We start from the raw sequence: 144179 nt of genomic DNA, 5'->3' as shown, positions 1-144179 counted from the left end.
GGTGACCGAAGTCTCCCATGAGAACCAGGGCCTGCGATCTAGTAACTTCCGTGAGTTGCTGGAAGAAAGCCTCGTCCACCTCATCCCCCTGGTCCGGTGGTCTATAGCAGACTCCCACCACGACATCACCCTTGTTGCTCAGACTTCTAAACTTAATCCAGAGACTCTCAGGTTTTTCTGCAGTTTCATACTTGAGCTCTGAGCAGTCATACTGTTCCCTTACATACAATGCAACTCCCCCACCTTTTCTGCCCTGCCTGTCCTTCCTGAACAGTTTACATCCATCCATGACAGTACTCCAGTCATGTGAGTTATCCCACCAAGTCTCTGTTATTCCAATCACATCATAATTCCTTGACTGTGCCAGGACTTCCAGTTCTCCCTGCTTGTTTTCCAGGCTCCTTGCATTTCTGTATAGGCACTTGAGATAACTTGCTGATCGTCCCTCTTTCTCAATGTGAGGCAGGAGCCCTCCTCTCTCACGAGCTCCTGCTCATGCTTCCTCCCGGTATCCCACTTCCCCATTTACCTCAGGGCTTTGGTCTCCTTCCCCCGGTGAACCTAGTTTAAAGCCCTCCTCACTAGGTTAGCCAGCCTGCTTGCGAAGATGCTCTTCCCTCTCTTCGTTAGGTGGGGCCCGTCTCTGCCTAGCATTCCTCCTTCTTGGAACACCATCCCATGGTCAAAGAATCCAAAGCCTTCTCTCCGACATCACCTGCGTAGCCATTCATTGACTTCCATGATTCGACGGTCTCTACCCAGGCCTTTTCCTTCCACGGGGAGGATGTTCTTTATGCAAATGACTAAAGGGGCTGTGGACTTCTGAAAGGATAATTCATAGTTCAGGAGTGGTCCAGGATTCCTCCCTCACATTGAACACCTAGAAATAACTATTTCAACCATCTCCAGCTGCTAAAGAAACTCCATCACATCCTGAGAGTCAATGACCGGGCCTCAGAGTGCTGAGAGTCTCAGCTAGTCATCATGCTTTGGTTAGCAAGATCTAAATGGCTTTAAAATTGATTCTTCTTGCTGCTGTGACTTGGGGGGAGGAAGGTAGGAGGTAGCAGCTGGAGGACCAAAGAGCAGAAAGTCACTAACAATACAATTTGCATCCCACCAAATGCAGAAACCTTGTATCCTATGCTGCATAACAAGTAATTGCCACTCTTTTATAGTCTTTCACACGTGATGTTCAGAACTAGATTAACAAAAGAGGAATATTTGTAACAAACACCGTCCTTTAATTACACTTGATTTATTAAATATATTATTATTAGCCACAATATAAAAAAAAAACAGATGAGAAATCTAGAGAGAGAATCAAATATCCAGATGATGCCCTGGCATTCAGGATTTAGCTGAAAGATATGTAACCATTCAGGTGGGTAGGCAGATAGTTGGCCTAACTATACAGCTAAATACATACACAAACTTTAAAAAAAAAATACATGATAGAAAGACTGTTTTATACAAGGTATATTAACACATACATTATGAATGTGATACATACAAAGATCATGCTTCTTGTCTATTTGGAAAATGCCTAGCACACCACTGACTCCTACTGAAAAAACAACAACTCACCTGAGCAAAGAGTAAGACATTCCACACTTATTCAAATCACATTTCATTTTGATGAATCTTCAAACACAGATGCAGGAAACACACTTTCTTTTCCTCATACGCCATTTTCAAAATGTCAAGGTCCCAAAGAATTAGTTACATGTGTAGACAGCAACGTGCCCCTCGGACACTCATATTATGCCTCGTGTATCTGAGCTCAGAACTGGGCCCAACTAGCACATTAACCCAAACAGTGCAGCCTGATAGCACCTCATACATAATTAGTACTATGTCAAGCATCTATGTATTACATTCACCATGGAGGACCACTGATAAACAGAGGATATGCACTTCATATGCTAATTTCTATAAAAGGCTCAACAATGGATTGCACTTTAAAAAGTCCTTATGCTTTCATGTAATGGAATGCCCTTTGTGTGCTAGAATCCTTGATGAGGTGTTTATAGCCTAGTTGTATCACCCACAGTCAACAATATCTTTCCTTTCACCATACTGATTAAATGAGCGACATTTGCTGTTGGAGAATCCCCCATGGAACAATAGGAGCTCATATGCACCTAGCCACAATACCAGCAATGACATGATTCTGAGGGAATCTGAAATCCTACCTCAACAAATTTATTTCTGTTTTTCAGCCTATGTTCAAAGCAATACTTTGGCATTGTGATGCGATTCTTGACAGGGGTAGGGTAAATTCATCATGCTAAACAGAAATGTTTCTGGCAGATGTCTACTCTGCAACAATCAAATTGTGTACACTATATGTGACAACCACAGTGCTACTTCTAACTGTAAAAATTACACATATAATTTATTAATGCTAAGTCTCAATGTAATTATGATATGCATTTTTTAATTAGGCAACTTTTTTTTTTTTTTTTTTTTTTTTGCAAAAAAAGTATTTTGGTACTTTATTTATATATATGCAAGAGAGATTTGGTTTTAAAAGTAAATATTGAGGAAAAATTTACTACTACAAAAGACACTTATGAAGAATTTTTTATACTTACCGAAATTATTCTTCTCACTCAATTTACACCCCTGAGAAATTTGAAATAGATTTTTTTTTCCCCCAATCCCTGTCAAACGTTCTATTTCGCTACCTCTCACTGCTCATTTGTGACTGGACGGTTACTCTTGAATGACAGAATCCAGAAGTTGCTTTGGAAACGGACTGAGACTCTGAGAGGTTCTGAGTATTGGTCTCCCGATGCTCCAGGGAGGAAGTACACCATGCTGAATCAGCAGCAGGAGCACCAATCACAATCTGTTTCTCAGGCTGCTCCTGAGACAGCAAAACTCTGTGCTGCCCCTTGAGAGGGTCAAATCATAAAGTGACAATCTAGCCCTAAATGAATATCTACATTGAGACATCTTAGCTCTGAAATATTTAGAGAAGTCTGCAAATTTTGTAAATAAGAAAATTGACAAAAAACGTTAATGTTTTAATTTTTCCAAATAGCTTCTTGACTCCATCATTCAAGGGTAACTGTCCAGCCCCAAAGACTGTCCCACCCCCCTTTCACCACCATATTCCCTGCTTCTTCCCATCCTGTGCTGCATCATGAGGTATGAGTAGCTCACAAAAGAGATCAAGGGAGTGTCTTATATCCCTTTGCTCTTTTGCATAGGCACACAGGACTAGTGACCAGCTAGTACCTAGTTTTGTTCTTTTACAATTTTTGAGTATATTTATAAAGGTTGTGAGTGAAGCCATGCTGACAGCTCCTGAGACTGAAATCCCAGTAACTCTCTTTAATACATCAGGCTGCATTTTGTCTTGTGAACTTTCAATAAACCCCTATAGCATGGATGAACTTTCATGTTTTATATCACTGAGAGAGGACTATTTAGCTTAACGAGCAGTGCACTGCCATTCCTCTTCTCCCCCCTCACTCCCATTTTATTAACTTTTGTATATTAAGTAAATTCACTTTTTATCTATGATGTTTGTTTAACAGGTAGTTCATCTAATTTAGAGTATTTTCCCCGGGATTTCAATTTAGCATTGCCCTTGAAATGATCATTTTATGTGTTTTACATTTTTGCAATAGAAATTAATTTTTATTTGCATTATTAGTCCAGAACCATATCCTATACCCATCCTATTTGAATATTAGTATTGAAAACATCTGCCTCTGTCCTATTATCCTAGGGAGCCTCCTTAAAGACACATGTCTGTGATTTGGTGGACTTATACCTACCTTAGATGATATACCATTCCAGGTGTAATTTAAATGGATTAAAAATTTGCAAAAAAAAAAAAAAGTTACCTAGCTTCTGTAGGTTCTTCAAGATGTGTTGCTCATCTTCATTCCATTCTGGGCGTGCACACGCCCATGTGCGCAGCCGTCAGGAGATTTCTGCCTTAGCAGTATCCCTAGGGTTGGCTCTGGCGCCCTCGAGTGCCCCGCTCATTCTTTGGTATATTAGGTGCCACCGACCTTTCAGTTCCTTTTTGCCGGCAACTTTGACAGAAGGACAGGAGGGTAGATAATGGAATGGACATGAGCAACACATCTTGAAGAACAACCATTACGGAAGGTAGATAAAGTTTTTTCTTCTTCGAGTGCTTGCTCATATTGATTCCATTCTCTAGGTGACTCGTAAGCAGTATACCTGGAGACGGGCTTGGAGTTCATGGTTGTGTGGCTTACAACATGGCTCTACCAAAGCCAGCATCTTCTCCGGCCTGCTGGGTAAGTGTATAATGCAAGGTAAACGTGTGGATAGATGATCAGGTAGTGGCCCTACAGATATCCTGAATCAATACTTGGGTCAGAAAGGCTGCCGACGAAGCCTGTGCCCTAGTTGAGTGGGTAGTCACGGTCGCCAGTGGAGGCACTTTTGCCAGGTCATAGCAATAATGGATGCAGTCTGTGATCAAGGATGAAATCTTCTGCACAGATACTGGGTGACCTTTCATCCTGTCCTCTACTGCAACAAAACAGCTGTGTTGACCTGTGAAATGGCTTAGTCCTGTTGATGTAGAAGGCAAGTGCTCTCCTGATGTCCAGGGCATGCAATTTGCACTTCTCTTCCGATTTATGAGGCTTCAGAAAGAAGACCGGTAAATATGTGTCTTGACCAGCATGAAATTGTGAAACTACCTTGGGCAAGAACACAGGGTGCGGTCGCAGCTGGACTGTGTCCTTGTAGAACATCATATAGGGCGGCTCTGAAGTAAGCACCATGATCTCAGACGGGCAGGTGTTATTGTGACTAAGAAAGAAACTTTCCATGAGGAGGAGGAGGAGAACAGAACAGGAAGCTAAAGACTCAAAGGGAGGACCTATGATCTGTGACACAACAAGGTTCAGGTCCCAGGGAGAGATGGGATTCCTGACGTGTGGGTAGAAGTGCTCCAGACCTTTCAAAAATTGGACCATCACATCATGAGCGAAGACCGACCTGCCCTGGAGCAGAGGGTGGAAATCAGAAATAGTGGCCAAGTGGACTTTGATCAATGACAAGAACTACCCTCGGAGCTTGAGGTGCTGCCCGGATACTGCAGTCCGAGGACCAGCACATGAACCTCTTCTCACTTGGCCAGGTAGGTTGCTCTGGTGGAGGACTTTCTGCCACCCAGCAAGACCTGTTGGACGTAAACCAAGCATTTCCAGTCTTCCTCATTCAACCATGCACTCAAGTGCAACACCGCCAAGTTTGGGGGCAGAAGACTGCTGGGGTTCTGGGACAGCAGGTCTGGCCAGAAAGGTAGTTCCAGCGGGGTAGCTACTGAAAGGTCCAGCAGCGTACCAAACAAGTACTGTCAAGGCCATGCAGGGGCTATCAGGATAACCTTTGCCCCATCCTATTTGATCTTCACAAGGTCTCTGTGGATCAACAGCACTGGTGGGAAGGCGTACATCAAGGACCCTGACCATTGGAGCAGAAAAGCATCTGATAGGGAGCCCTTGTCCATTCCCTGGATCGAACAAAACATGTGGCATTTCCTTTTCTGATGGGACACGAACAACTCTACCTGGGGAGTTCCCCACCTCTGGGGGATCATATGGACCACCTCCAGATGGAGCAGCCACTTATGGCAAGATGAGACAGTCCTGCTGAAGTCATCTGCTAACATGTTCCTGGTCCTGGGCAGAATCATGGCTACCGGAAGAATGGCATGCCATACTCAGATGTCCCAAAGGCAGAGAGCTTCTTGGCAAAGGCCCAATGACCTGGCTCCACCTTGCCTGTTGATGTAATATATCACAGCAGTATTGTCCATCAGGGCCTGCACTACCTTGCCCCTCAGGTGGGGCAAAAAAGCCTGGCAGGCCAGGTGAACTGCTTTGAGCTCCCTGATATTGATATGGAGGACCAGATCATCCCGCAGCCACCGGCCTTGCATGCTGAGCTAGCCCAGGTCTGAAGCATTGGAGACCAGGATCAGCAACAGGGATGGGGCCGTGAAGGGAACTCCATCCAACACCGATTCAGGGTCCAACCATAAATCCAGGGATGACCGGTTGTGATCTGGCACCCCGACTACACCAGATTGTGCCTGTTGGGGATATAGACAGACGCTAGCCACGCTTGCAGAGAGGCTTCCGGGAGTGGGTGGCGGATCCCTGGGGGGATAGAGGCCCCAATTGGGGAGGCAGGTCCATGCGTCTCCGGTGTGGGCAGGTGGCCTGAACCAAGTCCTTTGCCTGAAATCCCATGACCTTTCTTCCCTGGTGCAGGGGAGCCGTGCTTCTTGGCCTTCTTTTTGGGCACCAGTGATAGAGAGGGGTGCTGGGCAGAGCCCAGTGCCAGGGGCGCGCTACGCACCGAGGCTGAGGTACTGGGGTAGAGTACAGCCAGGAAGGCTCAGAAGCCGGGAAGAGAGCATCCTCCATGAGGATGGCCCTCAGATGGATGTCACACACTTTCTATGTCCTGGATTAAACATTTTTGCAAATGCAGCACTTCTCCTTCATGTGTGACTCCCCCAAGCACTTCAGGCAGCTGCTATGTGGGTAACGAACAAGGTCAGCTCCGAGACTACTGCACTGGGCAGCACAGCATGGGGAGGAGGTGATCAGCCCTCTGTGGAGAAAGAAATGGTTTGGGACTATTTAGAAAATCTGGACGAGCACAAGCCAAAGGGGCCAGATGCGCTGCATCCAAGAGTGCTAAAGGAGTTGGCGGATGTGATTGCAGAGGCATTGGCCATTATCTTTGAAAACTCATGGCGATCGGGGGAGGTCCCGGACGACTGGAAAAAGGCTAATGTAGTGCCCATCTTTAAAAAAGGGAAGAAGGAGGATCCTGGGAATTACAGGCCAGTCAGCCTCACCTCAGTCCCTGGAAATATCATGGAGCAGGTCCTCAAGGAATCAATTCTGAAGCACTTAAAGGAGAGGAAAGTAATCTGGAACAGTCAGCATGGATTCACCAAGGGCAAGTCATGCCTGACTAATCTAATTGCCTTCTATGACGAGATAACTGGCTCTGTGGATGAGGGGAAAGCTGTGGACATTTTATTCCTTGACTTTAGCAAAGCTTTTGACAGTCTCCCATAGTATTCTTGCCAGCAAGTTAAATAAGTATGGGCTGGATGAATGGACTATAAAATGGTTAGAAAGTTGGCTAGATTGTCGGGCTTAAAGGGTAGTGATCAATGGCTCCATGTCTAGTTGGCATGTCTAGTGCCCCAAGGGTCGGTCCTCGGGCCGGTTTTGTTCAATATCTTCATTAATGATGGAGGATGGCGTGGATTGCACCCTCAGCAAGTTTGCAGATGACACTAAACTGGGAGGAGAGGTAGAAACACTGGAGGGTAGAGATAGGATACAGAGGGACCTAGACAAATTAGAGGATTGGGCCAAAAGAAATCTGATGAGGTTCAACAAGGACAAGTGCAGAGTCCTGCACTTAAGACAGAAGAATCCCTTGCATCGTTACAGACTAGGGACCGAATGGCTAGGCAGCAGTTCTGCAGAAAAGGACCTAGGGGTTACAGTGGACGAGAAACTGGATATGAGTCAACAGTGTGCCCTTGTTGCCAAGAAGGCCAATGGCATTTGGGGATGTGTAAGTAGGGGCATTGCCAGCAGATCAAAGGACGTGATCGTTCCCCTCTATTCGACATTGGTAAGGCCTCATCTGGAGTACTGTGTCCAGTTTTGGGCCCCACACTACAAGAAGGATATGGAAAAATTGGAAAACGTCCAGTGGAGGACAACAAAAATGATTAGGAGACTGGAACAATGACTTATGAAGAGAGGTTGAGGGAACTGGGATTGTTTAGTCTGCAGAAGAGAAGAATGAGGGGGGATTTGATAGCTGCTTTCAACTACCTGAAAGGGGGTTCCAAAGAGGGTGGATCTAGATTCTTCTCAGTGGTAGCAGATGACAGAACAAGGAGTAATGGTCTCAAGTTGCAGTGCGGTAAGCTTAGGTTGGATATTAGGAAAACTTTTTCACTAGAAGGGTGGTTAAACACTGGAATGTGTTACCTAGGGAGATGGTGGAATCTTCTTCCTTAGAAGTTTTTAAGGTCAGGCTTGACAAAGCCCTGGCTGGGATGATTTAGTTGGGGATTGATCCTGCTTTGAGCAGGGGGTTGGACTAGATGACCTCCTGAGGTCCCTTCCAACCCTGATATTCTATGATTCACTAACAGGCATAGCCCTGTTATAGTCAGAGCAGGCTTAAACCCTGGGGAATGGGGCATGTCCCGCCCGGGGCAAAGTCCCCATTGGGACTCTAACTTCTAACTATACTTAACAACACCAATGACTAACTACTGTAAACAAACTGTACACGGCCCCAAGGCTTGAAGTCAGAAGAGACAAAAACCGCTAGCTGTTGATAGGCAAGGAAAAGGCACTCTGACTAAGCACCACAGGCAGCAAGAAGGAAATGAGAAGACATAGGGCCGTCGGTGCCTAATATACCGATGCATGATCATGGCACTCAAGGGGGCACCACAGCCAACTCTACAGATATCAGTAAAGAAAAAATCTCCAACAGCCACACACTTGGGCATGTGCACACCTAGAATGGAATGTACATGAGCAAGCACTTGAATTCGTATTCCCTGGCCTCATATCATTTACTGTTAGAAGGGAAACGGGAAAGTACAAAGACATTGTAGAAACCATTAGAGTAAATCAGATAAGAAACAATTCACATTTCAGACACAGTCTATCTCTAGTTTCAGAGTAGCAGCCGTGTTAGTCTGTATTCGCAAAAAGAAAAGGAGTACTTGTGGCACCTTAGAGACTAACAAATTTATTAGAGCATAAGCTTTCGTGAGCTACAGCTCACTTCATCGGATGCATTTGGTGGAAAAAACAGAGGAGAGATTGATATACACACACACACACAGAGAACATGAAACAATGGGTTTATCATACACACTGTAAGGAGAGTGATCACTTAAGATAAGCCATCACCAACAGCAGGGGGGGGAAAGGAGGAAAACCTTTCATGGTGACAAGCAGGTAGGCTAATTCCAGCAGTTAACAAGAATATCAGAGGAACAGTGGGGGGTGGGGTGGGAGGGAGAAATACCATGGGGAAATAGTTTTACTTTGTGTAATGACTCATCCATTCCCAGTCTCTATTCAAGTCTAAGTTAATTGTATCCAGTTTGCAAATTAATTCCAATTCAGCAGTCTCTCGTTGGAGTCTGTTTCTGAAGCTTTTTTGTTGAAGTATAGCCACTCTTAGGTCTGTGATCGAGTGACCAGAGAGATTGAAGTGTTCTCCAACTGGTTTTTGAATGATATATTTCTTGACGTCTGATTTGTGTCCATTCATTCTTTTACGTAGAGACTGTCCAGTTTGGCCAATGTACATGGCAGGGGGGCATTGCTGGCACATATTGTAGCACCCTTGTATTCAGCCCAATAACTTGTGTTTCATTAAAAAGCATAATGTGTATGGCAAAAACATACCAGAAACATACTTCCTTTGAATGAGCCCATCTTAACTGACCTCTCTCATCATAAATTATCAGTGCTCCAACCTTTTTGTCATCCACAGATTTTTAATCACATATTTATTAATGATCTGGATGATGGGATGGATAGAACCCTCTGCAAGTTCACGGATGACACTAAGCTGTGGGGAGAGGTAGATATGCTGGAGGGTAGGGATAGGGTCCAGAGCAACCTAGACAAATTGGAGGATTGGGCCAAAAGAAATCTGATGAGGTTCAACAAGGACAAGTGCTGAGTCCTGCACTTAGGACGGAAGAATCCCATGCAATGCTACAGGCTGGGGACCAACTGGCTAAGCAACAGTTCTGCAGAAAAGAACCTGGGAATTTCAGTGGATGAGAAGCTGGATATGAGTCAGCAGTGTGCCCTTGTTGCCAAGAAGGCTAACGGAATATTGGGCTGCATCAGTAGGAACATTGCCAGCAGATTGAGGGAAGTGATTATTCCTCTCTATTCAGCACTGGTGAGGCCACATCTGGATTATTGCATCCAATTTTGAGTGCTCCACTACACAAAGCATGTGGACAAATTGGGAGAGAGTCCAGAGGAGGGCAATGAAAATGATCAGGGGGCTGGCACACATGACTTACAAGGAGAGGCTGAGGGAGCTGGGCTTGTTTAGTCTGCAGAAGAGAAGAGTGAAGGAGGATTTGATAACAGCCTTCAACTACCTGAAGGAGGTTTCCAAAGAGGATGGAGCTCGGCTGTTATCAGTGGTGGCAGATGACAGAACAAGGAGCAATGGTCTCAAGTTGCAGTGGGGGAAGTCTAGGTTGGATATTAGGAAACATTATTTCACTAGGAGGGTGGTGAAGCACTGGAACGGGTTACCTAGGGAAGTAGTGAAATCTCCTTCCTTGGAGGTTTTTAAGGCCCGGCTTGACAAAGTCCTGGTTGGGATGATTTAGTTGGTGTTAGTCCTTTTTTGAGTAGGGGGTTGGACTAGATGACCTCCCGATGTCTCTTCCAACTCTAGTCTTCTATGGTTCTATGATCAGCAGTGATTTTATATTTGCTTCCACCTCTGTCATGAATATATATGTTGAATAGCATACAGCTTAAAATGATGCCTGCAAAACCCCACTAGAAACACACCATTGCATGATGATTCTCCATTGACAGCTACTTTTTGAGATCAGTCAATTATCCAGTATCTTAATCCATTTAACGTGTGCTTAATTGATATTTTATAGTGCTAACATTATTAATGAGAAAGTCATGCAGTACTAAGTCAAATGCCTTACGAAAGTCTAAGTATACATCATCTACAGTTACCTTTATCAACCAAATTTGTAGTTTCACCAAAGAATGGAATCCAGTTTGTTTGACAAGACCTATTTTTTTTTAATAAAACCATATTGATTTTTTACATTAATTACATTCCTATCCTTTAATTCTTCATCAATCAGTTTTTCCATTATTTTGCCCAAAATGGATATCAGGCTCCCCTCAGGCATTCCCCTGGCCCTTTTTGAATATTGGCACAATACTGGCACTCTAATCTTTTTGGAACATTAAGTTCTACAATAGAAAAATACCTCACAATCATAAATTTAATTATCAAATTGACCAAACTGTTGCAACCACATCATATTTACACTGACACACTTACTTAGCAATTACATTTATGCACAAATGGGTATAAGGCAGTAGAAAGCAATGCAATAAAAATGGGTAAAGACATTTGGAGAATAGATGGTTGGTTTGTAAGCAAGAAAATACAGAAGAGGTAAAAACAGTGAGAAGCTTTAGGGCTGGGCAGGAATAGAATAGCGACAAATAGGAATGGGCTAAAAAAAAATTGTGTACATACACTTTCTCTTCCCCAACCATTAGATAATATAGATTCATAGATACTAAGGTCAGAAGGGACCATTCTGATCATCTAGTCCGACCTCCTGCACAGCGCAGGCCACAGAACGTCACCCACCCACTCCTATGAAAAACCTCACCCATGTCTGAGCTATTGAAGTCCTTAAATCATGGTTCAAAACTTCACGGAGCAGAGAAGCCCCCCTCCAGTCAACCATGCCCCATGCTACAGAGGAAGGCAAAAAAAACCTCCAGGGCCTCTCCAATCTGCCCTGGAGGAAAATTCCTTCCCGACCCCAAATATGGCAATCAGCTAAACCCTGAGCATATGGGCAAGATTCACCAGCCAGATACCCAGGAAAGAATTTTCTATAGTAAATCAGATCCCATCCATCTAATATCCCATCTCAGGGGATTAGGCCTATTTACCCTGAATATTTAAAGATCAATTACTTACCAAAATCCCATTATCCCATCATACCATCTCCTCCATAAACTTATCGAGTAGAATCTTAAAACCAGATAGATCTTTTCCCCCACTGCTTCCCTTGGAAGGTTATTCCAAAACTTCAATCCTCTGATGGTTAAAAACCTTCGTCTGATTTCAAGTCTAAACTTCCTGGTGGCCAGTTTATACCCATTTGTTCTTGTGTCCACATTGGTGCTGAGCTGAAATAATTCCTCTCCCTCTCCTATATTTATCCCTCTGATATATTTATAGAGAGCAATCATATCTCCCCATAACCTTCTTTTAGTTAGGCTAAACAAGCCAAGCTCCTTAAGTCTCCTTTCATAAGACAAGTTTTCCATTCCTCGGATCATCCTAGTAGCCCTTCTCTGTACCTGCTCCAGTTTGAATTCATCCTTTTTAAACATGGGAGACCAGAACTGCACACAGTATTCTAGGTGAGGTCTCACCAGTGCCTTGTATAACGGTACTAAAACCTCCTTATCCCTACTGGAAATGCCTCTCCTGATGCATCCCAAAACCGCATTAGCTTTTTTCACAGCCATATCACATTGGCAGCTCATAGTCATCCTATGATCAACCAATACTCCAAGGTCCTTCTCCTCTTCCGTTACTTCTAATTGATGCGTCCCCAATTTATAACTAAAATTCTTGTTATTAATCCCTAAATGCATAACCTTACACTTCTCACTATTAAATTTCATCTTATTACTATTACTCCAGTTTACAAGGTCATCCAGATCCTCCTGTATAATATCCCGATCCTTCTCCGAATTGGCAATACCGCCCAGCTTTGTATCATCTGCAAACTTTATTAGCACACTCCCACTTTTTGTGCCAAGGTCAGTAATAAAAAGATTAAATAAGATTGGTCCCAAAACCGATCCCTGAGGAACTCCACTGGTAACCTCCCTCCAACCTGACAGTTCGCCTTTCAGTAGGACCTGTTGCAGTCTCCCCTTTAACCAATTCCTTATCCACCTTTTGATGTTCATATTGATCCCCATCTTCTCCAATTTAACTAATAATTCCCCATGCGGCACGGTATCAAACGCCTTACTGAAATCTAGGTAAATTAGATCCACTGCATTTCCTTTATCTAAAAAATCTGTTACTTTTTCAAAAAGGGGGTTTGGTTGGTTTGGCACGATCTACCTTTTGTAAAACCATGCTGTATTTTGTCCCATTTACCATTGACTTCAATGTCCTTAACTACTTTCTCCTTCAAAATTTTTTCCAGGACCTTGCATACTACAGATGTCAAACTAACTGGCCTGTAGTTACCCGGATCACTTTTTTTTCCTTTCTTAAAAATAGGAACTATATTAGCAATTCTCCAATCATTCGGTACTATTCCTGAGTTTACAGATTCATTAAAAATTCTTGCTAATGGGCTTGCAATTTCAGGTGCCAATTCCTTTAATATTCTTGGATGAAGATTATCTGGGCCCCCCGATTTAGTCCCATTAAGCTGTTTCAGTTTCGCTTCTACCTCTGATATGGTAATATCTACCTCCATATCCTCCTTCCCATTTGTCATGCTACCATTATCCCCAAGATCCTCTTTAGCCTTATTAAAGACTGAGGCAAAGTATTTGTTCAGATATTGGGCCATGCCTAGATTATCTTTAACCTCCGCTCCATCCTCAGTGTTAAACGGCCCCACTTCTTCCTTCTTAGTTTTCTTCTTATTTATATGGCTATAGAACCTTTTACTATTGGTTTTAATTCCCTTTGCAAGGTCCAACTCTACTCGACTTTTAGCCTCTCTCACTTTATCCCTACATCTTCTGACCTCAATTAGGTAGCTTTCCTTGCTGATCCCTCCCATCTTCCACTCCCTGTATGCTTTCTGCTTCTTCATAATCACCTCTCTAAGATGCTTGCTCATCCAGCTTGGTCTACAACTCCTTCCTATGAATTTTTTCCCCTTTCTTGGAATACATGCTTCCGATAGCTTCTGCAGTTTTGATTTAAAGTAATCCCAGGCCTCCTCTACCTTTAGATCCATAAGTTCTTCAGTCCAATCCACTTCCCTAACTAATTTCCTTAATTTTTGAAAGTCAGCCCTTTTGAAATCAAAAACCCTAGTTGCAGATTTATTTTTGTTAATCCTTCCATTTAGTTTGAACTGAATTAGCTCATAATCACTTGAGCCAAGATTTTCCCCTACAACCATTTCTTCTATGAGGTCCTCGCTACTCACCAAAATTAAATCTAAAATGGCATCCCCTCTAGTCGGTTCAGCAACTACTTGATGAAGGAATCTATCAGCTATCGCATCTAGGAAAATCTGAGCCCTATTATTATTACTAGCACTGGTCCTCCAGTCTATATCTGGGAAGTTAAAGTCTCCCATGATCACGCAGTTTCCATTAGTATTTACTTGATTAAAGACATTAAAAAGGGCTCTATCCATATCCAAATTAGATCCCGGAGGTCTATAGCACTATCCCCAAGCACTATCGTAGGAGAGGCTTTACTAGTTTTCTTCCCCAATGTAATTTTTGCCCAGACGGACTCTGTCTTATCCATTGCATCGCTTCTTATTTCTTTACATTCTACCTCATCATTGATATACAATGCTACTCCACCCCCTTTACCTTTGTTTCTGTCTTTCCTAAACAGCACATACCCTTCAATACCTGTAGTCCAGTCATGACTACTATTCCACCATGTTTCTGTTATCCCTATAATATCTGGTTTCACTTCCTGCACCAGTAGCTCTAGTTCCTCCATTTTGTTACCTAGACTCCTCGCATTGGTGTACAAACATCTTAATTTTTGCTGTTTGGACTCGCTCACATTTTGTACCCTATTAGGCACAGTCATTCTACAGCCAGTATAACCTATTAGACTAGTATCCACACCGCCCTCGCTCCTTATATACATTCTCCTACCCATGGCTGTATCCTTTCTTACTTCATCTTCTTCCCTCTCAATGCTAAAATCTGACGTGGAGATTTTCTGGACATCTCCCATCCATCTCCCCCCAATTCCTAGTTTAAAGCTCTCTATCAGTTGTGCCAGCCTCGATCCTAGAAGTCTATTTCCTTCCCTACTCAGATGAAGTCCATCCCGAGAGAACTGACCTCTGTCCGTGAATGCCTCTCAGTGACCATACATCCCAAAGCCCTCCTTAGAGCACCACTGCCTAAGCCATCTGTTGACAGTCATAATCTTGTCAGACCTTTGTTGCCCTTCTCTAGGAACAGGAAGGATCCCGCTAAAGATCACCTGAGCCTCAATTTCCTTAAGCGTCTTCCCCAGCCTAGCACAGTCTCCCTTGATACTTTCCAGCGAGAATCTAGCCGTATCATTTGTTCCCACATGAAGGATAATTAGGGGATTCTTTCCCGCTCCCTTTAGGATCCTTTTCAACCTCAGGTCTACATCCCGTATCTTAGCACCCGGAAGACAGCACACCCTTCTATTCTCAGGATCAGCTCTAGTTACAGGCCTGTCTAGTCTTCTCAATAAAGAGTCCCCGATCACATAGACCTGCCTTTTCCTGGTGACTGTGCTATTCTCCAGTCTCTCCCCTGTTCCCTCTGGCTGCAAGTTCTTTCCATTCCTATTTTCCCTTACAATCTTCTTCAACCCATCCTGTATCCTCCTGGGGCTCATATTTGGTGTCGTCTCCCTTGACTCTTCCCCTTTTTCTATAGGACTAGCCTCTCTTCTCTTCTTCCTTACCCTTCCACCTTCAACAAGTACCTGCTGAGCCCCTTCTTCGTTTTCCAACTCTGCAAACCTGTTCCTAAGCTCTATTTCTCCTTCACTAGCCCGTCTTTTTCTCTGCCTGGTTCTTTGAGTCACATGTTTCCACTGACCACTTTCCTCATCCAGTCTCTCCTCAAAATTCCCCAGCCCTGCTTCCATCTGCGAGTCTGAGCTTTTCCCTTCAGATACCTCATATCTTTGCTCCATCATCTGCTCAAACCCCTTCCTAAACTCAACCAGACTTTCCACCTGCATCTCCAAACGTCGGATCTTTTCCTCCATCAGCTCTATCAGACGACATTTCATGCAGAAAAAACTCTTACCGGTTCCCCCCTCCAGGATCATGTACATACCACAGCTTCCACATCCAGTCATCCTCAATGTGTCTTTCACTACAGGAGTCACTCCCACAGCTGCCTCTGTATCTGTCATCTCCTTCCCACCTAAATCCTGTTAATCTGGGAAACACAAGCCACACCAAAAAGACCACACCCCCCCCAGCAAAAGCAAACCCCAAACAAGCACCACAAGTCCAACTCCCACTCAAACTCCCCTGTTTAGAGCTCTGTTTGCTAGCTCCTGTGCCGCTGCAGCTGTCTGTGCCGCTGCACGACTGGCTGGCTACTTTTATAGGGCCCCTAGTCAGAAGCCCCACCCCCTAAGCAGGGCTCAGCTGCTCTCTCAGCACAAAGCCCCACCCCCTAAGCAGGCTCAGCTGCTCTCCCAGCACAAAACCCCTACACACACACACAAATACTAAAAATACAAAACCAAGTACAACTACCTTCTCCTCCAACAGAACTCCCACTCAAACTCCCCTGTTTAGAGCTCTGTTTGCTAGCTCCTGTGCCGCTGCAGCTGTCTGCAAATATAGGTTTCTGCCCCCAGAAAGCCTGCAATGTAATTTGTGTTTGAGAGCTGTATACATAAATCAGTTATAATATGGGGTCTTAGGACTACTTCCAGCCCTTCCAAAAGTAAGAGTGCAACAGAATTACTGTTTTAGTTTCATTGTAACAAAGGCCTATTCAGCTTTCCAAGTGAGTGTTCCTGTGCCTGTATACTCTGTCCAGGCCTCTCTTCCATTCAAAATGAAACAGTTCCAAATCCCAACACCAAGCATGTCCTCTACCCGAGGCGTATTTATGTCAGCTTGGTTCCAATAGACCAAGTTTTGACACTTAGGAATGTGGAACGTTTACGACTCATGGTACATTACATCTATGGGATGTGTTTATTTTCATAATATTGTATATTATTTTTACAGTATTTTGGGATTTAATCTTTTCTATTCTAATCTCATTTAAGCTTACTCTTCTGCTCCATATAGTAATAAATAATGCTACTTAGAAATGTAACATATTTAAGCACATACCAAACAAACAATCTGTGTAATGTTTTGATACATACCCGATAGTACAATTTGTCCTTATTTTTATATTTTAGAAACCGAGTAGTTCTGGTTTTACATATTAAAAACAATTGATACAACTTCTTAAAGGATAGTAAAATAAAAACATGATTTCAGCAAACAACAAAAAAATAGATATTTACCAAAGGCCTCTTCTAACAAGTCTTGCAATTTAAAAATCATTTGATGAATTATGAATCACCTGTAAAATAAAATAAATAAATAAATAAAGTGAAGACATTCTGGATTTTGGTAAATATTTATAGAGCCAAACAATATGAAGTATATGTAACAATCAAATTTCTAGTGAAAATGTGTGCAAGTGGGTTTATTTTGAAAGGAAAATTCCTATTCCCAGTGTCATACCCAATTAAATTCTCCAGGTAATGACCCCATTTGCATAGAGAGCTGAACCCACAAGTGGGAATTTTAATGGGCACACCACCTGAGTACATTAATTGAGAGTGACATTACTTGAACTAGTTTTGTGCTTACCCCACTGAAAATTCTACTCATATTATTTTTAATGTCAAGCTACAAGTCAAATTTCAAGATGATGGATTTGTTCTTTTTTAAGCATTGAATTTGAATAAAAGAATGCTTTAATTCTGTTATGCATTGCATAGCTTTGCTTTAACTAATCTGTAGTTCTGATTCTCACAATTGCTTCATTTTTTCAGTGATTGGAATTTAATTTTCTTCATTAATTTGTGAATAATTAGATACAAAATAATGCCTTCAGCAGCTAAATTGCTTTTGGATTGCTGTTTAATGTACTTTTACCAGAATATGTGTTACAGTTAAACTGGCATAATAGTTTACTAAAATGTAATTGTGTAAATATGTCTAAATTATTCTCTCTTTCTGATGTAACAAGATGGAATATAAACTTCAGTCATAGATGATGTCCCTTTTCTCAAACTTAACTTCACAAAAGCATACTTGCCAAAAAGTGACCACTGATACGAAGATATTAGTTGTCATTTATGGTGGTTTCCTTGCATTTATGGTGGTTCTCTTTATCCTTCAGACAGTGTTCATGATGACCTTGAAGTTATTGTGGATTCTAAGCCATCACTTGAAGCCTTCATTAATTATGCAATCAAGGTGTTTTACCACCACATCAAGAAACAGACAAATGGAGAGCTATGTTTTCTAGGCAGACTAGCAAAACCTTGTCTTTTAATCATATCTCACCTCTTACATTTCTGCTTGCAGGTCTTCCACTTACCAGTTTTCAACAGCTGTAAGCGTTATAGAATTCAACAGCTAGACTACATCATTTCACTGTATTATCTACCAAGTTTAGAAAAATGTGCAAGCCATACAGTAGAAACAACTGTTTCAAGATTGTCAATTTTATATTATAAATTATATAAAAATTATATAGAGCATGGCTCAAATTATGAGATCTGTTGGTTCTTCAATTGGACACATTAATCAAGCAGAGATTAACCAAGATTTTTATAAAGTACTATTTATTATTTGGCACTTATTTGAAGTAATTTCGTATGAAAAATATCAATGATACTGATGGATAAGCATATTTTGAATTCAAATACACTATTACAGTGGAAACCTCTTAAAATGAAGTAATTTTTTCCCTCCATGTGACAACTTCACTATGGCCCAGATTCAGGAAGCAGTAGTCCATTATTCCATGGTTAATCCCACTGATTTCAAAGAAACCACTCATGCAGTGGGATACTACTCAGCAGGAGTAAGGGAGGCCAAATGCAGTCATAGAAAGAAGAAATCCATTATTGATCCAATGGTGCAATTCTACTCAAGTGAGTGTAGTTATTCAAGTGCACATAATTTCAGGGTCCTATGCATCAGCAGCATTATCTATTACTATACGTGGGTGATACATTTTCTCCGTTACATGTTCTACATGTAAAACATAGCTGAGTTACAGTTGCTGCAGAAAACCCATACTAGATTACTTAATAATAGCTGGAGATCTCCAAATATTACCTTCAGAAGTCTATTTTCTTGGAGTTGGATGTAGTACCAAACATGGAAAATATAAGAATTTAATCTACCATAGGACAAATACCTTGACATTACAAAAGGGTCCAAGACATCTTCAAAGGAAGAATGTGTTCTTACCTGTTCTCTTCTTTGGAATACAAATATTTAAAATAGATGGAGATCAGGTTAAACAAACAAAAGCATGCACTGGGGAATGTTTGACGTGTAAAATCATGCTATTTTTGTTTTGTTTTGTGTATGGTTGATTCCAGCATTTTTAAATACAGTTTTAATATGCAGTGAAACATTTTATAATTATATAGTGTCAAAAGTTTGCTAATCACTTGGAAAAGACCCAAAGACAGAACTGCGTGCTGAATTTATCATCATTTAAATAGAATACATACAGCTGAAGAATGGGAAATATCAAAATCCAGGAAGATGAGTTAGAATGTTTAACACACATTTTGTTCCATGTATTTAAGCTTGCTTTTGTTCTGTTATATTTAAAGTTGCATTGATGTGCTTTAACTAAAGTTGTATATACATCTTGTATATACAAGTTGTATTTTCATCCACTGTTTTTAAATTATTTAACTCTGGAAATTTGATCATTTGGACTACAATTTTACAGGTTTGGTCTCTGCCCAAAGGTAAGTTTCTTTGGAAAGTTTAATCTTTCTTTGGAAAGTTCAGACATTTTGGAGTACAAGTTCCTTTTTTTTTTTTTTTAATCCAATTCTAACACCAAAACACACAAGGGTACAAAGTTGAAATGTGGTCTTCATTGAGGAGTTTTCTGGTGGAAATTCCTTAATGAATTTGTCCAAGTTAGTAGCTGTTGAAAATTACACTCTCTGCAACCTCAGTACATATTGCCCAGTCTGTCATTTGGTGCCCAATCTAAAATTCAATGAAATCAAGAGAAAACTTTGGATCAAGCCATAAATTTTCTAACGGTGCAACTAAAAAGACCATAGTGTATATGAATGCATGGCTGACAGAGCATGGCTAACTTAGCTACACAATGAAAACTTTAATGGGAGGTGCATAACGAGGGAGGCAAAGACTTCATAGAAATGCCATACACTCCCAAGGAGTGCAGGAGAGGGGGTCTAAAAAGATTTGCTACAGTTAATAGGATGCTCCTGAAGACCTAATAAGATGCCTGGGTGGGGCATTTCAGTAGTATTCAGCCACAGAATTTTTCTGCGGAAAAGGACCTAGGGGTGACAGTGGACGAGAAGCTGGATATGAGTCAGCAGTGTGCCCTTGTTGCCAAGAAGGCCAATGGCATTTTGGGATGTATAAGTAGGGGCATAGCGAGCAGATCGAGGGACGTGATCGTTCCCCTCTATTCGACACTGGTGAGGCCTCATCTGGAGTACTGTGTCCAGTTTTGGGCCCCACACTACAAGAAGGATGTGGATAAATTGGAAAGAGTACAGCGAAGGGCAACAAAAATGATTAGGGGTCTAGAGCACATGACTTACGAGGAGAGGCTGAGGGAGCTGGGATTGTTTAGTCTGCAGAAGAGAAGAATGAGGGGGGATTTGATAGCTGCTTTCAACTACCTGAAAGGGGGTTTCAAAGAGGATGGCTCTAGACTGTTCTCAATGGTAGCAGATGACAGAACGAGGAGTAATGGTCTCAAGTTGCAATGGGGGAGGTTTAGATTGGATATTAGGAAAAACTTTTTCACTAAGAGGGTGGTGAAACACTGGAATGCGTTACCTAGGGAGGTGGTAGAATCTCCTTCCTTAGAGGTTTTTAAGGTCAGGCTTGACAAAGCCCTGGCTAGGATGATTTAACTGGGACTTGGTCCTGCTTTGAGCAGGGGGTTGGACTAGATGACCTTCTGGGGTCCCTTCCAACCCTGATATTCTATGATTCTATGATTCTATGAATTGGACAATATAGAATTTCTATATTTTTTCTTTTGAAAAAAGAAGGAATGAGAATGGTAAAGTTGCATGGTTAAGTACACAAAGGTCAGAAAATGCCAAAGTTTGGTTACACAATAAAAGCTTTACTCTGCTTTTTTCTACATATAAATATAATTTCATTACATGATCACATGCTATTTCTCAAATAATATACTTTTTCACCCCCAATAATTTAAGTTCCATTCTGAACAATTTTTATTCTGCCTGTGCGGGGCAAACAGTCCATTAAATTGATTTTTCACTCAGCATACTAAAGACTAAAATAATCACATACAGAAAAAAAGCAGTTACCTATCTTACATAATTGTTGTTGTTCGAGATGTATTGCTCAGGTCCATTGCACCCTAGGTGTGTGTACGCCCACATGCGCAGTTAGAGATTTTCACCTTAGCGGTATCCATAGGGTCAGCTGTGGTGCCCCCGAGTGCCATGCCCATGCGTTGGTACATTAGGCACAGCTGACACTACACCCGCTCAGTTCCTTTTTGCCAGCAACTCTGACAGAGGGGCAGGAGGGCAGGTAACAGAATGGACATGAGAAACACATCTCAAAGAACAACAGTTACGAAAAGTAGGTACCAGTTTTTTCTTGAGTGCTTGCTCATGTCGATTCCATTCTAGGTGACTTGCAAGCAGGATCCTCAGAGGTGGGCTCAGAGTTCACAATCTAGCAGCTTGCAGTACTGGTCTACTAAAGCAATCATTGTCCCGGGCCCTCTGGGCAAATACGTAATGGGAGGTGAACATGGCCACCCTACAGATGTCCTGGATAGGCACTTAGGTTGGGAAAGCTGCCAAAAAGGCTTGCACCCAGGTTGAGTGGGCGGTGATAAATCGCTGCAGGTGGCATCTTCGCTTGATCATAATAGCGAATGCAGGCAGTGATCCAAGAAGAAATTCTTTGAGCAGACACTGGACGACCTTTCATCCAGTCGGCCACTGCAACGAACAATTGTGTCAACTTGCGGAATGGCTTGGTTCTTTCAATGTAGACGGCTAGCGCCCCCCAACGTCTAGGAAATGCAACCTACGCTCCTCCTCCAACGTATGTGGATTTGGAAAAAAGACAGGTAAGTACATGTCCTTGCCCATATGAAACTGAGAGACTACCTTAGGTAGGAAAGCTGGGCAAGGCCGCAGCTGGACCTTGTCTTTGTAAAAGACCATATAGGGCAGTTCCGCTGTAAGCACCCTAATCTCAGAGATCCGGTGAGAAGATATTATTGCAACCCAGAATATGACCTTACAGGAAAGGAGAAGGAGAGAGCAGGAAGCCAGAGGCCCCGTGAGGAAGGGCCTTGACAGCACGAGACTCCCATGGAGGGATGAGTTCCCTGATGTGCGGGTAGGGTGCTCGAGGCCCTTGAGGAACCTGGCAGTCATGTCCTGGGCGAAAACCAACCTACCCTCAAGTAGCAGATGGAAGGCCGAGATCGCAGCCAAGTAGACTTTGAAAGATCAAAGGGACAGGCCTTTGAGCTTGAGATGAAGAAGGTAGTCCAGGATTAACTGCAGCGAGGCCCACTCGGGCCGAATGCCTTTATCCGAGGTCCAACAAGCAACCCATTTTAATTTGGCCAGGTAGGTCGCTCTGGTAGAGGGCTTTCTGCTGCCCAACAGGACATGTTGGACACCAGCTGAGCACTCCTGCTCCTCCGGCATTTAACCATGCAGCATCCAAGCCATCAGGTGCAGCGCTGCCAGGTTCTGCTACAGAAGACTGCCGAGATTTTGGGGCAGCAGGTCTAGCTTCAGGGGTAGCTGTAACGGAGCAGCCACCAAGAGGTTCAGAAGCATGCTGAACCAGTGCCGGTACGGCCAATCCGGCGCTCTGAGAATCACCTTCGCCCTGTCCTGCTGGATCTTCATGACGACCCTGTGAATTAACGGAACGGTGGGGAAGGCGTACAACAGAGCGCCCAACCACGGGAGTAGAAAAGCATCCAACAGGGAGCCTCTGTTGATCCCTCGAATTGAGCAGAAAATGGGGCATTTCCTGTTCTTTCTGGGTGTGAACTGGTCCACCTGGGGAGTCCCCCACCTCTGGAAGATGATGCTGACCACTTCCAGATGGAAGGACCACTCGTGGCCAGATGAGAAGGTCCTGTTGAGGTGATCTGCCAAAGCGTTTGTGGCCCCGGTGTCCGGCTATGAGACGAATGTCATGTTGCACACCGAAGTCCCAGAGCCTGAGGGCTTCTTGGCAAAGGGCATACTATCTGGTTCTGCCTTGCTTGTTGATATAGAATATAGCTGCTGTATTGTCCCTCAGGACCTGGATCACCCTGCTTTCTGTGTGAGGTAGGAAGGCTTGGCGGACCAGGTGAATTGTTCTGAGCTCCTTGATATTGATGTGTAGGGAGCAATCGTGATATGACCAACGGCCTTGCATGCTGAGATCACCAAGGTGGGCTCCCCACTCCAGGTCCGAGGCACTGGCAACAAGGGTCACCTACGGGGATGGAGCCACGAAGGGAACTCCCGCCAACACCAAATGCAGGATTCTGCTACCATGTGAGTGACATCAGTACAGGTCTGGGACCCAGACCACATGGTCCGTAGACCAACGCCAGTCACAACTGCAGGGGCCTGAGGCAGAGCTGTGTGTGTCGGACCACGTAAGTGCAGGTTGCCATGTGGCCCAACAATCACAGGCATGTATGAATGGTAGTGAGAGGGTGGGCTTGCATGCATGAGATGAGGTCCATCATGGCTTGGAACTGAGCCCCCGGGAGGAAGGCTTTGCTCCAAGTAGAGTTGAGGACTGCTCCAATGAACTCTGTGTGTTGCACTGGACTTAAGGTTGACTTTTTCTCATTTATTAATCTCCCCAAGTCGAGACAGGGAGCAAACTCTTGGGGCTGACAAGAGACCAAATGACAGAGCCATGAACTGGAAGTAGCGCTGGCCCAGCACAAAATGGATGAAGCCCCTAGGCCTTGAGAAAATGGAAATATGGAAGTATGAAAGTATTCAAATTGAGGGCAATGTACTAGTCTCCCGGATCCAGGGAGAAGATCATGGAGGCCAGGGAGACCACGTGAAACTTCAACTTCTTGAGAGACTTCTTGAGGTGACAGGTCCAAAATGGGTCCGAGGCCCGCTTTTGCTTTCAGGATTAGGAAGTAGCGGGAGTAGAACCCTTTTCCTTTCATGTCTCAAGGGACCTCCTCCACTGTCCCCAGGTGCAGGAGGTTCTCGACTTCTTGGACGAGAAGTTGCTCATGAGAAGGGTCCCTGAAAAGGGACTGGGAAGGAGGATCAGCCATGAACAGCAGGGTGTAACCTGAAGATATTACTTCGAGCACCCAAAGGTCTGAGGTCAGCCGAGACCAGGCCAACCGAAGGGGCACAGTCGGTCGAGGAAAGAGTGGGAGGGTGGATGTTGGGAAGCGACTGGGGTGCCATCATCGAGCACACCTTCAAAATGCATGCTTCTGGCTTCCTTTTCTCCTGGAAAAGCCAGGCTGAGCAGACGAACCGGAGGGCGACGGTGAGGACCCTTGTCTCTATCCTTTCTCCTGTAGGTGCTCAGCCGAGGACTCCCCCAGGACTTAGACTGGGGGATGGAAGAGGTGGAGGATGGAACCGCTTCCTGTCCTGCTGAGGGGTATGAAGGCCCAAGGAGTGGAGGGTGGCATACGAGTCTTGAGTCCATGAGCATGGAGAAGAGCCTCATCCCCCGAGATGGGAGTGTCTCAAAGGTGGTCTTCATCTCCTGGGATAACCCAGAGGACTGCAGCCAGGAGCTGTGCCTCATGGCCACCACCAAAGCGACCACCTTAGCTGCTGAGTCTGTAGCATCTCAGGCCATCTGGAGGGCCCCTCTCGTCATCACTGTGCCTTCGTCCACCAAAGCGGCAAATTTCTGGGCTTGGTCCTGTGGGAGGGCCCCTTTGAATTTGTTAAGGAAGTCCCACAGATTAAAATTGTACCTGCCTAACATGGCCTGGTGGTTAGACACCCAAAATTGCAGACTGCCCATTGAATAAACTTTTCTGCAAAACAAATCCAGTCTCTTGGTATTTTTGTTTTTCAGCATGCCACTGACTTGGCCCTACCTGTCCCTTTCATTAACAGCAGACACACTGGAGGGTGCGTGTACAAATATTTGAACCCTTTTGCAGGGACGTAATACTTCTTTTCCACCTTCTTAGAAATAGGCAGAACGGAAGAGGGCGTCTGCCACAGCGATTTGGTAATCTTAAGGACCTCTGCGTGGACGGGCCCTGGAGAAGGATATAACATTACAGAAGTCGTTGAATTCCTCCACAAACTCCTCAAATTTTAAGTTCAAATTGGAAGCCACCCTTTTAAGGAGGGCCTGGTGCTCCTGGAAGTCGTCAGGGGGACTGTCCATTTGGGAGGGACCTGCCGACGATTGCACCACTGGGTGTGGGGCGGGTTCCCCTTCCCTCTCTGGGGATGGCTCCTTGGGAGTTGGAGCCTGCTGCACTGTCCCCACATTGGATTCAGTGATGCGTTCTGACTCTGGTGCAGCAGTGCTGGAGGTGGTTTTTCCAAGGCAGCCAGGGAGGAATGGTGGGAATATGGGACTGGCATTATGGGCAGGCCCCACGGGTTCCAGCATGGCCATTGAGCAGGGGACAGTCCCTGCTGCCATGCTTCAGATGCTGCACTGGTCTCACGGGTTGGCAGCGAATCACCCCTCCTTGCCGAGAGGCTGAACTCCCAGTCTGACTCCAACCTCTGCCCTTCCAGTGACCAACACAGGGCTATCGAGGCCTCAGTTTGCCGATTGACCCTAGTCAGCGATCAGTGAGATGAGGGCGAGGATTGGTGCCTGCCCGATGAGCGGTACCAGGGAGGTGTAGACTAGTGCCATGATGGGGAGTGATCCTGCCCCGGTGGGGGACTGACATCTGGGAAACCGTTCAGGTGAACATGACCTGCGCTACAGCAATCTTTGGTGGGACTTGCCAGTACCATGGGTACTGCATGGGTGGCGGGTATAATAGGCCAGGGGAGCTATCAGATTCCCAATTGCGGGGTTTTGGGGGAAGTTTTTGATTTATTACGCCCCATGCCTGTTCTGGGGTGGCTGAGGAGGCGGTATGTGCTATTGCCTTCCCAGCCACTCCGGAACCTGCATGGGGCACAGAAAAAGTTTTTTCTGGAGAAGAGAAACACATGCTTTTCTCCGGGCGGCTTGGGATCTGGGGAGGGGAGGAGAGGCTGCAGCTGGCCCTGGAGGACTCCTCCAGGCGGGCAGGGGTGTCGTGGTGCCAATCACATTGCTTGTTCCTTAGCCGCTGGGTCCACTTCAGGCAACGAGTCACTGCCAGGAGTTGGAGTCAGATCCCTGGCCAGGCTGGGGGGTCCGACTGCAGTGGTACTCCCGCGAAGCCCTGGGGCAGGCACGTAGCCTAACATAGGTCCTTTGCCTGAAGTCCCTTTCCCCTCTGGAGCGGAGGGGCTCTTCTTCTTTTGCTGCTTCTTAGGCACCGGTGAGGAGAAACGGTGCCGTGCGGAGCCCAGTGCCAGCAGAGCATGCTGCAGAGCATGTCACACTGATGCTGAGGTGCTCGGCATGGGGTCCGAGTGATAGGGCTCCAACACAGGATGAAGTGCAGCCTCCATGAGGAAGGCCCTCAAGTGGATATCCTGCTCCTTTTGGGTTCTAGGGCAAAAGTTTTTACAGATTCTGCACTTTTCCTTTCTATGGGACTCCCCCAAGCACTTCAAACAGCTGTGGTGGGGGTCACAAAAAAGCATCGGTCTGTCGCATGACAAGCATGGTTTGAAGCGGGGGAACAGGGAATGCCCCGCTCCAGGGCGAAGTCCCAGCCGGGAGTCTAACTACCAAACTAACCTAACAGTTAACTTAATGGCTAACTAAGTACCTATAAACTATGTACAAAGAAGATAGCAGTTCTTTACAGCCCATTGTCTAATGTGTTTGCAATGCAAGACTAGGTGCTCTGATCAACCATCATGGGCGGTAAGAAGGAAGTGAGGGGTGCTAGCGGCACATAATATACCAGCACGTGGGCGTGACACTCAAGGGGGCGCCACAGCTGACTCTATGGATATTGCTAAGGCAAAAATCTCCAACTGTGAACGTGGGCGCGCACACACCTAGAATGGAATTGACATGAGCAAGCACTCAAAGAACAGTGATATTTGCTAGCATATATAGGCCATCTTAGGTCTAGACTCTTCAAACATTTAAGCATGTGTGCAACACCATAGATATCAAGGGGCAGAGCCTCAACTGTATAAACTGTCATAGTTCCAGTGCTATAATAATTTACACCAGCTGTCCCCAGAAGTGTATGCAGGATGATGACCTAAGTTTACTTAGTTGTAACTATCCTATCTTCTGCAGTGTACCTACATTAGATATATAACTTAAGTATGCTGTCTGTTTAGTGCACATAAAGGTGCAACTCAGGAATGAAATACTTGAGGAAGGCTGCATCGCTGTTTGGAAAAAAAAATTGTGATAGTGTTTGGCTGCTGACTACACACTTTAGAGGGTCATATAAAAAAAGATGCCCAATTATCCTGGACTATTATGGTAGTGAAATCAGTGAATGCATTCCAGAATAAAAATAAATAAGATGCTACATGTGTATTAAAGGTTATAGAAAAATAGTATACTATTTTGTATTTCAGTAAAACACTAATTTTAGACTGTACTGTAATGCCTAGGCACAAGAGGGCAAAATTAGACTGCTTGTGGATAATTTAAAAACAAAGGTAATCCTCATACTAAAACGTCAACTCATATACAGGCTCTGATCCTGTAATCAAATCCTACATCTGCCCCTATCTTGCAGAGTGGAGATGGTACTCCTCTCAAACTGTGGTGGAAATAGTTCACCATGGCAAAGGCTGATAAGGGAGGAAAGACCATTCTCTCAGCTAGTCAGTGCCAAAATCACTGTCAAAGATTTGGTGAATGCTCATGACAAAGCTCCTTGATGAACAGGTAGATCTCTGTACAGGTAGTCAACTTCATCTTCTAAAAAAGCCGAGTGCTCTGAACAAGTCCAAGTAGGCGCAGGATAACTTTTATGACTACTTTAAGGAAACTTTTCAATTTCCTAATGTCCAGATTGAGTCAAAATCATCCTGTTACCTTTGGAATTGGAAAGTATTAGCAGCATACAGGTACCAGAAGGCTTGGTTAGGAGAGGAGAAAGATTAGTCTCCACTTAGTGAATCCATTTTTTTTGTAGGACCCCTCAGGTCACTATTTACTTGAGCCAAGCTGAACTCTGGTGCGCTGAATAGTATTCCAAATACCTGCACCACTGTTGGTTCAGAGACAGAATTCTCTGATTTGCCTTCTCTCACTCCTAACGAGAGCACATGGTAACAATTTTGACAGGGGTTTCCAAATGTCTAAAGAAGTTCTAAGCCCAGGCAGAGAGCTCTTTGCCATCTCTGAGACTGAGAGGAGTGAGAAATTTCAGATTAACAGAAGTTTTGCTTTTAATGGATTTGCCTCAGTGTAACCACAGTGTTGGTCTCCACACACACACACACACACACACACACACACACAGTCTCTCTCTCTCTCTCTCTCTCTTTCTCTGTTGTTGTGAATATTATTTGGGTATCACATGATAAAATAGTTAGACCTACAATGAAAAAGCTTTTCCCTTTAGAAATGAATTTTCTTAAAAGATGGTGATTCCCTTTGAGTTTAACTAACGGTTTTTTACTATAAACTACTAGTGTTAACATACAATTACTATGCACACTAAAGTTCCTAAATATGGATCAGGTCTCCTCTTGACTGAAGACATCGTTCTCCAAAAATGTTATTGTATATAGCCATCTACTATTATATATGAATAACTGGAGTAATCCTCAAACCACGGATATTTGTAGAGGTTTTTATTTGTATTTTTATATGAACTATTATTTTCTAGTAGAAATTTAGCTATTATCCCAAAAGCAACATTTCATTGTGTAGCCTTTTAAGCACAGAATTTCCATTCAGTTCAACTAAAGTATTAGTAACATTTGGTGGAGATTCTTTAGAATTATTTTTGATTTTTTAAGGTCTCATGTATACAGGAGGGTTGTATCACTTTAAAAAAAGATTTAGTAAACCATTGTAAAAGGTCATGTGGAAACTTCTTTCAGTTTGAGAGGCTTATTTAGGTTTAGCTTAACCTTGTTCCCTCTCAAATTGAGCCAAACTGAAATAACCTTAGTTTAAACCACAGTAAGTGCCTTTTGCACTGGTTTAGTTAAATTGGTTTAAAAAAAAAATCACACTTTAAATTAAAGCAATGCTATTTTCTTGTGTGGATGAACCCTAAGTTTTTGCAGTCTCGTGAGTCCATTAATCTTACTGCCAATTAAATAATACTGTGAACCGACTACTCCATGTTTAGTGTAGCTTTTTAGTAATTTGAAAGGGACATGTCAGTGAATATATTAAAAATACAATAATTCACCCTGAGTGTGATTCCACTGTAGTCAATGGAGTTACACCAGGGATAAATTTGTCCCATTAGTGTTTAACTTACATAAAATGTATTTTAAATGTATTCCATATTACGAAGTCCCAAGTTATTTCTTCGGATATTATTTCTTTGCTATGCTTTGCGAAATTATACATAGTGATATTGGTTCACTCACACTGTGAATCACCCAAAGATTACAAGCTGTAGCAGGAAGTCTTGCGTAAAGCAATGTCTGTATGCAGAGACTTCTACATGATGTTAAAATGCAAAACAACAACAGGACAGTAACAAAGTATTCCCAAGTTTTAAAATAAAGTTTTTATTTCAAAATAGTGTTTTACAATTACACAGATCCAGTTAATATAAAATACAAATAGTAACTTACCAATTTATAAAAAACAGGGCCAGTTTGCAAAACTGTAAAACTGAAACACTGTGAAATGTCCACCAGAAATTTTTCAAAACTTGATGAGTACTGATTTTTTATTTAAACTATATTTTCACATTGTCTACTTTTACTTCTGCTTGTTTTTATTACACAAGGTGCTCATAAGATTGCCTACAGAGCGGACATAACAAGAGAGAATTTTAAGAATATAAATATTAAAAAAGTTCTTTAAACTACTCACTAATATTCTCTGCTACAGAGATAAATATTACAAAAGTATTAATATTGCTATGACAAAAAGTAGCAGAATAGATTTAAATGTTAAACAAAATCACACAGTTAATATTTTCAGAATTAAATCTGCAATAATCTGATGATAGTTCCAAGTCATTGGAAGGCTTTAAATGTCCTATAACTGCCAGTATTTTCACTTCCTAATATTTCACAAATCAAGTGGGCACAAGAGAAATATTAAAAAGTTAGGTATATATAAATATCCAGATTCTGATTATATATAAATTATAAACAGAGCTCTTCTTGGTTTTGGTTTAACAATATTGAAACTATACTCTTTAGGGAAAAAAATGAAATACGCATTTCCCACCTTTTTCTACTTTGAACCCAAAACATTTCCATTTGTAAAGTATCCTACAAGAAGAAACATTTGTGTGTATAACCATCTAAGTGAACAAACAAATATTAAAACCATGAAAATGTAGTTTACATAGACCATAATTGTTTGCCCATCTATAGCAGCCTGTGGTATAGTAATTTACTTTCAAGAACAATTCTTAAAATTCAATATTTACTAAAAGCTTAATAATGCAGTAATAATGCAGATGTTCAGTTTTCCAGAAATCTATAAACCAAAATGTGACTGCTCTGGCACAAAGAGAAGACATAGGAAGCCCTTCTCCCCGACTCAACTGCATTCAAAACAAGGGATAGCCATAGCTTATTTGGCTGTGCTAAGCAACACAGAGGATGGGACAGTTAGCACAGTTTTTAGTGCTACCTGGTTCCAGAGAACATTTCCCCAACACCACCGTGGTGATATCCATCAGCATTGTACTGGGGGGGGGGGGGGGGGAAGCACTGTCTACACTTTCCCAAGGTGCAGCAAGTCCTACTGCTCACTGTGATGCCCCCAGTTTCTCCAGAGGCATTATAACTTACAAAGGCAAAATGCCTCCAGGCACTGCCACTCAGTCAGCATGCCTCTTCCCAATGTCCCAATGAGGTTCAGACTCTAAGGAGTCATAAATAAGCCCCATGTGCCTGATTCTGAGCTCAGTTATTTTATCAATTTAACAATGTAATTTTTTATTATAGTGTCCATTACCATAATATCTGATCACTTCCTTAATGAAGTTACACCATTAGAAAATGGTGACAGTGGAGAAACACCTGGTTCACCTTAATGTGAGATCAGATCTACATCTATCTATGTAGCAAAAAGAGACGGGAATAGCTACTGTAGTAACTGTCAAAAAATGGATAAAGATACCGGCTGAATAAATCTGCATTGAACTGGAATATACCACAATCCTGGAGAGGTCAAGGCAGAAGGAAACAGCTCCCTAGTTCAACAGAATTGTGAAGGATACAGCTATTTTAAGGTTATCATTTTCAGTGAGAACTCACAGTAGTAAGCACTACTAGTCAGTGTTTGCAGGACCAGTCCCTAGGTAAGAACAATGTGTTCACTGTGAATTTCACATTCCCATGCTCTTTCAGTTTGTCACATTTGCATACATTGAATTCTTTACACTGGAAGGAACTGTTTTAGGGTCAATTCACTTTAAGGAAATGTGATATTATCCATCAAGGACTGTTGTAGTGAGAATTAAATCTACTAGGACCAACAAGCTACAAACAGGAAATATGGAGTCTAGATAGCAAAGTTAAACATGTGAGATCAAGACGTACAGGTAGTTTACATAACAGAACAAATGAGGAAGAGGTATTGAGGGGAGAAACTAGCAGATGCTAAGGTAAATGGGCACCTTTATTTCTCAACATCTGGAAATTGTGTAATCACTAGCTAAGTTGGGCCAGAGTCTGTTCTCAATTACACTGAGAAAACAGACTTACTGAGAAAAATCTAGATATACATGGTGTAATTAAGAGAAAAATTTGGTCCATTGAATCCTATGTGTTTTTAAAAAGACATTACTACAGTTCCTTCAGTTTTAAAGAGACACAGTCAGCCTAAAAGTAACTATTTGAAAATTCTTTACATATGGTTTATAAGCAACACTTAAAAGAACAAATATTTGAGAATAAGATACAAGTTTACTTTCTACACTTGATAGTACTTCCTCTCTAGCTGGTTTCACTATTTCCTCTGACTGCCCATTCCCACCGTTTGTGTGGGTCTTTCCTACAGCAGAGGAACGATGATGGGGGGTGGGAGGGGAGAAAATTAAATTAGGAAATGTGGTTGTAAAGCCACAAAAACTGGTACGTTTAGAATCTGAAGATTTTTTTCATGATATTCCTTAAAATAACCAGAGTGATTGAGCATCTAACTGAGAAATGGTATGTTTCATGTTTACCTAGGCTTTCAAAACCTTGTTCTAAAACTGATCACTTCAAGTAACATTGACACTGAAGGGAAATACAGGTCCCATATAAAAAGTTTATTCTGGTTTGGAAGATAGTGGGTAAAATCCTGGCCCTTTTTAAGTCAATGACAAAACTCTCATTGACTTATTTACCTAGATTTCACCTATTATCAGTATTCACCATGGTAAGCACAGGGAATCTCTCTCAAACCAATGGAATCTTTCGAAACAGAAGAAACATTTAAATGTGACCACTGCACCAAGACCAATTGTAGATTCCCACTGCATATTTTAAATTCACTTTAAAATATAATAGGCCAAAGTTACTTCAAACCATAAAAGGTTGAAATAAAGACATTTTGCTGCAAAAGTGTGTTAGGTATGGAAGGCTATTCAAGCATTTAAGCATTAACGTAGGTGAGGGGGAAAATATTTAAGGCTACTTTGCAATCTTTTCTCTGGCCAAATCTTAACTAAAATTGCTATTTTAACCAAGCAAGACCTGTTGTATCAGGCCTTTAAATTGATTGCAGCCAACTATTTCATTTGCAAAGCCAAAGAGGGTTGGAAAGTAACTAGAATTTCACATACTAAACCAAAAACATTTGTTAAAGTACAGGTTTTTTGTTTTCTCTAAAGATTCTTTAAACATAGCAAATTAACAGTGCAAATACTAGGTTGCTGTGTGAGATTCTTACCATATTTTTCTTCGAAAGTACTTTTAAAAGCTCTCCAGTTTTTAACAGAATTTAAAAACAAACAAACAAAAAAGATACAAAATATTTCATGTTGGGAAACAAATCCCACAGCATTCCATACAGATTTCCAAGCAGTCTGATGATTCGCAACAAGCGTCCATTATGCCACAATCCATGTCACATGGGCCGTTACAGTCATCCCCCATTTCATCCCCACAGCAACAACAGCAGGCCTCCGATGTACAGATGCCACAAGAAGCTTGTCCCAGAACAATATTACAGAGGGTGAGAAACTCACAAAATAAGCAAGCCAGGATACAGTGAACACAGCAATCTTCGTAAGTACCAGTTTTGTAGTGTGCCGCATATAAAAAAAAAGGGGGGGGGGGAAAGGACAAATCAGTATTACATTTTATGTGCAAATATGTCGCATAATAATTACTGGAACTGCTTTACAATCTGCAAAGCTTCCCCTCCCCTGCAACATGAAGTTCAAATTTTGTGTCCTCCTCTTCAAGGTTACAACACAGCCAGCTTAAATCTTGGATCTCATCTTATATGTCCCCCTCCATTAGTCAATTATGCTAGCCTCGATGCCAGACTTCATGTCCTTTCTCTACTCTTGTTTTCACCCCCTGAATATCTCTATCATCTCCTCATTCAAATTTGTCCAAACTTACTTCTTCCATGACACCCATAAATTACCTGATTATGAAAGAAATATCAAGTTATCTAAAGTGACTGCTTCCTTTTGGTCTACCTTTGGATCCATCTTCTAGATTGTAAACTCACCATATTTTATAACTGTGCCATATATGGTACCAACCACAGAGCTGGCATATGAACATGTTAGTTTCTTGTTGCAGGATCAGTTTGTGTGGTAAAAGGTACAATACAATTTATGTACTGTTTACTTTTACTGTTCATACTGTATTGGGGACCTTTGCTACATGTAATTTTATAGTTGTGTGACTAGGACAGGATAACTGGTGTTGGGGGAAGACTGGAATTAAGAACCATACCTCAACCCACATTTCAAGTCAAATCAAACTCAACTATTTTGAGAGCCACTTTCATGAGACATAATTCATAAGAGAAACAAAATCTCAAGAGGCAAAGACAAAAACAGAAAACTGAAACTTTATGAACTGAGAGTTGGTCCAAGCTGCTTATAATTTATGCATAAATTATGTGCTTGCTTGTTGTTGATGTTTATGGAAAAAAGTAAAGTAGTTACAGCAAAGGAGATGCCACCACAGCATGAGGATTTTGCTTTCTCTGTGATATCAGAGAAAGCAATCTCAAAACCAGCCATATCAACACTGCTATATACACATCTACATTTTCAACAATGAAGAAAAAAATCTGTTCTGATCCCACATTTTAAATTATTCCTCTGCACAATTCTCTTATTAGTATTAGATTTAATTAATTTTTAAAGCTAACTGGAAATTAGAACTAAACCTGAACTGAAATATCCTGCTGTCATGGGCACCGGTAAGTCATACATGGTAAATGAGAAAGTGTACTTGACTGCTACCCCACACATCATTGGTTGGAGAGAGCACCCAAACAATGAATACATGTAAATCACATCAAATAATTGTCGCACAAAGATTGGAAGAATAGCAAAACATTGAGCACTGAGAAGAAAATTATATTATTGAGGCATACATTTATCAGATTGTCATCAAAAATCAACCCAAAGGAAACCCAATTACATACAGTATGTTCTGAAATGCTCAGTAGGAATCCCCCCCCCCCAATATAGCTGCATATATTATGCACACAAGTTTGATTTTGTGTTCATCATTCAGCAACAGATAGTATTTGGGAAGGAGTACATTTAATCAGAGAGACAGGAATACTTAGAACACAAATGAAACTTTTAAAGTTGCAAGACTTTTTAAAGCAAAAGGACACTAGAGGGTAACATCTTTAAAGCTGTGGAATATTTGTTGTAAGAAATTAACGGCTCGGCAAAATTTACGACTTGGACATAAAACAAATCTGATCAGAATGGGTAATCAGTTTTGAAAATTAGACATACTAAAACATAAATTAGATTTATAACTCAGTGGAGAAAATATAGTCCTAGTGTTTTTTCTACTGGTACACTTGTAAATTAGTTTGTCCTTTCAAAAACACTTGATGCCAAACTGTTTAGCTATTTATAAACAGTTATTGCAAGGTGATTTTCATGCTAACTTACAAATGTAACCAGAGGCAACATGATAACATAGTGCTCAAGAATGCAGTAACAATTTCAGATGCTTATAAACCATGTCACATTTTGAAAGGCTTTATGGAAAAACGTGACCAAACCATATCTGTGAAGTCCAGATGTGGTATAATAAATGAGCTTACTAACTTATTTATAGTAGGCAGAGTCCAAACTGATGTACTAAATTTGGAAGAAATCTTATTTAAGTCAGTGTACGTACTAAAGATACATCTACACTGTAAATAAAGGTGTGACTAAGTACATCCATGCTATCTTTAATTTATCACAACTCAGTAACCTGAGTACATACCCAGAGCTCCTGATGGGCTTGTACCGGCGCAGCTTATCCAGGCCAAAGCCCATATTGCCAATCACATCTTCATTTGTGGCATAGATATACCCTGAGTGATTGTGATCAAGCAAGGCTTATGGGTTTTTACATACATTTAGTAGCTGAGAAATTAAAATTATAAATGTGTATTTTTGACATTAAAAGCCAATTAGAATTTTTGGTAGGAAACAGCAAAGTTGCAGTTCTCATGTTTAAAAAAATAAATGATGTGATTTCATTGAGCCAGTTGACACAGGAAAGTGTTGACAAGAGGATTATCAGGAGCAGTAGGTAAGAACATTGTCATCTGCATACATAAATCTCTTAGGTTAGGTGCAGTACTTAAGCCAACAAATGAATTTATATAAATAATAAATAGAAGTGGCCCAGAATAAACCCTCAACATGCAGTAAAGCCAGAGAACGAGTGAGAAAAACAAAACTCTCTCAGAAATTCCTTAGCATTGTGTGGGAAGGAGAACTACGAGAGGCAAATGCTGATAAGCTTTAGCAGTTTAAAAAAAAACACAACAACAACCTTGCTTATGTCTGTTAAAGTGGCTTCTTTATATGGAAAAAAATCCTATACCTATATAAGTGACCTTCATCCAAAACTCAGCAGATATGTGAAATGAAGTTATTAGCTAAGTGAAAATGACCAAAGCCTCACTGACTGTGATTAATTAGCTTGTTGTCACGGAGATGCTGTCAGATTTGTTCAGGTACAATTTCCTCTCTGATTTTGGATGTAAAGGAACTAGAGGTAGAAGACAGTCACATGAGTCTATGGAATGTCCACATTTGAGGAACTGTTATTTTTACTATTCTCTACCCACAAGACAGGCAGATAGACATAGGTTAATAATGAAAGAAAACAGATAATGATTTTGAGTAGACTGCAGGACATTTCACAACTGTTACACAGAGAAATAAAGGCCAAAATACAGACACACATACACTAATCTTCATTACTGCCTCCTTTTCCAGCGATGTGTAAATCAGAGATAGAAGCAAACAGACGCACTCAGGATATAGCACACATTGATATACTGGCTTTTAAAGCAAGAGGCAAAACTCACGAGAGTCTACTTTTCAGTTCTCAGTATAGTGAAAGACATTCCGTGGAACCTACAAAGCTTTCCATTATGTAGATATTTACTGAAGCAGACCGATTGCGTTGGTCTAAATAAAGCTACTTCACTCTTGGCTAATTATCAAAGGCCAAAGCTATCCATGTACGCTCAATTACACAAAGAAATGAGGCACTGTTAATTTTGGCTGATGGTTCTATTATGGGTGTCACTATGGATGTTTTTTCTTTCATCTCTTCTTCACAGGAGTGAAGCAGAAACTTATACACATACTGTTTATTCTGATCTAAGTTGCCCTGATAGCAAACTCACACATTCTCCACTCAGAAGATACTTTGTTTCCTATGAGGTTTTACTTAGCCTACACAGACTTCAGAGAATGAAAAGGAAAAAAAGGCGTAACATCTGTGTTACTTTCTTTATCCTTTCAGTGACCAGTGACAACTGTATGAACACCACAAATTTTGGGCTATGTTTCAAGGGCAAAGTTGAAACATTAATGAACCCCCCCCAAATGCTATTGATTTTAAATCTGGACTCTGAACAGCTGTGTTGGACTAGATGATTATACAATATGTTGTAATGGGCAAGTTGTTATCACCACATCCACCTAACCTCCGGTTTTTGGTGACTCTCAGTAGTTTCTCCAAAATCTCTATACTTTGGTTGGTACCACAGGTACCACAGCCAAAAGTACAACAGACCTGGAAGTTATGTTGAATAGAACACACTAGTAAGAGCAGAGTTCCAGTTGTATTAATTTAGATGGAATATACGAGCCAAAGGTATTAACATAACCAAGTCACTGTCCAATGTTAAACAACTTTAAACAAGTTTCAGAGTAGGAGCTGTGTTAGTCTGTAGCAGCAAAAAAGAAAAGGAGTATTTGTGGCACCTTAGAGACTAACGAATTTATTTTATTTTCAAATAAATTTGTTAGTCTCTAAGGTGCCACAAGTACTCCTTAACTTTAAACAAGGTTCAGAATTTGGTATACAGAGACCTCAGCCTGCTTAGTACCATGACAAGCACACTATTTAGAAATCCTTTCAACCTTTTATGAAAGTTTAAAAAAAAAAAAAAAGGAAAAGCAGTTAAAGCATTTGAAATGTAAAGCATTGAATAGAGTTTTCATTTTAGCACCTTTCTTTGCTCCCTTTCCCTTTAGCTGGGGAGCATTTTTAGAAGGGAAAATCCTCTTCTTTGATAGTCTCTTAGATTGCATTAAAGATAACTGTCCTTTTGGGGAAAAGAGAAGTTTGTAGGGATAGTTTGTAGTGAGCTGTTAAAGTTTGATCTGTTTCATAGAAGATAAAAGATGACAAATACTTGCAAAAGGAGAGAGAAAAAGCCCCAGCAAAGATAGAAGTGCACCTTCTGTCACTGCTGGAAAAAAGAGAAGGATCGGAAAGAGAAGAAATAAAGTAGGGGAAGAAAAAAAAAAAGACACAAGGGGAGGCAGAAGGAAGAGACAAGTCACACATCCAAAGTAATATCTGGGATTTAATCTTGGGTTTATGAGCATGTGCAACAGATCAACGTGTTGCAAAAACCACACACATGCCCGGCTGTAGTACTGGCAGAGGTATCTTAGTTTTTCCATCTCCAAAACTATAAGTTTCTCTGTCACTTGGCCTAGATGATCTCTCTCTCAGTGGATGGTAGAGGGTCCCTTATCTTCTTTGTAAGTCAGTCACTTAAAGGCAACAGGACACACACCACTAGTATATTACACAGGATTCAGTCAAAAAGAATTTCAGGTTTTTCAATATTCCTTTGCAGACAGTTATGTTTCTACTCCTTTCATAAGATTCTGAAACACTTTTTCCCAGACTCCAAAACCAAGTCCTTATAGATTACTTAACTAGAACGTCTTGGATAAGCAAAAATATTTGTGATGATAGTGCTTGTATGAAAGATTGTTTCCAATGGAGTTTATTTCCACTTACATAAAAAAACATAGCAGGTCCTACAGATGAGTCAGAAGTGGAACACATTAAGCCAACTATCTGGAACATGAGTTTCATTTTACATTCCCAAAGATGAGCAAAGATCATGGAAAAAGAATAAAGCCAGCAACCTGGGGGTGGATGGTATCTTTTTGCAACTTTTTAAACACCTATTCTTTTCTGTTGCAGAGACAGTCTTCCTCTTTATACTATAAAACAAAGTAGGGCTGCTGGGCCTAAAACTGTCTCCTGATAAACTACAACAGCCAAATGTTTGAACTAAAGCCACTATTCACCTCAGTGTCATGCTAAACTTCAAAAATCTCTCTTTGTGCGGAAAAAACATTCATCCATTTTTAAAAATTTGATATTTCCTCACTATAGTGTAGGCTGGAGAAACTGGGGCCCACACTGTCCCAATAGCATTCTTTAGTTCTTCATCTCCCAGTTTCCCATCCCACAAGCAGTGCCCCTTCACAATAAACCAAGATATATTTTCCTTAAAGTTAATGGTGCAGCACTTTTGGTAAACAGTTTTCCTCTATTTTTCATCAGGTGTAGAACTTGCTCTATAACAGACTGTGTCAGAGTGCTGGGCAACAGCAACTATACAGCACTCTAGCACCAATTAAATTATATGTTGTTTCCTAGCAGAGAGTCTCCGGGTGGTCTGGCTGCACAGAGGAAGACAGGAGCGGAGAGAGAGCCCCGTTACATAGACTTTTTCTCTTTCACTCTCCTCCCCACAAATCTAAAACAATTTCTAATTTCTCAACATCCTTTTTAAAGTGTGGACACCAGAACTGGACAAAGTATTTCAGTAATGGTCTCATTAATGCAATATATAGAAACAACACCACCTCCATCCTCTTACTCAATACCTGATCATACATCCTAGGATTGCATTTACTCTCTTTGCCTCTGCACTGGACTGGGGGCTCATGTTCTCTTGTTTATGCAGTACAACCCTTAAGCCCTTTTCAGAATCACTATTTGCTAAGATACCATCCCCCATCCTGTAAGTGTGACCTACATTCATTGTTCCTAGACGTATGAACTTGCTTCTGGCTGTATTAAAAACTTACATTACTCAAATCAGCCCAGTTCACCAAGTGATCCAGATTGCTCTATGGCAGCGTACTTGTCCTTATTATTTACTACTTCATCAATGTTACTGTCTCCTGCAAACTAGCAATGATTTTGTTTTCCTCCATATCGTTGAAAATAATATTGAAGAACATTGGGCCATCCAGTGGGATGCCACAACAAACACTGCCATTGGACAACAATTGCTCAGTTACTTTTTGAGACATATCAGTTAGTTAATCCATTTAGTATGCGCTACATTGATTTTGAATAGTGCTGTTTTTGTAATCAGAAAATTGTGTAGTACAAAGTCTTACAGAAGACTAAGAATGACATAGTTCCTTTTATGAACCAAACTTGTAATCTTATCAAAACACAGTATCAAGTTCAACCAGACCTATTTTCCCTAAAGCCATGTCAATTGGCATTAATTATTCTTTACCATTACCATTCTTTAATTCTTTACTAATTGCATCCCAAATCAACCTTTCCATGATTTTGCCTGGGATCAACATTAGGCTAACCAGCCTGAAGTTACCCAGGTCATTCCATTAAGCTTTTGTTAACTATTAGCACACACTAACTTTCTCAGTTCTCTGGAATGTCCCCCTGTATTTTAAGATTTCTTGGACAGGGTTCTAAAAACTCCTTGTCAGTGTCAGAGCAAATGGGCAATAAATACCACAAGCTAGTCAAGGTTCTGCAGCTCAAACAGTGCATATGCACAAAGTTACTTTCAGTAGATTTGGCAAGAGAAGATTAACATTTAAAATGTTGTACTGAACCAATACATATTTTGTAGTAGCTTAATTTGCTTATGCATGATACCTCAGGCAAAACCTTACAGGTTTTAAGCTCTGTAATCTGTTTAACAGCGATTTCCTTGAGAGATTTAAGGCCCAAATGGCTTCTTCCTCCCTCCCAATTATAGTATTTATGCTCATTTAGTCTGGCAACAGAAAAAACAACTAATAGCTTGAATTTTGTAGAGTAAAATTTTCACAGCAAACTGTTCTAAAGCAAGCTATAGTGTTAAAAAAATTGCCAAATGTTGCCGAAAATTTTTGAAAAACCAATACATTTGAGGAAATCATGATCTCCTTATGGAACTTGTGTAATCAAATGAAATTCCTAATTTGTGGAAAACATTATTCATGGGAAATTATTCATGAACTTTTATCTTTCTTCCAGATGAGGATGTAGAAGACTTTCTTCAAAGCTCATCAATACTTCTTAACTTGACTGAAAGTGTATATTGCTGAATGGCAAAGATCCAACCTAGGTTTGGACCTAGCAGTCTTAACTTCTTACTATTTATTTTTGCCAAATGAGAGGTTCACCACTCACAATTTAGGGAGCAAAAGACCCAAAAATGAACAAAAATCTTTCCCAGGGTCCCGCAAAAATTGTATTTAACAGCAAACTTTGGTTTAAAAACAACTCTTTCTCTGTTTGAAATATACTTTCCAAAAACAAACAGTCCCTCTCTTTATCAATATTCCTTTTAAGAATGTGTTCAGTATCTTAGAGGTTACACACATGCAGCACATTGCTGCAATTGGATGATAACTCCTCAAAAAAAAAAAAAGCCACTTTAGCTACATACAAACAGCAAGAATCTAAGTTAGGGTAAAGTCTTGCTGCCTAAAAACTTAACTTTCCATAACCAAAGTTTGCCAAATCATTCCTCATTTTTAGTTATATATTTTAATGTCATTTTGTTTTTAAGGGTCACAATAATTATTATAAATAATAGTATTAGCATAACATTTTTGATCTTCCTTACACACATTAACAATTCTTCAGTATACAAGTTTAATATGCAAGATTGAAACAAGCAGGTTTTTCAGGTTAGCTTTCCTTCTGCTATCTCCATCCACTTTTTATTTAAACGGGGTAGATCTGTTTAACGAATAGATTTTAAGAGATCCATTACATGACCATCTAAACTGTACAAGATCAGCCAAAGTTAAATTGCAACACGTATAGAAAAAACACACATGCAGGCTGATCTTTGCTTCTTTTGTAATACTTGACACTAACCTGTCACAAACTGACCCAATAAGCTTTCATACCAGGCAGGCGGGTCATATACGATAAAATGTTTTCATGTCTGTAATGGTAAATAAGCTCACTTACAGAATGCTGGCCTTGGTCAGCTTTTTAGATAACTATATTCACAGAGTTCAGACAACACAAAACAAATCTCCCAAGCACTCTGTCTCACAGCAAGAATCAAAAAGGGCAAAACCGCAAGTAAAGTGGCAGTTGTGGTCCTCAGCAGGGGTTTGCTCAAGGCCCATACAGAGAGATGAACAGAAGTCTCAGCAGGTGTTACAGGTCTCATGCAGATAGGAGGAGCAGACCTAGAGAAAGCCAAGGATGAACACAGAGCACTGTCAGAAGAGACAGGCCACAACCAAAGCAGCACAGCAGTCTGAGACAAACAAGAGACAAGCTGAAGAGAAGCCAGCTGAGCAAAAGTAAAATAATGATAATAATAATTAAATTAAATAGAGATATGGTGTACATTTACAAAGCAGCGTACAAGAGGTAACAGATTAAAACCTGTTTCAGAGTAGCAGCCGTGTTAGTCTGTATTCGCAAAAAGAAAAGGAGTACTTGTGGCACCTTAAAGACTAACAAATTTATTAGAGCATAAGCTTTCGTGAGCTACAGCTCACTTCATCGGATGCATCCGATGAAGTGAGCTGTAGCTCACGAAAGCTTATGCTCTAATAAATTTGTTAGTCTTTAAGATTAAAACCTGTTATCTATGTGATCAACCCCCTCTCCAGCTGCCGTGCACACCACCTTGAAAATATTCAATATTCCTAAGCAAAATACTGACCTAAAATTTTAAATACACAAACAGGCCACAAACAGTACAGTTCTCCCTATTTTAGGAAAAAATATAAAAATGTGAAACACGAGAAGACACATGATAGTTTAAGCATTTTAAAAGCTGACAAAAGTCATCTCTCTTCTTTGGGAAAGTTAAGAAGCTACCTAAAACAAAAAGGCATATAACCTTGCGCAATAAAAGGAAGCTCATAATATGAACTCTTGAAACACAATCTGATAACATTACTTTTCTGTGTAAACAATTGCTATCATTGTGCTGTGATTGTCAATTGATCACAAAAGAGAGGGGGTGTCCACAAGACAATCTCTTTGTTAGAGAAGATATGGTTCACATCATTGCTGGGTGGATAAATGTATAATGTTAGTTACAGCACTGAGGCGTGTGAACCTATATATTTGTACAACTAACTATATTTGTTACTTTGAATATAGTTAAAGTAGATTGAATATGCATTTGATTAATAACAAGCAAATTAGCCTTCTATAAGGAGTTACAAAAGGGTAACATTCTCCTAACTGCCTTCAGAGCTGGACCACTGGAAAGCAGCGGCTGTTGGCTGAACATCCAGCTCTGAAGGCAGTGCCACTGCCAGCCACAGTGCAGAAGTAAGGGTGGCATGGTATGCCACCCTTGCTTCTCCAATGCTGCTGGCGGCAGTGCTGCTTTCAGAGTTGGGCGCGTGGCCAGCAGCCACCACTCTCAGCTCTGCCTTCACACACAAAGAAGGGGATTGTGATCAAATAAAGTTGAGAACCACTGCTCTAAATAAATGTTCTTTTCTGAAGTGGTGATTTATTCCATGTGCATTATTTCATTTAGGTCAAATGACCAGTACCAGTGTGTCCACTTGCAGGTTTAAATAACAAAATGAGTGATGAGAGAGCAAGACGAATATTTCCTACATGATAAGGACTTATACAAACATCACCAACAGTCTCCACAACTGCACCTCCACTTCCAGCAGAATAAACTACTCAAGTGCAGAAAGCGTTGCCAGCAGGTTTATCCTATTTTTTGACACAGATGCAGAAGTGCCTGCCATAGGACCACAATGCAAAATAAACCAAGTTATGGAAGAGAAAAATAACATTTTCCACAGATGTGTATTCACCATCTGATACCTCCATACAGTTTAATCAGGACACAATAAAGCTATGCTGCACTCAAACTGAAAACAGTTGAACCTGAGCAACAATTTCAGCAGCTGTCTTAGATCATACTATTCAGAGCCAAGACATTTTCCCACCTCCAAAAACCATAGCATAAAGCATCAAAATTAAACATGTGTAATTTTAGCTGTTGGATAATTCTGTATCTAGAGATTGTATGTGACAGTGTACTATTTGTGACTATACAGGGAGTGTACTGTATTTTTAATTTAGAGGACACAAGTAAGAAATTACCTCAATTTATAAATGGTGACACAAAGTGAAGCAACAATTGTATCAATCACAATCACTCAAACAATGAAAACAGTAAGTACCTGCTAACAGTTCCATAGTAATTTTTATGTCTCATTTAGATGCATGTTTTCACATATGAACAATTACTTTATACTTTAAACCCTGTCAGGTAGGGCTTAGATCATTTGTTTAAGCCCAAAGTAACTCGGGAGATCCCTACAAATAAGAGGAGTAAAATAAGCCCTATCTGCCTTTTTATTTTATTTTATTTAAAAGAACACCCACTGTATGAATGGATCATACAGAAGGGTCCTCCTGCTTTCCCCTTGCTCCCTCCGGGGAGTAAACAATAGAGGAAGCAAGGGGTAAGCAAGAGGATCCTTCTATTTGATCTGTTCAGTGGACTTGGGGTGTTTAGGCGGGGGGGGGGGAGGGGGAAGCAGACATGGCTTACTTTACTCCTGATTTCCCCAGGACAGACTGTGCATAGCTGAGTCAGGATGTCCCTGGTGCTGCCCCGGAGGCAGTGTTGCTCTGTGCCACCCCTACACAGGCCTTTGTGCAAACTCCACAATCCAGTCCTGACTAAAAAGTGTCATTTCTAAGCATATACAGCATAGTACGTGTCACTATTGAAACTTGCCATGCTCCATGCGTTTAAAATGTATGGAGGGTCTACGTTGAACTACAAAGTAGCAAATCCACAGGGAACCTCCTGATTTTTCATTTGGGCCAAGAAAAGGGAGCATAATGAGTGGAAGGAAAACTGGACTCAATTTAAACACACATCTAAAGGGATTATTTTGCTTTGTAATTGATTTTGAAAAGAGAATTAAGTTACTGAGAAGTTATGTCTGCATATAGGACTCTTGTTACCAGACAATGGTTCATAAGAGATTTCAGGGCCTGAATTCCTGGTGTTTAGTGTTCAATTAAAAAAAAAAAAAGTAATACTTCTGACAACTTTATTTTGAAGGTTTACAATTAGCTGTTGAAGACAGAATTGAGAGAAAGTTAAGAACATAACCGGGAAATCCTATGCCACTGACTTGCTGCAAACTGACTTGCATCCAATTGTTGTTTTTAGTTTTTGTATGATAAATATCCACTAATTTGAGTGCCTAATTTGAGACATGCTGAACCTGGTTTTCAGAGGGGATAAGTGCATTCACCATCTTAATTCGGTCAGTGGAGTCTCAGGTGTTTAGCATCTCTGAAAAGCAACCTAGAGATGTCAAATTGAACAACAAAAAATTGACATCCTCTATATTTATAAGTGGTGAGTCAGATTCTTCACTTGTATCAAATAGAAGTAATTATGGAATTATAGAGCACAAGCAGAAGCAGAGCAAACTTCCTCACAGTGCACTGTGAATGAGCCTCAACCTTGACTCAGGGTTACCACCGCCAGGGATAAGAGAATAATTTCGTATCTAACCTCATTCAATCTTTGCTGAGGTTGTCAATAAGGGTGCTGGTTATCATGCCAATACGACTGTGGCTTTTAGTCTCATGCTTGATATTAAATCTTGAATTGGAATTTATAGCTATACCTGCCTCTCTTAGCAGTCAGGTTTCCCCTGAACAACAGTCATGATTAATTTTTTGCCAATAACGTGACTTCTTAAGTAGCAGTTACAGTCTTACAAATTCCCAGTGTACACTTTCCCCAACCCAGCAAACAGGAGCACCAGTTTTTAGGAATACTAAAATATCCTTTAAGAGTCTGGATTTTCTAAACTCAGCAATGTTCAGTCCACATGAATAGCCATGTGTTCAGTCCACATGAGTCACATAAAAAGACAATATGAAAAATAATTGAGTATGAGGAAAATATTGGGTAAGGAGGTGATGTGGCTTTAAAATGAAATAAAGCAATAGAGGGGTCTAGCAAAGTACAAGATGGTGCATTTGGAAGTAAATTTGAAAAAAAATGAGAGGGTAACCAGACAATAATAGCAGGTAGTTGAAAATATATGAAAATAAATCCACAGTAACCAGAATGAGCCCACAGCACCAGGACTCTACTCCTGAAGTAATTACACATTTCCACTCAAAAGGAAAGGCCACTGAAGTCAATGGGAATCATTCCACTACAGTAACAGTCTTTGGTTCAGGCCTGATCGTACTTATCTTCTGATCCCCTTCTCTTTAATCCTCCTTATGCCTCCTCTCCTCCCATCCAGATTGAGAGTCTCCCCCATGTGTCTCAACAAAATTACCTCCCAGTCCCTATCCCCTATGATTCTGTGTTTTTACCCGTGTTCCCACACTGCTTAAGCCACTTTCACCTTCCTCCCCACAACAGTGCATGAAAGCCTGCTTCAACATCAATAAAACTAAGAGAGCTTTTAGCGTAGCTCCTATTGTAACAGGCAGAAGCAAAACTTTCTGAGTATATTAGCACTAATGGAAAGGCAGTGGATTGAAAATGGGCTCAGGAACTCAGGAGCCATTAGTGTAATTGTGGGGAGTGAAAAATAAACAGCTAAACATAAGGAAAAATTTTAACTTTTATTCATTTAAGCTGGGCATAGGGAAGAGGGTAAGAAGCAATTGTTCCATGCAAATTATTTACAGACTAAATATAGTATGATGCATGATAAAATACATAATAATACATAATAATAATAATAGATAATAAAAAGAAAAAACACTGCTCCATTTTTAACTTCTGATCTTCAGACCACACAGGAACTCAGGAAATCTGTTAACAGCACATTTTCAACAACAAATCTTGCCCTGGGAGAATCTGCCATTACAGGAATTAGATGTTTACCAATCTCCCAAACCAATGCTTGTACACTGTTTGTGGTGTATTTGTGAGGACGTTGACAATTTAGAATTGCAACTACTCAATCTGAAAATATTATCCAACTATGGTAGAGAAATGTTTGAAAGCAGAAAATCACCTATTGCTTCAATTTCCTTCAAATACTTAATATTGTCCTTTGGGGAAGTAACTTGTGTTTTATCATAATGATTTCTATTTCCTTCTGGAGCATGAGCCATGCTCTTCAATTATTTTTAGTTGATTGTGTAATTATGAGAGAAAATGGGTTTTGGTTAGTCTGTGTTTGGTTTGGTGTGGGTTTTTGTGTTTTTGTTTGTTTTTATAATAAGAATTTCATCTTACCTTCAGGAGAAGAACCTGGTTTTTGAGAATACGCAGAGCTTATTTTACTCTTCTTGCTGCTATCACTGTTGACGGACAAGCTGGACTGAATTTTTCTGTGCATTTTTTCTGAAACAGGAACTGAACATTTTCTATTATCTGTAGCTACATGTTTGACCCCGTTGTGAATTCCATTTCCATTACTCAGACCTGCATGACCATTCTGTATCTTGCCAGTTTCTTCCTCGCTCTTTTCCAATGCTGAAGTATTTGGCTGAGGCAAACGTTGAGGTTGTGCTTAAAATGAAAAAGGGAAATAGTTAATACAATTGTCAACTGGTATCTGAACAGACTGAGACCTGACTGGGAACATAACTATTTATTGCCTTTATTCAGTAACCAGAGAGAAAAAGTGGAAGAGTATAAATTAATGAAAAAAAAAATCTCTAGACTAAAAATTATGGAGATTAGTACAATTTAAACAAACATTCATATAATGCCAGAAATATATGACACTTACAAAAGTCAAGAATAAGACATGGTCCTTACCCTGACCAGTTTACAACTCAGCATGAGTTAGAGGGAGACAGCAGGAAGAACAGAGAAGAAAGCAGAGAAAACGTGTGCAGATGGAAAGAAATGGGAAGAGAGGGAGAACAGGAAGCTGCAGAAAAGGAAGGAAGATACAGGAACGGAGAAAAAAGGAGTTAGAATGTTGTAACAGTAAAAAGGATATGGGAAGATAATTGGGTAAATGAGACAGAACAGGAAAGGAAGGAGAGCAAACGGAATGAAGAGCATACAAGCATGACAGTACAGAAGTGAAATAGGAGGAAGGCAGCGCAGCTAGGCTGGCTGTCATCCCAGATGACAAGTAAAGGGAAGCCAGACAACCAGCAAAATTCTGAGCTGGAACCCATGAAAGCCAATGTTTCTTGGGAAGGATTAAGACAGCCTTTGGAGAGCAGGGCACTTGGTTCAACTGACAGGAGCAGCATTTTCAAAAGCAATATGCCAACAGATTTGTATGGCAACCAACAATCCATGCCAAAAAAAAAAAAAAAAAAAAAAAAAATCAAATTCTCCCAATTCAAAGTCACAATTTAAAAATGTTTCTAATGAATCAATTCAAATTCTAACTGCTACAAACTTAAACAGTCAAAAGAACAGTTGCCTAAACTGTGTCCAGGACATACTAACACGAGTTCACAATGCTCTGATTAAGATTATACAAATACTTCTGTTATAAATTCCTATTAATAGGATGTCATTATCACTGATTAAAAATTCTCTGGTCTAAAACTTGACATACAATATCTCAAAGCAGTAGGTTTCAGAGTAGCAGCCGTGTTAGTCTGTATTTGCAAAAAGAAAAGGAGTACTTGTGGCACCTTAGAGACTAACAAATTTATTAGAGCATAAGCTTTCGTGAGCTACAGCTCACTTCATCGGATGCATTTGGTGGAAAAAACAGAGGAGAGATTTATACACACACACACACACACACACACACACACACACACAGAGAGAACATGAAACAATGGGTTTATCACACACACTGTAAGGAGAGTGAGCTGTAGCTCACGAAAGCTTATGCTCTAATAAATTTGTTAGTCTCTAAGGTGCCACAAGTACTCCTTTTCTTTTTGATCACTTAAGATAAGCCATCACCAGCAGCAGGGGGGGGAAGGAGGAAAACCTTTCATGGTGACAAGCAAGGTAGGCTAATTCCAGCAGTTAACAAGAATATCAGAGGAACGGTGGGGGGTGGGGTGGGAGGGAGAAATACCATGGGGAAATAGTTTTACTTTGTGTAATGACTCATCCATTCCCAGTCTCTATTCAAGCCTAAGTTAATTGTATCCAGTTTGCAAATTAATTCCAATTCAGCAGTCTCTCGTTGGAGTCTGTTTCTGAAGCTTTTTTGTTGAAGGATAGCCACTCTTAGGTCTGTGATCGAGTGACCAGAGAGATTGAAGTGTTCTCCAACTGGTTTTTGAATGTTATAATTCTTGACGTCTGATTTGTGTCCATTCATTCTTTTACGTAGAGACTGTCCAGTTTGGCCAATGTACATGGCAGAGGGGCATTGCTGGCACATGATGGCATATATCACATTGGTAGATGCGCAGGTGAACGAGCCTCTGATAGTGTGGCTGATGTGATTAGGTCCTATGATGGTATCCCCTGAATAGATATGTGGACAGAGTTGGCAACGGGCTTTGTTGCAAGGATAGGTTCCTGGATTAGTGGTTCTGTTGTGTGGTGTGTGGTTGCTGGTGAGTATTTGCTTCAGATTGGGGGGCTGTCTGTAAGCAAGGACTGGTCTGTCTCCCAAGATCTGTGAGAGTGATGGGTCGTCCTTCAGGATAGGTTGCACATCCTTGATGATGTGTTGGAGAGGTGTTAGTTGGGGGCTGAAGGTGATGGCTAGTGGCGTTCTGTTGTTTTATCATGCATTCCTACAACTACAATACCCACCTGCTGAAGTGAAGAAACAGATTGACAGAACCAGAAGGGTACCCAGAAGTCACCTACTACAGGACAGGCCCAACAAAGAAAACAACAGAACGCCACTAGCCATCACCTTCAGCCCCCAACTAACACCTCTCCAACACATCATCAAGGATGTGCAACCTATCCTGAAGGATGACCCATCACTCTCACAGATCTTGGGAGACAGGCCAGTCCTTGCTTACAGACTGCCCCCCAACCTGAAGCAAATACTCACCAACAACCACACAACAGAACCACTAACCCAGGAACCTATCCTTGCAACAAAGCCCGTTGCCAACTCTGTCCACATATCTATTCAGGGGATACCATCATAGGGCCTAATCACATCAGCCACACTATCAGAGGCTCGTTCACCTGCGCATCTACCAATGTGATATATGCCATCATGTGCCAGCAATGCCCCTCTGCCATGTACATTGGCCAAACTGGACAGTCTCTACGTAAAAGAATGAATGGACACAAATCAGACGTCAAGAATTATAACATTCAAAAACCAGTTGGAGAACACTTCAATCTCTCTGGTCACTCGATCACAGACCTAAGAGTGGCTATCCTTCAACAAAAAAGCTTCAAAAACAGACTCCAACGAGAGACTGCTGAATTGGAATTAATTTGCAAACTGGATACAATTAACTTAGGCTTGAATAGAGACTGGGAATGGATGAGTCATTACACAAAGTAAAACTATTTCCCCATGGTATTTCTCCCTCCCACCCCACCCCCCACTGTTCCTCTGATATTCTTGTTAACTGCTGGAATTAGCCTACCTTGCTTGTCACCATGAAAGGTTTTCCTCCTTTCCCCACCTGCTGCTGGTGATGGCTTATCTTAAGTGATCACTCTCCTTACAGTGTGTATGATAAACCCATTGTTTCATGTTCTCTGTGTGTGTGTGTGTGTGTGTATATAAATCTCTCCTCTGTTTTTTCCACCAAATGCATCCGATGAAGTGAGCTGTAGCTCACGAAAGCTTATGCTCTAATAAATTTGTTAGTCTCTAAGCTGCCACAAGTACTCCTTTTCTGAAAGCAGTAGGAAATATTTTTAGACAATATCTATTCGAGGATTTTTAAGTTTATATGTAAGGAAAAGAGTAATTAGGGCTTTTAAATATGTTTTTTATGCTCTTAATTTTAAAAAATGTTTGTGTTTTTAAATAGAAATAATAGTCCCCAGTCTGGACTAGTCACTTTACCTTAAAAAAAAAAAAATCAATACCTATGGAGTTTTAAAATGGGTGAAGTCACATTATAGTGACATAATGAGGTTTGATCCCATACAAAGCACCAGCTCGAGGCCACAAATGCACATACATGAGCACTGCAGAATCTAAAAATACTCCTAAATTCCAATCTTGAATAACAAAGAGCGGACACATTCCTTTTATCCAGTATAGGTCTTTTAGCTGCTTCCCCTAAACTACTGACACTGACTCAGTCTTTTCCAGATTAAATCTCACTCAGGCACCAAATTAGCCATTTTGCATTTAATAAATCACAACAACAGATTTATAATACTGAAAGCAGTTTATCAGATTTTTTATGAACATTTCATCTAATTGCAAATAGATACTAAAACATACAGACTGAAATCAGGGAATAATTTTAATGTGCCCCTGAAGATGTTTTCCTCTATAGTAATCCCAAATGAACATACTATAGCTAAATGAACACTGCTGGGGTGATTTAAAAAAAAAAAAAAAAGAGTTGTTTATTTTCTCTCCTCTCTTTACAAATACTTTTCCCATTTTTCAGAATGTTCTGCCTAGCTCAGGCACATGTCTTCCTCACTACGCTGACTCAAGATCAAAATTTCAATGACAGAAAAAACAATGAATTGCTCCTATTACTTAACTACCTCCCCTTTCTTGTCCTTTAGATCATGGACTTAAAAAGTTTACTGGACACTAAAAATACTACCTGGAGGTCTAACCCTACTAAGACTGAGCAGACCAAAAATGCAGAGGGTGAAAGGTTCACAAGCACACAGTGGAGCTCCAGGGACACTGCTAGGTGAGAAGATGTGCCCCCTGTCCTCTTCTTACTCAGGAGAGGGATAAAGTTTTGTCCCCCGCTTGGAGTCTCCATTTTGTATCAGCCTTCACTTAGTACTGTTATCACTTATCACTCTGATATATTTGAAGTCCAATCATCTGCTGTAAGAGAAAAGGTATGCAGTGTTGTAGACATGTTGGTCCCAGGATATTAGAAAGACAAGATGGGTGAGATAGTATCTGTTACTGGATCAACTTCTGCTGGTGAGAGAGACAAGCTTTTGAGCTTACACAGAGCCCTTCTTCAGATAAGAGGGAAGGCGCTTCTCTTCCCCTTCCCACCTCCAGAATCTGCCTAATGGTGGAGTTGGCAGGCCTTCATTACTCTACGTTGCCTGCCTCCTGGTTGGTGTGGCGGCAAAGAAGGCTCTATTATTCTATTAATCACTCTGCCTTTGTTTATCGGTTACTTCTTCCCCTGCTTCCTCTAATAGCTTTGCCAAGTGCAGCAGCTTGAAACGCACCTGATTCCTGACCATTTCACTGTTGCCTGCAGATTTGGAATAGCAATATTGAAATTGACTCGTGTTTTGAAGCTTGGCAGATCTAGGAACAACAGTACAAGCACTTAGGCTGTCTTCTCTACAGACTCCGGAGAGTATTGTCATACATTTTGTTAACACTGGAAACATGTTTTCATAACCATAAAAGGTCTAGAAAACATTTTTTGGGAAAAGGAAAACTTGGAAAGAACCCATCTGAAACAGGATTAGACAGGGAATTACAAATATACTTTAGGGAACAATCTATATAAATTTCACCTACATAATAGTAAAACTGTACACACATATGGCTAAGTTCATCCAGTGATGTCAAACCACTATCCAATGACATTAGCTCCATTTTGAAAATGTGAAAACAGAGGCACACATGTTAAATGGTTTGCTCATGGTCCCACAGCAAAGTATTTGCAAAGTAAGAAATAGAATTCTTACACCTCAATTTCTAGTTGCTCTAACCATTATGTCCCAATAGTTCTTTCCATTTCTAATGTATACAATTAGGAAAATTGAACTGATCCTTTCCCATTCTCCAAGGAAACAAAACTTGCTTTGTCCACTCAAATTTCTGCCGGTAAGTATTTTGCTAGGATGCAATGGTACCAAGCGTTACAGCAGCACACCAATAGCCTGAAGTTACTGAGGGAGTGGGTAACCTCCCTCAATAGATGAAAACAAGAGAAGGTAGAAAGAATTGTGTGTCTAGACACAAAATTACTAAAATTGACAGTTATGACCTTTTCCAAGCCAGCTAAATTGGTGGTGGTGGCTTACAATTGTTTGTGCATGTTTGGAGCTTTATCACAATACAGTAACTTGACAAATTATCCAATCTTCAAAATTATGTCTGTTTCTGTCAATTTGTGCGTGAATGGGAAGTCTTTAGGTAATTAAGCTATACTCAGTTATTTGTTTTATTTTATTTTTACCAAGGATTTTTTTTTTAAATAATTCTGTTCCCAAAGTACTCTTACTTCAGCCTTTTAGCATTAACATACAATTTTTTAGCTGACTGGCTTACAGTATTCACATATGATATGTAGGCCAAATCTGAATAAAATCCCCAAATGTATTAGTTATCTCAATTTAAATTTATTTTAACTTTATTGATAATTTTTTTACCAGGGAGACTTGAATCTTATGGTTAAAATACACTTGAAACCAATTAGGAACCACAGGATTGCATTCTAGCATAAGGAACAAAAGCACTTGACAGTTCTAAGATTAAGCCACAATCGTTTGGTTTAAAACAGAAATATTTTTACCTTATTTTTGTAAAAGGTTGTGTATATCTTAAAAAAAAGTAATATGGGAAATGACACAATGCTTCTTAAAAACACAGTGATACCCAGGGACCCTCACTCTCCCTTTAATGATCCACTGCTCTCATTCAGCTGTCTTTCTTTTTTCAAATCTTTACATATGTGACAGCTTTCAAAAGTAGACCATAGACTATCTGGCATTTTCAGAGGTGTAACTTGTGCAAATTCAGCTCTACTGGGAACACAATGCTATCTTCTGCCTGCGTTATAAAAGATACAATAGAATGTAGAACTTATGAGTTGTTTTGAATTATTCATTTTTTGCCTGTATATTAAAGAAATTTTACAAACTCTGCATTTTGTACTACATAATCACATGCATTAAAGGTACAAAGAAACTTTTTGACACCTCTTTTCTACAGAAAGATGGCATTTTGTTTGATATGTGAACATTCAGCATCTGTTATATCATTCTAAACAGGTCGTGTGCTGCTACAAAAGACCTCATTTTACACTCTATGTATGAGCAAAAATTTTATTCTTGATATTCAGTAACTAATGCAATACACATCACAATTTTAAATAGCAGCTGTATGAACATTAAGTATCTTAAAACCAGAGTGGCACTGGTCACCTACTCTATGTTAAAGACATTTAAAAAAAAAACCCAAAAACAAAAACAAAAAAAAACCCCACTTTTCCTTGCACAACACAGAAATATTGTCATTTTAAATATCCACGATGAATAGTTTCAAATGTGCTAAGAAATACTATGCTTTTTAGGTTAAAATGTTTTCAGTGTGTAGCAAAACCAGTAAATTCAGAGCAATATTTTATACAGTGCTAACACTAGTGAATTTTCAATAAGAATGATAAATATTGGATTAATGATTTAATAGAGTGAATCTCTTGATAGAAAACTAGCAGATAATGTGGCTAGCAATAACTATATACGAATCTGCTGTCTGTGGAAAAGCAATAAAAAGGCAATATATTGCTATAACATATAATGTATTAGCATGTTTCACTGCTGCCCTGTCATGAGTCTCTTTACAAAGTGGGCCTTAATACAGTAACTGCTGTTATTTAACCAACTTTATATAATAATTTAATTGTAAGGTGAGTAAATGGTAACAAAGTATTCGAACATTTACTACGCTTTTGATAATTTTGAAGTGATTATGTGCATTCTTATTCAGATTTTGAATGCAAGCCAGATGTCTAGGTCAAAAAAAAAAAAGGCTTACTTGTACATATATAAAAAGAAAAGGAGTACTTGTGGCACCTTAGAGACTAACAAATTTATTAGAGCATAAGCTTTCGTGAGCTACAGCTCACTTCATCGGATGCATCCGATGAAGTGAGCTGTAGCTCACGAAAGCTTATGCTCTAATAAATTTGTTAGTCTCTAAGGTGCCACAAGTACTCCTTTTCTTTTTGCGAATACAGACTAACACGGCTGCTACTCTGAAACTTGTACATATATATAAACACATACCCAATACACATAAAAAATATGACTTTTGTACTGATTTGGAAAGATTTAGAAAACTACAATACACATTTATTGTATCTGTGATTAAACCTTTATTCATCTAAAGAGAAAATATATGCAAACATGGGGAAATTCCCTTTTTAGCATAAAAAGCTCTATGTAAAGACATTTGGGATTTTACACAAAAACTTTAATATATATGTAGAGTACACAAAATTCATCAGAGCTGAAGGGAGTCAAATGACGACAACATCAGGAGGAAGAAAACCTGAGACAGCTAATTTCATTTCAAAACAACTCCAAGGCTGGCAACACAACGTGGAGGTTACCAAGCAGCCCATCTAAGGAAAAGTGTCCTCCAGTTTATTACCCGAGTCATTGGATTATTATCCGGAAAGAAGATCCAACACTGTGGTGGTGGTTCAGGACATGGCATTACAATACTCATTAGGAGCAACATTTTTTAAAAATGTAAAAAAATGGAACTTGGATACACTAAGAGATCTGATTTCTGCAATTTATTTTTTAATAAAGAAAAAATGATGTCTTCTGAAGGGTACTGAGAAAATATGAAGGACTATTGCAATTTAAAAAAAAGTGTTCTTGTCACTTGTTTTTCTTCCAACGACTTTAAATACAGCAAGCGGAGTGATCATCTATTAGGAGATAGGAAGGCCCTGCTTTGGTCTACTAACATCAAAGGACTGGCTCTCCACCGCTTTGTATGGTAACTGCTTACACCTGCTCTGCACAAGCTGAAATTATGCAACAAAACGCCAAAGCAGTGAAAAGTCAAACCTCTAGCTTCTAGCCTGCTCATCTTCATGACACAAACCTTGTCTTGAGGAAAAACAAAAACCAAATTACAACTAACCATGGGTTATTAAAAAAAAAAAAATCCCAGAACTGTATTGGCCTCTATTTAATTGAAAACTAAGATGACTGTACAATTGTTTCTAAGAAAATCCTGATGTAAAAAGCAACATTTCAAAATGACTGTTGCACAAAAGCTTATATTTTAAAAGTTACAAATTGAGTGTGTTCACACCTTCCATAAGCATATCATTTTATTAAAGCTTGTAGGACTCAAAGACCTCAGTAGTTTTCCCTCCTTCTTCCCCCCTCTCTTTCAAACTAAAATCCTGACTAGCCTCTACATGAATCTTCAAACTACATCAATAGGTAGTTCTGCATAGCTATCTAGAATATTAACATTCAGATTACAAGATGTACCCTTTGAGTCAACCTGTGAAGTGGCTTTTGTCAGCAATTATTTTTGAATATTTTCTAGGAAATAAATAGCATATACTGCACCTTCTGTATCAAAGAAAGCATACATTAACTAAATAACAAGGTACCAGCAAGGTACAATCTATCTTTTAAAATCAATTTTTCACACTGAATTTTTTATACCATGCTGACTTTAGAAGGAAAACAAAGTACCAACTAACAGCATCAACCTTTTTTTTTTTTTTTTTTTTTTTTAAGAAACGTCTTCATGTTTTACAAGAAGCATCTTCAAAATGAATACAATATATTACTAGGAAACAGGATTTCTTTGTAAAGAAAATACTTTAGTGAAATTGCTGGTAGAAGTTTTACAAGACCCACACTGAGAACAGTTTGTTACAATGTGTCAGAAAACACATCCACAGAACACCAAACATAACAGGAGTGGAAAAATAAATTTTATAACATCAGTTTTCAACCTGGGGAGAGAGACACAAGCCTTTGGCAATTGTGTGCAAGTTTGAGAGGTGAAAAGGTGTCACAAACCTGTTCCCATCAGGCTGAATAAAAGGTTTTAAAAAATAGTTTAAAAATCAAAATTCTATTTACATTAAAATACATTTTTCTTTTTAAAAATAAACCCACTTACAATTAAATCTGAAATTGATAACCTATGTTAAGACCTAAGCTTATTATAATCTATTAAAATAATTTACATTAAATATAAAAAACAGTATCAAGCAGTACAAGTACTCGCTGTTGAAATTTTAAAGAAAGTCAAACCACTGAACTGGTGGAAGTCACTGGCTAACAACCCGGAATCAGAGTCTGTTGAAGTGCTAAACCAGCTTTTGACAGAAGTATTCTCTTTTGTAGGTGCAGGAAGAACATTAACAGCAGTTCAGTTCAATGACTAGCTCATTCAAAGTTGAGAAACCAAAAAAGAGTTGAGGGGGGCATGGGGGGGGGGGAGTTTTTCTTCCTCTTCCAATCTAGGAATAAAAACTAGGTGTGAATGGATGAGATCTACTAGTTCTAAAGTCTTAATGGACATTCGATTCACTAACTACAGATAATGCTTCCTTTGTTTAGTAAATCAGTTGTATATACTAAACATGTTTTAATAAAAACTTGTTTTTTTCCCCTTGAATATATAGCACAGTTAAGGTAGCTTAATTTACCTAATAAAAACAAAATTTAAAATACTGTTTTGTGCATTTTAATTAAATTCCAATTTCCATCCAAATGCAGTCTGACCCAAATCATGAGTAAAAAACAAAATCTAGTAAATAAGAAATGTGCTAGTCACCATTTTCTAATATAACATAAAAATTAAGAATCTGACTAAATGTGTGTTACGATATCTAATTGTTTAAATAAATGTGTATAAATGCAGGGTATCCTCCTGGTTAGCAAAAACTAATACCAAGTTATACCAATCATCATCTTTCTTATGAGTTATAACTAAAAAGTGCAAACGTAAAACAAGACTAAAATGACAATTTAAATTCAGGTTTCCTAGTTGCTGATTTAAATCATGATTAAAATCAGTTAGTTAACTCACTTTGATTTAAATCAATCCACCCTGGTTCCCTCCCATCTCCAACCTTTTGCAGAACTTAATTCCCTCAGTCACTTGCAACCAGTTCTGCAGATGGCAAAGGTTCTCAAATATGCGTATGCATGCCTATAGCACTTCCTCTGGAAGTACTGCAGGATCCTGCACCTCCTTTGAAGGGCAGCAGGAACTTTTCAAAAGATTCTTTGATACATCCGTAACATTGATGGAAAAGGTTGAGAACTACAAGTTCATACAGTTGACCAGCATTCCCACTGAAATAATGTTAAATATTTCATTTATGAATCCTCTTTCTTCAAGTGGAGTTTCAAATGTTGAAGGAGTCACCATCTAAGAAATGCCTATTCAATTTTTTAATTAAAAATAGCAAGTTATGAACTTTTGCTGAATTATTCTGTTCAATTTTTTTTTTAAATTGTCCATGTCTCAATGTTCTAACATTAGGATATTTTCCTACCCTTTCATTACCTTCAACTGGCCAAGAGGTTTCTCGTTCTTTCTCAAATGCTAATTATGCCACCATCATCCACATTTGTGTGATGTTTAGGCTAAACCACACTATGCTGCTACCTGGCATTAAAGGCAACTTGGATGCTCTCAACAGAGCACAAAAGTAGCTAGCAACTTCCAGAGCAGGAGACATAGTGAAGACATAGTGCATCTCTGGTTTGCACACAGCAGCAACTGTCAATCCATTTATAGCAACCCCCGCCGCCCCCCCACCCACAAAAAAAAAAAAAAAAAGGTTGCTACAAGGCCCTAAATGGCCAGGCATCTAGTTACTTACAGTAAGAAACTGGCTTTCCCTCTCTGAGCCACAATACAATAGTTTGTCAGGAAAACCAGACAAAGCCAGAAGAGTCAAGGTAGAAATGTGCTCACTTCTGAAATTTGCACTGATCTCCCTCCCGCCCTCCAAATCCCTCGATCCCAGCGCAGAGCCACCTCTTGTATCTTAAGACCCTCATCCCTGGCCCACTCCAGAGCTTGCATCCCCAGCCAGAGCCCTCACACCCCTCCCCCGTACCCTAACCTCCTGTCCCAGCTCTGATCCCCCTCCTGCCCTCCAAATCCCTCGATCCCAGCCTGGAGCCCCCTCCTGCACCCCAAACCCCCAGCCCAACCCCAGAGCCCAAGCCCAGCCCAGCCCCTCATCCCCAGCCCAACCCCAGAGTCCTCACTCCCCGGCACCCCAACCTGGAGCCCCCTCCTGCACTCTGAACTCCTCATTTCTGGCCCCACCCCAGAGCCCACACCCCCAGCCAGAGCCCTCACCTCCTCCAGTACGCCCACCCCCAATTTTGTTAGCATTTATGGCCCGCCATAAAATTTCTATACCTCAATGTGGCCCTCAGGCCAAAATAATGCACCAATCAGAGGTCACAGAAATTAAGCTCTTCTGTGAGTATTTTGCACTATTGAAAATTCTCTAAGTTAGGGGTTCTCAACCTTTTTCTTTCTGAGGCCCCCCACAACATGCTATAAAAACTCCATGGCCCACCTGTGCCACAACAACTGGTTTTCTGCATATAAAACCCAGGCCTGGTATTAGGAGGTAGCAAGAAGGGCAACTGCCCGGGGCCCCATGCCACAGGGCCCGCCCCGAAGCTAAGTTGCTCAGGCTTCAGGTCAGGACTCAGGGGCCTGGGCTTCAGCCCCATGCGGTGGGGCTTTGGCTTTCTGTCCTGGGCCTCAGCGAATCTAATGCTGCCACTGCTTGACGGACCTCCTGCAACCTGCTCATGGCCCCCCAGGGGACCCCGGAACCCTGGTTGAGAACCACTGCTCTAAGTCAAATATCAAGAATTTATCTGTAATAAATTAAAAGACTTACACCCAAAAAACACAGGAAAATCCTAGAATTTACGCTTAATATAAGATCCTAACAAACCAATATGATCAACTGTTTCACTGAAAAACAGGGCTATGCTTCTAGATTTACACTTTTATAAAGGCGGCAAGTGTACCACTAGGTGCCAAAAAGTAAATTGGGCAATTGGAATGAAAGTTACAGCACTCATGTAATTAGTACATACCACGACAAACACACACTGGTGTCCAATGAGACAGACATACTAAACCATGTAGTTAGAACAATGTTGATGCTCCCTGCTATTCTACCTGGAAGCTCTCAAAACAATGTTTAACAGAGGACACTGTTAAAGACAGGATATTGGCTGCTGGTTGTCACTACTATGTTGCACTTCAGGATGTACAAAACAGGACTAATCAGCCCACCCAAAGAGAGCTGGAAGTTTCTCATTCTCATCAGTAATTCTATCAGCTAGACCCTGTGTGAAAGCCATTCTACATACAAACCACCAAACATCAGGAAGTTTAGACTTAACATTAGACAAAGGTTTCTAACCATCAGAGGAGTGAAGTTCTGAGACAGCCTTCCAAAGGAAGGCAGTGAGGGCAAAAGACATATCTAGCTTCAAGACTAAGCTTGATAAGTTTATGGAGGGGATATGATATGATGGGATAGCCTAATTTTGACAATTAATTGATCTTCGACTTTTAGCGGTAGATATCCCATCACAGGCCATTGGGCATGTTAGATGGGGTGGGATCTGAGTTACCACCGAGAAGTCTTTCCTAGGTGTCTGGCTGGTGAATTACAGGAGTGGTGGGTGAGATTCTGTGGCCTGTGTTGTGCAGGAGGTCAGACTAGACGGGGTGGGCAAAGTTTTTGGCCCAAGGGCCACATCAGGGTGTGAAACTGTATGGAGGGCTGGGTAGGGAAGGCTGTGCCTCCCAAACAGCCTGGCTCCGACCCCCATCCGTCCCCTCAAACTTCCCGCCCCAGGACTGCTCCCCTCAGAACCCCGACCCATCCAATCCCCCCTCCCGCTCCTTGTCCCTGACCATCCCCCCATGGGACCTCCTGCCCCTAACTGCCCCCCCCGGGACCCCACCCCCTATCCAACCCCCCCATTTCCCAGCCCGAACCTCTGCCCCACCCAACTGCCCCCGCTCCCTGTCCTGACTGCCCCCCAGGTTCCCCTGCCCCATATCCAACCACCCGGCCCCAGCCGCATTACCATGCCGCTCACAGCAGCATGTCTGGAGCCGCGCCACCCAGCCGGAGCCAGACGTGCTGCCCTGCATGAGCACGCAGCCCCACTGCCCAGAGCGCTGCCCATGTAGCAGTGTGGATGTGGGAGAGGGGGGACAGCAGGGGAAGGGCTGGGGGACAGCCTCCCCGGCAGGGAGCTCAGAGGCCAAGCAGGATGGTCCCGTGGGCCGGATGTGGCCCACGGGCCATAGTTTGCCCACCTCTGGACTAGATGATCATAATGGTCCCTTCTGACCTTAAAGTCTATGATTCTATGAAAAAACACCACAGTTGAAAAATTATTTGGAAAATTGCCACTTCCATCCTCTGCAAGGACGGACTGTGGAGATAGTAAAGGTAGCCTAATGCCATTCCACAGGTTTGTCAGTATTCTCCCCACACTCCTGCCATTCACCCCCTCCAGAGACAATCATCAGGCTTATTCACAGTTGACTTGTATATTTAACTTTCATACGACTGGGGCTTCACAAACACACACATGCATGCAAACTTTCAAAAAACCGCCAAGAAAGCAAAAATTCAGGAGCTTCTTTAAAATTTGTATCTCCCTTGATTTCTATGATTGCATTGCCATTGCTACTCATACTAGAACTTAGTCCCCTAAAGTTGTTTCTCATGTCAGTAGTGGACTTCAACAGAGTTACCCTTTGGGGATGAATTTGGCCCATTGTTTCCAATTTTAGTTTTCCTCAGTTCTATAATGCTATGTATTAGCCAACACTTAATGTCTCAGATCTAACAATAAAATTCAGAAAGAGCTAAGTAGTGCAAAAATAGAAAGAGTAAAGGCAAAGAAAAGGAAATATCCTCGAAGAGAAGGGGAAATGGAAACAGAACATCAGTGCAAATTTTAAAAAAGGGTGGGGGGGAGGGGAGGGAAGGGAAGTAGATCCTCTGCTACACCGATTTTCTCCCTGTTTTTCTTTTTGTCTTTCATGTATCAGAGGACAGAGAAAGATGCAGCTAAAGCGCAGTAGAAATGAAAATGAAACAAGAGGAAAGCAAAGGGGTCAGGAACCACAAGCAGCAGAAAGAGACTTGATATTTTTCATTATTCAAACAAGATACCCGAGTTGTGGAGGAGGCAAAATAATGGGAGAAAATAGTGGTAGCCACCTGACAATTCAGGAGAAGACAGTATCAGAAGAGAAAGTAGACAGAACCACTGGGATTTTCTGGGGTAAAAAGAAGCAAGCACAAGAATTGTAAGAAGTCCCTCAAAAGCAAAACAAAAATCTGAAAGATGTAAAAAGCTATATTGAGATAGCTGAATGATTTCCTAGAATTTTTAAATGCAATGGAAATAAGATAGATAAGTCAGCTTAACACTGCGAGAAACACAGATGATACTAAATAGGCGTTACTTGGAAAAGCACGGTGATCTAATACCACCACAATGCTTCCCTCTTATGCAGGGCCAGAGTTTGACTCCAGAACATCAGGCTGGAAGCCAGCCACACTGTGTTCCAGTGGGGAGACATAAAATGGAGACCTGGGGCAGAGATAGGGAAAGAAGGAGAGGGGGATACAAGGTACAATTCACGATGCTTTAAACATTCAGTCTTCCTCTTCTAGAGGACTAGATGCAATTTTGAGAGACGGGAGGGTGGGTAACGGGAGGGAGGAGGAGGAGGAGAACACTGGAAGAGGGAGGTGTCCTTGAGACTCCCAACAAGAGGATTTCCTAAGGTGAAGAATCAAGGGATGGGGAGGTAGAGAAGCAGCATGTACTTGCACTTATTATGCTGACATATTGGGAGGAATTCTCCTCCACGACAGCCCCTGTACACTACTACAGTCCCTTCACCAGGGACATTCCCCAGTGCAGGTACTGTATAAGGGACCTGGATTGGCCTCCTCAAGTTCCATTGCAGCAGATATGCCTGGGGCCAGAACAGGCATAAGAAGGGGATCTCCATAGCAAAGAGCACTATGGGGACTCCAGGGCAGCTTTAGGTTTTGGAACTATGCACAGCAAGTCCAGGTAGGGATGTCATAATGCAGAGCAACTCCCTTGTCTGTGTTATGTCAAGGGCTGCACCAGCTCAGCATCAGAATGGTAAAAAGGTGGCTGTCTCTGCTGCGCTAGGGCTGCAGCTATTTGTGTGGTATGTTCTGGAGTTGCAGCACAGAATCTCGCCCAACATATTTACTTTATGTTCAAAAAGCACAAGTGTGTGGGGGAAGAAGAAAAAAAGATAGAATCTTGGAGCTGGTGTCCACACAGTTTTTGTACTGACTTGTATAGCTGTTTCAAACCTGATACAATTAAATGAGTGCAAAAAATGCATGTAGATAAACTCCTGTTTCTTGATACGTTTCAAATGCTTACAAATGTTATTTTTCAGCACTGAAAAACATACATGAAAAATAAATTAATTATCTGCCATGTCTATGAGTATCCATTTACTGGACATTTAACTGCAGATACAACTTTGATTTGATCAATCTGATATTCAGCACATCTGAAAGTAGGTTTTCTTACTTTTGATTTTACTCTACTCTACCAGAGGAAATATAAATGATCTATAAAGAATTCTTATTTCATTGCACTATTACAGTGCTCATCCATCCCGGTAATCCCTTCATACACAAGATTCATAGATACTAAGGTCAGAAGGGACCATTCTGATCATCTAGTCTGACCTCCTGCACAACGCAGGCCACAGAATCTCACCCACCCACTCCTATGAAAAACCTCACCCATGTCTGATTCATTGCATGGAAATGATACACAAAAAACTAACTGTAACCTATTAGACAAAAACTGTTTTACTATCAGTTGTAAACTGCCCTATACAAGACTGTAGAAGATGGGATGACTGATGAAGCCCTGTGAAGACTGAACTTCCTGTAAAAGTGACGCACTCAGTTTCCTGAGAGGAAGTAAAGCACAAGATACTCAAAACCAGTGCCAAACAATTTGGGAAACAGCACTGGTTTTGAATCAAATAACCGGCGGCAAGAATACAGTACTGGTTAAGATGTCACATCAGCGACGAGCAGGGGCAGCAAGGCACAAAAACACAAATTCACAGGTCAAGATGAGTAATAGAACATTCACTGAGGTGGTAGGGCAGACTGTCATAATGGGATGAAATTACCCATACAACTCTTTTTTTCAGCAAGTTAAAATTCTGATCCTCCTCGCAGTTCATGGAACAAGATATAAATCTCTATGAAATCATTATGCTCACACAATTTCAATACAGCTGAGGCCAGTGGCAATCACAAGTCCTTATCTTATGGAATGAACTGAGTGGCAGAAGAATACTGTTTTTTTATCTTTAACATACTAACAGACTACAGTAGTCTTATTATAAGATTATAAAAAGCATTCAGCAATAAAAATCAGAATTTATTTTCATTATATATTGAAGATTTTTCCTTTAATTTGTAAAACTAATTTGGCCCTGCTGCAGCGTATTTAATGGACCTGCATGTTTAAAAATATTTCTAGCTAATGTTTGAAATCTGCTAATGTTCAACTTTTGAATGATTCTCATTCAAGGGCTTCTTGTAACATGGATCTTTTTCTGAAAAATACCTTGGCTGGAGTATGTTTAGAAGGCAGATGCTGTAAGACTTGTATAAACTCTTTCCCATTTTAAAAAAACATCTGGTTTTCTGCTCTTTAATAGTGATTTTTCTCTTAACACAAAGTGCAGACACATTAGTGAAACCTTTATTATAGTAGTATTATTTGTGATACTATGGTAAGAGTGTCAGAATTTCCATTACAAAACCCTTGCTTACAGGATTTTATAACTCAGCTGTAACATTTCACAGCCAAGGAACGCTGTTTTAAAGTTGAAGTGCTAAACTTTTTAGTCAAACTCCTTTTTCTGTATCTGTCCAGTTCAGGAACTAAAAAGACAAGAGTTAAAAACACTGTCTCACCTACCCAACAGAACCAAGCTCCAGAGCAGACCTTCTACCCACAGCAGAGAAAGCAGCTGCATCCTATGCTGACAGCCTTTCTCCCCACAGAGGTTATAAAAGCCCCCACAATCTCCACAAAAAACACTCCGATCACCACCAATAATAGTTGCTCAATCAGGCTCCTACTTAACAAGCCAAATCTGTTGCCTCCTTCCCTTTGTCTCCAAAGGACTAAGCAGCTGCACCAGACATCTCAGCCTCCTCCTTGCATTTCTTGGCCCCAATCATAAGAGCCCCCAGCCCCATACTGCAACTACTGCCAGATGGACAGAGCTCCAGCTTCTTGCCACTTTCTCATCTGCAGCACTCACGGTTTATATACTCTGTGATTTCGTTTACACTGTTGCCTTGTCAAGCCAGTTTTAATTAACTCCACCATCCCTATTTTGCATTAAACTATTTCATAGTAGCCAGTCCTCTAATTTTACCGTACTGCCCCATGTCATCTCCCTTTGCCACTAGAATCCTGCCATTTTACCAACCTTTGTTTTCTACCATGTCTTTGCTAACAAGCACCTTTTACCTTCACTTTCCCTACAAAAGCCTCCTGCAGATCTCTGTTGACTTTTCACTTCCATTTGCTTTTCCATATCCACACATCTATCCCTGCAACTCTTCTTTCTTTCACCATTGTTCACTATCCTCTCTTCTGTCTATCCCATGATCTCCATCTTCAATTTCACCCTTTAATGCCTTCTCCCACCACTCCATGCAGGCTAGATTGGGAGTTAGTGGGATGCATGAACTCCTGTTTCTCATTTATTTGCTCCTATATTCACTACCTCCTCCCACCCCTACATCTATTCCATTTCAGCCCCTGAAGCACACCCTATCTTGAATTTTTAATCCTTCAGCCTCTGCTCCTTCCAGCTCACTATTAGCGTTGCTTCCCCACCAATCTCTCTCTTCTTTAGGCCCATTCACTAAACCTTCAAACATGCTGTCCAGTATCTCCTCTCCTAAACCCTCCCTCCTCTCCTTTCTATCTATAACCAGGCTCCATGTGTTCTGTAGCCATGGATTTTGCCAGAGAATTGCACTGCATAATTTCACCTTTTGGTTTTTTAAACTAAAGGATTGATTTTCTAGTCCTTATGTTTGCGGAGAAAACATCAAAAATATGAATCAAGTGTAAACAGTTGCAATGTCACCACTTGAATCTGCAGAGAGTCTGAATCTATAGCTATCAAAGGTATGATTTGCCATTCACCTCACTCAGAGCCTCCTGGATTTCTGCATAATTTGGCATTTTCCCAAGAATTAAAATGTCAAGTGTCTGGCTTCAGAAAAATTGTTTTCTGCCTCTCTCTTATGCCATAACCTAAACTGCCTCTTGCTCTGCAGATTTTCCCAAAGAAGAAGTTAATAGGATTATAAGGCACACTCCCTGCACTGAACCGCAGAAGTAGGCAGAAGAGGCTTGGGGAGCAACAACTGGAGTCCAGCTACCAGCCAGGGAGAGGGAGACACAAATGGTTGCTGGCAACTTAGGAGAACACTGCAACAGTTGAGGCTTGAGAGCTGGGGAATTAAGCAGCTGAAGTCAGCTACCATTTCCCTCCTACCCTGGCACACATGAGGACAAGGAAGTTCTAAACTGGGCTGCCTGGAGCCCATAATGGGAGCCAATCCCTGGGGAGTAGAGCCAACTGCCTGGAGACCATAATGAATCACCCATTCTTAAAAATCATCATCATAAACAGAATTTACATCAATGAATAATTTAAACTATAAACCACCGCAGGGCATATTTTCATGGGAATTGAGGGGATGGGAATGAAGGATATTTTATAGCAAGAGAATAAAGTAATGCTGCTGCAGAATTTCAGAGCTATTGCCACAATATTTGGTCGCATGTTGTGGCATGCATAGGGCCTGATTATAAACAGAATGAATTATCTTAGTACTAGAACATCTCCCTAGAAATAATTACCAAAATCTTTTGCTTCCAAGTTCCTCAAGGCTTGCGTTCTGCTCCTGCTGTTTTAAATTTTCCAACACTTTTCTGGATTCCAGGCCTCCACCCAGTATTTAGTCAGTGTTATACTATCTAATTTCAACTGTGACTTTTCTGTGGACCAAGAACTGTTGCCATTTGCTATACTCTGCAGTATTGCAAACCCCAAGCATAAAAAAATATGAGTCAGTCCCATCCTCCAAAATTACGAGACTGGCTTAAAAAACACTGGATTTAAAAAATAGGTTTTTTCCCCTTATTGTCTGGGTTTTGACCCTTTAGGATTCATGTTTTCTCAGCAACCATGGAGGACTAGAAACTTTTTTTTTTTTTTAAATGAAAGTTGAAATTCTCACGTAGTCAATCACTTGACTCTAGGTAGGGTTACCAGGCGTCCAGTTTTCGACCAGAATGCCCAGTTGAAAAGGGACCCTGACAGCTCCAGTCAGCACAGCTGACCGGACCACTAAAAGCCCAGTTAGCCACAAGTGGTCAGGCAGGCTGAATGCCCGGCTCCACACGGCTCCTGAGAAGTGGCCAGCATGTCCCTCCGGCTCCTAGGTGGAAGGGCGTCCGGTGGAGGGGGGGGGACTCTGTGCACTGCCCCGGCTCACAGGTTCAACCCCAAACGCGAGCTCCAAGAAGTGTGGCCAATGCGAGCTGCGGGGGCGGTACCTACAGGCAGGGACAGCGCACGGAGCCCCCTGGCTGCCTCTCCACCTAGGAGCCAGAGGGACAGGTTGCCACTTCCTGGGAGCTACCTGAAGTCAGCACTGCCCGGAGCCCGCACCCCAAACCCCTCCCATGCCCCAACCCCCATCTCTGAGCCCCTCCCAAACTCCTTGGCCCCGCCTCCCAGCGAGGAACCCTCTCCTGTACCCGAAGCCCCTCATCCCCAGCCCCACCCCAGAGCCCACACCCCCAGCCAGAGTCCTCACCCTCTTCCACACCCTAACCTGGTGAAAATGAGCAAGTGAGTGAGGATAGGGGAGAGCGAGAGATGGAGGGAGGGGGGATGGAGTCAGCAGGGGGCCGGGCCTTGGAGAAGGGGCAGGGCAAGGGTGTTCAGTTTTCTGCAATTAGAAAGTTAGCAACGCTAACTCTAGGACCTGAGACATCCAGAAAAAAAAAAACCTCTATGAATGCATGGTGACCTTTTTCATAAAATTGTTAATGCACTGTTCTCTAATCCTCAGTAGTCTAAACAGTTATAGTAAAAACTTTGAACAGCACAAGACTTCCAAGCTAGATTTTGGTATAAAATACCACGTAGGCCAAAGTGGATCAATACAGCCTTTACGTTGTAGCATTTGTTTTTAAAAAAGTACCAGTCACTCTTTCTCCACTTCCTGCCCATCACGGCATACCTTTGCACACAAGCAGTGAAAAAGTGAAACTTTCAAAGAAGACTTTCAAACTCTCAAAAGTAGAGAAGAGGATGCAGAAGAGAGGCAGAAGGAAGCACAAAAACTTTCCATTGATCAAGGGAGAGAAAGCAGTAGGAGATAGTAGGGAGGAAGCAAAAAAAAAGTGTCCAGAAAAAGTGAAGGAAAAAAAAAAAAAGCTAACAAGTGAGGGGAAAGACGACAGTCTGGATGCAGTAATTCTAACAGTGCTGATACCATGACTTATAAAGGAAATAGAAACTACTAAGAAAGATGATTTTGTGTGTGTGTGTGTGTGTGTGTGTGTGTGTGTGTGTGTGTGTGTGTGTGTGTGTGTGTGTGTGTGTGTGTGTGAGATTTTTAATTAATTATATATATTTAGTTTATTTTCACATGTGCACACACAAGACTGAGTTGACAGTGAGATAAAAGGGGAGCAAGAAGAATGCATTCATAGAAAAGGATTAAACAGAAGCAGCAAGTATTTTTATAAAATTTATTTTGTATTTACAAATCAGCAGCTATTTGGTAGCATAGCTTCTATACCATTTCTTCATATGACAAATGCATGTGATTAATTTTTAAATGGCAGAATATTACCAAAAATAAACAAACTTAATAACAATTTTAAAGCAATGTGATTGGTGTAAAGTATTATTTCAGTTTCAAAAAACCCAAAGTGAACTGTGGGAAGTGGAGGAAAGCTGTGATTGAGCATATAGCAAGAAGGACTGTGGTTATGAGAGAATTCTCTCTCCCCTCCACCTGCCATGCAACTATGGTAACCATTATTCTACATCTACCTTTTTTATGCTCCATATTCTATCCCCTATTTCTTCCAAAATTTGCATAAATGCTTTTTAAAGAAAATTATCTGTATAATCAAAACATTCAAATGTTTTTATATTACCAAGATTTTAGTTTCTGACTCCTGATGAGCACTTTGAGGCAGAGAAGGGCTGCGCAAGCAACTGATCCACCTTTTCAACATGTCCAATCTGTTCTATCGCCATCCATCAGAGGATCAGAGACCAGAGCACCAATAATAAGGGCGGTAAATAAACAAACTGCAATGCTGGGCAACTCAAGTCTGCGGAAGCTGCACTAGCAGCATTCCTGCCTGGCAGATAAGAACCAGAAGATTAGCAGGGAAGGAGGAAATTGTAGGCAGATTAAGAGGGACTGAAAGGCAAGACAAAGCGAAGTAGGTATGGGAGAATTTGATTTCTATTTTAATTATTCAAACAACTTTAAATAAAGGATGTTAAAATATTTTATCTTTTTCACATCTCCTTTGTTTCCAATAACTAATCTTTCTAAGGTGAAAATTCACATTAGCGTCACACTTCCAAGTCTTGCTCCAGTACGACACACCTTACTAAATCTGGCTATAATGAAGACTACCACTGTATATATAAGAAATACACTGAGGCCCAGATAACTTTTTCAGATTATGGGTGCATATTGCTTGAGGCATTGCAAAGAAGTTAGTGTAAAGATCTTTTGCAAAGACTTTCCCCAGACAAAAATCTTTCTTAAGACAGACTCAGGGATATAAAGATGCACAGTGATAATACAATTTGGTAAATTCTTCAGTGGAGGTTATGAACTTTTGAAGGGGGGCAAATGATATTTTATAAGAACATTGTAATTACACACCAAAAAGCCAGGAAATGATAAATAGTGAAACCATATAAAACTGGAAATATGGAAGTCTATTTTAGAGTCACTCATAAAGCCTTAAATCTGCACCTGTCATCACCATCCAGTATACCTAACACTTCTACAGGACACTCAGTGTTACCATTCAGATCCCCAATCCATGGCAGACTGGCCCCAAATCCTCTACTATCACTAACCACTTTCTTTGGAAATTCAAGCAAAATGAACATTGTTCATTAATGTACTGTAGTCTGAATTATATATTTACAATATTTTCACGCATCACATTCTGGATTTAAAATGTATTTAATGACAAGTCATGCTTGACCTATAGCTATTTAAATATAGTTCAGCTGATAAAACATGGATTTTATTGATTAGAACTTACAGGTGACAGAATGCAGTAAAAATTTTGGTAGGATCTGTAATTTCCCCCCCACACACACACACACATTATTTTCTCTTGTTCCCAATAAAGTGGGGGAAGAGGGATTTTTAGTGGGTTATGTCAAGGATTTTTCAGAGACATGTATACAACTACATTATGAAACTTATCCCAGCAAAATCCAGGCAGAGAAAATATACATTGCATGCTACAAATTGGGCAAAGATCATTAGGTTCCAAAAACTTTTGTAGATATAGCTTCAATATTTAAAGTCTGTTATGATGTTAACCAAGACTGAGAAGTGATTTTACAGTCACTTATCAGAACTGTTATCCAGACAATTCCTATCTCCTACCAAACTTGGTCATAAACATACGAATGAAAGTTTCAAAGATCTTGTGAAAAAGTTGAGTAAAATTTGTTCAATGATTTATAAAGTAACGTCCCAAAAAATTAAACACATCCACCCACTCAAGAGACACTCCCACATATACACACAGCCTTTCACAGGGACCAAGTACAGACACTTTTAAGATCAAACGGCAAATATTAAGGGATAACAAGAAAGTATAGTTCAGACTGTTTTGCAATCTGATTTATAGTACCCATTATCAAGCAATCAATGGAATATTACCACATAGAGTTCTCCCAGAGAGCAATTTAGCCGCTTATGTGGAATGCCACATATAAACATATTTGCAAGTTGAGTAACATGTACCAGTCAGGGGGAGCAACTCAAATTTTTCTGTTGTAGCAATGCACATTCTGAGTTAAAAGTAGTCCCAGTGTTGGTCAACAGGCAGGCTGGAGTTAAAGTCCTATTCAAGTATTATAGCTTTTTAATTTTTTTAAATCACATAGTCTTAACACCTATAACAGGCTATATTTTCCTGAATGTGAAAATAACTTTTTTTAGTAATTTATATTGATAGTATCTCTCTTCAAAATTTGTATCAGGTTAAGAATTATTCTTTAAAACTAAATTCCCTGCTAATATTTTTCTGAATCAAATTAACTTATTAAACCTGAGACAGCTTTTAATATCTACTTCACTTTTCACATTTTATGTTCTATCCTTTTTGCAATTCAGTTACCTTAGAAAATTAAAATGGAATAGTCAGCTTTCCTTTTGTGTATAGGCTGTTTCCAATCAATTTTACATTTGACTTGTCATGTATTAGCACACTGCTGCAATGCCTGGGTTCCAAAAACTCGAGAGGAATAGTAATTTGTTTTTGTTGTTTTTTAATTCATTAGATTTTATTATTTTATGCAAGCATTTTTATGGGATTTGGCCTTTAAAAAAGTTTATTTTTACATAGGCTAAAGTTTGAGCTAAATTTGATCCGACTGTGTACCTCTAATGACAGTCAGATTTTATTTTAAATGTATTACTTGCACTGCAGATGACTACAGATATCATCAGACTTTTACAAGCAAATCTATTAGTTGTCTATGGTCTCAGACAAATAGATATTTCAAGTCCTGTTGATATCTGAAGATACAAGAACAGTCTGCTCTCCCTTGCCTACATATACCCACACAAATAGTGATCAGCACTGTGATATACCTCATATTTTGCTACTCTAAGTGGGCCATTTATAAATTTAGTTTTATATAATCTCAAACACATGTAATACAACCTGGATCTTAATTGGAAATCACAAAAAAAAGCACCACATCAATACAGCCTTAATGAACATGAGCATTAATAATCAAGTAGTCAAAGACACAAAGAGGACCTGGGCACCCACAGACTTTCCTAGAAGACCGGAGGACATACAATCTTCATAGATTGCAAGCTCTTCAGGGTAGGCACCTTGTCTTCCTGTATGCATAGGCAGTAGCTCAGACATTGCGGATACTACCAGAATACAAAATAAATAATATTCAGAGACCTCCTTTCCTCTGGACAGTTAGAATACCTAGATTCACATAATCACTCATTGACTTGCAGTGGGAGCTTGCAATCAAAGCTGTATATAGCCCTACTCAAACTCCCTTGACACCACTAACAAATGCTGATGGTGAATTTCTTGTAACCGAACCCACTGCCATCCACCCAGTGTGAATGCTTTAATGAATTAATCATTTATTTACTGTCTCTGACAAGTCACTGGATAATGTTCACAAACTACCTGCATCTAATGCATTTGCCAGTTCACCCCCATGAGCTGAGGTACTGAAGGCTATCCAAGCAATGAAAAACAACAAATCTGGTCCTAATGCCATTCCAGCTGAAGTTTTCAAACATGGAAGAAATGTTCACATTAACAAGATTTTTGAATTCTTCTCACATATCTGGCCTCAAGAAATCATACCACGACAACTGAAAAATGCCAACATTGTCGTATCTATAAATACAAAAAGGCTTAAAGAGCAACTGTGGTAACTACCATGGTATCTCCTTGCTCTCTATTCTTGCATGGATTCTCTTTATCTAGCTTCTGGACCAAATTATCAATAAAATTCTATCCAAGTCACAGTGCAGCTTTCATGCTCAGTAGAGTACTGTTGACTTGATTTGCATCATCTGACAATTACAGGAAAAATGTTGCAAACAACATCAACCTTTGTACATTGTGTTTCTTGATCTAACCAAAGCTTTCAACATGGTCAAATACACTGACATCTAGCAACTGCTCTCTAAATTTGGATGTCCAGATTGTAAAAATTTTATGATCATTTGGCTATTCCACAAACCACATTTGGAAGAGTTAATGTTGATGGTGATCTAACAAACCCATTTCCAATCACAAATGGGGCAGGAAAAGCAAGGATTTTTGGTTTATTCTTCACTGTAATACTAGAGGAATCCTCCAAGACTCTTCAAATGGAGTCTTTATCCACTTTCACACTGGCAAGTTCTTTAATCTCTATCCTCTACATGTGAATACCAAGGTGATTGAAGCATTGATCCAGAAACTACTCTACCCCAATGATTGTGCCTTCCTAGCACATTCTGAAGCAGCACTACAAAACCTTACAAACTGCTTTGCTGTGGCAGCTCAGAACTTTGGCCTTACCCTCACTCAAATAAAAATTATGTACTAGCCTGCTCCACAACGACTTTATCAAGATCCATATGTAAGCCTGGAAGGTACCATGCTCCAAGTCGTCAGACAATTTAGTAATCTCAGCAGCATGTTAAACAATGATATGACAATCAATCACAAAGTAGATATGCAAATAAATAAAGCCAGTGCCGCAATATGGTTTCCTTTATCACTGAATCAGAAAGCAACATGGAATCTCTGTAAAACAGACAAAAATTTAAGTGTATAATGCTGTTGTCCTAATGACATTGCTCTATGGAGTGAAACATGGATCTGTTATTAATGGCACATTAAAAACCTTGACACTTTCCATTTGCAACACTTACGATGACTGCTGGGCATCAAATGGTAGGACCAGCTGTCCAACACAGAAGTCTTGGCAAAAGATCAGTTGGTATTGAGGCTGATTTGATTTGCACCTAACGGAGATGAACTAGCCATGTAATTTGTATGTCTGAGAATTGTCTAGCAAAACAAATTCTATATTCTGAATTATGCTCCAGCAACCATAACTATGAAGAGCAGATGAAACACTTCAAAGATACTCAAACAAAATCTGCACAAGATGAATATTTCCTATTTGATCTTTGATAAACTGGCATCTGACCACATCAGATGGCACCACACTGTAAGTGTGAGTATCCACAACTTTGAGGAGAACCACGCTGTGCAGCTGGAAGCCCGGGGCCAGGCATGGAAACAACATGCAACTCAATTAACACTGGCAAGCAAATGGCTCTGTGGTCAGTCCGGGAAATGTTGTTCTCTCCAAATTAGTTTATTGAGCCATGCAAAGCCCCATTAGTACAAACTGTGATTGTTGATGTCAACCTTGAAATTGGGGTGACCAATATTATTAGTAGGCAGTTCCTCACACACTGCGGGGACTGTAATGCAAAATAAATAATGTTTAGAGATCCTTCTATCCTCAGGACTGTTAGCATTCAGATTCACATAATCACTCATTAACTTGCAGTGGGAATTGGGTACCTAAGTCCCCTCAGACGATTGCTAGTTTGTCACTCAGGACAGGTCACAACCACAGAAGTGTTTACAAAAGACTAGGAGGTAAACTACTATTCTGGGCTCTCTCATTTTAAGAATATAAGAAGGGGCATACTGGGTCAGAACAATGGTACATTTAGCCCAGTATGCTGTCTAGCAGATGGTGTGATATGCTTCAGAGGAATGAACAGAATAAGGCAATTATCGAGTGATCCATCTCCTGTCATACCTTCTGGCAGTCAGAGGTTTAGGGATTGTGTCCTTGACCATTTTGGCTAATAGCGTTTAGGGGGACCTACTCTTCAGGAACTAATCTAGTTTTTTTAACCCATACTTTTGGCCTTTGCAAAATCCTCTGGCAATGAGTTCCATAGGTTGACTGTGCATTGTATGAAGTAGTACTTCCTTATATAAATTTTAAGCCTGATGCCTATTAATTTCGTTGGGTAAACCCTGGTTCCTGTGTTATATGATGGGGTAAATAACAAAACACTTTCCTATCCCCTTTCTCCATGCCATCATGATTGTATAGACCTCTATCATATCACCCTTTAGTTGAGTCTTTTCTGAGCTCAGCAGTCCCAATCTCTTTAATCTCTCCTCACATGGAAGCTGTTCCATAACACTAACAACATTTGTTGCGTTTCACTGTACCTTTTCCAATTCAAATATATCTTTTTTGAGATGGGGCAACCAGAACTGCATGCAGTATTAAATGTATGGGCATACCTCGGATTTACATAGTGACATACAATATCAATCTCGTTCCTAATAGTTCCTAGCACTGTTTGCTCAATGTAAAGCAAGAGTCAAAAAAGCCGATATTTTCAGAGAACTGTCCACAATGACTCCAAGATCTTTCTTGAATAACAGCTAGTTTAGATTCCATCATTTTGTATGTATAATTGGGTTTATGTTTTCCAGTGTGCATTACTTTGCATTTATCAACACTTACTTTCATATGCCATTTTGTTGGCCAGTCACCCAGTTTTCTGAGATCCTTTCGTTACTCTTCGCAATCAGCTTTGGATTCATGAGTAATTTTGTCTTGAGGGCAGTCTCTGCCACCTCACTATTTACCCCCTTTTCCAGATCATTTATGAATATGCTGAACAGCACTGGTCCCAATACAGGTCCTGGGGAGACCCCACAATTTCTCTCTCTCCATTCTAAAAAATGACCATTTATTTCTAGTCTTTGTTTTCTATGTTTTAACCATTTACTAATCCATGATCACTCTTACCCTACGACTGCTTACTCTGTTTAAGACTTTCTGAAAGTCCAAGTACAGTATAAAACTGGATCCCCATTGTCTATGTGCTTGCTGAGTCTCCCCAAACAATTCTAATAGCTTGGTGAGGCATTATTTCCTTTTACAAAGGCTGTGTTGACTCTAGTCCAACATATGTTCATCTACATGTCTAATAATTCTGTTCTTTACTATAGTTTCAACCAATTTGCCTGGTAGTGAAGTTGGCTTGCCAGCCTATAATTGCTAGGATCACCTTTGGAGCCTTTTTTTTGGCATTACATTTAGCCTCCAAAAAAATTGGCATTACATTTAGCTATCTTCCAGTCATCTGTACAGAGGCTGATTTAAGCGATAGAGAATTCACTATGGTATGTAACCTATATATGCACACACACACACACTATATGGAAGACGCATTAACACTCTTCAGCCATGCAACCTACACCAAGTTGTGCTATAACACACATGAAAAAGACATAGAAATTAAAATGAGAAAGGCTAACCATTTCTGCAATGGTTCATGTTCATGACTTTTTTTGGGGGCAAAAAAGTATTCTAAAAGTACAATTCATGTATGATCATGTTTTTGTACAGAATGCAATTTGTTGTTTGCAATGCTAAATATGGCTAATTGAAACCAGTATTACCAAAAATAGCAGACTGAAGCCACACTAACTCACGGGCTCCATACTATTTCACATTGAATTTAGTCACACTTTTATTCCTCTTTCACTTTAAAGGCACAAGACAAATATACATATTTTCCAATTAAGAGAAGTAATTACAATTATAGTGAACTATTTTTAAAACCAATTCAGCATATAACAGTTTTGGATTCAGTTTATCTGACATAGTGCCAACAGACACTATTCTGAAATTAAGCTAAAATTTACTTTATATTCAAAACATGGCAAACCCGATCATCTTTAATTTTATCTGGAAATCCCAAACTACATGCAGAATTTATGATTGCCATCCAAGCAACCAGGTAGAGTGCTGTTGAGGCAGGCATGCAGTAATACAGAAACAAAAGGCCTCAAATAATCTTGGCCATTAGTATATGTAGCATACGTGCATCAACACTATGATCACCCAGCACAGCATCTAAGGTTCCTGTTGGAATCATGACTGCTGCTACATACACAAGTAGTGGGATTAGCCAAAAAAAACAAACAAACAAAAAAAACCCCACCACCTTCAGTCACCCAGGAGGTTACACACTATGAAAAACTAGCCATGGTAGTTAAACCACTGCAACTCATTCTATCTGGGGTTATGGATTAAAAACCAAGACATTTTCAATTTATACAAAATGCAACAGCCTGCCCGCCCCTTTTTAAGCAAAAAAGGCTACAAAGTACACATCACTGGCACTTTGCTGATTCTACTGGCTTCCAATATCTGGTTAACTTCAAAGTCCTGGTTCTAACCTTCAAGGACCTTAACTGATAAGAGCCTGGTTATCTCAGATACTGTCTTGCCACCAAGACAAATGTACTCAAGGTAATACTGCAGCTGATAGAGTCCAGGGTGAAATTCTCCAGAGTAAGGGGCAGAGCATGCTCAGCTGAGGGAACTTGGAATACCTTACAGTAAAAAATAAGAATGATCCTAATATGGACCCTTTCCAGGGACAATGTAAAGCCTACCTTTTTGCAAAAGCCTTCCTCACAATAGGAAAGAGCTCATCCACATTTCTGATTAGAAGAAAGGGTGGGACAAAGATCTAAACAATCAGAGCTCAAATCTCAGGAGGTAGTGGTCAATAGTATTCATTATGGAGAAATGTGACTCCATTGGTTGTGTTACTTCGGAACTGTGATTATATTAGGAATATTCAAGATTGTTATTCTGTCTGCGTACTGCTGGTAATGGCTTATGATGTCTCACTTGCATTTACCAGTTTCCAGCAACTGCACTTTTATTAAAATCTTCTAAGTTCTCCTCCTCTAGGCTTGATGCACCTGTATCAGGACTAAACTCAAGTGCCATAGAAAGGACCAGTTAAGAGCCCACTCTAAAATACAAGAAGCACATAATGCAATGACCTGCCCCGAGCTGACTAAGCCCTTAAACGTCTCATTTAAGATCAGAATTCTCACAACAACTGGCGTACAATGCAAGATCAAGCTTATCAGAAAAACTGTATATAGTACAAGATGTATAACCAATATAGTGCAAGACATAACTTATCCTCTGTTGTCTTTTTAAAGTAAAGTTAAATAATCAGAATTAATGTTTTGGTACTTACTGATTGCAAACTGTCACAGTAAGTCACATTATTCATCCTTATGTAGTGCTGAAAGGATTAGCTTATGCTCAACAGTTTGAAATAAAAGTGCATACTTTTGAAATCACTGTATGAACAATCTTACTATTTGGTAGGTCATCAGCCTTTTGGGTGCCAAACTCTTTTCTCCACTTCACTGTAATAGTTCACTTGAATAAACATCATGTATAATAGATTTAGTTTCAGATAAGGAATTAAACAACCGGCTGGGAAGTACAAGTTAAAATACACATGGAATTAGGCCAGTCAATACATACTAAAGGAGATCTGAGAGTTGAGAGAGAGGAAGCACATTAGAGCGAAAAGTAGAAGTTAGTAAAGGAGGTGTTTGGTAGATGGGTCAGAGGTTAGGGTGATCTGGTTGAAGGAGAAATTGCTTAGGTGTCCCAAGAAGTGGCTACACATAAAGGTGCTTCTAGACACAACTACTATATCTGTTGTCTGGACACACTTCCTCTGAAAATATGTTAAATGGCTCAAAGGGGATCAAACATTCAAGATCATATCCTACATGCCTTTATTTGAATGTGTGGGCATTGAAATAAACAAAACTGGACTGTTTATTTAGATACACTTCTGGTCACATGCCTACTCGTGCACTGCATCTATCCCATTTGGAACACTGCACAATTATGTCTTTAAGGATGAGGATGTACTATTTAAGATCAGTATGCTATTTTCATTCATTTCTATTAATCTAATTTTTAAAGCATTTTAGACTTACAGAGTAACAAGCCATCATAGAGGATTTGCCAACTCTGAAGTTTGAAAACAGCCATTTGAGTTAATCCAAGCACTAAGACTATTTTTTTTAACAGAACAAGATTTTTCATTCTCATAACTTTAAAACGGTTTAATACACTAAGATTTCTAAGAAAAATTCATCTTTGGACTGAAATCAAGCAGAAGGGATCATTCTAAAAATGAAATACTATAATGCGAGTTATAAAATTTTGTCCTAAATTTTAAATTGTATAATATAACCTACCAAAAAACAAAAATACTGTATTGCAAATACTGAAATAGACCTTTTCCTATAGCAGTTGTTTTCATTCATTAACTGTAGAAAATAAAATAAAATCTCTGTGTAAATTTGAGTAATAGAGAAGATCATAAATCTCCTAGAGTAATACAAGTTGTTCCTAGGGTTAATTACTCTCACTGTTAAAAATGTATGCCTTTCTTCTAATGTGGATTTGTCTAGTTTCAATTTTCAGCCACTGGATCTTGTTATATCTTCAACTGCTAGCTTGAAGAGCCCTCCATTATCAAATGTCTATTTCTCACGTAAGTATTTATAAACTGTGATCACATCACCCTTAACATTCTCTTTGTTAAGATAAATCGATTGAGCCCCTGGAATTTCTCACTATAAGGTGTATTTTCCAATCCTTTAATCTTTCTCTTCTAAGCCCTCTCTAATTTATTAGCATAACCTTGTGTGGACACCAAAACTGGACACAGCATTCAGGTAGTGCCAAAAACAGATGTAATATCACCTCCACTCCTACCTAATACTCTCCCATTCATTAATCCAAGAACTGAATTAGCCCTTTTGGCCGCAGCAGTGTAGAGGGAACTGCTGGTCATCATGATATCCAAGTCCTTTTAAGAGTCACTGCTTTCCAGAATACAGATCCCCATCTTGTAAGTATGCCTACACTATGGTCTGAATGATCATCAACTGGGAGAAAGATGTATGTTGGGGATAGGTCACTTGTCAGGGGTAGTATGAAGGTGTTCATTACTGGTTTCTGAGACGTTTGGGGATTTTGGGGGGTGGGGGTGGTAACAAGAGGGATATGTGGGAGTCCAAGCATGTAAAGGTGTAACAAAACTGCAGCTGGTTTGGGGAACGGGCTGCAAGCTAAGGGGTGTAAAGGGGTTTGTATAAGACAGTGAGTGGATGAGATATTTCAGTTTATTGATTCTGCCTTGTAACATGAATTTACAAATGCAAATGAGCAATGATAAAAATAGTGAACTCGTTACACGGAGTCCCTAAAATTCTGATCTATTTTACTGTATCTGGATCAGTAAAACTGACGGATAAATTTAGTTACATACACAGCAGGATAAGAAACATCTGTAAAAAAGAAAAACCTGGAAAATTAATAGATGGAAACATTTACCATATGAAAACTAAAAGGTTCTTATTACAAAAGGAGGCATGTATCAACTGTGTGGGTTGACAAAACAATCCTTATGGAAAAAGAGAAACTGAATCATTAGGACAGTGGTAAATAGATGGCAAGACTCTTGAACAAAAATTACTATGTGTCCTTTGTTTAAAATTAATTAAAAACATGAAAAACTAATTATTTGACTAGGCAGCATTATGTAAATTTTCTTATTTTAAATATAACAGTATGCCAAAACACTGTTTACTTCTAGTCCCAGACTTGTTTTTATATACAATATTTCTTGAATATACTTGAATAATACAACATACTTGGTTGAATAATTATCATGCTTAGCTGAAGTACTTATTAAGATGATAATGTTTTAGACACATAAGGTTCTCTTTATTATACTTGTTCTGTTATTCAAGCTTCAATTATCGAGAACACCAATGCATAAAACTTTTACAAATAGCACTTGCAGTATGTAATTGAGTCAAATACTGCTTATGTGATGTAAAAGCTATGCCTCTCCTCATGCCCACAACTGAAGAACAGTGAGAAAATCTGCTTTAGTATCATGATTTTTACTACTTTGCTTTGCTCTGCATTAAGAAAAAACCAATGGTGAAATACAAAATGAGTATTCATTATCTCACAACAGTTATTCACACATGCTTCATCATAACGGCAGCATTTTATATTTGAGTTTCATATAGCAGTAAAGGATGGGAGCTTTAGAAGTATTCAGCACTGACCTAACTGCTGTCACTGAAGTCAATGGTAAAACTGATATTGACTTAAATGGGAGCAATTAGGCCAATGCCAAACCTTCTTGAAAATCCCAGGAAAATATTTGTGATGAGATGATCCCGGCAGCGGCACAGGAGCTAGCAAACAGAGCTCTAAACAGGGGAGTTTGAGTGGGAGTTTGGATTGTGGTGCTTGTTTGAGGTTTGCTTTTGTTGGGGGGGGTGGTCTTTTTGGTGTGGCTTGTGTTTCCCAGATTAACAGGATTTAGGTGGGAAGGTGATGACAGATATGGAGGCAGCTGTGGGAGTGACTCCTGTAGTGGAAGACACATTGAGGATGACTGGATGTGGAAGCTGTGGTATGTACATGATCCTGGAGGGGGGAACCGGTAAGAGTTTTTTCTGCATGAAATGCCGTCTGATAGAGCTGATGGAGGAAAAGATCCGAGGTTTGGAGATGCAGGTGGAAAGTCTCGCTGAGTTTAGGAAGGGGTTTGAGCAGATGATGGAGCAAAGATATGAGGTATCTGAAGAGAAAAGCTCAGACTCACGGATGGAAGCAGGGCTGGGGAATTTTGAGGGGAGACTGGGTGAGGAAAGTGGTCAGTGGAAACATGTGACTCAAAGAACCAGGCAGAGGAAAAGACGGGCTAGTGAAGGAGAAATAGAGCTTAGGAATAGGTTTGCAGAGTTGGAAAATGAAGAAGGGGCTCAGCAGATACTTGTTGAAGGTGGAAGGGTAAGGAAGAAGAGAAGAGAGGCTAGTCCTACAGGAAAAGCGGAAGAGTCAAGGGAGAGTACACCAAATATGAGCCCCAGGAGGATACAGGATAGGTTGAAGAAGATTATAAGGGAAAATAAGAATGGAAAGAACTTGCAGCCAGAGGGAACAGGGGAGAGACTGGAGAATAGCACAGTCACCAGGAAAAGGCAGGTCTATGTGATCGGGGACTCTTTACTGAGAAGAATAGACAGGCCTGTAACTAGAGCTGATCCAGAGAATAGAAGGGTGTGCTGTCTTCCGGGTGCTAAGATACAGGATGTAGACCTGAGGTTGAAAAGGATCCTAAAGGGAGCGGGAAAGAATCTCCTAATTATCCTTCATGTGGGAACAAATGATACGTCTAGATTCTCGCTGGAAAGTATTAAGGGAGACTATGCTAGGCTGGGGAAGACGCTTAAGGAAATTGAGGCTCAGGTGATCTTTAGCAGATTCCTTCCTGTTCCTAGAGAAGGGCAACAAAGGTGTGACAAGATTATGACTGTCAACAGATGGCTTAGGCAGTGGTGCTATAAGGAGGGCTTTGGGATGTATGGCCACTGGGAGGCATTCACGGACAGAGGACAGTTCTCTCGGGATGGACTTCATCTGAGTAGGGAAGGAAATAGACTTCTAGGATCGAGGCTGGCACAACTGATAGAGAGCTTTAAACTAGGAATTAGGGGGAGATGGATGGGAGATGTCCAGGAAATCTCCACACCAGACTTTAGCATTGAGAGGGAAGAAGACGAAGTAAGAAACGATACAGCTGTGGGTAGGAGAATGTATATAAGGAGCGAGGGCGGTGTGGATACTAGTCTAATAGGTTATAATGGCTGTAGAATGACTGTGCCTAATAGGGTACAAAATGTGAGCGAGGCCAAACAGCAAAAATTAAGATGTTTATACACCAATGCGAGGAGCCTAGGTAACAAAATGGAGGAACTAGAGCTACTGGTGCAGGAAGTGAAACCAGATATTATAGGGATAACAGAAACATGGTGGAATAGTAGTCATGACTGGACTACATGTATTGAAGGGTATGTGCTCTTTAGGAAAGACAGAAACAAAAGGTAAAGGGGGTGGAGTAGCATTGTATATCAATGATGAGGTAGAATGTAAAGAAACAAGAAGCGATGCAATGGATAAGACAGAGTCCGTCTGGGCAAAAATTACATTGGGGAAGAAAACTAGTAAAGCCTCTCCTACGATAGTGCTTGGGGTGTGCTATAGACCTCCGGGATCTAATTTGGATATGGACAGAGCCCTTTTTAATGTCTTTAATAAAGTAAATACTAATGGAAACTGCGTGATCATGGGAGACTAACTTCCCAGATATAGACTGGAGGACCAGTGCTAGTAATAATAATAGGGCTCAGATTTTCCTAGATGCGATAGCTGATCGATTCCTTCATCGAGTAGTTGCTGAACCGACTAAATCTAAAATGGCATCCACTCTAATTTTGGTGAGTAGCGAGGACCTCATAGAAGAAATGGTTGAAGGGGACAATCTTGGCTCAAGTGATCATGAGCTAATTCAGTTCAAACTAAATGGAAGGATTAACAAAAATAAATCTGCAACTAGGGTTTTTGATTTCAAAAGGGCTGACTTTCAAAAATTAAGGAAATTAGTTAGGGAAGTGGATTGGACTGAAGAACTTATGGATCTAAAGGTAGAGGAGGCCTGGGATTACTTTAAATCAAAACTGCAGAAGCTATCGGAAGCCTGTATCCCAAGAAAGGGGAAAAAATTCATAGGAAGGAGTTGTAGACCAAGCTGGATGAGCAAGCATCTTAGAGAGGTGATTAAGAAGCAGAAAGCATACAGGGAGTGGAAGATGGGAGGGATCAGCAAGGAAAGCTACCTAATCTCAATTAGGTCAGAACATGTAGGGATAAAGTGAGATGGGCTAAAAGTCGAGTAGAGTTGGACCTTGCAAAGGGAATTAAAACCAATAGTAAAAGGTTCTATAGCCATATAAATAAGAAGAACACTAAGAAAGAAGAAGAGGGGCCGCTTAACACTGAGGATGGAGCGGAGGTTAAAGATAATCTAGGCATGGCCCAATATCTGAACAAATACTTTGCCTCAGTCTTCAATAAGGCTAAAGAGGATCTTAGGGATAATGGTAGCATGACAAATGGGAATGAGGATATGGAGGTAGATATTACCATATCTGAGGTAGAAGCGAAACTGAAACAGTTTAATGGGACTAAATCGGGGGGCCCAGATAATCTTCATCCAAGAATATTAAAGGAATTGGCACCTGAAATTGCAAGTCCATTAGCAAGAATTTTTAATTAATCTGTAAACTCAGGAGTAGTAGAATCATAGAATCATAGAATATCAGGGTTGGAAGGGACCCCAGAAGGTCATCTAGTCCAACCCCCTGCTCAAAGCAGGACCAAGTCCCAGTTAAATCATCCCAGCTAGGGCTTTGTCAAGCCTGACCTTAAAAACCTCTAAGGAAGGAGATTCTACCACCTCCCTAGGTAACGCATTCCAGTGTTTCACCACCCTCTTAGTGAAAAAGTTTTTCCTAATATCCAATCTAAACCTCCCCCTATGCAACTTGAGACCATTACTCCTCGTTCTGTCATCTGCTACCATTGAGAACAGTCTAGAGCCATCCTCTTTGAAACCCCCTTTCAGGTAGTTGAAAGCAGCTATCAAATCCCCCCTCATTCTTCTCTTCTGCAGACTAAACAATCCCAGCTCCCTCAGCCTCTCCTCATAAGTCATGTGCTCTAGACCCCTAATCATTTTCGTTGCCCTTCGTTGTACTCTTTCCAATTTATCCACATCCTTCCTGTAGTGTGGGGCCCAAAACTGGACACAGTACTCCAGATGAGGCCTCACCAGTGTCGAATAGAGGGGAACGATCACGTCCCTCGATCTGCTCGCTATGCCCCTACTTATACAACCCAAAATGCCATTGGCCTTCTTGGCAACAAGGGCACACTGCTGACTCATATCCAGCTTCTCGTCCACTGTCACCCCTAGGTCCTTTTCCGCAGAACTGCTGCCGAGCCATTCAGTCCCTAGTCTGTAGCGGTGCATTGGATTCTTCCATCCTAAGTGCAGGACCCTGCATTTATCCTTATTGAACCTCATTAGATTTCTTTTGGCCCAATCCTCCAATTTGTCTAGGTCCTTCTGTATCCTATCCCTCCCCTCCAGCGTATCTACCACTCCTCCCAGTTTAGTATCATCCGCAAATTTGCTGAGAGTGCAATCCACACCATCCTCCAGATCATTTATGAAGATATTGAACAAAACGGGCCCCAGGACCGACCCCTGGGGCACTCCACTTGACACCGGCTGCCAACTAGACATGGAGCCATTGATCACTACCCGTTGAGCCCGACAATCTAGCCAGCTTTCTACCCACCTTATAGTACCGAATGATTGGAGAATTGCAAATATAGTTCCTATTTTTAAGAAAGGAAAAAAAGTGATCCGGCTAACTACAGGCCAGTTAGTTTGACATCTGTAGTATGCAAGGTCCTGGAAAAAATCTTGAAGGAGAAATTATTGAAGGACATTGAAGTCAATGGTAAATGGGACAAAATACAATATGGTTTTACAAAAGGTAGATCGTGCCAAACCAACCTAATCTCCTTTTTTGAAAAAGTAACAGATTTTTTAGATAAAGGAAATGCAGTGGATCTAATTTACCTAGATTTCAGTAAGGTATTTGATACCGTGCCACATGGGGAATTATTAGTTAAATTGGAGAAGATGGAGATCAATATGAACATCAAAAGGTGGATAAGGAATTGGTTAAAGGGGAGACTGCAACGGGTTCTACTGAAAGGCGAACTGTCAGGTTGGAGGGAGGTTACCAGTGGAGTTCCTCAGGGATCGGTTTTGGGACCAATCTTATTTAATCTTTTTATTACTGACCTTGGCACAAAAAGTGGGAGTGTGCTAATAAAGTTTGCAGATGATAGAAAGCTGGGAGGTATTGCCAATTCGGAGAAGGATCGGGATATTATACAGGAGGATCTGGATGACCTTGTAAACTGGAGTAATAGTAATAGGATGAAATTTAATAGTGAGAAGTGTAAGGTTATGCATTTAGGGATTAATAACAAGAATTTTAGTTATAAATTGGGGACGCATCAATTAGAAGTAACGGAAGAGGAGAAGGACCTTGGAGTATTGGTTGATCATAGAATGACTATGAGCTGCCAATGTGATATGGCTGTGAAAAAAGCTAATGCGGTTTTGGGATGCATCAGGAGAGGCATTTCCAGTAGGGATAAGGAGGTTTTAGTACCGTTATACAAGGCACTGGTGAGACCTCACCTAGAATACTGTGTGCAGTTCTGGTCTCCCATGTTTAAAAAGGATGAATTCAAACTGGAGCAGGTACAGAGAAGGGCTACTAGGATGATCCGAGGAATGGAAAACTTGTCTTTTGAAAGGAGACTTAAGGAGCTTGGCTTGTTTAGCCTAACTAAAAGAAGGTTGAGGGGAGATATGATTGCTCTCTATAAATATATCAGAGGGATAAATATAGGAGAGGGAGAGGAATTATTTCAGCTCAGCACCAATGTGGACACAAGAACAAATGGGTATAAACTGGCCACCAGGAAGTTTAGACTTGAAATCAGACGAAGGTTTTTAACCATCAGAGGAGTGAAGTTTTGGAATAGCCTTCCAAGGGAAGCAGTGGGGGCAAAAGATCTATCTGGTTTTAAGATTCTACTTGGTAAGTTTATGGAGGAGATAGTATGATGGGATAATGGGATTTTGGTAAGTAATTGATCTTTAAATATTCAGGGTAAATAGGCCTAATCCCCTGAGATGGGATATTAGATGGATGGGATCTGAATCACCAGCCAGATACTACAGAAAATTCTTTCCTGGGTAAATCTTGCCCATATGCTCAGGGTTTAGCTGATTGCCATATCTGGGGTCGGGAAGGAATTTTCCTCCAGGGCAGATTGGAGAGGCCCTGGAGGTTTTTCGCCTTCCTCTGTAGCATGGGGCATGGTGGACTTGAGGGAGGCTTCTCTGCTCCTTGAAGTATTTGAACCATGATTTAAGGACTTCAATAGCTCAGACATGGGTGAGGTTTTTCATAGGAGTGGGTGGGTGAGATTCTGTGGCCTGCACTGTGCAGGAGGTCAGACTAGATGATCAGAATGATCCCTTCTGACCTTAGTATCTATGAATCCCTCCCATTACTTAGGTTTTCAATCATGGTGTCATTTTAGACTCTCCTTACTTCCACGCACTTGCTAATTCCTGCTGCTTCTTCCTATACCATTTAAAAAAAAAAAAAAAAAAAAACAAACAAAAAAAAAAAAAACCTATCCTCCCATCTCCAACCCAACTGCCAATAACAGAATCCACACACTAGTTGTTTTTTTAAAAATCTTGACTACTGCAACTTTCTGCTATACCCTTCTCTCTCCATTGCAGTTCAGTCCATCTAAAATATTGCTACCAATTGACTTTACTTTCCCAGAACTCTAGGACTTCCTCCCCAACCTCTTTTCTTATTCCACATAAAATTCAAAACTTCTTCTCTTAACTTACAAGGAACCCCACACCCCTTCTTCTGCAAACAATTCTACCCTCCTCATCTCCTCCACTACACCCATCTCTCTTTGCTCACTCTCAACTCTGCATCTTCTTTCCTGTCACCATTACATTTAGAACATCACTCTCTTCCTTTCCAAAACCTTTTAACATCCACTTTTTCCAAACTTAGGTCAACCTAGCTATGTCACTCAAGGGTGTGAAAAAAAAAAATCACACCCTGAAAAACATAGGTATGACGACCACAGCCCCAATATAGACACCACTAGGTCCACAGAAGAATTCTTCCATTGATCTAGCTACCACCTCTTGGGGAAAGGGGGAGGAATTTCCTATGGCAATGGAAAAATCTCTCCCATTGCTGTAGCAAATGTCTACACTACAGGGGTGCAGCTGAAGGTTTGCCTCTGTAGAGCTTGTAGTGCAGACACACCTTGATATTCAGTACAGTATTTTGAATTGCCCTAGCTTATGCCCTTAGACTGATAGTCCTTTGGGATAAGGAACCTGTTAATTGTGGCACAGCTCTCCCACCATACTGTTTTATATATGGCAACAGAAATGTATGTAACAACTATTATCCCAAACTCTGAAAAATGTGCAGATTTACCTTTAGGTAAATTTAGGCTCTCTTAAGAAACACCTAATCAGTAATACAATGCATCCAAGATATGGCAAAATATTTATGGAATTAGTTATCTAAAAAAGGGAGACGTTGATATTTCAAGAGACTTTTATTCAGCTGCTTACAGAAAGGGGAGGAGATGGGACCACAAAAGGGAAAATAAATGCTTAACTATGGAGAGTTAGGAGGACTAGAGTAGCACAAATTTATCCTACTGAAACTCCGCTGAAGGACAATACATGCAGAGTGTGCCGCAACTCTAACCTTTAAGTGGATGGTCAGTCCACATTGCTCAGGTTGAAAGTAGATGCAAAATGCTGCTTTTAGCTTATTCAAATTTATGAATATACCTTATAATTCGAGACACTTCCCCATGCTACCATTCCCTTGACTTTCAAAAGCTCAACTATTCACAGAATGTTAAAGTAAACACAGTATTAGCAGTAACAGTTATTAGCAAAACATTTGATCTATAAGCATATTAAGCATGTTTAGAATACACTGGGCAGTGCATAAACATTGACTGAAAAAGAGAAAATGAAAATAGTCTTACATTCTTTATTTAAAATAAATTATAGACTAGGGTGCAGCTTCTAAAAGCTATCTAATGTAAATCCCTTACCAGTCAAGCTTTAAGGTATGTTTTACAACATTATTTTAGTTCTGTGTCAGGAGAGGCTACATTTTGTTATGCAAGACCTTTCTGCAAGCATGCTACTTTAGGACTTGAAATTCCTCAGTTGCTCAATGTATCTGAATGTAAGCTCTCGCTTTACATAAAGCTGCTCTGAGCCTAGTTTACTCTGCAACTTAAACATGTAACTAGATAAATCTATGTTGATAGCACCTAGTAAAGTTGCACACTGCAACTAGTTTGTCTGCTACATAAACTCATCTGGACATGAGCTTATAGGCAAAGTACATCACATCACATAATACGTCTTTAAAAGGTAAATTGTACAGGAGTTACCTATCATACTGTTATGCAGAGACACTCAAGTCACCAAAACATCTTGTTTATGTCTTGGTTTCAACCTTTTGCTGATAATGCTGACAGGAATCATTCCAGGGAAGAAATTCTGTTGACATACATTATGGTTGCAACATAATTGATTTGACACACATTTAACTGAGTCAACAGTCAGTACCCCATTACGCTAGTAAAGCAAGCCTAAACGACAGAAATTTGTTCTGGAAATACTTACTTCTGATGAGGTCACCATCAGTGCGATTTCCCCAGACAGACTGGTCTTGTATCTCTAGTTGTATGCTTTGGTTATTGGAAGGTGGTGTTATGTGTCTCTCTCCTGCAGCTGTATTTTCTTTATCACATTTTTCTAAATCAAAGAAAATCATATTTTAATTTCAGATCACTGATAACATTAGTGTTATTTTTCCCTTTTAAATAAATGCACAATAATGTTAGTTTTCAGCCACTTTTCCCATCATTTTTGCTCAGCTAATCAGATTACTTCTTTAACGAAAGTCTTTCAGCGGGCTTGCATTTTACTTGTTCTTATGCAAATACACCTTAAGACAACAATTTAATGGCAAACTGTGTTTGGCGTTTAACAAAGTTTATTTACCTTCCAAAACAACATTTTCAGATAAAACCTCTAAATGACACACAACATCCAGTATTTTTGCCCATGCAGATGTGCATCTTGTGTAGAAACTACTTGCTATGTGGGAATTTCATAAAAGCTACAGGAACTATGCCAAAAGGTCTGAGCTTCAACATATGACTAAGGACTTATGTTGACCAATAGCCAAAACTGATGGAGATGAAAATCCCATGGTAACAGAACTTTCAGTTTTTTTAAAAATATGAAAAGTCATTGTTGAATTAAAATAAAGTTCTAACCGAATTTACAAAACGCTTTTCTTTTTGTAATAAACATGCTCCAAACGTAAGAAAACTTGCTTCACGGTGCTGGCCAAGAGATTAAGCCTTCTTTACAAGTACTAGAGAATTCAACAGTAATATGTTCAGATGTAGTTTCCCCCTGCTCACAAGCACTGACCCATATTTTCACTCACCAAAATAAATGAAAGCTTTCATCGGTATCTTCCGTAGGCAATTATTTTATTCAAAACACACCAGTCACTGATAGATCACCATGCGTCTGAAGAAGTGAGATTTTTACCCATGAAAGCTTATGCTCAAATAAGTCTATTAGTCTTTAAAGTGCCACCAGACTCCTTGTAGTTTAAGGATCTATATTCCATGTTAAAATGGTTCATAAAAATACTGCACTTCGATTTCAAGTTGCAGTTTGAAATATTACTTCATAACATTATTGGAATGTGTTTTATAATGTGTGCTATTTAAAGCTATTTTAAAATAAAGTGAACTACCACCTGTTGAATAGTGGGGAGGAAATTGCATGAAATTCTTAATGTTACAGTAAATAAATAAAGGTATCTCTAGCAGACAAATAACGATTTTAAATCATTTTAAAAGAAAGATTTTGCTCTTACACTAACCAGAACAGCAAAATTAAGAAAATTATGAAACCAATCCTGAATTGCTGGAAGACAATTGATGTTTCACTGTGCAGCGGTAACTGTTTTGTATAAGATGTGATGGTGCACAATCCTATTTAAAATCTTGATATAGTAGAGGATATTAAACAACAGTCCTACTGAAAGAACAACTGTATTTTGGGGCAGTCAACATTCCAAATTAACTTTTAGCCAAGTGAACTAGAATTCTGAGCGTAGAACCAACCGTAAGAGTCAAATTTCCTTAGATGTCACCACACCTACAGCAGTCATCATTCGGTCTTAAGTAGACATCTTCCCAATATCTGAAGTCTGCGGAATAATTCATTATTCATGACCTTTAATTTTACTTGTCTATTAGCTTTATACTCATTTCCCAACTTCTTTTCATTGCTGAGAAATAAACCATACTTGAATTCTCTCATTTTTGATTCCTGTTTGAAAAACTATGATGGTATATACGGTACACTGCCAGCCAGCCCTACTTCATTGGCTATTCTGTGAACCACTCTTGAAATTGTGATTAAATTGTTATCAAGAAAACAAAGGCACAGCATTTAAGAAAGGAGTGTCAGAACTAACCAGTAAAATAACTCTTGATCTGAGGATCATCTAAAAATGAGTATCTTAAATTGCTGAAGGGATATCAAAAGAGAGATGTGCAGCATAACACCATTAACTTCACCAAGTGAGGATCTGCCCCCGAATGTCCATAGATGAAATCTATTCCAACGTTTTTTCAAATTTCACAGTGAAAGTAATAACCACTGACTTACCTTCTCATTTCCCTCTCCTTCCCACCCAGCCACCAACCACTCCAGCAGGCTATCTAAATTTAATTTTTTTTTTTAAAATAGGAATTTTCCCCCTAGTTGAGATCTTAAGCTTCTTGGATTGCATTATTAGGCTTCAAATAATGGAGACATTTTGGATTATATATTAGACTAACACCTGTCAGGAATGGTCTAGGTAATACTTAGTCCTACCATGAGTACAGGGGACTAGACTAGACAACCTCTCAAGGTCCCTTCCATTCCTAGGATTTTGATTATTTTCTTGATTCCGGAAGTGCTGAAACAATGTGCTAGTTGCTGTCCACGCATGCCTGAAGACGAACATTGCCTCCATTTGCAGAGGTTAAAAAAATTGTATTTGTAGATATTTTGTTGTTTTACTTTATTTTCGCGTTTTGTTATGAAACATGCCTAAAAGCAAGGTCACTAAATTAAAGCATTACAATGACTATTACCAACAATCCACGGAAATACTTGTACCTTGGTTGCTGGGTCATACCTGCTCAGAAAGTTTTCCCAACAAGTTTTCCTAAAGCTGCTATGAAAGCAATGGCATGACCAGGCTGTAAACAGGTGCACTCCTTTTTCATGGGTTTTCTGTAGGAACTTATAACACTTTTCTAGTTTCAAACAAGTTTGGTCTTGAAGAAGAGAAGGCTAGTATACAGAGAGAGAAATTTCATTACATTCTTCAGCCTATATGCAATTAACCCTCAAAATTGACAGCCAGTAGAAAAAGAGACGCTGTTCAACCCAGCTTATTTCCAAACTCTAACATCCTAGATATTTTGTTTGATATTCATTAGAATGCGTTCATCCAGAAAACCAATCTCTCTTCAAAACTTTTGTAAGTTTTTTCAGATGATACAATAAAAGCATCATAACCTTTCCCTGGTTATTACTGTTATTCATTTGTATTACAGTACTGACTCAGGATCAAGTCCTTCTTGTGCTAGGAACTGCTGCTTTAAAAAAAAAGGGGGGGGGGGGAAGAGATGGGACAGTCCCTACCCCAAAGACTCTACTCAGGACTAGATCCACAAAGGTACTTATACTTACAACTTTTAGCTGACCTGCTTCTCAGTAGAATCCTTTGATTTAGACAGCAAAACTGGCAATTAGGTGCCTAAATTCCTTTGTTGATCTATCAGCTAACTACAGTCTAAGGCCCTGATAGAATCATAGACACATAGGATTGGAAGGAACCTCAAGGTGTCATCTAGTCCAGTCCCCGGCACTCATGGCAGGACTAAGTATTATATAGACCACCCCTGACAGGTATTTGTCTAACCTGCTCTTAAAAATCTCCAATGATGGAGATTCCACAACCTCCCTAGGCAATTTATTCCACTGATTAACCACCCTGATAGGAAGTTTCTTCTAATATACCATCCAAACCACCCTTGCTGTAATTTAAGTTCATTGCTTCTTGTTCTATCCTCAGAGGTTAAGGATGACAATTTTTTATCCCTCCTCCATGTAACATCCTTTTATGTATTTAAAAGCTGTTATGCCCCCCTCAGTCTACTCTTCTCCAAACTAAACAAATCCATTTTTTTCAATCTTCCCTAATAAGTCATGTTTGCTAGACCTTTAATCATTTTTGTTGCTCTTCTCTGGACTTTTTCCAATTTGTCCACATCTTTCCTGAAATGTGGTGACCAGAACTGGACATAATCCTCAGTTGAGACCTAATCAGCGTAGAGTAGAGCAGAAGAATTATTTCTCATATCTTGTGTACTCCTGCTAATAAATCCCAGAATATTTGCTTTTTTTTTTTTTTTTTTTTTTTCAAGTGTTATGCTGTTGACTCTCATTTAGCTTGTGATCCACTATGACCCTCTGATCCCTTTCCGCAGTACTCCTTCCTAGGCAGTCATTTCCCATTTTGTATGTGCGCAACTGATTACTCTATTTAGGAAGGAACATTTTGCATTTGTCCTTATTTAATTTCATCCAATTTACTTCAGACCATTTTTCCAGTTTGTCCAGATCATTTTGAATTTGAATCCTATCCCTCCTAAGCACTTGCAACCCCTCCCAGCTTGGTATCGTCCCCAAAGCTTTACAGATGCATCACAGCCCTGTGGACATGAATCATTTCACTGCTATTATGCATATGAAACTGAAAGCAGAAGTAGGTTTACAGGAAAAGCTACAGTTAAGCCTTTATGAGTTTCTGCTTTTCATTTATGAGTTTTCTGCTTTTCAGTGCAACTTTAGAACCAACACTGACAACTATGAAGTAAACCAATTTCACAAAAATAATAAGCCAAATAATTTTATATTTGGAAACATACAAAGTAAGTACTTAACTAGTTTGGAAAAAAAAAAAAACAACTAAAATTGCCCAACAGTTGGAAAAAAAAAAAAAAAATCCCCATTACTCATAACACTCAAACTGCTGGTAAAGTGTGACTATTACGGCAACTGGAGTAGCTAGCTGTAACCTTAAGGAATTCTAGGAGTCCCCGTAAAGCAGGATTATTACAGTGCAAATCCAATTTGGGTGCAGTGTTCTTTAATGGCCCCAGGATTCAGGAAAAAAATCCCCATTCATATAAGAACTAAAGCATGCAAAGTCAATGGTACTTTGAGCACATGCTTGAAGTTGAGCATGTGCTTAAGTGTGTATTCGCAAAAAGAACAGGAGTACTTGTGGCACCTTAGAGACTAACAAATTTATTTGAGCATAAGCTTTCATGAGCTACAGCTCACTTCATCGGATTTATAAATCTCCCCACTGTATTTTCCATCGAATGCATCCGAAGAAGTGAGCTGTAACTCACGAAAGCTAATGCTCAAATAAATTTGTTAGTCTCTAAGGTGCCACAAGTACTTCTTATTTAGGAGCATTAGGTGTTCTTCACAGTCCAATCTACATCCCACAGAACACTAATACAGGGGACAATTTCAATTTACAATTTCAAAAAGGGACGATACGACTAATTCATTTGCTACCGACGGTAAGCCCAGCAATCTGAGGAGCCAAATTCCAATTACCTTACTCACACAAATATTTACCAATTAATTTTAAAATGGTCTAATAAAGTGATTGGAGAGATGCTCCGATGCCATGTCAGTGAGCATGGTGTAAAAAAATATTTAATGTGGCCAAGTATACACTTCATAACTTTTGCTGCCATCATCATCTTTCTTTCCCCCCCCGAACTAGCTGCTGAAGCTATTTTCTTCAGCTTCTTTTTTCTTAGTCACATAACTGCGGCATTTTTCAGACATTTAAATCTTAAACAGTTCTTCCTTATAGAGAGTCTTGTTTTAAGAGGAAGAGCACATTTAGGCTTAAGCTATCTGACAGTGCAACTGAAAGTACAAGTAGTTGAGTGAAGAGAACACCATTGGAGAGTCTGTTTTCTTTGCAACACATTGCAGAATTATGGAAGAGAAGAAGAGATGGATGTCCTCAAGAAGTGAGTTCGACAAATATGGAAAACATTTTAGAAGGTTTTATTGTATAGTTTTTCTGACTGAAGTGCATTTAATATTTTCTATTCTACACAAGAAGCCAGTTATATCTAATTAATGAAACTTGGTCAGTTTTCCCAGGCAAATAGAGTTTCAGTTATACTCTTTACTGCAAATATACGGAGTCCTCATTTAAAAATGATGAAGTTTTCAATAAAATGATAGCAAGAATTGTGTAATTAATTATTCAAATTATTTCCATGAACCCCTGACCTACCCCAAAAAGCATTCTGGCCTTTCAGTACGCTAAACAAAAACCTTTCAAGAACCTACAACTTCCAGCGAAGTCAATGGAATCATAGGTGCTCAGCAGCACCTAACAGGGTCAGGTCACAAGGAAATCGCTCTACAGAATATTGCAAATGTTCATTGCTATTTCCCTGCAAGTCCTGTTCTCAAAATAAAATTAATGCCAATACTCAGAGTTATTATGGACTCATAGGCGTCTTTTGACTAGGAGTCAAAAGATGGAAGTCCACAAGGACTCCTCGTTGTTTTTGTTTTCCTTGCAGTATATATAACATACCTTCATACATCATAGAACTAATCTCTTTAAATTGAATCTACACAGTGGTTCTCAAAGCCAGTCCGCCGCTTGTTCAGGGAAAGCCCCTGGCAGGCCAGACCGGTTTGTTTACCTTCTGCAGCCGCAGGTTTGGCCAATCGCAGCTCCCACTGGCTGCGGTTCACCGCTCCAGGCCAATGGGGGCTGCGGGGAACCGTGGCCAGTGGGAGCCGCGATTGGCCGAACCTGCGGACGCGGCAGGTAAACAAACCGGCCTGGCCCGCCCGGGGCTTTCCCTGAACAAGTGGCGTACTGACTTTGAGAACCACTGATCTACAAGATATACTTCCACTGCTAGTCTGTAGACATCATTTTTCTTCAGTTTTTAATTTACTAGAGCACATACTGTACTGGAATCCCAAAACAATTTTATTAATCTAAAACAGTAGTTTTCAACCTTTTCTTCATTTGCAGACCACTAAAAAATTTTAAATGGAGATACAGACCTTTTTGGAAATCTTAGACATAGTCTGTGGACCACCAGGGGTTCATGGACCACAGGTTGAAAACCACTGATCTAAACTATGAACTCAGTTCTTTCATCCTAACACCAAGTAATAACTTACTAAGCAACAGGAGATTAATGTGTATAAGGGTGAAAGAGTCAAGTCCTAAATATTTTTCCTAAACCTTCAATTCTGTAATTCCTGAACTACCCTGGCTTTGTAACCATATATTGCTAAACTGATTGAAGCGCTGGAATAATGACTGACAATGATATAAACTCACCTGTTCCCTTTTCCCCTCCCCTCCAAAACAGATTTAGGCTAAAAGAAAGTAATAAATATCCACAAATACTATTCAAGTTTAGGTTCATCGAAATACATCACATTTTAAAGTTGTAGCAAATAATATTCCAATCCATCGATGGAACATTTTACATGCTTAAAGTTGAACATGTGCTAAAGAGTTTGCAGGGGCTGTGACACTGGTAGACCCTGTGGCAGCTCTTGACAAGGTGTAGGTGTCAGCTGAGAATTGACAAATTCATAGCTGAAAACCAGACCAGCTCATCTCTATGTTAGTATTGTTTAAGATAGATGTAAAACTTGTAAGGATGTGTTTAGACTCTATAAATTGGTTGTAAATTGCTGAATGCATTAATCTTATTGTAATCTCTGTATCCCATGCTATAAGATAATATGCATCTTTTGCTTTATAACTGTAAAAATGCCTGCTCTGAACTTGAGAGCTCAGACAGGAGGAATGGTTCCCTCACCCACCAAGGAGGACCGTGAGACTAAATGGGCGATTGTAAGACATCAGGATACAAAGACTTTGCTAATTATGCCAACCCAGGCTACATGCAGAAGGCCTTGTCCCATCAGTTCAAATTCTGAAAGAGGAAAATAAAAAAGATAGCTGACATGAAAATTTTTCATCTTTGGAGTCTGGACTCTCTCGGGGCCATAGACACTAAACTGAAGAAGAGATCCTCAGGGTGGACGTAGGGGTAACCCTGGAAGACATTTCAAATTGACAGATTACTATAGCTCCGTCACTTTTTTGGAACCAGAGACTCATTTTTGGGTATATGTCTGCTTGCTTTAACCTGAAAATAACACTCATTTATTTTCTTAGTTAATATAGCCTGAGTTAGTTTACTGTAGGATTGGTTACCCGCATTGTTTTTGGTGTGAGATCTAAGGTACAAATTGATCTGGGGTGAGTGACTGGTCTCTTGGGACTGAGAACAACCTGAATATTTTGTGATCTTTGGTATAAGTGACCATTTATCACTAAATCCAGCTTGCCTAGGTGGCAAGATAGACTGGAGTGCCCAAGGGGACTGTCTGTGACTTCTTAGTAGGACTGGTATAATGCTTAAGGACTGTGTTGGTAAAATCTAATTATAGAACATACAACCAGTTACAGGTGTCTGCCCTGAGGCTGACATTTACAGTCATGAACCACTCCAGAAAGTGTGACAGGCCCCAACCAGTGCATAAATCTAAACCAAAGTACTTACAACGCTTGTGATTCATTGGCTCTTCAGAACATGATCATATAATCCTTTAAAATGATACTTACACATGTAATAGATATAATTCAAATTTCTTCTTACACATAGTTTTCCCATGGCCAAATCAGTGTCATATTTTGTCCCAGGTCATTAAAAAAAAAAAAGCCTAATATTTGGGAAGCCAAATTATTTCATTTCATATTAATAAAATACAAAAACCCAATTCCAAGCCACATATCTTAAAAATAAAGTCTTGTTCCTAAATCAATTATCTCACTGACCAAACTTCAATAATTTTTATGTATGGCCTACATGTAAAGTTTAACCAGTATAGACATTTGAATATATGACACAATAAAGGTGGCACTTAATGCTCAAAATATGTATTACAGACACTGGTCCTTCTGACAAAAACATGGTTCTAACAGTTCTTTTCTGCACAGTTGATCTTCTGTATCTAATTTGAAAAAAAAAAACAACAAAAAAAACCCACTTTTGCTGTTTAGCAGTTATGAGTCACTCTCTAGGACAAAAAAAAATAAGATCAGTATAAACCAATTTAACATTTCTACATGCCAGAACATTTTTATTTAGCTACAGATACTTTCTGGTTTCTTAAATGAGATGTCAACTTTGATTCCATGTAGCTATTGATTTAAAGATGTTGCCAAAGAAGAGAGTGTGGTTTTATTATACAGTTGTACAACTGAGTTACCATGCTGTGTAACTTTATACCTAGCTGGTAATTGAAGCAATTTTAAATTAGATTCTTCCTTTCTATTCTTCAGAGACTTATTTTATATCGCTATCAGAATTCTTGAAATCAAAACTGCCAGCTGTAAAAGAAAAAGATAAAGCCCGATTGCCACAGACCATAAGTATGTACAGTAAATGACCACATGCTCCTGTATGTTATCTTCAGAAGATAAGTTGTCAAACTCATTTACATGTAGGTTTTCCAGAAATCAACTCATTTGGGTGCCAAACTAAAAATAAAATGAGATTTAATTCTGAGAGCATCATACTAAGATGAAAACAAATGATATGCATCCCTTGGAACAGTGGGTTAAAAATAAGTTAATAGAGCACACAAACAGCGGGTTTGTCAGCAGTATCTCAGGATAGCCTCAAAGGGAAAACAAAGCGACCTTCAACCTGAACGAGTCATGGTCACAGACCTGCTGCCCACCGCAATCTCCTCGGAGGACACGTTGGGAATTTGAGAGGCATTACAGAGACGTGCTTACAAACAAACCCCCAAGGCTGAGAAGCGAAATAAAAGGAACGGTTAAGGCATAGCACGATGGGGCTCTCGGGACACCCCTTGTTTGTTTGTTTGTTTGTTTTTTAAAAAGAGGGAACGTGGGTGGGTGGGTGGGTGGGGGTGAGACCCACCTATTTTTTTTTGCCTGTTGACTGCACAGAGACACATTTGCAGTAACAAGCGGAGTCCAGAGGAACAGCAGAGACCGGGGCTAAACACCCCCCCCCCCCCGAACGAACCAGCGAATTTACCATTCCGATCAGAGGCGCAACAATTGGAGAGAAACTTTAAAGCAACTCACCGCGAGGCAGCGAGAGCAGAAGGCTGCATTCAGTCGGAGCTGCAGGCGCTGGCCCTTCAGGCCCCGGAGGAAGAGGTTCCCTCGCTTGGGACATCTGCCAGCTCTCTCCCCGCGTCCTAGGAGCTTCCACCCCCCCCGACCAGCCTAACACGCCACCCTGAAGGGACAAACACACGAGAGGCCTTTCGAGGGCATTGCTTCCCCCGCACGCCCACGGCTCCGGGGCTGGGGCTTGGGGAGGGGCCGGCCCCCAAGAAGCAACAACTTTGCAACTCCGCGGCCGGCGCGTCCCTCCGCCCCTGCCCTCCCCGCTGCACGCGGGAGGGCGCCTTTAGTTGCGCAGGCACAAAGTGCCGGCGGGCCGCTCAGGGCGGAGCACGGCCCCCGGGCTGCCTGAGCTTTGGGGGAGGGGGGGCTCGGGGGATGCTCAGCGCCCCATAGCCAACAGAAGCCACCCGCCCTACCTTGGCATTGCCTTCCGCTCGGCCCCGGCACGTTCCCCTCCTCCACCTCCTGTGGCGGGAACGGCCCTTTCCTCCCCCCCACGGCAGGGGAAACTTACCGAGGCTCCCAAAGCTGCTGCAGCATCTCCCCTGGCGGCGCGGCCGCCTCTTCGCCTCCCCTCTCCAGCTGCGGCGGCGGCTGCCTCCTCCCTCCTGTGCAGCCCCCGGGCTCCTACCGCTGCAGCCCCGGCACCCCGCCCCGCCGCCGCGCGGGCTCGCGCCCTCTCCAGCCAGCGCGCTGCCCACACCAAACGGGAACTTTTTTCGTCTCTCTCCCCTCCCCCCCCCCCCAGCTTCTTCTTTTTTCATCATTTCCGGAGACTGGAAACAGCCAGCTGTGGCTGGCGGCGATCGAGGCGTGGGGCCGGCGGCTCCCCAGGTCCCGCTGCCCGACCGGTTCCCCAGAGGCTGGGCCAGAAGAAGGTCATGGGCCCCAGCCAAGCCCAAACTGGGAGCATCCTCCTACCAGGTGGCTAGGGTTGGGTATGGGCCATGCTGGGCTTGTAACCCTGCAAGTGCCCTGAGCAAATGGGGTGGGGGGACACCACTTCCAAAAATAATGACAGGTTTCAGAGTAGCAGCCCTCTTAGTCTGTATCCACAAAAAGAAAAAGGCGTACTTGTGGCAGCTTAGAGACTAACAATTTGTTAGTCTCTAAGCTGCCACAAGTACTCCTTTCCACTACCAAAAAGGAGGCTTTCATGCCTGAGCATTGCTTGCAGCTGTAGCATAGGGTTGGGTGAGAGTAGCACTTTAATAGGGTTAACCTCTAACTCTGACATTATTCACTTTGGTTTGAAAAATGTAGGCTACTGTTCAGGTTCAACCAGTTTGCAAATAGCAACCTGGTTGAGATGACTGATTTGCAAAAGTCAGGGACACAGTAGGCCCTAAAGCAGAAATTTACTTTAAAAAAGTCAATGCAACATTTACATATAATTGCACAGGTACAATATATATATTATCTTTAATATTTAAAACACTTATACAAAACTATTCAAAAGGTCTGCACACAATAAAGAAGGAATGAGCAAAGATTTTACAAAGCAGATACCTCAAAAGCTAAATCACTTCCTTCCTTCCACCAGCGCCTCTTCTGTAATCTCATGCACCTCTCACTTGCAGGTCTGTTTTCATCCATATAGAAAAGACATTCTTGTCAGTTTTAGGGCTTGTACACACCAGCGCTTACTTTAGTATAAGTCACTGCAGGAAAAGAGACTCCCTTGAGTGATGTCAGTTACACACCAACCTAAGCACTGGTGTGGACTGTGCTATGTCAGCAGGAGAAGCAGTCCCACCAGGTAGCTACCACTGCTTGGGCAGGTTGAGTAATTATGCTGATGGGAGAGCTCTCTCCTGTTGGGCATAGAGCATCTGCACTAGCAGTGCTACAATAGCACAGCTACATCAGTACAGCTGCACCGCTGTAGCGTTTCTAGTGTAGAATAGCCCTTAGGCCCTGATTCTGCATGTGCTTAGCTTTATTACCATGAGCATTCCATTGACTGCATTGGGACCATTCTTGATAGTTAAATGAAGCACATGGATTAAGTGTTTGCGGGGTTGGGGGCCTTAATATGCTCCTATAAAGCAATCTCTTCCATGTCAGCATTTCAAACTTCTAAAACAAAAGCAATTTGTATGATTTAATTGTAATTTCCTTTAAACTCACTAGCAGATCATACACCATGGGTCAGTCCCCAATTTGAACCTTATCTTTCATCAAAGCATAGTTTCACCTGTCTCTTTGAGAAACTGAAAAAACACAACTAAGTAGGAAAAATGTGACTAAGGACAAAGTAGTCTAAGTAATAAAATTTTGAGAGCAGGTGAGAGGTGGATGCTAGTTTTGATACTGTAAGCACTAAAAGACATGAAAGAAGTTTCATTTTAAAGAAACATTTCTCTGCAGTGTTTGCAAACCAACCATTGTAGATTGTAAATTCCTGGGGTTAGGAGCCATCCTTATTTGCCTGCAAAGTACCGTGCAGCTTTGGGGCCCAACCTTATTTCAGTGGACATAAATGGAAGTTTTGCAGTTGATTTCAGTGAGAACAAGATTGCATTCCTATGATGCTATTGTATATTCATTGTTATAACTGAAAAGATAGCATGTGCAATCAGTTGCCTCACACTGGCATCCAAGACATCACAATTTCTCTCTCTCTCTCTTTGAATAGGAAATAACTTAATTGTAGTATCTCCTGGAAAATACAGACATTTTAATGACAACCACTGTAAGTAATAATTAATAGTGCTAGGGCATAAGAACTTGAAAGTGAAACTTACTAAAGAGAAATTGATCGCTCTATTGTTTATTGACAAGATGAGAAATAAAAAGGGAAAAACTACAGCGAGTGAAATTTAAATTTGATTGTATACAATTTTCTTTCAATTTTAATAATTTCAAGTAGATTTAACAACCCCACAATATCTGTTTAAAGCTTTTCATAACAAAGTGACTGAACTGAAAAGGTGTATGCATAAGAAATTAAGTATGTTGACAGAAGCTGGGAATGAGCGGCAGGAAATGGATCACTTGATGATTATTACCTGTTCGTTCCCTCTGGGGCACCTGGCAGTGGCCACTGTCAGAAGACAGGATATTGGGCTAGATGGACCTTTGGTCTGACCCAGTATGGCCATTTTTATGTTCTTAACATGGTTTTTTGTTTTTCTACAAAGATATTATTTATATTTGTGTTCTATTCTATAATAATTTGCATACATACAGTTTTAATGGAATTATTTGTATAACTGTATTAAAGCAATCCAGATAATATTTTACATTTATGTGGCAGAATGTTTTATCCTGAAGCATCCCAAAGCACTTCAGAACTATATGTATAAAGTCACCTTTGGGACAGTGGGTGTGATGGGATTCCCAGGGTGCAACCTTGACTGTGGGACTGCTGAGCCCTCCAAACACACCAACCTGGGCTGCCTCTCACACTGTGATGCTCATATCAAGCTACAAGCCTCTGACTGGCACTGCACTTACACAGCCATCCACAGGCAGGGACACACCCAATTGAGTTGATCTCCTGGCCACTCATGAACCATCAATAGAGAGGATCCAGCCAATTCCCCCTAGCTCCCCAATATTGCACCCGAGAACTGTAGCGTCTTGCACTGGTCAGAGGCATGGCCCGTGTAAGCTCATTACCTAGTTCGCCACTTGTTCACAGGAAAGTGGATATTCACCAGCCTTTGTAATCTTAGCTGAGATTTCCCAAGATCTTTCACAAAGACACACAGTTTTCAGGTAAAATATAAAACAGATTTATTAACTACAGAAAGATAGATTTTAAGTGATTATAAGTAGCAGGCATAGATCAAAGTCGGTTACCTAAGAAACGAAAATAGAAATGCAGCCTAAATTCTTACTTAAACAGACTAAGCAAGATTCGAATCAAGCAATGTCTCACCCTAACAGATGGTACAAGCAGGTTCCAGTTCCTCAGTACACAGATTAAACCACTTTCCAGCCTGGGACCAAACTTCCCCACTTCAAACCCTTTTTCTTACAAATATTTTTCCAGGTAAGATGGAGAGGGGAAGGGGGAGTCCAAGTGATAATGTCACTTCCCCTCTTTTATATTTTCTTCCAGCTGCTAGACAGTGGATACCAGCCAACTGGTGCATAGTATATAAAACATCATATCTATACAGCATATTCAGACCTGTCTGTAAAGGCCTAGGCAGAAAAATCCCAAAAGAAAAAAAAGGGAGGAGGGAGGAATGGAGTGTTAGGATATAGAGTAGGGGCATGCAAACATTTTGGCCTGAGGGCCACATCTAGTTTCCAAAATTGTATGGAGGGCCGGTTGGGGGAGCCTGTGCCTCCCCAAACAGCCAGGCATGGCGTGTCCCAACCCCTGCCCCCTATCTGACCCCCCTGCTTCTTGCCCCCTGACGGCCCCCTCGGGACTCCTGCCCCATCCAACCCCCCCATTCCCTGTCCCCTAATGGCCCCCCGCTGCCCCATCCAACCCCTCCTCTCATTCCTAACTTTCACCCGAGACCCCGCCCCATCCAACCACCCCTTCTCCCTGTCTTCCCCCAGAACTCCTGCCCCTGACTGCCCCCCACCACCCCATCCAACCCCCTCTCTCGTTTCTTCCTGACTGCCCCCCCAGAACCCCTGCCCCCATTCAACCCCTCTGTTCCCTGCCCTCTGACTGCCCCAACCCCATCCACACTCCTGCCCCTGACCACCACCCCAAACTCCTCTTTACTTTACTTGAAATCTTTAAATCAACACAGGATGTCTTTCTAAAAGATATGCTCTAGTTCGACCACACGTTATTGGGCTTGATTCAATGGTGATTCTATAGCCTGTCTTCTGCAGGAAGTCAGACTTGATTATCATAGTGGTCTACTCTAGCCTTAAAGTCCTTGAATAACAAAAAGGAATTCTGTATCTTTTTACAGTTTTCACAGAAAAAGGAAATTGATGAAACTCATATAACGCCTCAAAAAAATTGCCTCCTTTCCCAAATTCATCATCTTGATATCAGTGGTAGACTACATCTTTTACACCAGCTCTCTATGAGACACAGGCCACTATCCCTATAATAGTGTCCCCCCCATTCGCACCCTCCAGCAGCTGTCTCGATCTGAACAACATCATGCCCACTTTCCATCTAATCTCTTGAAAACATTTCAAACTCCCTTTCCTACCCATGTCATAGATTGTCATTATGGGCTGCAAGAGTATGCAGGGATTTTATTATCACATAATGAAAGAACATATTGAAATCTATATGTGCAACAGCCCAGAGCTAAGGTTGCTGTGGTAACAGAAGTGGGATGGAGGACTTTGTCATATTTCTGCGTCTCATACCATATGTGAAGCATGGTACAGATAGGGAGGTTGATGTTAGAATCTTAACTGAGAACTTCCTGACTATGAAGTACTGCAAATGCTCAATATAACATTTTAGAATTTTTTTACTCTACTATCTACCTTAATTTAAATGAACTATGTTTTTATTAGAAGAATTATAGTGTGATATTACTGAATAGTTCCATTCCCCTTATGCGTCTTATTGCAGTGTTTTTACTTATCCTTGACATATCCCATCAATGATGGCCACAACTGAACCCATTGGGCTCCAGGATTCTTTGTTAATTTCTTGCTGCACATTCTAGTAAATACTGCACTGAGCTGAATAGGAACTTTTTGCACCCTTGAATTTTAGTTATCTTGCTCACCACACAAATTTCCTAAAGCTATATCACAGCTCAATTAATTACAAGATGGCAATCTCAACTGAAAATGTTTTTTGCTTTTATTCATTTGTTTCAAACTGTTGTAATGGATCCAATCTAAAATATGTAGACTCCCTGCAACCTGAAACTTGGCAGGGTAAACTCATACTATCATCCATGAAGTTTATTGTAAGCATCTTACAGATAAGACTTGAAAAATTAATGTCTGCTCTACATTGACATTTATGATTCAATGGCATGTTTTGAAGAAGTAGAGTTTGCCACAGTGCACTTGGCTAAAATTTTGCTTCACCCACTGTTTTATAGTGTGTGTACTGGAAGAATGAGCATAAACTAGGAGTCAAGAAGCTTTGAGTTCTAATCTCTGCTTTGCCACTGACTTGCTGTGTAGCCTTAGCTAAGTCATTTTACTTTTCTGTCTCAATTTCCTTGTCTGTGAAATGGGGATAACAATACTTTCCCATCTACTTCACAGGAATGTTCAAAGTAATATTTCTACATGATGCTTGTTAGAGGGCTCATTCCTTCATCCTCCCACTTTCCTGATCCTTCTCGCGTGAATAGAGAGCAACAATACCCGAAGTCAAAAGGTGCAAACAATTCGATGTTTATTGGGGTGAACTTCTAGCAAGCTTAAATCCAAGCTCCTTTTTTGTTATTTTTGAATTCCAACTTACTTCCTGTTTGCCCCTAATTTATACAGTAATATTCTCAGCTATACCTTAACCAATAATTTTACTGAAATTTTCCTAACCAATCCTAACATATTGTAACATGATTAGTTAACCAATTATATCCCACCACTTAATTAGTTTACACCCAGCAAAATTAATTATACAGCAGACAGAAACAATCACAGAACCAGACAGAGACCAGGCAAATAAACAATAGCAAAGTGAGAACTATAATAACAAAACAATACAACTACATCTATAAAGACATAAGTGTTTCCCAACTAAGTCTATTGATAAGTGAGTTCTTACCAAACAGAAAGCTATCAAACTAAATTTCCTTTTACATCTTCTAGGCTCTTCCCTTTATCTGGAGGTGTCATAAGTATAAAGGAAAGGGTAACCACCTTTCTGTATACAGTGCTATAAAATCACTCCTGGTCAGAGGCAAAATCCTTTCACATGTAAAGGGTTAAGAAGCTAAGGTAACCTCGCTGGCAGCTGACCCAAAATGACCAATGAGGGGACAAGATTCTTTCAAATCTGGAGGGTGGGGGAGGGACAAAGGGTTTGGTGTGTCTGTGTAATGCTTTTGCTGGTAACAGATCAGGAATGCAAGCCTTACAACTTCTGTAAAGTTAGTAAGTAATCTAGCTAGAAAATGCATTAGATTTCCTTTTGTTTAATGGCCTGTAAAATAAGCTGTGCTGGAGGGAATGTATGTTCCTGTTTTTGTGTCTGCATATCTGGCATGTAAATAACTTGCAATGCCAGCTACGATAGTGCCATGCAAATGCCTGTTCTCACTTTCTGGTGACATTGTAAATAAGAATTGTGCAACATTATCTCCCATAAATGTAAACAAACTTCTTTGTCTTAGTGATTGGCTAAACAAGAAGTAGGACTGAGTGGACTTGTAGGCTCTAAAGTTTTGCATTATTTTGTTTTTGAGTGCAGTTGCGTAACAAAAAAAATCTACAGTTGTAAGTTGCACTTTCAGGATAAAGAGATTGCACTACAGTACTTGTATGAGATGAATTGAAAAATACTATTTCTTTTGTTTATAACTTTTACAGTGCAAATATTGTAATAAAATAATAAAGTGAGAAGTGTACACTTTTTATTCTATGTTGTAACTGAAATCAATATATTTGAAAATGTAGAAAAACATCCAAAAATATTTAATAAATTTAAATCGGTATTCTATTGTTTAATAGTGCGGTGAAAACTGAGATTAATCACAATTAATTTTTTGAGTTAATCGCGTGAGTTAACTGTGATTAATTGACAGCCCTATTTCAAATATAAGAAAACAAAACATAAACAAAATAAGGATGTAGTCTCCATCTTGGGAATTTTATAGTATACCAACAGCCAAATGTAGTAAAAGAATAGTACAGATAAAAAAGGGGAGGTAAGGATGAGAGATAGATAGATGAGAATTAAAGCAAAGAATGTTATTCTGTAAAAGAATAGGACGTTGCAAGTGAAATTTACAAATTCTGATGTTTTATTCTTTTAAATTCAGTACGAGATAGGGAGTATACAGCACATAAGTGGAGATCAGCAGTGAAAAAGCAAGGTAAAAGAAGTGGGTATTGAAAAGGAATTTGAAGGAGAATGAGGGTGCTTGGTACAGTGGTAGTGGGATGTCACTGGCTCTTGGTATTCAAGGCCTTGTTTCCACAACATAGCTTTTTGTTTTGGTTCCCCCTTCCCCCCCCCCCCCCCAGTGGTCTGAAATTTTTCTAGGGCTTGTTTAAAAGGCTCTTTGCCATAAATTGCCATACTCCAGAGTGAATCAAAATACAGCAAAGCCAGTCAACCCATGGATTCCTGACATTAAGTTGAAGAAATATAAAATAAAGTAATTTCATTGCTACAAATGCAGTGCAATCATATATGTTCCATTTAAGTGAGGCAATTGATCTCTGCTGTACGCCTAATAAGGTCATGAGAATGTGTAGGCCCACTAGTGGTGGTACCCACATTTTTATTCAATTATGCCACCCACTAGATTTGGCCAAGAAACTGTGTAATCTTATTAGTGTTGCCCTATAGTTCTAATTCCCCAATCTTCACCTCCATTGAGTTATTCAATGGATTCATTCCTCACCTGCAATGAAATTACAATTGGTACAGCTGTGAAGAATGGTGAAGGCCCTAAACTATCTTTCCTAGGCTTCTATAGGGTTGAAATAACGTATAGGCTGCTCTAAGTTATGTTAGCTGAAATAGTCCCACAAAAGCCCACTGTAATGTCTGAAGACAAGGCACCACATGCCACCTCAGCCTGGCCTGGCTTGGCCTATCCCTGCCCCCAACATGGCCCCTCTGAGGGGAGGAGCAGGTAACATAGAGCAGACTGTGATGGCCTGATACCACCGGAGGATTGCTCTCTGATGGGGGAATCCTTGGCTACCCATTTAAGGCAGTTTTCCGCATGCTTTTTGCTGTCTCAGGTCAGTGGAGGAGGATTGAACCCAATGTAAATAAGAATGGAAAACTGTAAAATAAGTTTTATTGAAAAGTAATTTTTTTTATCATTCCCCTTTCTACATTTAATAAAGTGATCTTTGTTTCTTCAGCGATGGTTAGAAATACTTATTACATGTTCAGCAACGTTATAATGTAAGGAATGTAACTTACTCTGTAAAGCAAAATAAAATATTATGAGACAAATTCATTCCAGATGCAATTCCAATGAAGTTAAAGAATTTACACCAGAGATGAATTTGGCTCAAGAAACTTTATCCCACTTCTAGCAAAGTAGATCAGACATATGGCATTGTTTATGGTAGTTTCAGTTATTTCTGAGCAAGCTCAAGCAGGTAGTTTACTCAAGAAGGTAATAGATTTCATGTAAAAAAGGAATAGATCATATACTGAAGCATGCAAACTGACATTTCATCACAACAAATTGTCAATGAGCAATTCATTATATTCCCACAAATAAGTCAAGAAGAATTATTCAAGAATCAAGCAAAAGTAAGTGAGTTGGGTTGCAACAATTAATTTATTTGCAGCATATACTCAGCATTCAACTTTTCACACTACAATACAACCTTAAAGAGAGCCTATCAATAAGAATATTTAATTTCAATAAACATTCAGGTTTTTGAAAGAGCACCCTTCCAATACAGTATAATGATTTTTTATTAAATCCCTTCATAACGTTTTTAAAGGTTTTTCTGTTCCCCTGATGTTTATAAGATTCTTCTCAGAAAGAAGAACAAATGGTCAACAACACAAAATTGCTAGTGAATGGGATAGGAAGTTCATATAACAGTGCAGCTGACTGTACACAGAGCACTGTCACATGCACCAAGTAAACAAACTGAATAAACAATTTTTTCCTCACCTACATCTTCCAGTTATAGTAATCTTTGGTGTTTCTTGTATCTATAACAGGTAAAAGAAAGTTGAGACAAATGTGATTCTCAAGTTGATTGTATTCCTTTCTCTTCTGTAACTCAATAAATATTTGGATGCAGTTTCACTCACTATTTATATTTTACACACATACAATTGTAATTTTAATAAGTACTTACATTACAGTTTTGCAACAGTATCATACTAATAATTTGTCACCATCAAGTAAAGCTAGTAAAAATACAATACACAGAATTACACACACACACACACACACAAAGATTTCCATGTAAAAACGCTCTGCAACCTTTTCAAAATATTAAAATGAAAAATATCAAAAATATGCCTATTATACAAATAGAATGAATAATGAATGCATTGGAACAGAATACTGTGTGGTATATTACTATGTTACATCAGGATATCACATCAAGGGACCCATAAAGATTTAGTCAAGTTTTTTGTGTGTTATTCTTAATATGCATTCATAACATACACCATAATGTCTCCTTCTGAGCTGTTATAGTGTATGGTATGAATGGATATTAACAATACTATGCATTCAGTATTATGGATTCATAATATAGAATACTGTTAGTTACATATTGTGTATTATTCCTAATACATATTCAGTGCATATCTTGTAACAGCTCCTTTGGAACCATTAGTGTGTATGCTGTGAATTCGTATTAACAGTAGAATGCATTTGCATATTATGAGTCCATAATAAAGAATGCATAGTAAAATCTTTTATAAAAAGTAGTTACTATACATACACACAGAAGCTGTTCACTCATGCTTCTCACTCAGACATGTCTGCCATTTTGTGGAGTTGTTTCTCACTTATGTCTGTGCAACTGTTGAGGAAAACCAGTTCTGAATTGAAAAGGAGTACTTGTGGCACCTTAGAGACTAAGGTGCCACAAGTACTCCTTTTCTTTTTGCGAATACAGACTAACACGGCTGCTACTCTGAAACCAGTTCTGAATTGTAACAATTCAATGAACTATTTTCTTACTGCAAGATATTTCAGAAAGTCATTTCTCTCTCTTGCTCTCACCCTGGGATAACCATGACCAAGATTTTAAAAATGGATGCCTCAACTGTGTTCTTGAGTTTGTATTTCGACACCTAAGTGTTCTGATTTCTCAAAAATGCAGAGCAGCCAGAAGCTCATATTAAAGTCCCATATAAATAGACCTCATCAAAACATTTTTTGTAAAAAACAAACAAACAAACGAACAAAACAACCAACCAGTCAAAAAAATCACCCAACTTTTCAACAGAATAAAAAATGCAGTGGAAAATTTTGAATGTAATGATTATTTATTTCAAAATTATTTGCATAACATACTTAACATTTTTCCACCCTCTCTCTCTCTCTCTCTCTGTACACTCTCTCTGTCTCTCTCCTGGCATTCCTACTCCAGCTCTGTCATTTGGGTGAAATTCATCTCTTACAGCATAAAATTATATGACACTAATATAATATTTTGATCAATAGGTGACAGTATTACTATATCGCTAGATGAATAACATGATAAACTTGTGCAAATAATGCATGGTATTTGCATCACTGTCTCCATAAAAAAAATGAGGAGTCCATGTGGCACCTTAGAGACTAACAAATTTATTTGGGCATAAGCTTTCATGGGCTAAAACCCACTTCATCAGATGCATGGAGCGAAAAATACAGTAAGCTGTATATATATAACAACACATGAAAAGATGGGAGTTGCCTTACCAAGTGGGGTGTCAGTGCTAATGAGGCTAATTACATTAAGGTGGAAGTGGCCTATTCTGAACAGTTGACAAGAAAGGGTGAATATCAAGAGAGGGATAATTACTTTTTGTAGGTTTCAGAGTAGCAGCCGTGTTAGTCTGTATTCGCAAAAAGAAAAGGAGTACTGGTGGCACCTTAGAGACTAACAAATTTATTAGAGCATAAGCTTTCGTGAGCTACAGCTCACTTCATCGGATGCATTTGGTGGAAAAAACAGGAGAGATTTATATACACACACACAGAGAACATGAAACAATGGGTTTATCATACACACTGTAAGGAGAGTGATTACTCCTTACAGTGTGTATGATAAACCCATTGTTTCATGTTCTCTGTGTGTGTGTATATAAATCTCTCCTCTGTTTTTTCCACCAAATGCATCCGATGAAGTGAGCTGTAGCTCACGAAAGCTTATGCTCTAATAAATTTGTTAGTCTCTAAGGTGCCACCAGTACTCCTTTTCTTTTTACTTTTTGTACTGACCCATCCACTCCCAGTCTTTATTCAGGCCTAATTTTGATGGTGTCCAGTTTGCAAATTAATTCCAGTTCTGCAGTTTCTCATTGAAGTCTGTTTCTGAAGTTTTTTTGTTGAAGAATTGCCACTTTTAAGTCTCCTACTGAGTGTCCAGGGAGATTAAAGTGCTCTCCTACTGGTTTTTGAATGTTACAGTTCTTGATGTCTAATTTGTGTCCCTTTATTCTTTTGCATAGAGACTGTCTGGTTTGGCCAATGTACATGGCAGAGGGCATTGCTGGCATATGATGACATATATTACATATAGTAGATGTGCAGGTGAAAGAGCCCTCCCAACCTGAAGCAAATACTCACCAGCAACTACACCCTACACAACAAAAACACAACCCAGGAACCAATCCCTGCAACAAACCCCGTTGCCAAATCTGTCTGCATATCTATTCAAGGGACACCATCCTGGAAGACTGAAAGTGCAATGAATGCTTGCAATCATCAAAAGGTGCTAACTACAACGGTTCAACCACATAGTTAGACTGTTCCCATACCAACTGCCTAAAATTGTTCTATGGAAGAGTGCATGGTGAGAGAGGCCAAGAAGATAGTGGTATAATACAGTATACAAAACTATCTGGGCAACCCCCCAATAAGCTCCTCAGGTGGATCAAAACAGATGTGAATGGAATCTGCTCATAGGGTTGGCCCAGCCCAACCCTAGTGTTGGAAAAAGGAGATGATTATGATGATTGCCCTATTAGTATTATTATTAGGCAATGTAATTTAAAAATAAGGTAACAAACAATAAAAATCAATCAACTAGAATTGTACATTTACTGGACATGTTAACATGAGCGTGACCTCACTGACAGGCAGAAGTTTCAAAGTATGTTCAGATGTATTACTTTAATAAGCATTCTTATTAACAAGTATTTCATACATAGTCCATAAGCTATTGTATAATTTTAATATTACTTTTGAGACAGTATCTCAAATATGTTTTAACATTCTCTCAAATAATTAATAGCAAGTATCAAATATCAACAACCTAAGATGTTTATAAAACCACACGTAAATGTAATAGTGCCTCAGCTGGAAAATTAAGAGGTCATAACATAGAAACTAGAACCAAGAAAGTCCCCCAAATGCAGCAGGAACAGTGAAATTAAGTTAATGTGGGGGAGGGTAATCCTGCATAGTAGAATGAGCAAGTAAATGTCATGATATCATTATTTATCAAAGTTACAGGGAGAAAAAAAACCCACTGAAATTTTAGTGTTTTCTCCTTTATAAAGTAAATGGTTACCATTATAGTTTAATGGGTAAGGTTATTACATTGTACAAATTCATTCATTTCTCTCTTCCTCTATATCTAATAATTTTATTCTTACCATTTTTGAAGTATTAATGAAAATGCTGTAAAAGTTGTAATATTAAAGTATCATTTTATTTAACTTTATGTTATCAAGCCTTATAAACAGCTTTATGTAAACTTATACAAGCAGCTATTTGGGGGTTTGAGGCGGGCTTTTTTTAAACAGGCAAATTAAAAAAGATAGCATTTGATTACTTAGTAAGAATCCAACACCACAGCTGTTGTGTCTCATTTTCTTGAAGAACATATATGCTTAAAATTCTAGTCATTTTCAAATTACTTTAACTATCAGCAACCAACAAAATAAAATACTCCTCTGTGGCCTTCCAGGGTTGATCCTAGCAGGGTTGGTCTTTAAAAATACATACAAAATTATTTTGATTTTGAATTATTATTGGTTATTTGATGGTAATAAAAGTAAAGATCTGCAGAACACAAGCTACAGCCAAGCACAGAGCAGACAACTACAGTGCAACCTGATTATGCCAGTGGAAATGGCCTGGCCTCAAAAATGCTTTCATATATTGTCTATGGCCTAGTCTTCACTACTAAAAAAGGCCCTGAATTTGTGCACAACCTACCTGACTGTACAGTAGTGGGGGCAAAGAGTTTTAAAAGATCACTTGGCCCAAAAAGGAGATGGCTGAAAATCCCCTAACTCCTGCCTCAGGCAATTGAGAAATTTGGGTTACAGCATGATTCCTATAGACAGACAGTCTTTTGGGTTAACTTCCTAACCTTGGCAGGTGCTCAGACTGCAGTTACGGAGTCAGATTAGAATAGATTTTGGTACATTTAATTAGTTTACATAACAGAAAGTAAATCAATTGGAGAATTTTCTGTATAAGAGCTACAGCATTATAGCCTACATTTTGTTAAAACCATTTGTGGCTCAATCCTACTCCCATTAGAATCAAGAAGATCAGCCTTTGGTCTAAAAGTTGGGAAAGGATGATGGAGGGCCTCTTAAAAAGCAGAGCATGCTGGGATTGTATGTTATATAACAAAAAAGCCAATTTGTATCTAGATATTTCACTCCTGGTGAAGCAGGTGTACCAATAAAAAAAAATCTATGAATTGTGTCTTCCAGCAGTAGTGTTGTCATAGCTATTCAAAAGCCTGGAGTTCCAGGATACAGTCAGAGTTCAGGCCAGAAATAAATGCATGATCTTCTTCCCATTGAGGACAATGGGAGCAAAACTGGGATCTAATTATGTCGCAAAGAAGAGATACACTTTGACCCAAGAATGTGGTAACTACTGTGTTTAACCAGCAGTAACCCCTATTAATCAATTCACAGAGAAAAAACAGACTAACATAAAAAAGCTTCTGTTTTCATCCTTCTGGTCCTAAGAATTTAGAAAACTATGAGGAGCTACTGGGAGGAAAGGTAGAGCTCATTGGTCACAAAATGTTGGTCACAGTGAGTGGTAGGTAGCAATCATTATGATGGCTCATTCCACACTCTGTGATTTATCCTGTATTTTTTACTTCAGAAATAAAAATAATACCAAGCAGTTAAATAGTGTTTAAATTTTCAGTGCACTGTACTAATTAATCAACATCTTGTGCTTCTACACAAATATCCATAGTGTATGTCCTTAATCAACAGCAAAGGAAAAACTGTCCTAAGAAACTGGGGAAAGGAGGTAAAGAGGGGTAAATCCATCAAGACAGCCTCTAAAAGCTATAATCTTGTCTTCATTTTATTTAAATTTTCAGAAATGCACATAAGTTAAAAATAAAAAGAGTAATTGATACAAAACATCCACACAAAAATCAGACAATGATAAAAGAAAACCAATTTAAATATTGTCTGAAGGTATGCAAAATTATCCTATATCAGTTATAAAAAAAGTCTTAATGAAATTTAGGAAGAATTAGCACAAAAATCAAATTTCAGAAATATCTAAATTATCATCAACCAGATTTTATTTTTATACCTCTATAGTTAAAAAGAAAAAGAATGAGCAGATTTTTGTAAGCATGAAAAATGTGAATTTCTGTATCAAAATATCTAAAGTCTCCTTTATGACTCCAGGTTACCTTTATTATATTTTCTTATCAATCACACAACCAAAGGAAATAAAAAGAGTCCTACAAAGTTGGAGAGAGTTAATTGAAGTGGTCTGAGTCAGTGATTTAAAGGTTGTTCTGAAACACTTGAGAGCACATAAGGACAGTTCAAACATCTGACCCAATATTTTTACAGACTAAAGAAAAAACCTTACACAAGTCAAGTTCTTTAGCATTTTCTGATGCTTATAATATTCTCACATTATAAGACTTAATGTATATTGTAAAGGATTTTTATTTTACAATAGAGTAAGGTGGTGGCCCAGATTCTGTCCTGCATCATTCTCTCTCTCTCTCTCTCTCTCTCTCTCTCTCTCACCCCTTGCTCCAATAAAAGTTCCAAAAATATGGCTTCCCCCAGGAAAGAAATGGCTTAAATTCCTCTTTCCTGTGACATCTGCTGATGCATACTTGAACAATGGTCATCTGCAGAAGGTATCAGCAGCAGTGAAGGCTGTTTATTATTTTTTTAAATTATAGTATAACAAATTCTGATCTCATTTATACCAGTCCTGAAGTCACAGTTATTTGGCTTTACAGTGGTATAAATGAGATCAGAATCTTGAACCATGCACATAGCAATATTTGAAATGTTGTATTCCTACAGACTACCATACATATACATAAATGTTTATCTAGATATCTGTCTAGATACCCATTTTTAGATATGCTACTATTCTGGGACCAGTCCTATTCAGCATATTTATAAATGATCTCAAAAAAGGGGTAAACAGTGAGGTGACAAAATTTGCAGATTATAGAAAATTACTAAAGACAGTTAAGACCCAAGCAGACTGCAAAGAGCTACAAAAAGATCTCTCACTGAGTGACTGGGCAGCAAAATGGCAGCTGAAATTTAATGTTGATAAATTGAAAGTAATGCACATTAGAAAGCATAATCCAAACTATACATATAAAATGATGGGGTCTAAATTAGCTGTTACCACTCAAGAAAGAGATCTTGGCGTCATTGTGGATAGTTCTCTGAAAACATCCACTCAATGTGCAGCAGCAGTAAAAAAAAGCGATCAGAATGTTGGGAATCATTAAGAAAGGGATAGATAATAAGTCAGAAAATATCATATTGCCTCTGTATAAATCCATGGTACACCCACATCTTGAATACTGTTTGCAGATGTGGTCATCCCATCTCAACAAAGATATATTGGACTTGGAAATTTTTCAGAAAAGGGCAACAAAAATGATTAGAGGTATGGAATGGCTGCCATATGAGGAGAGATTCATAAGACTGGGACTTTTCAGCTTGGAAAAGAGACAACTAAGGGGAGATATGATTGAGATCGATAAAATCATGACTGGTGTAGAGAAAGTAGATAAGGAAGTGTTGATTACTATTTCTCATAACACAAGAACTAGGGGTCATCAAATGAAATTAACAGGCAGCAGGTTTAAAACAAATAAAAGGAAGTATTTCTTCAGGCAATGCACAGTCAACCTGTGGAACTCCTTGTCAGAGGATGTTGTGAAGCCAAGACCATAACAGGACTCAAAAAAGAACGAGATAAATTCATGGAGGATAGGTCCATCAATGGCTATTAGCCAGGGTGGGTAGGAATGGTATCCTTAGCCTCTGTTTGCCAGAAGCTGGGAATGAGCAACAGGGGATGGATCACTGGATGATTACCTGGCCTGTTCATTCCCTCTGGAGCACCTGGCACTGGCTACTGTTGAAAGACAGGATACTTGGCTAGATGGACCTTTGGTCTGACCTAATAGGGCCATTCTTATGTTATGTTCTTATGTACAGTAGGACATGAGATTATATATTTATCCTCATTTTTGAAGGTGAATGGCTAGAACTCATGAGTGGCAAAGGATAATGTATTTTATCCTCATCAATATAAGGGAAGACAGGGTAATATTAAGACAAACCTATAGTACTAAAAAAGGAAAAGGCCTTTGAAAGGAAAAAATTAGCTGAAGAGCTGAAGTTCTTGTTATGCAATAGTTGAAAAGAGTTCTGTGAGAGGGATACTTATTTCAACCCCAATGTAGCATCAAAGAACTATAATTGTCACCTAACTTCACCAATGTGACAGATGAAAGTTCTGATGACTGGACCTAGAACCACTGTAAACATGTGAAAATGGTAAATTAAGGTTGACAAAATGAAAATAATAAGCTGGCACTGTACACTGAGAATTGCAGTGTTGATTGTTATTCAGTGCTGCAAATTTTTTTATTGATGAGGTAGAAAATAATAAAATTAAATAATTTGTTACCAGATTTTTTTCACTCTACCAGGAAAAAAAAGTTGACTTTTCCCTTCTTTGGCTTTTGGTTACATTTTAAAATTTTGCATATTACTTATACATTCAAAAATAAACCGATATAAAATTACTAATGTTTGTAAACCATTACTTTTTTGTGAGGCATGTGTGGCTTAGGGGATTGATAGTCGGGTAGATTCAGGTAAAGGAACTTTGGTCATGTAGTATGGTTGCACTGCTGCTGCTTCTGTTATATTCTGTGCAAAAACAGAAGACTTCAGTTCCCAGCACTGTCTCTCCAGCACCTTTCACAAATACTGAATACACTTAGAGAAAAAAAGCTTTTAGTTTTCTGTTTATGAGCAGTGTTGCACCAGTCATTAGTGTAAATTAGTATGGCATAAGCCATACTGACACAGCTGTGATCAGCAGAAGCCCTTGATATACCTGGGTGCATATATGAGAGAGAGATTCTCATAGAACATCTTCTCTATGGCTCCTCAGCTTCAGAATTCAAACCCTGGTCCCCACCCATGCTGTTTGTAAATTGCCAAAGTCTGTGAACTTTTAGGCACACTGTAGAACTTTTCTGCTCAGCAGGCATTTGGGGATGGCTCAGACAGTTTGGGGAAGGTGAGGGTGGGTAATTTTGATTTGTAATACATTTCAGGGCTGGTGCTATGTTGTATAGCAGGGAAGTGGGGAGAGGCTTGTGCTCCTGTTTGAGTTGTAATGATTTTTGTATTTAATTTGTTTTAATTAATAGCCTGGGCACCTACAGCCCACTATAAGCATCTTTTGGTGTTAGTTTATTTACATCTCAATAAATAAAACACACTGACAACATTAATAGATTCATAAATGTGAAGGCCAGACCATATGATCATGTAGTTGAACAACTGCATAACACAGATCATAGCATTTCACCACTAATTCCTGCATTAAACCTATAACTTTTGGTTAGGCTAACTACTATTTTTGATAGATATCACAACTTGATGTAAAGTATAGATAACTATGATACAGTATCAAGAAAGTCCATATTTAAAAACACTCAATTTTTCCATAGTTATTATTTGGGGCAAGAAATAACCTTAACTCTTGAATCAGAATAAATACACTGGGTCAAATTTAAATGGTGGCATAAAATAAACATAGCTTGAACAATCCTGTTAATAGTTTTTCCTGCTACAGACATTTCTGCCTTTCCTCTCATCTTTCATAAGAGTTACAGCAACTTAATTGATGTCTAACTTATGCCACCATTTATATCACCACTACATCTGGCTCATCACTCTCATGACCCACCAAAGTCCGTATGTAAATGTGTAAAGTCTCTAAAACTTATTAATCCAGTTTGATTAAGGGATAATGTTCATGGTGGTGGTGTTTATGAAGCAATTATGGAGTTTGAGGGTGATTAAATGCTGAAGTAGAACTGAGGCATTGGTAAGTGCAAGAGCTATTTATTGCTAGACTATTCCAACCCCATAAACATTATTCCTATGAACCAGGAAGGCAGAAGTAGATTTAAGAAACAACATAAAGGGGGAAAAATAATATTTTTCTAGATAGGTGAATGTTTGAAAGTTCTGTGATGCAGTTGCTGCTTAAGATATGACACGGAGAGCAAGGTTTAAGTGAAGTACATGTGGTAATTCAAAAAGTGAATGTCATTCTCTTCAAGGCTTAGGCTAAAAAGCAAATAATCGTGGGGGGATTACTTGTGTAGAATTGGAGTGATGAGACTGAAGAGTGAACACACATACTTCGGCATATAATTTATAGTTTATATTCCTACTGCCATTGTAATTGGGTAGCAGGGATCTTCTGTCAGCCCATCTTGTTTGGTGTTAGAAGTCTGTATAAAGTTGTTGAAATTCTGCTGTCTCATTGTGGCAGATGTAGCTGTTTAATTTCTTCAGGAATATAAAGGAGGTAGGGAGCTACCTTCTAGGAAGATGAAACTAAGGAGTTAGGAGAGGGAAGATCCTGGTGAGAAACCCCAGTAAACATCCAAAGAGGAAGCTTAGGCTAAGATTTATATTCTGTTATTGTTTTTGAGATACGAATACAGCCAAATGCCAGGGATGCTACTCAGAGCCTATATGCTCTGTGACTACCAAAAAGGAACTCAACTCACTCACTTTTCATAAACTGTAAATTATGATATAGAGAATATTCATATTGTGACAAGTTCCTCCTCTATCTTGGTGGGTCTTGTGCTTATTGGTGGATTTGCTCACCTTGGAGCTTCACAGCAGCCCTCAGTTTGACCGTTTTTATGAACCCACAGTCCAGATCAACTCCTCCTGTGTCTGACCAGGAGTTGGGAGGTTTGGGGGGAACCCGTGCCCACCCTCTACTCTGGATTCCAGACCATGGCCCGGTGGAATGTAACTGTTTAGAGTACCTCCTGGAACAGCTGTGCAACAGCAACAACTCCCTGGGCTATTTCCCCATGGCCTCCTCCCAACACCTTCTTTATCCTCACCATAGGACCTTTCTCTTGGTGTCTGATAATGCTTGTACTCCTCAGTCCTCCAACAGTATGCATTCTCACTCTCAACTCCTAGCATCTCTTGCTCCCAGCTCCTTACATGCACATCACAAACTGAAGTGAGCTCCTTTTTAAACCAAGGTGCCCCGATTAGCCTGCCTTAATTGATTCTAGCAGCTTCTTGATTGGCTGCAGGTGTTCTAATCAGCCTGTCATCTTAATTGTCTCCAGAAGGTTCCTGATTGTTCTGGAACCTTCCCTGTTACCTTACCCAGGGAAAAGGGACCTACTTAACCCGGGGCCAATATATCTGCCTTCTATTACTTTCCTGTAGCCATCTGGCCCGACCCTATCACAATTTTTATTGCATAAAAATAAGAGATCTTGGTACTATTGTGAGAGCAACCCTAGTTAACGTCTTGCACTTGTGTGGCACACTCTTCTCCGCCCATGATACCACCACTAGCACTGGTATATTGGTGTTCTTTTGTGCAAGAGTGTACTTTGGTACCAGATGTGTAAAACACAAGTGCAAGCCAGTAGAAAAGTCACTGTGACTCCATCCACACAGTGACATTATGGAAAACACTCAGCAATGTCCTAGTGACAGGCTAGTACTTCCCCAAGTACCAGTCAACCAACTGGAACAAAGATTTTAAAAGTTTGTTTTTTGGTTAGAGACTCTCTCCCAGATGACAGCTGTGTTTTCCTGGCAGCTAAGGAGAAGAGGGGGGAAAATGGCCTCAGTCCTCATTTGCCCAAATATTTTTCGTACTTTGTACCCACAAATGGTGATCACAGGAGAGGGAAGGGAAGAGACATAACATTTAGCTTTGTGTTTTTACCACAGTGATTGGGAATGGAAGCTGTCACCATTTCAAAAACAGCTGATCATGGGCAGTAACTCTCTCAGCAGCTCCTTACCAGAGATGGGAATCAGAGACCGCAACCCACCCTACAACCTGAATATTTTTATTTATGGTTTCTACAGCTCTAGGACTGTAGTTATTCCTAGTCACAAGATGGGCGAGGGAAAGGGGAAGGAATAGTAAGTAGTGCTGTTTATCATACAGGGATCTGATTTACAGGCATTTCTCGTTATCTGTAGTTGTTCCGCTGTTCCAGCTTGCAGAGCGGGTGGAACATAGGAACTGCCAGACTAGATCAGGCCCAAAGGTCCATCTAGTTCAATATCCTGCTTTAGACAGTGGCCAACACCAAGGAAAGTCTGAGAATCTCACAGTAGGTGGATGTGTCCCTCACCTTTGGTCACACTCTAATCTGAAATAGTGAGTGTCTCTTTCTTTGCACACCATTACTTTAGGCTCCCCGGTACACAAACGATTTACACAGCTCACTCACTGTATCTCATATAAAAATCTCTCCTGACACCCTCAATCCTCAACCCAAGTGTAAATTCAGCAGAGTTGAGGATTGATTTCCAAGTATGCTTTTCTTTTTAAGGCAATTCTTGTATGTATCTCCATTGACTTTTTTTATTCAGGAAGCCTCAGTTCTATTCTTGACTGTATCGCAAGCTTCCTGAATAACTTTAGGCAATTCACTTAATCTTTCTGTGCCGCCTTTATCGAATGTATAAAATAGAGATAATATCTACCCCTCAGAAATGTCATGTGCACTATTTACAACATGCTCTGAGATCCTTGCATAGTAGACACTACTGAACTGAAATGTATAATTAGTTGTTAAAAATCCAAAGATGAGAATTCAGGAAATTTGCAAATGCAGGTAACAGCCATCTCCAATGGGAAGAAGTTAGAAGGCTCTGTCACTAGAATGGCAGTCAAAAAAGAAAATGAAAACAATGTTAAAGTCTAGTGCAACTTACCTGAGGTCAGACTTCAGATGCTCACCTGCCACAAAGAGTAAGGGAAAATGTGATAACTAAATAAGAGCTACCACTTGTCATGACATGGATGAGGGTGGTCAGACCTAATGGCCAGAGCAGGAGTTGACAGTCAGGCCAAATCAGGTACCAGGAGGTCAGAGTCTGAGACAGGTCTGAAGTCAAACTGAATGTCAGGCAAGGTCAGGTTACTAGGAGATCAGAGTTGGTTACAGATAACTGTCAGAGCAAAGTTGAAGACAAACCAGCATTGGAAGCCAGAGTCTAAGGTCTATTGCAAGCAGGGTCTGGTATAGAGACAGGCAGGTAGTCTGTGTTGTTGCTCTGACAACTCCCCTTCCTAGCATTCTGGTTTAAGTACTAGTACCAAGCAATCAGTGGGCTGTGAGGGGCTGCCACTCAGGTCCTGTTGGGCAATACCTTTTGCTGAGCCCAGTCTCCTGTAGGAGACTTTCCTAAGCCTGCAGTGGGTGATATAGAGGTGTCAGCGTCCCAGAACCCCAATGGTTCAAGGTTCCCGACAATACAGGTTCTTGTACCTCTGAGATGGCAGGATAATTATCTCTGAAAGTATACTGGACCATATTTATAGAACAAACACTCCAACAATATTATTTAGAAATCGATTGGTTTCTTGCTAAGAACATGGGAAACCAGTTTGTCCCTTCTTTGGAAAGTAATGCTATTTCACATATGTAAAAGGAACTGTGTTGTATGTTTTCTGTGTGCCACATAAATATACATAGCAGTACTGTTGCACCTTCTGAAATGAATGACTGCTGAAGCAATAAACTCGTTAAAGGAAAAATGGTTTCAGAGCTCCAAGGCTATGTATTCAAAGAATTGAACTTACTTATAGCCTAAAACCTGAAAAAAGTAAAAAAATAACACCCAATTAGAAAAAATATGGACTCATCCTGCCAAGGGTGGGGGAGGGAAGATCAAGGCCCACAACAAAAGATCTATTCATTTATGGCAGATCATCTGTGAAACCATTCCAGCATGCTTAAAAATATTGTGTCTAATATTGTATCTATTGTATCATCTAGCAAGGAACTATTTTCTAAACCAGCTGCCCACATTTGACCATGGCCAGCTCACTTTTCATACTGTACATGTCACAGTTTGTGTGTCAAAAGCAGCTCACAGCCCCATGTAGAGGAAATGCAAGCGCAATGAAATATGAAGTAGAGGTGCTAAAATGTCTGACCTCCAGCATATATAGAGTAGAATCAGAAGATTCGTTAATTCCTCCCAAGAGGGAAAGGGGACAAATGAATAAAATATTTAGCCAGAGTTCCTGTCAAATGCAAAAGAGAAAAAACATTTTAGGTAACTCAAATATATTATTATAAAATAAGGTCATTTAATGTCCTCAGTATTTTAAGCTCAGCAATAATATAACAGCACTTTGCAGTTAAAAGCTTTATTTTAGACTATGATAACACACCTGTAAGAAATCCACAATTATAAGACATGCAGGACAACAATGTTCTTGCATATGCACTAACAGATAAACAATTTAATTTAAAATATTGCTATAATGAGTGGGTACAGTCAGGCATGTTTTTATAAAATGATCATCTTTTTCCAAGAATGATATTTGTCTCAGCAATAGCACGATATAGCTGGTGCTATTAATATTTATGCTAGAGTCAGTGATACAACTTCACAGAAGAGTCTCCTTTATCTAAAATGTAACTTGTACAAAGTTGCTGTCATACCTTTTTCCAGTATTTTGTTAAATGTGTTTTCAGTGTTTAGGGTATTGATAAAATGCAGGTCTGGTTTACTGAGTGTTTAGTCCTCTTGACATACATTGCTTCTCTGAGGCAGTATATGTTCGTTTGCGTTGAGACTCTTGAGAAGAATGCTGGAAGTGTATTATGTGGTTGATTTTCTTCACATCAAAGTATCAGCTTTTCTAAACATGTATCAGACTTTTCACAGACTTTTCAGCATAAAAGACACTATCTGATTTACCTTCTAATGGGCACCTAACATCTACTCACATAGTAATCCCAATTACCAGACCCTATAAAAATGTATAAGGACTACATTTGTATCTACAATACTTTCATAAAATAATAATTTAATGAGCATGTGTTAAGAGGTATTAAAACAAAATCTATATTTTGCATTTGGCTTAGATTTTAGCATCTGGTAGGACTATGCCCTTTTTCTTTTTTCTTCTTTCTTCTATTATTTATTTTAGTTTATTATTTCAAGATAAGTAAAAAAATGGGAAAGGGAAGAGACAATATAAGTTTAAAACTTACATATGCATTGAACATGATTATATTATACATTCCAGTGGGTAGACAGACACTTTTTTAGTTTCCTCAGACATGATAGCCATTAACCCAGGTCTGCAGACACCTTGAAATATTTATGAATTATACAATGCAGATTTTAAAACATAATCTTCTTTTATGAATCTTGGCAAAAGATATAAGAAAAATGACTGGGCAAGATCAAACATTTGTTTACATCTAATCTCTAGCAAAATATTATTTTACTTTTGACTGACCTTTAAGTAGATGCAATATATGAAAATAAGTAAACTGAAAGCTAAATAGAAAAGGACAGGCAAGAGATTACAAAAACCCAGAATGAACTAGAAACAAACCTACTGACCAACCTGTGACTTGTACCACACTTAAGGGACCTTGTCAAAGATTTTAAGCTTAGCACTGGACTTGCCTTAGATGTTTGTAATCTAGTGGGGAAGTCTGTGTAGGTGTTAATAGTTCATTTCATACACTGAATCTGAGAGAGGGGTGACCTACACAAAGGACTGGGAACCAGGAATGACTGAGTTCTACTTCCTCCTGTGACACCACCTCAAATAAATCACTTACTCACTTCTGTCTCTGAACTGTTTTTTAAAAATTGGGATAATAATACTTACCTACGTCACAGGAGAGTTGTGAAAAGTAACGAGCCTGTAAAGCATTTGAAACATGACTGGGTGACTGCTAGGATCCCAATCCTCACCCCAGAAGCACAACAAACAGTGAAGCAGTTAGGATCGTACTGTACATTAGACAGTGAAAAATGGAGAAATTTAAGAAGAAAAAGTTGTAATGCAGTAGAGGTCTGAGCCTGTTAGTTGCTAGAGCACTCTCAACTCTATTGACTTAAATAGGAATGAAGGGCTCTCTGAACCTCAGATCTCTTGCTTCACATTACTAGGGAGAAAGAAGGTATGGAACACACACAGAACAAGATATAGAACATCACAGGCAATGAAGTAGGATGGGACATTAAATAGAGAGTTGGAACAACACTATGGGACAACATTATGTTAAATAGGATATCAGATATTCAGAAAGATATTAAGTAAAATGATAAAAGAGGGGAATTATAACACTACTGTATGTTCAATAGCTGGGAATATGGTGGTATTCAAATATAGTAGTAACACCGTGTAGAGGTAGAGACACACAGTTATATATTTAATTGGGTAACACAGAGTCTGAAAGCGGAAGTTTGGATAATACGATGGCTTTAAGCACTCTCAGGAGTAATGGCTCTCCATACTTAGGAGAACTGCCAGAGAACAATTTAGTGTTAAGTCAGTCACTTAGAGTGTGTTTAACATTTGGCTTAGAATCTGAAGGATCCTAGCCAGACTTGCAATAGGATATTCTCAGTGGTTGATCCATGGTCCTGTAATCTAGGGTGACCAGATGTCCCAATTTTTTAGGGACAGTCCTGATTTTGGGGTCTTTTTCTTATATAGGTTCCTATTACCCCCCACCCCCGTCCCGATTTTTCACATTTGCTGTCTGGTCACCCTACTGTAAACTGCAGTATTTGTTGTCTCAGTCAGCTACCTGTGCTTCTCTTGTAGGGTTCCAAAAGAATTGTAACTAGCACAGGTTATGAGGCATGAATGTCACTTAAACCTCACTGCCATTTCAAATGCTTTTCAGTGTCCCTGGGTATGTCTACACTTAAACCTCTACAGCGGCACAGCTGCAGCATTGCTGATGTAGCTATGCTGATGTAAGTTCCCAATCCTCTGTGTAGACAGCAGATGAATGTCTTTGAACACCAGAATTCCTCAAACAATTAGGATCCTCTGATTAATGTTATTTTATTATTCCTTACTTATTTAATATCTCTCATCTCCCATCAAAGATAGTCACTGGCATTCAAACAGTCAGAGGTAGGTAGCAATGCATATAGATGTGGTATTTCCTCACCATGATTTCACAAAAAAAGAAAAAAAGCTTTTGAGAGTTCTTTTAAGACATCAGTAATAGCTAGAGTATAGGGGAAAGGAGGCTCTTGTAGTTAATGTGCTGGACTGGGATTGGAGAGATCTGGGTTCAAGTCTCAGCTCTGTTACAGGCTTACTGTGTGATCTTAGGCAAGTTTTTTATCCTCTCTGTGCCTCAGATACACATCTGTGAACTAGGATAATCTACTTCTTTTCTCCCACCTTTTCTCTGTCTTGTCTATTTAGACTGTCAGCTCTCCTCTTACTATGTGCTTATCCAGCACCTAGCACAGCAGTCTTCAATCTAGGAGCTAGTGCAGGGGTTCTCAAACTGGGGGTCGGGACCCCTCAGGGGGTCACGAGGTTATTACATAGGGGGTCATGAGCTGTCAGCCTCCACCCCAAGCCCCGCTTTGCATCCAGCATTTATAATGGATAATGGATTTATAAGTGTTTTTAATTTATAAGGGGGGTGGGGTCACACTCAGAGGCTTGCTATGTGAAAGGGGTCACCAGTACAGAAGTTTGAGAACCACTGAGCTAGTGAAACAAAATAAACAACAAGTAGAAGAAAGACACACCAAAACAACATATTATTGGCTTTGAAAGAAGCAAAAATAGTAATTTTACTAATAAACAAGTCATTGAGGATCCACTGATTGTAAGCATATAAATACTGGATCCTGGATGGTGCATTTTTCATTTAGTTCCTAAAGATGCAAGACTGGCCCAGACAGACCTGTAAATCTCTATGTTGAATAAAAATATATGCACTTTTGTAGGAGATGACTAGTCCTGAGAGTTATAAAAAGGACTGGGAGTCAGGAGATCTGGGTTATATTGCTTGTTTGTTGTGATCTTGGGCAAAGCATTTAGCCTCTTTGCATACAACTACACTGGAATGTAAGCCTGGGTTCAGACTTAGATTTGAGCCCAAATCTCCCTTCTGTCCAAACACAAATCAGTCAGGCTCAGGCCTTTAAGCCGTCAGGACCAAAGCCCCAGAATCTAGTAGAGGGTACATGTCTGAAGCTGAGTGCCACTGGGACTTGGGTCCAAATTCCATAATTTTTGAGTGTGGACACAGCTTAGGCCTGGAGCCCCAGCCCTGTGTACAGAAAGTCTGCCAACACTATCCCCGTGTTCCTTGGCCTTTCTGTCCCAAGACTAGCCAGTCAACTCCCAGGAAACACAAGCAACCCCTTGTTCACGTACAGCTACTTGGCATTTAAACCTTGCATTTTATTCTGACCCCTGAACTGCAAACAGAGTGAAACGTCTGCTGCATTAGCTATGGCCAGCAACAAGAAGTCATCCCTTGCCAAGCACACTGCTACCTGGTCACAGGACCACAGTCAGGTTCTGGTAAATCTCTGATGCAAGGCGAGCAAGATGTTCGACTTTGGTGAGAGTACCAGAAATGACAGCATGTACTGAGAAATAGCGGAGAAGCTGTCAGTGTTGAGGATTCAACAGACTGGCAACCAATGCAGGTAGCAGATCAAGCAGCTCAAGAGCAACTATCAGAAAGCAAGGGATGAGAACCATACCTCTGGGATCTCCCCATTATCTTGCCTCTTTTACAAGGACTTTGACAGTGTGCTGGGAACTGTGCAGAGTACTGAGCCCCCAGCTGTTCACAATAACCTGATTAGCCAGGATGGCAACTTTCTGAGCCCCAAATCTAATACAGCACCAGAGAGGAGCTGGCAGCAGCAGGATCAGACTAGTGACATGGTGAATGGTGCTCATGCAAGTCCCAGAAGAGGCTTTGTTACCAGAGCAGCTACAGAACATCCTGGATCCATAGTCAGATGACCCCCACAAAGAAGCAGCCAGCTGCGGAACAAAAGGAGCCAGATGTAGTCCCAGAGCCTGGTAAGTTTCTGGCTCCATATTTGTTGTTATTAACATATGAATGGGAGGGATTTCTGGGTTATAATCCAATGCGATTATTATTACAAACTCCAGGCAGTATCCACTAATGGTGGAATGCATGCCAGCACCTTGGCCTCTCTAATCTACCACCACCATCACCATCAGTGTAATTCAAAATGAATACGGGGAAGTGCAAAACACAGTTAAACAAGCAGTTATAATGAATTTTTTACCAGATACTCTCACATTAATACAAGGATATGCTTGGTTTTGAAAGTAAGAGCTTTATATTGTCTTCCCTTGCAATGCACTGCACTGTACAAATTGGCCACACCAGAGCCTACTAAGCCTCCTGTAAACTGTGCTGGGAGATGGGGGGAATGTAGTGCACAAGTGACAAATTAACCCTCCAAAATACTCCGTGGGTTGTATGCAGTCCATAAACATGCCAGGGAAGGAGCAGGGCTTTGGGGGTGGGGAGTTGGCAATGTATTCCCTGGATCCCAGCAGTCCCTGTGGTAAGTATATAGTCCATGTTTACAATATTAAGTGTGTGCAGTGTTGAGTGTGTTTGCATGTAGCCCATGGATAGATGTAGTCCAAACAGGCTTTATCGTAAGCTGCAGTTGCACCAGGATAACTGCACAAATGCAGAGAGCTTTCAGTAGCTTACAAATAGGCAGTACTCCATATGGAAGCTAGTGGAACATGTTGATTCTCCCATGAATTTTGATCCAATTCTGGGTGCTGATAGCTGCAAACTTTTTCCAAAGTAGGAACTCCAGATAGGTAGTTACATTTCAGGGAAGGGTGTACTTTTGGGGCCCTTTAGCATACATGGCTTGCTTGCCCCTGATAGCTTGGAATAAAATGTACCTTTACCATTCAGGAATCTCGAGTCGTTAAGTCCTCCAGACTGTTGAATGCTTGAAAGGATTGAGAAACCATAGGTTGTAAACCACTGTATCTGATACCATCCTCCCCACAACCCACCCACCCCCTGGCAGGCTGAAAGGGCCTGCAATTTTTAAATTTGTAAATTTCACCTGAACATTATGGCCCCTTCTACACTGGCAGGTTTGTGCACAGTAAAGCAGCTTTGAGCACTGTAATTCCCGAGGGGTACACGCTGCCAAGCCACTTAGTTCACAGAAACTGAGCAGATGCATGCTCTAAAAAAACCACCTCGATGAGAGGCACACAGTTTTCTGTGCCAGGGCTACAGCGCTGCGGTGCCAGTGTAGACAGTGATTACAGCACTGCGATTGGCCTCCAGGAGGTGTCCCACAATGCCTGTTCTCACTTCTCTGGCCATCGGTTTGAACTCTATTGCCCTGCCCCTGGGTGACCAATCATCATCCCCACACCATACATTCCTTTACAAATTTGAAAGTCCCCTTCCTGTTTTCTCAGTTATGCGTGCAGTGGTCTCAGCACATCTTTCCAGGTGCCCATGCCTGCTCCATGCACCAGGCAATCCCCTGCTTGGAGCAATGCCAAGCTGCTGGACCTCATTGGCATTTGGGGAGAGGAAGCAGTGCAGTCACAGCTGTGCTCCAGCCGTCAGAATTATGATACTAATGGGCAGATTTCTAGATGCATGATAGAAAAGGGCCATGACTGGGACACATTGCAGTGCAGGGTCAAAGTGAAGGAGCTGCAGAACACCTACCACAAAGTATGAGAGGCAAACCTCCGCTCCAGTGCTGTGCCCACAAGCTGCCGGTTCTACAAAGAGCTGGACATGATACTCAGTGGTGACCCCACCTCCACTGTGAAGTCCCCTGTGGATACTTTGTTGGCTCGTGCCAGTCGAGAGTGGACTGAGCCAGAAGGAGGCAATCTTGGATGAAGAGGGGGAAGGGGAACCAGAAGCAGAGGATGACTCAGAGGCCAGAGATGCATGCAGTCAGGAGCTCTTTTCTACCCCAGAGGAGCCTAGCCAGTCACAGCAGTCGGATCTTGGCGAAGCACAAACAGGAGAGGAGGCCCCTGGTAAGTGGAACTGATATTGGGAATTGCTGAAGTGAGTTGTTGGGGGCAGGAGGGTTGCAAAAAGCAGGCTTGTCTCTCACCTCCTGCCTAGTTTGAACGGCGGAACAGGCTGTTGATACACTCCCTCACTTCACGGGAATCTCCTTCAGAGATCTCCAGGAAATTCTTGTGGAGATACTGGGCAATCCACTCCTGCAGATTCCTCAGCAGAGCTGCTTTGTTTCTTGCCCCATTAACGGTAACTTTCCCATGCCACTGTGCCATCACGGGGAGGAGGGAAGGGGGGACAGAACGACCATTGCTGCACACAGGCTAGCCACATAGGGGCCATGGTGGAAGCCACAGGCTTGGAGAAGACCCTCCCTTGATTCCCTGCTCTCCCTCAGCAGTGAGATATCTTCCATAATGATCACATCCTGTGGAAAGTGTGGGGATAGGAATGATTATCAGGCCCCGCCGACAGTGCTGGCTCTCCCCAGGTGCCCAAGAGCCACATGCCCAATGTACAGCAGGGTTTGGGAACAGTGATTTACTCTGCCCCTGCAGCTACTCACCATTTTGGGGCTCTTGTGGCTTATGTGTGCTTGCCTGGGGTCAGCCAGTTAGTGATAGGTGTTTGTGTACTGGCTGTGTTTTAAAGTACTGAAACAGTGTTGTCTGTGTTGCAAACAATACTGCTTCTCTAAAATGTTGCATTTAAACTTCAAAGAGATGACCTTGGGAGAAAAGCTTCCCTCTTTGTTATCGGTGTCAGAACAGCTGCAAAGAATTAGGAAGCAGCCAAGAAAAACTAAGGAGGACTTTATGCATAAGGTTATGATGCACTCCGCCACTGAGAAAAAGGAATCGAAGGAGTGGTGGGACAGCGAGAAGAGGGAATGAAAGGAGAATGCGGCACACCAGAATGAAGCCATGGAGTGGCTCTTAACAGTTATGGAGCACCAAGCGGACACGCTCCAAGCAATGCTAGCTCTTCAAACCAAGCAGCTCCGCACCAGCCCTCCTCTGCAGCCACTGTTGCAAAACTCTTTCCTATGCTCCCCCCACACACACACACCGCCACCACACTCTTATCAATCTCCTGGCTTCACTCTCTATCCACAGCATTCCACTCCTCCCTCCTCACAGTCCAGCAGTGTGGACTCCCAGTACCCACTGCATTCAACACCCATCTATCTGCAGTTTGGCCCTGCTGATATACAGCATCCGCTGCATCGTACTCCAAAGGAGAAGGTTGGGTATGATCCCTGGGACATACACAAATCTGTAACCTTCCGGGGACCCCTCCTCCTCCTCTTGAGACCTTCCATTCCCCCATCCCCCTTCCTGATGATGAGTTTTTTCATTTGACTCTCTCCTCTGATTGTTGTCTTTAAATAAAATAATTGTATTGATTTGTAGGCAATTTTTATTCTATTAAGTGAAAGCAAAAAGAGCACTGCAAAGTAACATACAATTATGTTAAGGCCCCTTCTTGCATCATGTGCACCAATCACCTCCTAGCATTACAAGCACTGCAATCCCGAGCATAGCAACAAATGTTAGTGGCTTTCAGCTTGAAATTGCTGCCTCAAAGCATTGCTGATTCTTATGGCCCCACTCTGTGCCCCTCTAATAGCCCTGTCTCTGGTTGTTCAAATTTGGCCTCCAGACGCTGAGGCTCTGCGGTCCAGCACTGAGTGAAGCTTTCACCCTTCCCTTCACAAATATTATGGAGCGTACAGCACACAGCTATAAGCATAGGAATATTGTCATTGGCCATGTCTAGCTTCCCATACAGGCAACGCCAGAGGGCTTTTAAATGGCCAACTACACATTCCACAGTCATTCTGCACTTGCTCAGACTGTTGTTGAACCACTCCTTGCTGCCGTCATATATGGCTTCATGAGCCATGGCATTAAGGGGTAAGCGGGGTCTCCCAGGATCACAATGGGCATTTCGAGTCCCCTACAGTGATCTTCTGGTCCGGGAAGAAAATCCCTGCTTGTACCTTCTTGAACAGGCCAGTGTTCCGAAAGATGCATGTGTCATGCACCTTTCCAGACCAGCCTGCATTAATGTCTGTGAAATTCCTATGGTGATCCACAAGCACCTGGAGAACCATCGAGAAATACCCCTTCTGATTAATGTACTCAGTGGCTAGGTAGTCTGGTGCCAGAATTGGAATATGTGTGCCATCTATTGCCCCTCCGCAGTTAGGGAAGCCCATTTGTGCAAAGCCATCCACAATCTCACGCACATTGCCCAGAGTCATGGTCTTTCAGAGCAGGATGTGATTAATGGCCCTGCACACTTCCATCAACATGACTCCAACGATCGACTTTCCTACTCCAAACTGGTTAGCGACCGATCAGTAGCAGTCTGGAGTAGCCAGTTTCCACAGTGCAATCACCACATGCTTCTCCAGCAACAGGGAAGCTCTCATTCTTGTGTCCTTGTGCCACAGGGCTGGGGCGAGCTCATCACACAGTCCCATGAATGTGGCTCTCCTCAGGCGAAAGTTTTGCAGCCACTGCTCGTCATCCCAGATGTGCATCACGATGTGATCCCACCACTTCGTGCTTGTTTCCGAAGCCCAAAAATGGCATTCCGCTGTGGTCAGCACCTCCAGGAATGCCACAAGCATTCTCATGTCATAGCTACTATGTGTGGTGAGATCAATGTCACACTCCTCTTGCCTTTGTAGCTTAAGGAATAACTCCACTGCCACTCGTGACGTGTTGGTCAGTGTGAGCAACATACTGGTCAACTGCTCGGGATCCTTTCCTATAGCTGGAAAGAGGCAGGGCAGGGCATGCAGTACACAAACCATTGAAAGATGGCACCAAATGTGGACAGAAGCATCGTGATTGCTGGGATGTGAAGCAATGCATCACGGGGCATTGGGAGAGGACCCAGGATGCCCTGCAACCCCTTCCGGCTTCCCACAAGTCTTAGCAGCAAAAGAGAAAGAGGTGCTCTGTAGGATAGTTGCCCAGAGTGCACCGCTCCGAATAGTGAACACCCAACAGCGGTTTTCCTTTGGTGCTCTCTCAGCGGCGCTGTAACTTTGCCAGTGTAGACGTGCCCTATGTGTGAAGGCTTTACACTCTTCTTAACCCTGAGTTGTGTCCATGGAGTGTCTGGGAACTTTATGTCTCAGGTTCCTCATCCATAAGATACAGTAATAATGCCTATCTCATAAGGATATGCTAGGATTTTATTTTAAATAAATATTTTGTAAAGTACTCAGATCCCCGGATGGAGGTGTGGAAGTGTAAATTATTTATTATTTACATAATAAACACAAGAGGAAGTATGGCTAACAGAATGTATTCTATTGAACAACATTAACATTCTTTCACATTCCTAGAATGCCTGAATAAAATCTAAAGTGAATGATAGAAAAAACAGTACTGATTTCATATGTAGATAAAACACCATGTTCCAAAGCATAACTAGAATAGATAGCAAGTGGAAGCTCCAGTTTTCTGTCTGTTTATTCACATGCAAAAATAGTAATAATAATAATCTTGACCACTCAAAGATTATTTACTGCTTGAAGAATTTTTGTATCTATAATCTGACATTGATAAAATCTCTGGAAGAAAGATATTTATTGTAACTAGTGACTAGAATAGAAAATTTAGCCCTTAGCTATAGTAATGATGAATGCCTGAAAGTAGGAAGTAGTGTCCATTAAAAATTGTATACAACTGACATCGTGTTCCAACACATAATCTTTGCCATGTATATACATGGTAATCAAAAGATGATAGAATGTAAGCATGTTAATCAACAATATACTAGCTCATGAGAAATGAATAAAATTTGTTAGGGTTACAGAATTCTTTAAACACATAAATATGAGATTCAAAAATAGACAATATCATGAACTTGTTAAGTCATGGAGAACTATGGAGTCACATTTAAATGCTTAAAAAGACAGTCACATCCTTTGGCATTTCCACAGCTGTTGGTATTGAAATTTAAATAAAGTTCAAAGTGGAAATGTACAAAAAATTGCTATTATAGAGCATGCTTGATTAAGTCAAAAGGTGAAATTGTAACCTCTAATATTTATTTGTTTATTGAATCAGTACTTTTCTGAGATCTTTTCTGAGTGAATAATCTAAAGGTGAAATCCTGACTCCACTGATGTCAATAAGAGTTTTGCAAGTGACTTCAGTAGGTTAGGATTTCATGCTAGGAATTTATCTATACAAGTAGAGTGGTCATGAAAATGTTTACAGTGTGAAAGCCTTTGCAATAAATAAATATTACCATGGAATTAGTTGGTGTTTTTTATTCTTAGTATGTGGAATACATCAGAAATAAATAATATTAATTGCTGGTAAAAGCACTGGTAGATTGCAATGTTTGTGCCTGCAATTATTGTTACTGCTGGGTTTGTCTTAGACACATTCTAAATGTCAGAGATTTTGCTGAAGGTACTTGACAATATTACCCAGATAAGTAAAATGTAAGCACTGTCTATCACAACCACAAAAGACATGTCAGACAACAGTTATTTATTATTTTAAAAATCCAAGCAACTTTGTTATAAAATAGATGGTTACAATCCAAAAATAGTTAAAAAAAACAGAACTTCATCTCACAATGAAGATCCAGAGAAATTGTATCAATTATTATGACAGGCCTCTAAGAAGAAACACTTGACTAGAGATGAAAGAAACAAATTGTGAAATCCATCCATGATTATGACCACTGAGCATAGCAAATGTTTTTGAGGAAATCACCAAATCAAAATTAATAAGTTGTTTTTTTTTAATCTAAGAATCTCTATCGTATTACTGGATTGCTCAGAACTGATGCTGTCAAAGCATCAATCTAAGGCTAAAGTAATTGGAACTGCTAGGTGAAAAGTACCTCAGTACAGGTATTTCTGCCACTCCAATGTTTCTGACAAAAAAGCTCTGGGAACTGCTGGTAGAGATTTAGAATGATGACTAGGGGCTACACAATCAGTGAGAAACCTTGGAAACTTAGTTTTGGTTTATTTTCTGGAAAAAAGAGGTAAAATATTATCAAAGAAAGCTTGGAGTATGTCCCCTGAACTAACCCCTGTCAAACATTACATTTAGGATTTGGGGGGCTTACTTTGTTGTTTTTTGAACAACTTGCACATGTGGCTAGCCTACTGTGATGATCTTATCTTTCAAAATTAAATTAAGTACTGCCCAGTGTTTCTCAATTTATTGTCACTTACAAGTTTATAGATCAATTCCCTTATTATATGTACTTCTGTTTTACCTGATACTGAAGTAAATATTGATTAGTATTTCTTGGATTTGTCCTTTTCACCCTTTTGATAAATATTGCCAAATTCACTTTTCTCCGATCTTCAAGTAATCTCCTGACCTTAATGAGAAGCTGTAAATAACTTGTGAGCTGGCTGTTTCCTGTACTGTGTCATTCAGATTCATGGGATGTATGTTTTCATACAGTTTTAGTTTAGTTCAGTTGAAGTGAATTGGGCTCTGCATGATTACTCCCATGTGGATCAGATTGCAGCATCAGGGCCATAATGACCTTTCTGGAAAAAGTGGGTTCCTCAGACAATAAAATTTAATACTGATGAAAAATCCATTTGTGTTGAAAGAGCATCAGAACATATAGTGTCTGCTAGAGACTCAAATAAAACCCATGCTCCCTATAAGCGCTAAAACAATTTTACTTGATCAGATACTAAGATCACAACAAAATATTGCATGCAGTGATGCAGAACACAAAATGAAAGCAATAATCTTCAAAGCCTACCACCACTCCCTTTTCTCACCTGATACGAGCCCTAAAATGCAAGCAAAAAGAGAACTTCTTACTGCATAAAACAGCTTTCGTAGAGACTGGAGCCAGAGGGGCTCTCTTATATCCTGCCAAAGGCTGTATAAGACACAAGTATAGAGAAAATACCTTTTGTGTGTGGGCGGGAGGGAGACAGATGCTCTCCAGAATAGTTCATAAACAAAGGAAACAAAATGCTACAATAGTAAATATGGTCTTAGTTACATATTTGTAATAGGATCTAGTCTTGAACTTATGTTTTTTCAAAATGCATTTATAAGAATGGAAATTGATTACTTCTTAAAAATAAAGCACACTTCAAAGATGTAAATGCACATACACACTTTTTGTAACATTAACTGTGAAATATAGAAGCTCTTATTTTATTTCTAATGTATTTATTTGTTTGTCATTGAGAGATAATGTGAGGAAATCTCTCTTTTAACCTTGTAGAAGTTTTCACAAGTTTTCACAGTTTTCACATATTGTTAAGGAGCTTGCAGACTCAAAGTAATTAAAATATATTCAGTTTTCTCTTCTAATAGTCATCTCTGCTTCCATGAACAATTGAAAAAATAATATTTTTTCCCTACAACACCTGATCTGATATGTTTTATACGCTAACTTTTCAGAACTTTGGCCTCTAGTCAATAGGGCTCCTCCAAGCAGCACCAGGGTCTGCTCACACAGATCCAATTGCAGGACTGAAGCCTTTATATAGCTGTGTATTAGATGATATATAGACACATGGATTGCATTTTACAGTCCAGACTAGGAACATCTCATATCACTGTACCTTCTGTCTCTACATTTTGAAAAAAAAAATCGATAAGGACCTGATCCAGACCCCATTGAATGTAGCAAAAAGACTTTATTAAGACATTATTTCAGTGTGCTTTGGATCAAATTCTAAAGAAATATAAAAATACAAACATGCCTTTTAACTGCACTGTGTCTAAAAATCATTAGACACTGCAATACTATAATGAATGGTGAGTGTTTCCTTTTGACTTGACAATAACTGTATCCTGGCCTATTTCCACCTCAGAATTTTTCTACCGAGGCCAAAGTATTATCTCAGACAGAAAATGCCCTAAAACTATCTAATTAAACTTGATGTATTTATATTTCTTTTAACTACAGTAGGTGCTGCATTGCACAATACTCTAAACAAAACCACATGCCGATGGTGCACGCTCTTGCTCATTTTTTAAAGCCACACCTTGTCCAAAAACTTAAACAAATGAATGCAAGAAGCTTCAGCCCCATGGCAAAGTTCAACCCCATCAGAAGCCAGCAGTCTCTCTCCCTTCCATTTGCCATTCTAAAGGGAGGAGGCAGGGTGGGCAGCTCCTGTAAGAAAAATATAGAACAGTGCCTGTGTTCCTCCCCCACACCTCACTGCAGCACCTGTCCTGAGAAGGGACACAGGGGTGAAAGGTCCATGAAGCTGCCCCTCCTCAAGCATGGGAAGGAGAAGGGATCCATTGCAGCCCCCCAGCCTGGGAGAGGGGAGGGAAGAACCGCAAGAGGAACAGAGGTGAGGCTGATGGGAGTTGGGGTGGGGCAGAGCTGAGGGGGATAGGGATTGAACAGATGCGGTCCTAGGGGACAGGATTAATTGCTGGGCAGGGGATGGACAGGTGTGGGGGTGAAAGCTCCTGCCGCAGTGGCCAAAAATCACTTTATCCAATACATTTGGAAGAGTGGGCAACACTAATTCTCTCTCTCTCTCTCTCTCTCTCACACACACACACACACACACACACACACACACATGGTGGGCATGGGAAGTTCAAAAATCAAAAGACAGACTAAAAAACCACAATTTTTTTTTGGCCAATCTCATGATTTTTGTGGGGTCCAACTCATGATTTTTGATGTCTATACTGCTGCAAGAGACCAGGGTCAACTTTCTGGTACTTGGTTCCCATTTCCCTCTCTTTTCAGCAACTGGGGGCTGCTGTAAATCTTTAGCAATGTGTGAAGCCATCCAGTCTCCCAATTAGTGCCAATTTAAGAGGGTCCCATACATAATGGTTTCAAAGGAATACATTCAAAGAATATTAACACTGCAAAGTCAAGTCCTCAAAAATTAAGACCTGCCAGAATTAACACTACCTAGCCTTAAGTTTTTGCCCTTGTGTGTATACATGTGTAGTCTTTAATTACTAGATCACATACTACTTTTCACCCCATGGGTCATCAACAGGATTTTAATCCAGGGCCTTTCAGATACACAGCAGCAAACATCTTCAACTTGAGCTGAAAGGGTAAATGTTAGTAGAAGAAAGCTGTAGACCAATCCCTAGAAGGGGGCATGTCACATACTTTGGCACTGGATTACAAAAATAAGCTGCTTGTATTCACTTTCAGGGCCCTTCACAGTCAATCCCCACCCTACCTATCCTCTCTCATTCATTGTCGACAGGCACCTCCAATCAGCCAATGAGGCCAGCTTCCGTTGTCCACTTCTTAAAGTTTTAAACAGGCACCTTCTGCCTGTTTCTGCCAGGCTGCTCCACAAGGAGCTCCCTGTAAATATCCATAAAGCCACTCCATTGTTCTCCTTCAAATCCTTCATCAAAACTCTTGATGCCTATGAAAAACTTGACAAAAGCTAGGCTGCTGATGTGCTGCTGAGAGCACTACTATCCAATATTGTCTCATTGTTTGTTTGTAACTCTCCCATTCATCTTTATGCTTCTGTCATCTCTTGTCTTATACTTATATTGAAAGCTCCTTGAAACAGGGACCATCTTTTTATTCTATTTGTACTGCACCTAGTATGATGAATTCCTGGCTAGGGCTTCTAGGCACAAGGGTAATACAAATAATAATAATAATAATATTTGTGGGACAGCAGTGAAATGTTGGGAATCAGGAATTTTAAGTTCAGTTCCTGGCTCTGAGAAGGGAGTGTGTCTAGTGGTTACAGACAGCGCAGCCAAGTATATAGAATTGGCACATTCACTTTGAAAGGCAGACTAGCTAAGTTTATGAGACTTGGCTCTGTCATATTAGAAATCTGGGTTCTATTTCCAGCTCTGTCTGAAGTGAGTTTTTGCTAGTTCTTAGTTACCTCATTTGTGAAATGGGTCAATGACACTGCCTGGTTGAGCAAGGTCATGAGGTCTCAGTCAGTAATAAAGTTATGAACTGCACAGAAACATTAATAGCAGCCAGTAAAAGAGATGAAACCAGTTTCCTGGCTTCCCATTCCACTAATTCCTTATCCTACGCCAAATGGTATTTGGAGTCTCTCATATATCTTCATATTCATATTTTTTTGAGATTTTTTTTTACCTGTGATACGATCAGGTGTGACAGGGCTGCCAAGCATATGAGAGTCATGGGAGATCTTCTGTTTCTTAGCAGGTCTACACTCACTCCTCCCCTTACTTGCTCTTTGTGCACTTGGACCCTGGACTGCTCAGAAATCTTCTCCTATGATCCAGGGTGGTTGCAAGGAGAAAGAGGGTCCCAATGGACCTAAGCCATCTTTCTATATGGAGGACAGGAGATCCACATGTAGAGAACCCCCCGACTTGTGCACTACTAAAGAAAGAGATCTTGGAGTCATTGTGGATAGTTCTCTGAAAACACCCACTCAAAGTGTAGCAGCAGTCAAAAATACTAACAGAATGTTGGGAATCATTAAGAAAGGGATAGATCAGGGATCAGCAACCTTTGGCACACAGCCCGCCAGAATAAGCCCCCGGCGGGCCAGGCCAGTTTGTTTACTTGCCACATACGCAGGTTCGGCCAGTCCCATTGGCCTGGGACAGCAAACCGCAGCCAGTGGGAGCCACCATCACCTGAAGCTGCAGACACAACAGGTAAACAAACTGGCCCAGCCCACCAGGGGGCTTACCCTGGCGGGCTGCATGCCAAAGGTTGCCAATCCCTGGGATAGATAATCAGACAGAAAATATCATATTGCCTCTAGATAAATCCATGGTACACCCACATCTTGAATACTGTTTGCAGATGTGGTCGCCCCATCTCAAAAAACAAATATTGGACTTAGAAAAGTTTCAAAAAAGGGCAACAAAAATTATTAGGGGTATGGAACGGCTGCCGTATAGGAGAGATTCGTAAGACTGGGACTTTTCAGCTTGGAAGAGAGACAGCTAAGGCGGCGGGGGGGGGGGGGGATATGATAGAGGTCTATAAAATCATGACTGATGTAGAAAAAGTAAATAAAGAAGTGTTATTTACTACTTCTCATAACACAAGAACTAAGGGCCATCAAATGAAATTAATAGGTAGCAGGTTTAAAACATATAAAGGAAGTATTTCTTCATGCAACGCAGTCAACCTGTGGAACTCCTTGTCAGAAGATGTTGTGAAGGCCTAGACTATAACAGGGTTCAAAAAAGAACTAGATAAATTCACGGAGGATAGGTCCATCAATGCTATTAGCCAGGATGGGCAGGGATGATGTCCATAGCCTCTGTTTGCCAGAAGCTGGGAATGGGCGACAAGGGATGGATCAATTGATGATTACCTGTTCTGTTAGTTCCCTCTTGGGCACCAGGTATTGGCCACTGTCAAAAGACAGGACACTGGGCTAGATGGACCTTTGGTCTGACTCAGTATGGCCATTCTTATGTTCTTATGAGGGGTATAATCAGGTCCTAAAAAGCAGCTGAGATTTTATATCATATCAGCACCATCATTTTTCATATACCAGTTATTAAGCAGAATTTTATTACTCTTTTCCCCAAATTATCCTTTGACTGAGAACAGACTGAAATGTGGCAGGCCAAAGACAATATTGACAGAAGGATATATGTGTCTTTCAGTTTTAATGAATGTGAATCATCAGATATAATTATTACCTATCATCATACTGTAGTGCTAGAATTCACCCACCACAGAATCCTTATTAAGCTGAGTTGCCTGATCTACACCCAGGATATTTCTGTGAGCAGAGGCCATGGATCTTTATATGGCTCCTTACATCATATAATGCAAAAATGAAGAGAACCTTTAAAAATATCACATAATGCACATGTTGTTCAGTTTTACACAGTTAAATGGAAGGAAATGAAATATTCATATGATACGAAGGTTCTCAGCCTGGAAATTGGGTTTTTCTAGCCAAAGGAAGCAAGCAACTTCTATAGAATATTTTGCTTGCCAGAAATATGGAATAAGCATTACCTGAATTTTAAAATCACTCTTTTATTTGATTTCTTACCAGACTGCAGTGAAATGTGAACTGTAGCTTTAAGGCCTCTCCAGAATTAATAAGCTCCAGGTGTATTGCAACCAGTTAATTGCTTTTGAAGGGAGCTAAGGGAACACTGTTCCAAGAGACTGCTATTTCTAAGATACTAAGCTGAGATTTAGCTGCCTCAGTGAGTTCTATGGTGAAAGCTATTCATGTTGTGCTTTAACTAGCAAGCTTGAAAGAAACAGCTTTTATGAAGAACTCTGTTGTGCAAGGATCAGAGGTGAAAGTAAGACAGTACCTGTAAGAGCCGGTGTGCCGTACCAGGACCTGCTTTCTAAGAGGGCAATTTAAAGCCCTGGGGTAGCGGCGGTGGGGCTGCAGCAGGGATTTAAAGGACCCCGGAGCTCCAGCCACCGCTACTGCCCCGGGGCCCTTTAAATCCCTGCCTGAGCCCTGCTGCCAGAGCCCTGGGGTAGCAGTGGCAGGGCTCTGGCAGGGATTTAAAGGGCCCCGGAGCTCCAGCCCCCGCTACCCTCCCAGGGCCTTTTAAATCCCCGCCTGAGCCCTGCTGCCAGAGCCCTGGGGTAGCAGTGGTGGGGCTCCAGAGTGGATTTAAAGGGCCCTGGAGCTCCAGCCGCCACTACTGCTCCGGGGCCCTATAAATCCCCACCAGAGCCCCGCCACCACTACCCCAGGGCTCAGGCAGCAGGGCTCAGGCAGGAATTTAAAGGGACCCAGAGCTCCAGCCGCCGCTACTGCCCCGGGATCCTTTAAATCCCCGCCTGAGCCCTGCTGCCCGAGCCCTGGGGTAGCAATGGTGGGGCTCCAGAGGGGATTTAAAGGGCCAGGGCGGTAGTGGCGGCTGGAGCCCCAAGCCCTTTAAATCCCCACCTGAGCCCTGCTGCCTGAGCTCTGGGGGTAGGGGTGGGGCGGCTCTGGCGGGGATTTAAAGAGCACCAGAGCTCCAGCCACTGCTACTGCCCTGGCCCTTTAAAGCCCTGCTGCCGAAGCCCTGGGGTAGCGGCGGTGGGGCTCCGGCAGTCATTTAAAGGGCCGGGGTGGTAGCGGCAGCTGGAGCCCCGGGGCCCTTTAAATCCCCAATGGAGCCTGACCACCGCTACCCGAGGGCTCGGGCAGCAGGGCTCAGGTGGGGATTTAAAGGTCTCGGGGATTTAAGGCCACGCCTCTTCTGGTTGAGGCCACGCCTGTTCCGGTTGAGGCTATGTCCCCTGCTCAGGACTTCGGCATACCAGTAAATCCTCTAACTTACTTTCACCCCTGGCAAGGATGAATGCACTAAAGATCCTCCAAAGAAAGCTGTTTGAATTACAAGCATCTTAAACAGTGTATGTACAACTGCATACAGATATGAGCCCAAAGTGTGAAGCTGGGCTCAGGGTACCAATTTCCTCCAAGCTGAGGAGGTTCAGATCCTGTTTTCTAACCTAAAATCTCCAATTTTATGCAGAGTTAAAATCTAAATGGATCTTGATAAATGAACTACAGTTTCTTACAGTAACTTATTCTTCACAAAAATAAGAGCCTGATGATTATACAGCTTTGTTATGCACTAACAGCCTCTTTTTCTCCAATCCCGTATCATTAAAATGCAACTTATTTTTGACTAGTTATAATAATGAAATATGTGCAAAGAAATAAATTATACAAACTCTCCTACATTACTTAACAGGATACAAATGACCAACTCTTGATGACTTGTAACCCATTACAACTAACATTTTCTGCTGATTACCCTCCTCAATCTTTATTTGAGTAGCAGGATGCTAAAAAGTGGTAAAAGTATATTGGTATCCGAGTACAAAGTTACTAGGAGTTTGAATAATGGAGTTTTCCACTCTTTTAGTGCACCATATTTAATTACGGCACCCTCACTCACATTGCTTTACAAAAGCATAGATGGTTTTGTGATTAAGGCACTACACTAGAATTTGGAAGATCCAGGTACAAGGTTCAATTACTGGCTCTTCTACAATGGGTTTGATTCATAAGAGGGATTTAGCTGCCTAACTGCCACTTTAAGCACATAAATCCAATATTTAGGTATCTACGACCTTTATAAAACTTCTTCTCAGCTGTCACCTAATCCAGTAGGTGCCTAAAATCCCTAGGCATCTACACTTCCTCTGGTAAAGTCCCCAGGGAACCTAGAATTTAAGTGGTTGGGGGCACACACAGTCGCCTAAATCCTGACACTACCCTGCATCTTGGCACCTAAGTCATGCCTAAGCCCCAGCACGATCCACAAAGTAGGCGCCCCCAATGTAACCATTAGCCCAGTGGTTAGAGCACTCAGCCACGTTTAAATCCTTCTCTGCCTGATGTGGAGCAGAGATATGAATTTAGCTCTCCCTTCTCCCAGAAGAGCGCCCTAACCACTAGGCTACAGAATCACTCACTCTCTCTCTGGCCCAGTGAATATTTAATTAGTTATACAAACTGGAACAGCTTCAGAAGGAGAGATTGAAAGAGACCAGCTAGCCAACTGGTTAGGCACTCTCCTAGGAGGCAAAAGGGAATGTCTACATTTGATCTGAGAGATATGATTCCCAGCTCACATAGATGTACCTGTGCTAGCTCTACTCAAGCTATTATACTAAAAATAGCAGTGTAGCCAGGGTAGAATGGGCAGCAGCTCAGGCTAGCCCTCCATGTGAGTATCTAAGGGGTCTGAGCAGGTACATACTCAGGTGGCTAGCCCGAGGAACCACACATGCTACCAAGGCTACACTGGCTATGTGAGAAGAATGGGATTGGGATGAGGAGCTAGGGATAGGGAAGAGACAGAACTGGAGCAGGGGCAGATTGTAGGGAATGGAGTAGAAGGGTCTGTGATCACTAGAACATGCTCCCCATCAGAGTCTGAAATGGAACCCAACATTCCTGAGTCTCACCATTCCTCTGCTGTCAGCAACTCTCTGTGACAATCAACAGCAAAGCATGTGTCACAACCCTTTGTAATGCTGGTCTACATAGAAATGGCAACCTGCTATTATTATCAGTTACTGTATTGGCTCAAGTGTCAAAGGTCTGTGCACTGGATCTAAAGCATCAAAGCCTGCTGACCCATAAGGATGTCAATATGATGCCACATGCTGGAGTTTTTCTTGTTTGAGTTGTATTTTTAAAAATCTATGTAATTGCACACACAAAAAACCCAACATTAAAATAACATTATTAAGATTGCAAAGTCAAACACTCGTAAGTTAGGAACTGCCAGAATTAAATTAGAGACTGTATCATAATATATTGCCCAAAGGGGCCAAATCAAGGTTGCACAGGTCTCCCCTGACTTCAGCTCCCAGTCTGCTTCTCCCCCCAGGCAACTTCTTCTCCCCGGTAGCGTAAGCCCAGAATGGGGGAACATGAGAACACAGGAGTGACAGGCTCCCTATTCAGAATTCGAGGGCCTGGTACTGGCCTCACCTGAAGAAGCCCAGAGGTGCAATTACTGGGAAAGCCCTGTTCAGCTCCAGCTGGATCATGTCCAGTGTGCCTGGAACCTTCAGGGAATTTTGCTACATAGGTCTACCAAGCCTCTCTCTATTGAGCTTGTGCAAACTTATTTTTCAAAGTTTTATAATTTGGCCACATTTGGGTGCATCTTCACAGGAACAGTGAAAGGCACATCCTTGACACAAAGGCCATACCAAATTGCAAGTCTCTCCTTTAAAACATGGGGTAGCTAGAGATTTTTTTAAAAGTCACCAGAATTTTTTAACATGGACAAATCAATCTATTTTTCTGTAGCCTCATTCTCAGAAATGGTTGAACCATTTTGAATTTTTCCAAAAAATTCAGCCTGAGGCTGACAACCAGCATGGAAAATTTCAAGCCTAGATGGTTAAAATTTGGCAAAGTTATAAGCTAATGAAAATTCTATCTTTTAGTGGGAAATGTCAAGCCTCTTTAAAAATAAGCTATGCTACTAACCTGCCAATAATTAGATGCATATCATATGTATATGTAACTGTCCAGTATTTCTATTTTGTTCCCTTTTTTATTTAAGTTATCTACTAAACCAATTTTTGGCCTCCTACATATTTATCTTGAATCTACTATCTTTGTTTTTTCATGCTCAATTCTCCATTTATGGTTTCAAGATCTTTAAGGCTTTCAGCAGAAATGACAATGTCATCTGCAAACCTAAAGTGATTCAAGTACTCTAGTATTTGTGCTATTTTCTTAATTAAAACTTCTAAAGATGTTTTCTAGGTGAAGAATTTCAGTGCGATAATATCTCCTTTTCTAACTATGCTTCAACTTGATTTCTTCACTCCCCTTATCAAGCTAAACTTAAACATTTCTGTCCTAATAAAGTAGATGTGTTTCTAGATTATTACTGTATATGGCCCTTCCATATCTTTCTCTACTGTCATGCAAGATGAAAGTGGCATTAAGCACTTCTTTTAATTTAAAAAATAATGTTGGCTATAAAACCCAGCCCTCTGCAATTGCTATATCCTCAGGATGGGTGAGATATTAAATAAATACATTCAACCAGCTTTGGCCCACAGATGTGAGAAAGCTTAAAACTGTTATAATCTGTTGGAGGCTGAGGATTATGTTTGCTAAAGAGAGAAGCATTTTAAAGCTATTGAAGGGGAAATATATTTCAGTTATTAGGCAGCCTAAATATAT

The 144179-nt window shown here is 40.4% G+C and overlaps 1 protein-coding gene across 3 annotated transcripts; it reads right to left on the bottom strand.

The window, feature by feature from the left end:
* Positions 1-31861: 31861 nt before the first annotated feature.
* MDFIC (MyoD family inhibitor domain containing) lies at positions 31862-99251 on the bottom strand. Of its 3 annotated transcripts, none has more exons than XM_038367853.2 (5): positions 98928-99136; positions 98366-98522; positions 88693-88824; positions 47048-47323; positions 31862-33296 (listed from the first exon to the last, which is right to left on the bottom strand). In XM_038367853.2, the coding sequence occupies exons 2-5, from the start codon at positions 98457-98459 to the stop codon at positions 33049-33051; spliced, it is 750 nt and encodes a 249-aa protein (XP_038223781.1). In that variant the 5' UTR covers positions 98460-98522; positions 98928-99136; the 3' UTR covers positions 31862-33048. The 3 variants fall into 3 exon arrangements, with proteins under 3 accessions (XP_038223781.1, XP_043351240.1, XP_043351245.1); XM_043495305.1 differs by having other exon boundaries at positions 98830-99112; XM_043495310.1 differs by lacking the exons at positions 31862-33296; positions 47048-47323; positions 88693-88824 and adding exons at positions 96973-97257; positions 97748-97786 and having other exon boundaries at positions 98830-99251.
* Between the last annotated feature and the right edge of the window lie 44928 nt (positions 99252-144179).

The sequence above is a fragment of the Dermochelys coriacea genome, chromosome 1 (genome assembly GCF_009764565.3).
Source record: "Dermochelys coriacea isolate rDerCor1 chromosome 1, rDerCor1.pri.v4, whole genome shotgun sequence".
In the NCBI taxonomy this organism is placed as follows: domain Eukaryota; kingdom Metazoa; phylum Chordata; order Testudines; family Dermochelyidae; genus Dermochelys; species Dermochelys coriacea.
Note: the sequence above shows the minus strand (reverse complement) of the source record. Positions and strands in the feature narration are given on the sequence as shown.

Bases quoted from the DNA above. Each gene is read 5' to 3' on its own strand.
- MDFIC (XM_038367853.2), bottom strand. From the start codon at position 98,459: ATGTCCCAAGCGAGGGAACCTCTTCCTCCGGGGCCTGAAGGGCCAGCG. The intron at 88,825-98,365 runs GTGAGTTGCTTT...TCTTTGATTTAG, and splicing joins TCTGCTCTCGCTGCCTCGCG to AAAAATGTGATAAAGAAAAT. The intron at 33,297-47,047 runs GTAAGATGAAAT...GTACTTACGAAG, and splicing joins ACCAGGTTCTTCTCCTGAAG to ATTGCTGTGTTCACTGTATC.